Source organism: Gavia stellata, chromosome 3 (genome assembly GCF_030936135.1).
Source record: "Gavia stellata isolate bGavSte3 chromosome 3, bGavSte3.hap2, whole genome shotgun sequence".
NCBI lineage: Eukaryota > Metazoa > Chordata > Aves > Gaviiformes > Gaviidae > Gavia > Gavia stellata.
The window spans coordinates 101,123,181-101,267,359 of record NC_082596.1 but is presented as its reverse complement, the minus strand read 5'-3'; the positions used below and the strand labels follow the sequence as shown (position 1 = coordinate 101,267,359).

The following is a 144,179-nucleotide window of genomic DNA, read 5'->3' as shown; positions in this document are numbered from 1 at the left end:
CTGCAAAAAAGCTGCTTTCTCCTTGCAATTTTTCAATTATTTTCTCTAGCCAGAGGAGGATTTTTGTGTGTGTAAAGTCTGAGGTTAATCTGACAAGGAATCTTAGCGATAAGACACTGAAAATTGAGACTAGGGTTTCCTGTTGGTACAGGATTTTCAGTTTTTTTTTAAATTTTATTTTAAAGCATCTTATTTCAAAACTCAAGGTTTGGAAGCCTTTAATGTGATTATTTAGCTTTCTTCCCTGAAAAATTGCTCTCCTATAAATATTTTAACAAGGGCATTGTTTAATTTGAAGAATTCTGCAGTGTAATTGTTCTAACACATCCCTCTGCTTTTAATCTGCTGTGCGTCAACAACAACCTATGCTCTTATTTAAACAAAATCTCTACCTTCCTGCTAAGGTGCTGTGCCTTTACAAGCAAAGCAGGCTGGGAAACCCTATTCTTTCTATACTAGAATTTTATGAATGAAAAGAAAACCTTAGGCAAATTAGGGAAAGCTGGGCAAGCAGCTTAAAACCTCCTAGAAGATCCATATTTGTTTCTTTCTTTTACTACTTTCTGTAGTTTATTGCTAGTTAAACATGTTACTAGATGTACTTGTATCGCTGCTGTTGCTAGACGTGGCTGTACAGGTAGCCACTGATGGCAGAGAGCCTCAGTGGTTTGTGCCTGGTTAGGGGGTGCCCCCATGCCAAGACTGTGTCAGATGAGAGGCGCAGGGGAGATGCTGGTGTTTTTGGTGTTGCTGATGGTGGGACGATGGTGGGATCATGCCAGCCAGCAAGGGCTGCTGGGGCTGTTATCATCAGATTGTCATGAGGTCCTGTATCAGATGCAGTTACCCCCACCCCCCCACCCCTGAAGAGGTTACAGAGGAAATGTCATTGTCTCTTCTCTGTGGACGGCTAAGAAAACTCTTCCTCCTCTCAAACCTGTGAGGAACATGAGATGTGTCTTGGTGCTTCTGGGGCATGGCTGAGAAGGAGAGTTGACCTTCCCTGCTCCTTTGGATGGTCAAATTCATGTGCATGCTGGAGTTCCCAGTTCACAAATAAGATTTAATGATATAGTTTATATAATAAATTATATAGTTTATCTATTACTTATCTAAATAATTTAGTTATAAATTTTATTGATTGCCATACCTTGTTGCTAGAAGCCTTTGATGCAGGCACAGTGCTGGGCTGGAGACGGCTTGGCACTGTTAGCACCAGCATCACCTTATGGCACTGGACCAGCATCACTGTATGGCTTGTTTCATGCCTGTGCCTGCCCAGGTCACCACACTCCTAACAGCTGCGGTGTGACTCAGGTCTGGCATTGCAAGTATATTCGGGCTCAAGAGCTGTAAGTGGTAAGAGGTTTGCAGGTGCTATCCAAGCAGCGAAGTCTCAGGTGAAATGGAAATGTAGCTGGCCTTTCCTTCTCGGTGTTCAGCTATTGTCTAACTGTCAGCTTCTAAAGGCTACTAACAGATTATTTCAGACTGTTTTTCAGGGTTGAATTTTTTCTTCTTTTTTTTTTTTTTTTTTGATCTTGGAAAAAGAGAGTTTCTTTAGGTTTGTTACTTACGTGGTAACTCATCACCAACCTGATATACAGCAAACCATACCAGTATGACCAGAATGCTAAATTACTTTATTTCTCATTGCTTACTCTGGTAGGTAGGAAAGAGCTCTATTTCACATTGGTGGGACTAAAACACAGCAGAGTGAAGTGGAAGAGAAATCTGAAGTGCTATCAGATTTGCCAAATCCTAGCCCATGCTCTGCTCACTGGCAGCTCCTCCAGCTCTGCAGCTGGCCTTTTTAACCTTTTTAACCTGTTAACCTTTTTAACCCATTTAACCTTGTATTTCCTGCCCTTGCAGCTCCTGGCCTTTAAAAAACAGATCTCCCTGGATAGCACCCTGGTTCTTTCTGTTACCTGCTTCACCCTGGATTTCAGCCTGTTAGAAGAATGATTGATGGAGCCTGTTCTTTCTCTCATGTGATCCAACAGATATCCACTGTGGGAATACACCTTGTTTTTCCTTGAACAGTAAGAATCCACCAACAGGAAATAATGTTTTGGTTTTTCTGCTCTGTGTTGGTTTTTTTCCCCCTCCCACTCAGAAATTTACTTTAAAATAATGTTTTTTGCTTACTTATGCCCATTTCTTTCCTGTGCTTCTCTTCCAACACTTAAGATATTTTTTTCCTTTCCTTTTCCTATTTTCTTACTGCTTCTGTTCACAGACATGTACTTCACCAAAATGCACTTTATAAAGCATTGCCAGCCACACCATGTGGCTTTTCACTGGCCACAGTGTGCAGTCTGTATTTTGGGTGGTGGTCCAGGTTGTTTCAGCCATCTCTCTCCAAGATGGAGCTTAAACTCTGCTCTGCTAAACCCAGTGTGACTTTCAGGCCAAGAAACTCCAATCTCACATCAATCATAGCAATATTTTTTTAAACTAGTAGGGTTGAAAATTGTGACTGTATTTATGATTTATTCATTGGTTTTTAACATTTATAGGTTTTTAAGGAACCATCTTCAGCTTCACTCACTGTATTACACTTCCTTATGGCAGCAGCTGCTACCTATTCGAGGTCCCTCATGTCCTTTCACATGTGGGCTGACTGGACCAGAACAGGGCATCTGCTACCATTCTCAGGGATCCGTGCAGGATCTCTCTCAATCCTGGACTCCATTTGACTAAAAGCTCCCCTGATAGCTCTTCCAACAGGATCTCTTTTCCTGCCATAGATCTGGAAGCGTCACACAGAAAGGACAGTAGTGCGAGCAGTGGAACGTTCACTTCATTATAGGAAAGGTCAAACAATTAACGTAATGAGCTCTGCAAAGCGTATAAAGGTGAAGACACCGTAGATGCACAGACTTAGAAGACAGCACTGTAACAAACCCCAGAAACAGTTTCACAACCTTAAGAAAATTCTGAGGCTATGATGCCACTTGCCACAGCAGGGAAAAAAACCCCAACAAACCCAAAACAAACATCTCTCCTGTGTATCCTGTTCCAGTTCCTTGACTGTGGAGGACTGCTAGGCACAGAACTATTACTCTTATTAGCTTGAAATTGCATCCTGAGAAAGTGAATGAACTTGGAAAGCTGGAGAGAAGAATTCCACTGAGGAGCCACAGAGCTGATGGGGGACATAAAACTGTTCATTATTCTTCAGGTCTGGGGAAAATTAGGTAGAAGTAAAGAATTTATTTGGAAATACATTCTGGATATTTCAGACACTAAGTGAAATTCGCACCAGCTGCATTATTAACATACTGGTTTTTCTTAAAGGGAAGAAAATCGCGTAAAGTCATGGCACACAGGGGTACCTTTTTTTTAAAGTGAGATCTAAATTAGCATGATCTATATTAGTCAGATAAACTTAGGAGAAAACTAGTCTGGGCTTTTGTAACTGGGAGCTGTACCACTATACAATGCATCAGACAACACATATGCCACCTCTCAGGAGTTGTGATTAAAGACTTGGGTGTTGGCTCATTCCTGCCCCAGAGCTGAGCCCACCAGGAGCTCAGAGAGTTAGGAAGGAAATGCTCGTCCTTGATCCTGGGTTTCCAACAAGCTGATTTAATCCCTCGAGCTGAGAATTGCTCAAACTTTGTCTCTAATTTCTTCAGGATATCTGGATGGCCCTTGGGGATAGAAAAGTAATATTTGTGGGGAAGATTACAAAAGAAGAGCTAAATTTTGCCTTTTGATGCATATCTGTTGATGTTAAAGGGGTGTCTTGGGCTAAAGAAGGAATTTAGTTTACATCTCATGTAAAGGCTTGGGTTTACTTCTACAAGAGTAAACAGTCAACTGTGATTCAGGGTTTTTATAGCAAGTGATTGTTTGCTTGCCTTTGTAGAAACTGACACCATTAAAGAACTTTTCCGCTTCTTATTAAAGACACAAAAAGGGAGGGGCAAGTGGTTAAAGCACTTGAAATATAAGGCAGTAGATGTTATTGTATCAACATCTTTCTTCATGTTCCCTTACCAATTAGAGGGAAAATTTTAAATTTTATTGGGAATCCTTCCTGGTTTATGGAACTGGCTCATCATTCTGATTACTTTTTTAAAGAGACAACATGCAAACCACATACAAAGTGAGAAAAAACAGAGTAAATCCCATCACGGAGACAACCTGTCTGGAGAAACACAGATTCATAACAGCTGCTCCAGGATCCAGCAAGCTGCTATGTTTCACTGCTTTGGGTATTACTTTTAGGATGTTTTTTGGATCACACATGATAAAAGATGACTTCGTCTTAGCTGGTTATGAGTTAACAAGCACAAAAAGCAATATATATAAGAAGAGAAATAAGGCAGTGAATGAAAATGACGTAGGAGTGAGAGAGTGGCTACAGGAATCATTGAGCGATATTCTAGCTGCTGCTGCATGTGGTGCTGCCAACTTGATGTAGTCATGTCTTGATGACTGCTGGAAGATGCAGCCAGGGAGGTGATGTTTGCTTCTTGGAGAAGGCCACACTGTACCTTTCAGTGGCCTTGAAATGCTCCTCCAAGAAGTATTACAGCTTCATCCCAGCAATGTAATCAAATCAATCTATACATTCAGGGTTTCTAACTCATGTCAAGCCCTGAAGTTGGCAAGCCCAGGAGGGTGTTGTCTGATCTGTGGTGTTTTTAGAAGTCCACTTTACACTGGTGCATTTTGTCTTCACTGATTTTTTTAAAACATTGTCATGTATTAGACTCAATTCAACTTTCATTACTTTGAGAACTGGCTTCTTCATAAGCATGTACCCATGCACAGAGAGGTCTACTGAGGACAGTGTTAGACACAGGCACACATTAAGGCCCAGACTAAAACCATAAGATACAGCATTTTAAGATGAGTTATGCCTCCACAGCATCCCCTCTTCAATAATAAAGTTTTTCTTTTCTGCAGATAATCTTGATGTCTGCAGGTAATGTCAGTCCTCCATGACCTGAGGATTCATCCAATTTGTGTCCAACCAGTCAGTGTTGCTCTTTCCCAAAGTTGGGGTCTCAGCCGCCTCCCTTGAGGTTTATTGTGATAAGCAGGTTAGTGAGTTTGCCCTTGAACACAGCACTATCATGAGTAACCCAGACAAAGAACATAGTCAGCTCTGTGGCAAGCTTTCCAATAAAAAATTTGCCACAAAAAAGCTTGGGAAAACTTCCATGCAAAAGTAATTGCCACCTCCGTATGTGCCGGTGGCTTGAGTCTGTGTGGAAACTCATGCAGCTGGACCAACAGGACATCATCAGAGTCTGAATTTGCAGCTACAAGCTGGTTGCTTCACCTCTCATTGACAAGATCAATTGGTGGCTATTCCAGCCATGGGTCCAGCAGGTGTCATGGTGGTGCTTTGGAACTGCAGCTTGGCTAATACCTAATCCTCTGTTCCCTCAGGGGCTACAAAACAGCCTTCTCATCATACCATCTGTCAATCACTGCTTTATTAGGTGTGAACATGGGGCAGGAAGACCTAGGGGAGCTGCAAGTCCCCTCACACAGATCAGGGCATTTCTGAAGGAATGACAACACTTACAATTCCTTCATATAATCTTATAATAAATGAAAGTTTTGAAGGAAATATTCTCTTAAGCAGCTCTCTAAAGCCTGTTTCCATGAAGATTCCCATTTGGGAACTAGCCTCCTTGTTTATCTTACAGAAAATAATTTTCCAGTGTTTCAAATTTTCAAGGGGCCTTGAGAAGGTGAGGAGCAATTTTACTTGTACACAAGCTGTGGGAGAGCATTCGGCATCTCTCTTCACACCAGTGTGTCTCTGTCTCCAGTTGGGACCCATCAGAGTCCCTCTACTTGGCTGCTACCCTGCTGTCCTCCATGCACAAGCAGCTTCCATTTCACTCTTTTCACTCTTTTCTCCAGTTTAAATGATCTCGTAATCTGATAAAATAGGCCATTATGGGGACTGAAAAGCCATAAAAACTGGCAAGTCTTGTCCCCTCCTGACTTTCCTGACATTACCTTTCAGTCAAGCTTCCAGAAAGCAGCATCCGCTTGCCTTGTTGCCCTGGCGTTTCCTCCGCTTGATGAAGGAGAATCCTCTTCCTCATTACCAGCTACACTTTGCCTCCTGCTTTGCACCTGCAGCTTGTTTCCCCCAATTATTTTCTTCACTTTAGTTTACAAGTCTTAATTTAGAAAGAAGTGAGCAAATGTAATTCTTCCCAGACACAGTTATTCTCCTCCTTACCGATCCACTGAAATGCCATAATAACTGGCTCACTTACTCCTTTCCTTCCTCTTCTCTTTCTCTCTCCTCAGATTCACTCCTTTTCCCAGCTTTCGCTGTTTCACCTCTCCTCCCTCCTCTCCTTAAGGCTTCTCATGTTGCTTTGTGGTCAGTGGTGGGATGATCAGCCCTGTTGTGTGGTGCAAGCAGGGCTTGAACCAGTGGCTCTGCTCTGCACCAGGAGCTCAGGGTGCTGTAGGCAGCAGCTGGGGATGCCCGCCAGCCCCAGGCAGTGTTTGGCATTGCAGCCGGTGTCCCCTTTGGGACCAACTTTGTACCCCAGAAGAAGCCAGCTGGCAACAGCTCAGAGATTTGGTGGTGGTGGTGGTGGGGCAGAGCCCAGTGCAAATTACCTGCTCTACTTTTAATTCCTAAAACCTGGAGGAAAGGAGCATTGCAGAGATTGCCTTTGGATTGCCTGGAGAATTTGGATTGCCTTATTGCTCTCTACAATTACCTGAAAGGGGGTTGCAGAGAGGTGGGTGTTGGTCTCTTCTCCCAAGTGACTAGTGACAGGACAAGAGGAACTGGCCTCAAGTTGCACCAAGGGAGTTTTAGACTGGGTATTAGGAAAAAATTCTTTACTGAGAGAGTGGTGAGACACTGGAACAGTCTGCCCAGTGAGATGGTGGAGTCACCATCACTGGAGGTCTTCAAGGAATGTGTGGATGTGGCATTGCGGGACGTGGTTTAGTGGGCATGGTGGTGTTGGTTGATGGTTGGACTTGATGATCTTACAGGTATTTTCCAACCTTAATGATTCTGTGTGTGATTGTGTGTGTGAGAATGCTGTAAATTCTGGGTTAATCCCAAGCAATCTCAAATGTCTCCAATCCCTCACTCCTTGTAGCTCTTCATAACACCCCTGTGACACACAGCTGTTGTGTGAGAGTGGTCCATTCCCTGTGACAGCTTGTTCAGGCCCTAATAACTGAGATCAAATTGGCTCAGAGCCCAAGGCAAATGTTTTCTTCAACACACACCGGTGTAACTTAACACAGATAAGCTGCCAGTGAAACACATAGCCTTGAAGGAGTTTCCATTTCTAACTCAAAATTTCCCTTCAGTTGATGAGAATAGCTAGTGTCAAGTAGGGCTTGCTGCGATTAATGGTGGTGTTTGAGGAACAGGCACTAGGGTTCCACATGAGTGGAAGTGGTGGGGTTTGACCTGCAGCTTCTACTGAGTGCTCAGATTCATCTACGCTGTCTTTGGCCTCTAAGTAGACAATGGCATGATGCAGCTGTAATTTAGCCCTGGTGAGAGTTGAATGCAAATGTGCTTTCCTATCAATTAAGCAGGAAGAAGCATTCATTCGGCTGCAAATATCCTGACTGTTAAAGAAAGCAGTTTAATTACTGAATCTTGGTGAAATTCAGCTTCATTGAGAAATGAAGTTTAGTTCTTTTCCCATGGGGGTGACTGCACTTCTGTTCCCTCAAGGAGTGTGGTAATTTCTTTCTGTGGTCCTCATGGTTGTTTAAAAATAAATTTTTTTTATCCTAATTGTATCTACATAAAATCCTGCTGTGAGCTAACTGCAGCCACCCCTTTGAGCCCAAATGGCTACCCATGTTGAATCTCTTAGGTGAACTTTACCTCATAAACGTTGTCATTATTTAATGTGATCAAAAGCTATTATAATGAGTCTGTATAATTAAAGTAATTAATTTAACTAATTACCTTTTTTCATAAGGAAAACAGCTATACATAATAAAGTAGTGCTCTTGTCTTAATCTTCCATCTTATTTCTATACAAATTCAGCCTCCCACATGTGGACCTTTTTCTCATTCAGTAAAAATAGAATAAAGCAATTTAATAGAATCTAGAAATTCTCCAGGACAGGTAATTAAGGGCTTGGTCTATTTGTCTGCCTAGCTTTCATAATCTGCCAAATACACTTATATTACTGCTTCTGATCTAAAAGCTGGGGGATATGCTTTGCTAGAAGGTCTGTGCTAGATTGTGTTCCTTTCAGATTAGCACACACTGAAATGTCTCATATGCAAATATTTGAGATTTTGACGCTTAACATGAAAGAATAATAGAGGTGGAACTACTTATTAAGAAAAATATTCCCTTGGTTTTCATTATTCACCCCACCTGTTGCCCCAAATGGCCCAAATCCAAATGTTTTGACACCAAAATCCTGACATCAACCTGTGATTGTAAAATTAGTGTATTTTTTAGCTGTTAAGGAACAATATGTTGCCAGTTCCTCACATGCTGTAAATTGGCGCATCTTTATTGAAGCCGGTTGTGGGTTGTGCTCTGTTGACTTCATGCTAAATGAATAGCTCGTCCGTTGTATTCTGAGTCTTTATCCAATCCTCATTAAAATCAAACAATACTCTTGCCAGCTGCCTAGAGAGTTAGATCAGACTCTGGGAAACAATGGGCAAAACTGTAATTTGTGTGATTTTTTTAATAACATACACAACGAAGATATTTATGCAAATGCCCTTGGCTAAAATCCGATAAGCGGAGCTGGTGACTTCAAACGACCTTCATTCCCCCACCTTGAGGGTCCCAGAACCGATGCAAAGAACTTTATAAAATACTTAAACTTCAGGTCTGAGGCCACTAATACTAAACAGCACTCCTCAGCTCCAAATGCCAACCAGCTGACCAGAGGGAAAAATTTAACGTTCCTGATAGGATGAGAAAAATCTTTAAGTTTAAAATTTGTCCTTTCATCTTATCAACAAGCCACAATGGATGAAAGTAACGTGCTACATGATTCTAGTTCAGTGAGAAGAGGGAAAACTGTGACAATCAGTCATCTGGTACAAAGCACCAGAATTCAATAAATAAAGGAATTGTCTTTTTTTTTTTTTTTTTGCAGGCAAACTGCCTTTTATCTGATAAGGTCTGCACAACAGCTGTGTATTTCCAAGAGTGCCACTCTCTAGAGGCAAGAGAGCATAAGAATACCAGTAACTCGTGGGCAACCTACATCTGTGTATTAGCCTGCATGCTCTTTTTATCGGAGCTTCTATCTCAGTAAACCAGCGGAATCACAGGAAGCGCACATACTTATAAAGCTGTTCTCATCCGAGACTGACCCCCGGACTCTAACTCAAGTCCTTGGACTGCTCACTTACAAATTTACAGTGCCCTCAATCAGTCCTACAAATAAAAACAAGGAACAGGGACTGTTGTTAATAAGAGGCTCTGAAATAGAAACCTTGTGATTTGCTGCTGGCACAGGCAGCCCGGCACAACCTTGTCAGCCCTGTTAATAAACTTCAGTCACAGTGCTGACCTGCTGACAGGCTCCACAAGCTGATGATATCTTGCAGCTTTTGAGCAAAGATTGTTTCGCATGTCAATGTGGAAGGCTTATTCATTGTATTATTTTTAGATTAATGCTTTTATTAGGGAGCTAGTGTGAAAACAGAACCTGAGGAAGAGGGGAGGGCTGTGACATCAATATTTTCAAATCCTTCCCCCTCCCCTCTGCCCCTTAGTCAATGCTGAGCTACCATTCAGTGATGGAGCCTTCCAACTCCATTATTCTCCCAGCAAGAAGTCAAGGACCAAGACATGCCAGTGCTGGACATTGAACAAAACACACTTCATGAAGGGTATTCCATCCCCAGGAACCTGCTGTCTCAGTAGAGCATGAGAGAGATAATGCATGTTTGTTGGCAGGCAGGGAACAGTGAACTAAATGGCTACAGGGGTCAACGTAACCATCTTGGCACTGTTCTACCCAGGGCTGCCCATTGACACCACTTTGCCTGTGTCCTCGCCCCCATGAGCTGTCTGCCCCAAGTGCAGCCACCTTGCACATCACAGGATACACCTGCTGAGGAGGTCCCCGCCCCATGCTACACCGCCTCTGGAAAGCTCCCTATAGTCCCAGGCCTGGATGCTGCCCCTCAGCACACCCACTGCTACCACTGCGTTAACATGAGGCATCTGGATGGTGTCTGCTTGGCGTTAGGTGGCTGATACCCACCGTGCCTTGACAGCTTCGTGCATGCTTCATGCAGACTCCACCTGAGAGATGTGAGGGGGCACCAATGAAGCAGGTGGGAATCAGAGTCAAACCAAGCATGGTTTACATGAGTTCGTGAAAGATTGAGGTAACCATTTAGTAACTGTTGGAGGTTACTAAACATACACAGAAACCTCCAGCTCAGAAAGGCCATGAGCAAAAAATAGTTGAATTCTGGGGAGCTGTCAGTAGAAAATATTATATACATTTGCCCTGGCCATATGCATTCCTTAGGTATCTGAATCACTGCTGGAGATACGATGTGGGGGCATCTAGACCTTTGTTATCACCATCCCTCTGAAAGCTAAGTTGAGGGACCAGGGCTGGCAGGAAGGGACAAGGTTGGGAATTGCAGGGAGGGGTTTTACAGTTAGTGTAGGGGAGGGGGCTGTCCAGGAACAGTACCCTTTGGGCAGGTAAAGGGATTGGGTTACTTTTCAGCCTGATGCTAATATGTGCCAGGTGGGGCAGTTCTGGCCTGTTTCTGTGTTGTTGTGTAGTTTGTGTAGTCTGTCTTCTGTCTATTATACCCTACCTTCCTCAGGTCTTGATGCCTCCATAGCTCTCTGTGATCAGCATGCACCTTGGTAGCCCTCCCAAGGGTCTCAAATGCACCACCTCATCAGCATAGCGCCTGTTGAACCCTTCTTGTCTTGCAATTATAACTTAAACCATGGACCCGTCTGGTGTGTGTCACACTGTAGATGTTTATGAGTGGTCATGTCTTGCGGTGGCGAGCTAGGTGGCCCCCACAGCTCTGCTCTTTACAGTTCTGTTTGCACAGAGTCGTCTTCTGGGGTTTCATCCCCACAGCCTTAACGGTCTTAAGGCCGGCTTCTTGCACATCCATCATTCTTGTTTTGATGGTAGCTTTCTCTCATGGGCCGCAGCCATTGCCTCTCTTTCCCAGGGCCACTATAGAGCATCTGTGCTGTTGTGGCACTGTAGGGCTTCTTCGCCGGCAGCATCTTCCCTATGGGAGTCATTCTTCTTGCTCGTGGTCTTCTTGCATCTCATGGTCACATTGTTTGTGGTGCCAGTCTGAAACAAAACAAAATATTTTCACTTGAATGATCACAGAACACCAAACCAATGAAACTTGTTTGTTATCAAGGCCTGCATGGATGCCACGATGAGGGGAGAGGTGAGATATTTCTAAAGATCTCTGCACTTGTTGTGGGAGAAAGGTCCCTCTGGCAGTTGCAGGCCACAAAGGAAATGTTAGCTGCAGCTTTCTTGTCAACCCTCTCATTGTGCCAAGGTTAGGGGATCACACATCAGCTCACCTTTAGGAAGTTCTTACTGTTGACTGACTGGGACATCCAAAGATCTCTCTCCCCAGCCAGCACTTCCAAATTTCGGTTTGGTCCTAGGTTGTGCAGTGACTGGTGACTCGCTTATGGCTGACCAATGTGGCTGGACCGGGGCCTGACCGAGAGTAACAAGGGGGCTCTCCTGTCTGCTTAAAACAGTGAAACAGGGAATGGTGGCTTTGGGTGCTCAGCTGGCATTTGCCAGGCAAGGGTCTAGCCCTGCAGATTTTCACGGGTGTAGCAAGACAAGCTGTTGTGCCGGTAATAGAATGAGGAAGGCTGAAAAGAAATATTTACCTGGCAGCATCCCTTTAAACCCATGACTCATCATCACAAGCACATTTCTGATTCTCTTTCCATTCATGTATCAAGGACCAATATCTCAGTTCATGAAAATTTTAGGCAGCTGCTTTTCTGCCTGGTGTTACAAACTCTGTCTAATGGATGTGGGTAGTACAGATCACTTTGTTATGAATGAACAGTGCTCTGCTGAGGAAGTCCATACACTTTCTCCAACTCCTCGCCAGAACACGTGAGGCTGTGTGTGGGTCTGACAGGGGGCCAGAATTCAACATCTGAAATGGAGCAGTGATGGAAGAACTGATGCTTCACATGCTTATCAGCCACAGTCTCAGAAAGCAAAACAACCTGAATTTCAGGGCTCTACTTTAGAGAGAAAAATCCTTTGAATCAAGGTGCAGGTCTAGTTATAATACAAGGTCTCATCCCTCATTGTTGCATTGATCATTGTGATTACCCCCTTTCAGGACTTTTTCAAGTTACACTATATCCAATTATAGCTGTTTTAAATACCTTTGTACTGTACATCATGTGGTGCTGGAGAAAGGAGGTAGTAGATGTGTTTTATTTAGCTTCCTGTTCTTACAGCAAGGCTTTTTGTGGATAAGAGAGTTGGCATTATTAATATTCTTTATTTCACTGATAGCTATATCTGAAGCTATCTTTCTGAGCACCATGCCAAAAATGTACTTATCCGTGTTTCTGCAGAGCAGAGTGTCCAGTTTTAAAATGGTATGAGGAATAGGCCTTCCATACTCTTGGCCCATTCTTCTGTGGTAGGATTTATACACTGAATTTTCATGCATTTCATTTACAACAGAACAAATGAAATTGTGGCATCATTGAAGTCCAAAGCAGCAGTGAAGTTGACTTCAGTGGGAACAGGATTTCTCCTTGAGTATCTCCTTAGGTTGATCAGTACTGCTTAGAGGAGCTAAACCTTTTGGGCTCCCTATGCAAGGAAGCAGCTTTCCTAGGAGAGTGACTCCTCCTTCCTTCTTTTCCTCCTCCACAGCTTTATGATTTGGGGTTTTTTTGTTTAATTGTTTTGGGTTTTTTGCTTGCCTAAACTTGAAGACAAAGTGCACCTAGCCTTTAATTTGCCTGGCTATGCATCTCCCTTTCCTCTGTGCAGAGGGTAAGTGCAATACTGATGTGTGGCTTACTTCCACCACCTTTAATGAATTTAAACAATGTGTTGGCCTTCTTTTGATTCCTTTGTGGGAAATGATCTCAGTCTGGGAGAACCTCCACAGAAGCCATTCTCAGACAAAAGTCACACTGTTTCCAGTTCTTGAAAATGCTTTTCCACCCCAAAGGATTCCTTCCTTCCTTCCTTCCTTCCTTCCTTCCTTCCTTCCTTCCTTCCTTCCTTCCTTCCTTCCTTCCTTCCTTCCTTCCTTCCTTCCTTCCTTCCCTCCTTCCTTCCTTCCTTCCCTCCTTCCTTCTCCTTCCCTTTCCTTCCTTCCTTCCTTCCTTCCTTCCTTCCTTCCTTCCTTCCTTCCTTCCTTCCTCCCTTCCTTCCTTCCTTCCTTCTCCTTCCTTCTCCTTCCTTCTCCTTCCCTTTCCTTCCTTCCTTCCTTCCTTCCTTCCTTCCTTCCTTCCTTCCTTCCTTCCTTCCTTCCTTCCTTCCTTCCCTTTCCTTCCTTCCTTCCTTCCTTCCTTCCTTCCTTCCTTCCTTCCTTCCTTCCTTCCTTCCTTCCTTCCTTCCTTCCTTCCTTCCTTCTCCTTCCTTCCTTCTCCTTCCCTTTCCTTCCTTCCTTCTCCTTCTCTTTCCTTCCTTCCTTCTCCTTCCCTTTCCTTCCTTCCCTTTCTTTTCCCACCCAGCAGGCAAATAGCAGAGTCATTGTTTGTGATGTCAAGTTTTCCTCCTAGGAAGCCTTGTTTCTTCAGTATGGCATGATGAACATGCTTCACCTTGTTGGCATGCATGTGATTACTTCATATGTAGACATCATCAAGTGCTCTCATGCTTTGCCGAACCAGAACCAGATGTAGTTTTACAACTGAAGCATCAAGTGTCCCTATGAGGTGCAGTTTTTCCTCTGCTAGAGTACCAGCAAGCTGATTCCTGGTGCTGCAAATTACTCTCCCCTTCTCTGATCTGTCATCCCTCCTTCCTAGATTGAGACCCTCTGCCCCTTCTGCCCTGATCCTGACAGCCTCCGGCAGCTCTGCCAGCTTCTCTGGATCAGGCCTGTTGGTTGCGAATGCCTGCACCTTCCCAGCTGCTGAGCAGCTGACTTGCCAGACAGGGCTCCCACCATGGCACCGTTTGAGGTATTGATGGTTCCCGCTGGGGCGGAGAGAGAAGAGGAAAAGCAGGTCTGTACTGTTTGGCAGCCTGCTGGGTCAAGCCTGTTGGTTTAAAATGGAAAAGAAAGGGAAAAGATTATTATCCATTTTTTTTCCCCAGTTTTCCCTCTGTGCTTTCAAATAGTGAAGGTCAAAACCAAATTCCGGTGTTTCCTGTGCATGTTATCGAGTGTCACCAGGGAGAGGAACCCCAGGTGAGAGTCTGCGGATGTCCCATGCACACTGCCAGTCCCACTGCTCAACTCTCAGCGGTGCTGGCCCACCGGGGCTAGTTTATGTAATGAATTCCCCCAGCCACCTTAGGCTTCAAATTGCATTGGGGAGCATCAGCCTCACAGTCTGCGTTGTTATGAGTTAATGTCTTCTGGTCTCTGAGTCACTGCTGATGAGTACTCGGATGTTTGGAGCCTCATCCCCTTGCACGCATGAACATTTTCCAGCAATGTTAATGAGCTTCGCAACCAATCGTTGTTGACTAGAGCGTACCCAGAGCCAAGCAGAACAAACCAAGTGGGAGCAAAGTAGCACACTGCCATAAGCCAAACATCCTGATAGCCACATTCTGACCTGCTGACCATAACACTTCTAGAGTCAAATACTTCAAAATTGCCTGTACTTTTGCTTTGTTCTGTGTCAAAATACTCATTTCTAGTCAAAACCAGAAAAACAAAAAGCCCTACAAAGTCCAAAAACTATTTCTGTAATCAGTTTGAAAAATACTGACTTAAGACTTAATACATAGCATGAATATAAAGTTTCAGTAATTCAGGAGGGGATATATGATGCTAAAATGTTCTAAATCCCCTGAATATGTATTTTTTAAAAAAAGTGACCAGAATCGTGATAGATTTTTATGTCTATGCTCACGCAGACTTACTAGTCTCTATAGTTGCTCTTATAGTAGCAGGCGCTGAGATCCTGTATGTAAATCATGTTGCAGACTCATTAGTGTTACTGCTGCTTGGTTGCTAGCTGAGACACCAGTTCTGATTTAGGGTATTTTGACACTTAGCAACAAACTAAGCTTTGTGAGCAGGTGGCTGAGCCAAAATAGTAGCAGAGTTCGCAGTTAGCTGAAATAATAACAAGGAATTGCTGGTCAGAATATGCTTTCTTTCTTGATTTATTAAAACAGCCTAGGAAAAACTCGTTTGTGAAGGATCCACTCCCACGAGACACCTGCTTCAAAACCACCATGGTACAGGTGTGTCGCTTTGCACGTATGGGAACAGTTCCCACGCTCGGACTGTCCAACCAGTAAACCCATTTACCTGTGGTGGCCAAAGCAATCGACAATGTGTGTGCCTTGCCTACCCAGGAGATCTTTAACTGCTCAGTTCTAGGCTTCCCAGCAGCTTCTTGCACTTGCACCTTTAAATCCACCCTCCTTTCCACATCTATGTTGCTGTGCTCTTTGCATGAAGAAATAGAAGATGCCTCGGTTGGCCTGTAGGACAGTCCCAGCTCTGGTGTGGCATTTCCCTTTCTCTCACCCCACTCAGGCTGTACAGAGAGGCTAAGAACATCCATTTTTCTTTTGAGGGTCTCAGTGATACCTTGAACCGAGGAACCCCTCTCACTGGTTTCCAGCCTGGCTGTCAAAATTGACCATCACCTGCTCAGCTCCACACACAAAACAACTTTCCAGGCAATGGAGACAGCATGAAGCTGTCACTCTGCTGTGCGGTGCCCACAACCTTTCTCTTTCTGAGAGGGAAGGAGACCACTGCTCCTGATGGCAAGACCCTCTCAGTGTGTCAGAGAGCCAGACTAAAACAAAAGAAAAGCCTGAAAATCTGAGGAGAGCCCAGCTCTCCACTTCAGACACCGCATACTCAGTTGTACTCGCCCGTCACTCTTTATTCCTTTATGCTGCATGTTTTCAGTCTAATGCAGGGATATGAAACCCAGGGTAGAAGGTCAGACACAGCCTGAAAATTCATCTCTCATGGCCTGTGGCCACCCCATTTTTTAAGGTATGACCATTGGCTTGGCTGAAGCCCTGTGCTCCTGGGGTGGCCAGCTAGCAGTGGTTGAAAGAGCAGCAGGGGTCCTGGCAAGAAGGCAGGTCCCACCCTGGCCTCGAGGCTGGAGGAAGGTGCTTGGGAGGTCCGAGCATCCAGCTGCTCATTGCAGCTCCATGATTTTGTTGCGAGGCCGTGAGCGAGCCTCTTCCAGAGCTCTTGTGTTCTGCAAAGTGGGGCTAGAAATAGACATTTTTCTCATGCGCGAGACTTGCCATCTGTTTGGGAACCTTGCTGGCAGGTTCACCGGCTGAAAGTTAAGCGTTAAAGGCTTTGTATGGGATGATGAGAAGGTGTATGTGTGTGTGGGGGGCAGGTTGGGGTGATACCCTTGCCAGGACTCATGCAGCAGCAGAGGGGACTGGGGGCACAGCCTTGGTAGTCACTGCTGCGGGTATTTCCAGCGTGCTGAGTTGGACACGAGGCTCCATGCTCAGGCCTGTAGGACAGTGAGTGGTAGTTACTTGGTAGCAGGCATCCATTTTCTTGGTCACTTCATTATGGGCATCCAACCTGAACCACTTTAGAGGGGCAAAACTTATTTTCAGAAGGCAGAGGACCATTCTCTGGAAAAAACAAGCTTTCTTGCAACATCTCAGTTTGAACTTGCAAAAACCGCTAGTCACTTTCGAAAATCCTGACAGTTTACATTTACAGATCACTATGTATAAAGAACTAAGTTTTATTAACATTTCCAGAAGAAATCAATGAAAATATTGCAGAGAATTATGATCCCAATGAGGAAATAAGCTGCAGGAGAAGAGGAATGGTTAATAAGCAAGGAACTTTTCTCAGAAAAATACCATTGCCATTATTAGGAAAGCATGAGGAAAAGTGAGATATATATATATAACTCAGAACATGAGTGAATTGTCTGGCTTAGGGGACAAGGTAAAGGAGAATAGTTTTCTAAAAAGTTATTTTTAAGATGTAAGCAGGTCTTTAAAACACAGGCAAGCATTCTGCATATTACATTCACTAGCACAGGGAAACCAGCAAATGAGCACCAAACCCAAAGGGCTCCATCCCAGATGATAATTCTCATGCAAGGGGTATTTAAGTGTACCCCTGGGGCTGCACGGAGAGATTGGACAGGGACTTCTGCAACAACTGTGCTGCAGAGAAAGAGCAAGAATGATCAGCAAAGCCCATGGTATAGACTGGAGTTAACAGAATAAATTTAACTCTGTGCTAAGTGGTCAGATCCTGGTATTGCTTCTATGAGCACCTAGCCTGATTATTGCTATGTGTTAAATTAGATTATTTCTTAGCAGTAGCTCTTGAATAGCCCTTTACACATTCATGAAGAGACATAAAAAAATGTAAGCTGCTTTCTTAACCACTTGAGACATCCTAAAAGGCCAGGGCTCAACATTGTCGGACATCTGAGTGCTTCGGAGATGCCTGAAGATGAGTGTGCATGTATGTGTGTGGTGACCTTGAGGGCATTTTGGTAGATGGTGTCCAAACATTTAACCAGAATGACTTGAAAGACTGCCTAAGATAAAATGAATGCAGGGAAACAGTTTAACAGTTTTGGCAATGGACAGACAGCAAGCGAGAAGCACTGACCTTTAGGCTTCTGGTGCTCTTGCCTTCACATCTCAGTGCCTGATTTCTGAGTTGTTTGGGAACTCAATAACATACTCAAGGCTACTGAGTCAAACAAAACCAGGCTCAAAGGTATTACAAATCTTCCTGTCAAACCTCCAGGGGACCAGGCTAACATTGAAGCTACAGGATATATAATGTACTTTACCACAAAGTTGATTCATTTTCATGTCAACAGTCTGTATATGTGTTAATATTTCAAAAATCAGTAGGTCAGATTAAAGGGAAAACAATTGGTAATGCTTTAGAATCAATATCAACTGAAGTGACTGACTCAAAGACAGTAGAAAACCATCAAGGCTGTAGCAATAGGATGATACTTTTACAGAGATATAGCTGTGAATGAAAGTCATCAAAACATCACTGGATGTTCTTCTACGGTGCCAAAAAAACTGCATCACTGTGTTGCTCCATATCACTCTGAGCCACTCTGGACCAGCCTTCAGTGTAGCAAGATACTTAAGATGACTTACAAAGGTGCTGAGAGAGGAAACAAGTGAAAAGTGTTTCCAAGGCTGACACAGTAGTAAAAATTTTGGTCTCTGATGAAAAAAGAAAACCTGGCTGGAGTATGGAGATGTTGTTTCACTGTGCTTGTCACACAGCAATGCTCAATTGATGTACTTCTTACGAGAAATTTCTGAGTCAAAGATGACACAGCAGTGTTGAGTTCAGTGTTTGCACTAGTGTCAAATTAAATTTATCAAAGACTCAGGATACAAGCATCCAACCTGGGCTAATTAAAAGTAGATCTCTCTGTTGCAATCAAATACTACCTCTTAGTCAATAAAGAGCATAAAGCCAAACCAAGACCTCATGTAAGCTAGTCCAACTCTGACACAACAGCTGCTTTTGGTATTACTTTTACCTGTCTTTACAACACAACAAAACATAGTTAAATATTGATTCATTTAAAAGCTGGCACATTATCAATGCTTCTGTATGCATTCTGGTAAGACACATCTCTTCCTGAGAGGAGCCATATGCTTTCATTGAAGTCAGTTGGAACCAAGCACTTTTTACCCAATACCTTTCAAAAACAGCCTTGTACCTCTCTGAAAATCAGCCCTCACCAAGAGCAACCATCTGGGTCATTTGTTGCTGGAGATGTTACATACAGGATAACTTTAACTCCTCTATCTACCTCTATATTATGTATAGAATTTATAATAATCTAGTGCAATAATACCATGTTTCTAAAACTTCTTAAAATCCACAGCCCATGTAAGTCTTCGGGAAAAAGCCAAAACTTTCTGACCGTCACACAGTTTTTCATTTGAAGCCAAGTAAGAATTAGCCCATGCTTTGAAAGATTGTTTATTCTTGTTATTTCTCCCCACTTTTTTGTTTCCCTGCAAGTGTGAAGTTTTTGTAAAAAAAAAAAAAAAAAAAGAAGAAGAAAAACCAGCAGTAGTTGTTCTGAGCATCGTTTTCTGGAATCTGTGGCTCAGAACTGGTCCTTGGCTCCAGGCAATGCTTGCAAGCAGCGTCATCCCTTCCCAGCTGTAAAACCAGCCACAAAATAGAGAACTGACTTGCACAAGGATGTCCAAAAATCAGCTGCAGAGCTATTTTATCCAGAATCACCCTCCAGGTCTCTGTCTGGTTGACTTCATTGCCTCCCTCGGCAAATGATTTGTCAGCAGAAATGTTTCCCCCTTTCTGTGGCTTCAGTAGTGGGTTCCGTCCTTTCCTACAGTATGGAGCTATGGTCCCTGTTCAGATTCTTTGATTTTCTTCCCATTAATCTCCTTGATTTTCCTGTAAATTTTTGGAAATCACCTAAAGCTGGTAAATGTGACGACAAGAGAAGCAACAGCCAGACTTTTGAAGAAGATTTACCAGCTCTTCTTTGTGTTATTGTCTAGCTTTTCTGGTGTGCACTAGAAAGACTAGCGCTGCTCTTGGAGCTGACTTCATTGCCCCATATCCTTAACCAGGAGTTTAGTAGGGTGGATTGTAAGACTGAATGGATCTATTGTAACCCACCCAGACATCAACAACATGCCTCAGAATTCATGAAGCACAAGAAATAAAAAAGGAAGAGGAAAAACATGGTTGTCTTCGAATTATTTTGTGTTTTCACATGTTTCTTATTTTATTTTCAAGGGACAGAGAGGGAAGCAGAGAGTCAAATCTCTCTCTCTTCCCTCACCGATCACTGTGATTGGTCTTCATGGCCAAGCAAAGGGGAGAGGAATGGATTTCTGATCTCTGCTGCCACAGGCACTTGCCAAACTAATTTTGGTTACCTCCCATCCACATCAACCTTTAAATCCAGGCTTCAACTCCATCACCCTGGATTTGTTTTGCACCCCAGCCCCAAGCTGGCAGGCTCACTGTGGGGTTGAAGGACTGACAGTCTCTGGACTGTGTCACGCACACTCATCCAGACTGTGCAAGCCCAGCAGCCTTGGTGGTGGTGGTTTTTCCTAGGGAAGCTCACCAGGTTGGGATCTGCCTGAAGTCCCTGATCCTACTGGAAGATAAAAATGTTCAACCATCCAGACGCGTAACATCAATTAATATAATAAATCATTAAAATAAAAAAATTATGGGAACTGGACAATGAAGTCCTTGTAAAGTTAGTTATTGCAGTGGCCCCTTGTTTAAGCCACTATTGTCCCACCGAAAGCAGCCTACGGTACTCCCACTCTCAAGCTGCTAGTACAGACAGCCTACCCCAAGCATGTATCGACACAGATGTTCAGGTCTGAAAGGAGGGATCCCACCACTGGTACGATGGCCACAGATACCCTGCACCTTGGCCGGGAATTTTGCCTTCTGCCCTTCAGCTCTATGACACCCCCCTCCTTTCGGTTTTTGTAGGCACTGCAACATGTCTGAAGTTTCTGCCCTAAATCCAGAAAGGCCGAGGAAGGAGAGAGGGAGCCTCAGGAAGGGCTGGGGGGAGGGATCAAGGAGCACCACAAGCCCCAGCTTGCCCTGCTTTTCATCCCCACTGGCTATTCAAGCCCTGCTCAGAAAGCAGAGTTACTCTTTATTCACAGGCTTTCTGTTGTACACCATGACTGCATTTTCCCAGTAAGCCCCATAACACACAGAGTGGTGAGAAGCCAAAAGTTACCTGGAAAATCGGGATGCTCAGTTAACAGCTGATTTTTGAGAGGAGTTAGACTTCCTGCCACATTTTATGGATTCAGCATGTGACCCTCACTAACTTCTCCTGCAGCAATGAGTATGCTGCCTCTGCACGCAGGAGCCCTGTGCCTGCAATCAATCATCCAGAGCTGCAAACACCTAATCACTCATCCCAGGCAGACCCACCAGCTCACCAGCAGAGGAGTGCTGTGCCAGTGAGGGCATACACAGCCTAAACAGTCATGAACCTCATCTTGTTCTTCTGCTAATCTCTTCCCTTATCCACTACACTTGCCCCCAATCCTGCAGGAGATGAGACTGGGATCCAGCAGGCAGGAGTTGCATTCACTTCACAGTCCTCCTTCCTGCCCACTGCCCACCCATCCTGGCCAACGGAGGGACTATTCCTGCAGAAAAAAAGTGTATAATTGGTATATACAATGGTGATGACTGTCCTGCACAGGAGCTGATTTAGGATCAGTCGTGCACTCCTGTTTCTGAGCACTTGACTCTGTGACTTGTTAATGTCTCCTACATAGACCCAGCAAGAGTAGGGGAAGGCAGCTACCTAGGGTGGGCAAATTCCCCAGACTATCTTTACATGCTTGGACCTGTCAGGTCAGAGCTGCCAACTGTGCACAAAACAGACAGAATCAGGGGGAATGCAGCTGCTAAAATCTTGGCAAGATTGCAGCTTTAGCCTGCAGCTGAACGGGCAACATTCAGCCCACCAGCACTATTATTTTAGCCTATGGTTTGTTCGTAAAAGTGCCCCTTTTCTAGGGAAAAGTTTTGTGCAGGAGACCTATAGGCTGAACAAATTGTAGTGTCTGAAAGCCTCTTTAAATATCATCTTTTTCAAGCCCTTTCAGTTCTGTCACTAAGCTCATGTGAAGTACCTCTGAGGCAGTGGAGAGAACAGAAAGCTTTTGGGTGATATGGGAAGGGGAGGGGCCACCTGGTACCCAGCCCTCCTCTGGCACTGCAAGGAGATGTGTCACCTTCCCAGCTTGGCCACCACTGCTCTAAGGTGCTATAAACATGTTCAGGGAGAACACTTTTCCCAAGGCTTGCAGTCCTGCTTGGAAAAATACTGTTAACTGTGCTTCTGTTGCGTGTTCATAGCATCAGGCCCTTTGGGACAGCAGGAGATACACAGATGTGAGCAACGTTGCAGACAGCAGTGCCACCAAAGCAGATAAGTGAAATGCAATGCTTTTCCTCCCCACGTTAATTTTTTTCTATGAGGTCTTAGCTCATTCTTTCTTCAAATACCATTAAATGCCACTTTTCATAATTGTATGATTGTTCAAGATCCGATCAAGCAGCACCCTATTTGACAAATCAACCCACTGAGTAAATTGTACAGTGTCATCCTGATCAGCAGGTACAAGTTGGGCTCACATCAGTTTCCTTGGCACAGTGGCAAAACCCGATCAGAAGCAGAAAGCCCAGAAAAAAAATCAGAAGCAGAAATTATACAACCTGTTACAGGAGTTCCCAAACACAGGCCCACTTAGAATCATGAGAAGTATCTAAAGAAAAGCTGTGTAAAACTATTGTTGTGAAGGAAAGGCATTCACATAGACAAAAGAAGAAAAATAAACCCCACTTTCTTTTCAATCCAGATTGGCCCACTGAGATCTGATACCGTACTGCTGCGTGTGCTTCTCATTAATTATATAGTGCTGCACTTGCTCTAAAAGCTGGAGTGGCCTCTCTTGGTAGTTTTTGCTTAGAGCCTGGGTAATATCCATTCCGTGTTCAATAAAGAAGATGTGATAGAACAAATTCATACTGCTCTAACACGCTAAAATACTCAAGCTATTGGTAATGGTATCTGGCCAAGAGCTTGCAGCTGATCTGCTTGAAAGCAAAGCAAGCCCATTCCATGGGTTTTGCTACTCTGCTGTAATATTGTCACTGTTATGACATTGGTTCTGCACAAAGTACAAGAAACCTGAAGTAAAACAAAGCAGCGTTCACCTTAATACAATCCGTCACCATACAAGTCACTTACAGAAAATTGTTTCTTAAAAGACTTGCATTTAATTTAGCGTGGCCAGAAGTTGCATCTTCTGAAATGGGTGAAATAGGATGTCTACATCTGTCCCAAACATTGCATGGCTGGCAACTTGGATGCCTGAGTTGGGACTTCCCCAAGTCTCCCAAAGCTCACTTCTGGCTGCAATGAACCTAAACCAGCCCTTCCCAGGAGATGAAAGTATCCCCGTAGAGGAGTCTAGGAAGCTCCAATGACTGTAGACCCATTGGAGCTAATCCCCACACCGACCTCCAGAAATATGAATCCAATAAATTCCTAATATCAGAGCTTTTGTCCTGGCTGCTGCCTAGTACCTCTCCTTAGAGGGTAGCTCCAGCTCCGACCGAGGAGAAGAATGATAGTGCCAAGGTGGATAACTTCCTAGGCATTTCCAGAAGACTGGAGGGAAAGACAGTTTCTCATCATTTCCAGCCCAAACCCATAATGTCATCTGTATAAAGCACTTACTACAGCGTTTTGAAGAAAGGAGGGAATGAATGGGGTAGAAGGCAATAGAGATGTTCTTGCTACACAAGAAGGGGTGTGAGCCATAAAGTCCCTTTCCTGCTCCAGGGAGAGAGGTATTCGACCACTGTTTGTTTGAGCAGTGACACAAAGGAACCAAGACTCACTTGGTGACAGGAATTACAGACATCAGAAAGAAAACTGCATAACCAGTTTGCCTGCTGGCATTTCTGTGTTCTTCTTGGCACAGCCTCTTCTGCCCCTCTCCCTCATTATTGTGCCTAGTTGTCTTATTTTTTCACTGGCAATCAGTGTCTAATACTTAAAAATCACATGCAGGGATTTTCAGCATGCTGTGCCCTATAGGATGTAACAGCCAAACTGCTGAATATAAGAAACATACCTGTCAACAACTAGCTTACAACGCAAGCTATTTTCCTGGGACTTTAAAAATTGACCAGTCATGGAGGGATCTGGTTGGGCTTGTAGGTTAGTGTATGGTGTCAGTCAGAAATTTATTACCGACAAAAAGGCAATGAGAAGGATCTCCTCCTTCCATGAAGCATTGAGGTCATGCTTCTTTAGGAGCTGTAATATATTTCAACTGGTGTGAGGCAGTGGAGATAGGTGCGCTGGGACACCCGCAGCACACACAGCCCACCCTGCTCCAGGGCAAAGACGGCACAGGGTGCGTAGTACTGGAGTGGCCTCAGGGCCACACTGAAGAGGCAGACTAGGGATGGAGGGAGCTGCGGAAAACATGATGACAGAGTGAGAAGAAGCTGATGTCTTTACCTGCACTAGTAAGGAGTTGAACTGTTGCAAAGATGCAGTGTCTTTACCTGGTTTGTTAGCATAGTGAGGTTTTAGAAGTCCGGCTAACAAAAGGCTGAACAAACTAAATGTTGTTTCCCAGAAAATTTGATGTCTTACAAGAATATCCTGTTGTTACACAGCTTCACTAGAAAGACAGCGATAAGACTCTTAATATTTATTTTACTTTTTTATATTCCTGACCCCCCCACAGTCTGAAGTCTGCTTTTTTTTCCCCTTGTCCTCAAAATGATGGCTTTTCCCATCTGCCTAACCTTACACCTTCAGTTGTAACCACAGCTGGATCAAAGTCAATCTGCAGTTTGATAATGACACTTGCCCACTGCTAAGTGTCTCTGAAGGCAAAAGCATTTTTTTCTTCGGCACCAGTAACGCTGATGGGGCCAACAGAGGTTTGGGAATAGGTTTTATTAGTCAAAAGCTCTTCCAGAGCTAGCTGATTGAAGCACAAGGTACTGTTTTATAATGCAAAAACTGTGGCTACCTTGCTTAACCAGTTGAAAGGTAGAAAATAATTCACTAGTGTGTTGCAGTGGGGTTTATAATGGCCCTGTGCAAAGCTTGTCTTAGAACATAAAAATGTCTTCCTATAAACTAAACTGTTTAGGCAGCAGAGGCTTTGGAACATCATCTTTATAACAGTCCCTAAATTAGCTCCAGTTGTTTGCTTTATAAAGGACAACAAACTTTTAAGCAAACAGCGGGGTAAACTTTTACGGCTGCAAAGGGGGTTTGGAGCCAGTGTACATCACTGATGATGTACATAGCGTTTGGTTAAAAGGAGACAAGTTCCCAAAACACGCATCTTGGTACAACCACAAGCACAGATACAGCTAGATTAGTGTAAAGATACTTTCAACGATCAAACCAGATCAGTTTGCCGCTCTGTAGAGGGCACCAGGAATTTCTGCTGATAAGAAGCCAGACCTGTGGGAGACTAGAGACTTTTTCCTTTAAGACGGACTATTAAGATTTCCTGCCATTACTTCTGAAGGTGCATTTTGGCTGTTGCTTACAGTGTGCAGTCTATTTGTGCCTCCTATAGGAGTGAGCACTAGTGGTGTGAGTACTTTTGTACCAGTACAGCTACACAGGGAAATACCGAGTGCGTCGATGCTCTCAGATCATGCTGCCCAGGCAGATCTTTGCCATGCAGCTGTCACAGATGCTGAACTCTTGACCATCCCTCATATATTCTGATCAGGAACATGTTTTTGAAACAACATCTTACAGTGCTTTGGTTCATGTCAGAGCGGTCTTGGAGCACTCATTTTTTCAGCTCAGTTTTGTTTGAAAGAGGGGATTGAAGAGTGCACCAAATGCTCTCAAAGTGCCCATAGCCATTCAGACTAGAGGGGCAAGTCCAATATGAACCCTTCAAAACACAGTGTAGTTATTGGGTACTCAACACTAGCCATTTCACTCTACAGATCTGCTCCTATTAAACTTACTGATGCAAATATATCTTAAGAATATTAAAACTTGAGTTACAGATCACTGGATTTACCCCTCACTCCATGAGGTTTTGGCTGTTCAGTTGTCTGAAGTTCAGAGCAACATTTCACTATTATTCTGCAGGCTATTTCCAAACAGAGGAATTTTGTAATCAGATAAAACAATCTGAAGGGCACCACATAACCACTGTGATATTGAGACATATTTACTTTGAAAAAGAGCAGAATGTAGATAACATTTAAGAGCATCTCAGAACCCTATGAATCTACATAGTGATGAAAAAATCAGATGGTTTTCAAATGTTAATGCCCTAGTCCTTATCAATAAATTGTTGCAGAAAACTGACCCCACTTTTTGAGGACAGTCACACTGGTGATTGTACGAGACAGTGGGGGATTTCTTGAAACACTCCATGCAAAAGAATAAAATGCATTCAACTTTGACTGTACAGAGCTTGCAACCAGGGCAGGTTTTGAATCTATTTGTTTCAGCCACAGTTGGGTCCAGGCTTAACCTAATGAACCTGGATCCCAATAGACCCACATTCTTCCTGCACCAGTAGGCCATTCACTCATTAGCACTGTCCTTTCAAAATACAGATGCTTAAAACAGCTGTCTTGTTTTTAATTGGTACTTAAAGAGATAAAATATTGGTAGAAGTTTAGAGGAGAGAAACAAGAATGATCACAGGTGTGGAACAGTTTCCATGCCCAAAGTGACTAAGGTAGGACCCCTAAGTCTGAAAAAGATGTGATTTGGGGGAAATACAGTATAGAAGTCTATGAAATTATAGACTGCATGTTGGAGACATAAGAAGTTTTCCCTGACTCTTCCAGTACCAGAGATATATGGCATCAAAGGAGGTCAGTAGAAGAATGACGTTCAAAGTAAATATGAGATGGTTCTTCGTATCTGTTGGTAGCACACCTGGGGAACTTCTTTCCCAAAAATGCGGTAGATGCTAAAAGCTAACAAAGCTGCAAAAGCTCACAAAAGAAAGAGCCACCAAAGCTGCCAAACAGAGAGACCACATTGTATTTGTGCCCAGTAAGGAGGCTACTGTAGCATAAGTAAAATACTTTCATCTGCAATGCCGCTCATTACTACTACAGTTTTCACTAGACCAGACATTTCCTATTTCTCATGATCAGGGGTGTTATGATCCATTTGGATTGCTCAAATTTACAGGACAACATACTTTGTAAATTAAACTTTATTTTATGAACACCCTAGGAAAGGAAAAAAACCACTTCAAACAAGGGCTAAATCCCCTTTGTACAGACTAGTCTAACATGTGAATTCACTGATTCATCACTTAATTCATGATGTTTCTAACTCACAAGTTCTCTAATTCATAACTTGCAACTTATGCACCTATGAACAAAATAGTTACCTCATTGACAGTGAGAGTGGTCTTTCCTCCTCTTCCATCACTTTGGGGGTGTCTTCTGTATCACACCTGGAAGCACAAAAGCCTCAGCAGTCTGGCTGCTGTTGGATCTGCTTCAAAAGATTTTTGGATAAGCTGATGTATTTATACCTTCCAGCTTGGAAGTTTGATCTACACCATCTCCTTAAGCTAGTGGATGCTGAAGAAACTGTCATACAATCAACATGCAAGGATTATGGCTGCAGGAAACAGCAAGCTGCAGGTGGTAATAGCTGCATAATGACCTCTAGCCCTCCTTCTCCATAGTGTTCTGCCTAAATGTTGCTCTCACGTTGACCTAAAGGCACTGCTCCCAGCATACATCAGACCCTAGCATGAGCTGCGTATTAGCCAAAACCTGAGCAGGAGTTGAGTGAGCAGTCACAAGGGGTCCCTTTTATTCCCAGACTAATACTGCGGAGGCCAGATATACACAGCCTCATTTGGGCTGGGCTGCAGGTGACTTAAGGAAAATGCCGAGCCCAGCCTGGATCTCCTCAGAGCGCGCACTCAGCCACGCAGTTGGTTTGTGAGTGCTGACTGCCTCACAGTGCCCAGCTTCCAGCACCCAACCCACCTTCTGACTTTTCCCTCCCCATGATTTGCCAGCCTTAAAGACAAAGCTTGCTCCTGAGCCTAGCCACGGCTCTCAGCACAGGCTTACGGACCCACCTGCGGCGGGGGGGAAACCCTGTGCTGCCAGCCCACACCCAGCTCCAGTGACTGCCAGGAGATCTGCCTCCTGCCACCATTGCCAATATCTCCCGTCGATTCCCTGCATTAAGCAACACAGCCTTGGCGCCTTCCTCTCTTACAGCTTGCTCTTCCCCCCACCTCTCCCCACCAGAATCTTCTCTTTGCATCATTTTGGCCGTGTTTTCCCTCTTTAGCATGCAGTCCTTGTTTTCTTTCCTCAATATTCAACTCAATTTTTTCAACTTTGCCTTTAAGCACCAAGTAAATCCCTCTCACCTGCATGTCAAAACCTCCTGGCTTCTCTCAGGCACTGTCTTCCATTACAGGTGCTACTCTAATGTACCTATCATACCTCGGTACCAGCTATCATGCCAGCTCCAATATATGGGACAATCTGCCTCCTTTCATCAACACTCACAGTATACTTTGACCTTCGTCTTTCATAATGGGGCTCTTAATTTTGGTTTGAACAAGCTCAGACACTTTTCCCACCTCCTCTGACCTGGTCATCTTCCTCCATTGCACTATCACTCAGGTTAAGAAGCTAGCACCAGCAGCCTCCACCTCCCCTGGGGAAACAAGGACAAACATGAAAGCAATATGTTGAGGAAAGGAGGGTATGTAAGTCCCCAGCAGGAGAAAAGGGTGGGGGGCAGGAGGTGTCACCCATTTGTCAGAGCATTTATCGATTACTTTCAGTTCAAACCAATTATCACTGGCAGCACCAGTCATTAGAAAAGCCAATGCTCAGTCACATTCTCTGATTTTGTTCCACAAGTAAGATGCTGCTATTGTTTCTGAAAGGTCACAGCTTGGTGATACTCTAGCGACACAGGCATCAGGACTTGTGAAGCTTTTTCTGCGCTTTGTTTAGCCGTAAGAGCAATTATCTAATGATCTGATGATTACTACTGACTTTGTTTTAGCTTTTGCTTTGCTTTGTCCAGTTGCACAGTGAAATGTTTGTTGTTATATGTATATTTTGTAACTAATAGACCGTAATAGCAGGTAGTTATTCTGTGAAGAATGAACTATTTATGACCCCAAAATAAAATGCAGCATGAAGGATCAGTAGCATGGGATGACAACAGGAGCCCCGGCAGTACAGGTGTAGGATGATGTTGGAGGCCCCAGGCTACAGATAGCTCACCAGGGGTTAATTACTGGTCATCAAAGGGTGCAACCTTAGCAGGTGGGTAAGACAAATTTTTAGATGTAACAAAGGAGAACAAACGACGAGTACCCAACACATGTAAAATGCATCCCGTATGGCAAATTGGGATCTACTGTGGAGTTGTGAACTAATGAAGAAAGAACAAGATGTGGAGTCTGTTAGTAAGCATGTAAAAATGACTTCTGGTGGTCATACTGTGAGAAGGAAGACATTTTCAGTTGTGCTTATCCCAGCAAAGAGGAAGAGAAACTCACAGAATCACAGAATCACAGAATCAGTACGGTTGGAAAAGACCTGTAAGATCATCGAGTCCAACCTGGGGGAAACTCCCCCCACTAATGTCAGACTCTGCTTGGTGGAGGACCTGGGACACTGATGACTTGTTGTTACACATGCCACCACCCCAGACTGAAGACATCAAAGGGGCAGTGTAGTGGTGCGTATAAAAGCAGAGAAAGGGGACTATGCTAGAGAGTTCATGTGTATCAGTTTTACCTGATATAATTTGGACTGTAAGTGTTAGTATCATTGTAATAAAAACACAAGAATGTAATTCTATCACCTAATTATCTCAGTTAATAATAATTCTTCGATTAGACTATTTTTAACAAGACTAACAATATATTCTTCCTACCTCTGCATGTAAAGCATGTTTCCTTTTGCTCGTAACAAGATTTTCAATGTGACAAATTGATGGGAATTGAAGCAACCTGCTCCATAGCTTGGATGCAACAAGTTGATAACAAACGAGGTGTGCTTTCAGGAGTGCAGAGACTTTTTGTACTTGGCTTGTCGGAGCTGCTGGAGTGTGAGATCTGTGGAGGCAGGGGTTTGGTTTTGGACTTTTTTTCCTCCCCAATCCATCTCTGAGATGCGATGTTTGGGTTGAGGACACAAGTTCACCCCACTCAAAAGAGACCCTCAGCTGAAGAGTTTGACCTCCAACTCTTTTCGGGTTCAAAGATCCTCCAGATCCGGGGTTGCCAATCTGACCTTATTATTGATTGATTATTTCCTATGCGTAAATATAGTGCTATCACAGCGCTCACTGCTTCTTCAGTCAGATTTTACCCACGATTCATGCTACAGCCCATCCACAGGGTGATGAGTGGCTGAAATCCTAGAGGCCATCCTCGTTTTGTCCTTTGGTTTTTGTGAGCAATTCTGTACAGAGCAAGCGGGCTGGGGATGCCAAGGGCTGTTGACATCCCTGGCCTCTATTCCCAGTCATCGCTGAACTTCTCTGTACTTCAATATACCCCTCTATAAACTACCAATACAAATACTTCCTGTCTCCTGGTGAACATTGTTCAGCTTAACGACTTAGTAAAAATGCCGTGAAATATTTAGTCTAGAAAATCACACTTTAGAAGTGAGATGTAGGTAGGGTTTCATTAGGAGCATACCAGCCATTTAATGGCTCTGACATGTTAAAGCAATTTCCAGGGGAATCTGGGAATTCTCTTTGCTGCCACTGTGATGTGCTCTGGAAATTGCCACCTTCTCCAATGCATTAGGTAGTCAGTTGTTAAAACAGAAAGAAAAACAAAGGCAAATAGTTTAACTGAGCCTGTACATCGTAGCTGTTTGTTTTGGGTTTTTTTTTTAATAAAGATAGGGTTTTCCTCTTAGCATCAAAAAGGCACCATTATTAGCATGGCTCAGAAGCAAATTTTCAAATTTTTAAACTTTTACATTTAAGATGCAGCAAGTGGTGTCTATAATGCTACTACATAGAAGGAATGATTGATCAAAATACAGAACACAAGACACAAGCGCAATCAGACACTCTTTATTTCAAATTCTTATTACACTGTGGTTATAAAAAGTCTGGAATGGAAAGCAGGTTTATATGCAAGAGCAAAAAATGGATAATTTTGTTAGATGACGTAGACTCTGGTAGGATTGCTTAATTACTTAACAGAGATTGTCACCTTGCATTTACAACACAATGCTCAGTCCCTGGTACCCCAGAGGACTTATCTGGGCGACTTTGACATTGCAGAGTTTCTAATGTGGTCACATAAGCTGTACAAAATGAGTGTGTGCCCATGCCTGAAGTGAAAGCCCCCAAAAGTCTGGTGTTCCTGGATTGGGACTACTCATTGAGCATATGAGGTGGCATGAATCTTTGCTTTGTTCCACATCCTTCAGCAAAAGAGCAGCCTGCATTTCTCCCCTCCCAGGACTTGCTTATTTTTAACGGCTGGTCACAGGTTTTGCAGGAGGCAATGTGGGGCAAGAAGAGGAGCAGAAGGCGAGTCATCTCCCTTGCTTTCTCGCTAATGAGACCACAAAATGACACAGCCATACACAGCACAATAAAGCCCCAGTGTTTAACGAGCATGAGGCTCCTTTTAACTTCTTTGGAAGCTCAGTTAGCTCACCTGTGCTGCTAGTACGGGACACGCTCTTACACACTGTGGCCAGCGGAGAGGAGTTGCCACAGCTTGTGGCACATGCATCTTTGCCTCATGGAAAAAGATCCCAAGAAGGGTTTCAGGGGAGACGAGAAATGAACACACACACACACTGTGCGCTGCCCCAGCACAATGGGGTACATGGCTTAGGATGGAGCAGTACCCTGCATGGAAGGCTAATGGAAACCAGAGATTCAGAGCAGCCTCTGGGCCAGAAGGTCCTCAGGGGAGGAGCAATGCCTTGGGAGGCCCCATCGCACCTCACAGAGGAATATGCTGCGAGAAAGGCAGGAAGGAGACCCAGCTTGTGGAGTTTCTGATTCTCAGGATGTATCTTTTTTCCTTTTCCAGCTGAGCTTCTGTCCCTGTATATTCCTGGGATTTCTCATGTAACAGGACTTCATTCTGCAGTAGTTCCTGGGAACTTTAGGCATGGTTTAATCTAAACTCATCCCCAGGTGGCAGCTCCAGTGCAGGATATCTGCTAGGCTTGTGGGGCTGGCAGGAGAATACCCTCAGGCTACCCCCTCCTCTCCTCTCCTCTCCTCTCTCCTTCACCCCTTTTACCAGCTGGCAGACCCTGGACTGCTCTGGGGCAGCGAACCCCCCCAACACACACACACACAAGTGGGAAATGGGGCTACAGGTTCAGGAGAGAAGAAAAGGCAGAAAGCGATGAAGAGAGAACACACCATACACAAGGGATGTGACCAGGAAATGCAAGTTTTCTGTGATGAACTCTGAGCAGGAGCATGAAAAACTCTGGATTTTCGTCAGGCAAAGGAGAGGAACAGCACATCAACAGCGTACGAGGTGGGATGAGGGCATGAAATACAGGAGTGGGTGCCTGCACACATGAAAGAACGAGAGAAAAAGCATACAGAAGCAGCAAGAGGAAATAGGAGCAGGGAATATTCTGGAGATAACACATCCTGAGATATGCTTCCAGCAAAGTGAGCACTCCATGAACTGGAAAATTATAACATTGTAAGATAAAGCAGTCCCTTTAGCTAGAAATACCTGTTTTTATTGCAATCTGAATGATCTACCATAAGGTTGTGTAATTCAGTCCAAGAATTTATAACACTGGGTTCTTTTTTTTTCCTTTTCAGTGAAATATCAGGCCTTAATTAAAACTAAAGTTCAGACTACTTTGGTGAACAGAGCTTTTCAGATTCCCTTGCAGCACTAATGCAAAAGACCATAAATACAAATGAACTATAGGAATGATATGGCCTAGAATTGTTTTTAATTACATGTATCTAATTTTAAATCATTCACTATCCAGGTGCGTTTTCATGCTCTCCCCAGTCTTACCAATTAGATTTCTTTGTCAAATTTTGTTCAGCACAAGGATGACCAAAATAACAATAACCAGATTTCTACATCTTCCCCTTCTACCCCCGCAATGTGATATTTTGAAATATAGCTAAATGAGAGATGAAGGCAGCACCTTGGTTCATGGTTTCTGAATCTGGACATTCAGCTCACCATACACGTGCCTCAAAGCATCACAATTCAGGCTTGCAATCAGCTTTCGTAAGCCTGGTTGTCTTGGGATGCATTTTACTTCCCAGGTCAAGGTAGAGTTCATTGGGATTTGCCTGTAGGGAAAAAGGAAAGTAACAATATTGTGATCAGTCAGCCAATGCTCTCAACCTGACAACTGGAGAAATGGAAGGTGGACAGTATAACGCATCTCAAATTTTTGATGTTTCACTCATTCTCATAAGTGTCCTATAAATTATACCCTCCATTTTCTATTCCTCTCAGAACTGACTCTGTAAAAGCCTTCTCTAGCCTTTCCTCCAGGCTAATTTTAAATTTCCAAAATGAATCCATTTTCTTCTGCCTCCTGTAACTTCCTCTCACAATCACTTTCAGAATTATGTTCTTTATAGGTAACATATATTTTTTCTACTTTATAATTCCATTTTACCTGTTTATTATAGCCTATAGCCTGTTGGTGATTACTTAAATGGTTAAATAAGTCCTTGTTACTAAGTGTCTAGGGTATTCCCATGCAAACCTGACGCAGTGCTGATGAGATGCTGAGTCCCTCTGCCAGCTCCTGCCCTGAACCACCCTGCCATGGTTGTAACATCAGCAGATCTCCTCACTGGCCACTTCAGAAGACTTCTTCATGTCCATACAAACAAGTTAAATTGTTCTTGGGAGTCCTGTTGTTTACATTATGTATGACTCTTGATAATTCAAACTATAAAGCAACTGTATCCTGTGCTGCTCTTTATTTTCAATTTTTGCTACAATTAAGATGCATGGAGAGCTTTGAGTATTTGGTTTCTGTGTTTTCTCAGTGCTTTCACTATGTTCTGTGTGCAGATTTTGAAGGCTGATATTGATTGATTATGTTTGGGGTATGTCAGAATACAGCTGCTCCAAAGGAACCAATGGAGAAGGTAGTGTAGTGAGGAGCTCTTTATAAAAACGACTGTTCTTTTCCTCAGCATTAAGTAAGAGGTTTATGAATTTAGCCAGTGTTCTCATCTCACAGGGCTATGGTATTCTGCAAACAACTGAATAAAGTGAGAGTAAAGTAAGCCTAAACTTTAGTCACTGTTTCAAATTCTCATCTGGTAGGATTTGGCCCTCAGATGCCATGTCCTGTGTGAGGGTCAGGACAGAAATGACTGCTCAAGGTTAGCACAACTTGCCACAAGACAAGAAACCTTAATCACCTCTAAATGAGCTAGCCTGGGATCTTCTCACCTGAATATTTGTTTCAGTGCAAGCCTGCCCCTGCTACAATGAGAGGTATTCTAGCGCCTTAAAGGTTAGCTTAGGTATCTCCACATGGCACTGCATTGCATTTTGTTACATATACAGTCATAAGTACCCTGGGGCATATACCCAGTTTTACAAAAGAAAAAGCAGAGGAAGATCATATTTTTGGGGTGAGCAGACTGCTCCAGCAAATGTTTTCCCTCTTTTTATCTTTGTTCTTAATGAGAGATATTCTGTTCCCCTCAACTGGCCTGCCTGCTCCACTAAATGCCCACTAAAATGGTAGCATGATAAAGCTATGACTTCAGTTGCTGCGCAAGGTTAAATACCTTTTTAAATTTAGAGTTTATGGGAATGATCTGCAAGGGATTGTCTGTATGGAAAGTGAAGAAGATATTCTACAAGTCTGCTGTGCAGCAAGGTTTGGTCTACTTTCTTGAGCACTTGGGGGCCAGATTCTCTAAGGATGAAGGTTTCCAGACCACATCTTCACAGTGCCCCAGTGAGAGAGGGTAGCACTACCGCCTCTGATTTATAGTGCTATCATCTCTACAGTTACATATATATATTTATATATACGTGTGTGTGTGCAGGAAGACAACAGCTTTGCTGGGAAACCAAAGCCACCTTTTCCTGTTTCTTTACTGTCCTACTTCTAAAACAACTTGCTTCTCTCTACAAATGCTAACACTAGCTGAGCTTTGACATGTAGAAACACCAGAAGTGACTTACCTGCTAGTGTGAATGCATACTTGGCTAAAATCCTTTTAACACTATCCATCACTGCCTGGTTAATTCTCATTTGTCATGCAAAGACTATGCCCCATGCAGGAATTGATGCTGCCAAAGGCTTTTCCATAAGTCATGCTCCTCATCTGTCTGAGGCTAATAGCTAAATATCACTATATATATATATATATATTTATAGGTAGTCTTTATGAATGGTCAGGACTGAAGTCCCCAAACCACTTCATTCCCAGAATAATGTTGTATCAGCTGGATTATACCTGTTTTGTAGAGTCACCCAAGTGATACAGAAAAGCTACCTTAAAAATACAGAGAGGTCAAGAGTCTCATCCCCACAACGAACTGCAAAAGCCAGATCCCATATATGAGAGTCCCTGATGGACACGGATGCAATGGAAGAGTGGGGAAAGCCTAGAATAGGTTTAATTCTCTTTGAAAATGGAGTAAAGCCACCCTAATCTAATTTTCCTGGGAGAGAATTCAGTGATGAATGGTTCTGTGTAGTATGCTGAGCCATCACCACACCAGAGCCATTTATCACTCTGAATGCATGGAGGCAAATGTGATTATTATTTAAATAAACTACAACTGCCCCCTGCTCTATCCTCTGTATGTATAACCTTCAGCCTTCATTCATCTCAGAGAAGTTAAATCTTAAAATGACTAAGCTGATCCATTTCCATTCTAAATGATGCCAAGGGCACTACTGAAAAGGGGAAAACATGGTGACTTGAAGGAAAATGACGTCTGTTCTGTGAGTCATTTTTCTCCCTAATTCCTGTGCCTTTGATGCACCTGACAACTTCTGCATCCTTGAAGGTGAGAGCAGACCGTGGCAGCTTTTGGATCGAGAAGGATGCAGAACAACAGGGGAGGCTGGCACAGCTGGGCAACGACGAGGGCTATTGCTGCAACTTGTGTAACTCGCGTGGACCGTGCTGAGTCATGTTCAGCAGCGTCTGTGACATACTACAAGCACAAAGCAAGCGCACTGTGATGCCCTTTCACAGTCATTTTTCTATCCAGCTCCACTCTGGAGACCGGTTTTGATCTTTTTATCCCCGGCTCAGGTGCAGTCGGGCTCAGACCTCCCCTACCGCCTGCAGATAATGCTGACAATTTATGCAGCTGCTGAAGCACAGGCAATTTTTCAAACTCCTTTTGCACACACCTGGGGACCGTCACCTCAGGTTATGACAGATAACACTGCTTTGGCTGCCCAAGACAAAGCAATGGCTGCAAAATTTTCCAAAGATCCCAGTTACACATCCTGGAAATGGCTCATGCGGAGCTTCTAACACTGAACTCAATGGAAAGAGGCTTTAGGAAACAACTTGCTTAGCATATGAGTACAACCGTGTCAACGTGAGGTGCAACTCTGAATATGATGAAGGTGGCTTTCCTTTTCATCAGACTTGGGAGCACCCCGTGTTGGGAACACAGCTTTGTGCCAGGGCAGCCCTCCGCAGTGGTGCTACCAGGGGGAGCTGTGTTCTCGTACGCCCGCTGCAGCCATCCCAGCGGGCTCTGCTGCATCTGACACACATTTCGTGTCTTGACATAAGCTTGCAAAGACCATCTGAGGTACCTGAATGTCTTGTATAATCATCATTAACATGGGTGGAGAAAAGCCGTTTTTGAAAAACAGCACAGGACTTGATTTGCACATACTGAGCGAGTGGCAATAAACACTTCATGTGTAGGATAAATCTGTCTTTCTTTCTGTGATAGCAGCTCGAAGGTGCTATTGTCAAGCACTGAAAAAATGTCATACAGTGAAAAAGTAAACTGCATTAGCAACTACCCACAACCACTACCCCTTCCTCCAACACTGGTACTGAACAGATGAAATGCTGTCATGGTCTCTCTGCAGTCTCTCTGGACAGCCTGACTTCTGACTATTGAGACCTACAGCTCCCCTGTGTATTGAATTTTAAAGTAAGGAGAGAGTGTCTGAATTGAATTACTCAGCACAGCATTAGTTAAGTGTCTCTTGTGAGCTTCTTCCTGTGAGCAAGCAGGGGATGAACTCCCAGCTAGTGCTTTCTTCCCTACCTGAACTCCTTTTTCATCGTTCTCAGCACACCGGGTCCCTCGAGGCGGAGCGTGACATTCTCCAGGGTTTGTTTCAGAGGATTGGTGAATTCCACAGTCACAGACATTTCTTTACCAGCTACCGTCTCACCTTGGGTCTGCAACACAAGGAAAGGACAATGGTCCACAAGCTGATAATAATATAATGCCCCATGGTGAAATCCGTTAAATACACAGTACTTGCAAGGAAGGAGAGGAAGGGGAATGGAGCACACAGCAAAACAGCACGAGGCAGAGACAGCCTAATCAGAAGAAAATTGTTGGATGAACCCATAGGTACCACTGCAGATTTTTCCACCTATTGCAATTTTCCCTCAAGCCACATGGCAGGTCAAGAGGCAGGCCCTCATTTCCATAGAAAAAACAGAAATCTGCGTGCACAGTCCTGGAGCTGAGGGTCCAATGGAGAGGGGCTCTCTCCCAGATTCTGCCCCTCTCCCCAGGCTCCCTGCCAGCACTGAAGTGCTTGGCCTGCTCAGGACATAAGCTCCAGGAGAGAAGAGCAGGACTTACTACCTCAAATTAGAAACTCTGGGTCACGTTGCTTGCACCCCTCAAAAGTGTTCTGCCTGTCTTCCCCCTGCCTTGCAACCACCTCTCGTGCTCTGAAGGATTTCTAACCCTGTGCATGCGCCCTACGTAGACCTTAGAGTCAGTTGTCCTCCAAAACCCTTCCATAGCAAAAAAGCAATATATTTTGCACTGGAAAATATTAAACTGCGAGACTAATGAACAGTGATCACGTTGACTTCCACATGTATTACAGTACATAGCTGAAGGGATCTGTCTGTCCTGCTAAACACCTCCAGATAAACATGTTTTTAAACGAAGACTACATGCACGGGGATTTGGGTTTTTTCCCCCTAGAAACACAGCATTTCTCAAAGAATATAAAAGGCTCAGGCAAGTGGTTTCAACTTATGGCTGGCAGATCCCACTTGGTCCATGGACTACTTTAAAGGGCCTTGAGAAAGGTAACTCAGAAAAACAAGTATCTCGTCAAGAAATTTAAAGTGCTATGCTGGGGTCTGCAGCCCTACTGCAAATTTTTAAGGAGTGTGACAGTTGCAAAAAGCTGGAATGACTCTGGTCTAAGGGATCACTCTGCACCAAATACCAATATATTGACTGGAGTAAAGAATGAGATACTCACAGCTACGCTTTCAACTGTATTTGGCCACTTGAATTGCAAAAAGACATCAGTGACATTTTCAGAAGTTCTAGCCCAATTAGAGGTCTTATGTCCTCCTTATTTCAATTGCCCATTTAAGATCATTGTTACATGGAGGGGATTCAAAATCATCCTGAACTCCTACACGTGCAACTGAGACCATCATCTGTATTTGCCAAGCTTATTTTTGTAACCTGGTCTCAAGCTAAATTAGAATAAGGTGTCATTTCCTACACTGGTAACTCTGACAATCTCCTTAGACCAACAGAAAAAGATCAAAGGTGTATCTGAAGACATGAAGGGAAATACGTTTTTTCATTCTTCTCCCTTACTATCACATTAAGATCTCCAGTCTGCCAGTCAAATTCAGTGGAGAAATCTGACAAGAAATCTAGGGAGATAAGCTTCTTCAGGTTTCTTAAAAAAAAAATAAAGCAGTTTCCTATATAAATACATAGGTATATACACACGCACGCGCACACACACACACTTTTTAAAAAAATCCAGTTATTAAAATTTCAGCTTATTTTTACACATCGCAAAGAAGCAGAGAAGAGAAAATCAGTTTTACTAGAAGACATGGTTATTGGACAACAACCTATCTCATATACTAAACATCCTTTCTTCATAAGAGCAGGGAAGATAAACTATTTTGAAGCTGAAATTTGGGATCCTGTATAAAATGTTCTGTTTAAGTATTGAATTGAAAGAAATCTCTACTTTCAAAATTTAGTTATTGAAGACACGTATTTGAAGTAGATTTTATCTGTCTTGCTTACCTCCTCCCTAGAATGCTCAGTAAACAAAAAAACTTCTATTTGAAAATACCAATAATCTGATCAGATGTCTGATCAGACACTTCTGCAGACCATGGAATATTTTGCAATCTTCACTGTAGTTTTTTAATACATTTTTTAAAAAACATTTTCTGCAGAAGGCTGCTGTTTCAGATTACTACATATATTATTATATGGAAATATGAACATTGATTCAAATAAGTATACAGGGAGGAAAAGGTGTATAAACTTAGATTCTTTCAAGGTCCTGAATTTTAGGGAGCTGCATTCATGTTTATGTAAATCTTCCTGAACAGGTGTTCTGATTTTTTTTTAGTATTAGGAAAAAAGCAGATCCAAATGATATCATTCAAAGCAGATGAAGGCTCAGTGCTTTTGAAATGAGGCAGTTTATTTGGATGCCCAGTTATGAATTGAGAACTCTAAATCTCAGCCCTGCCTTTTCCATATGACATAGGGTCCTTGACCTATCACAAACATTACACTTTTACATTTTCACAGAATCACAGAATCATTAAGGTTGGAAAAGACCTGTAAGATCATCAAGTCCAACCATCATCCCAACATCACCACGCCCACTAAACCATGTCCCGCAATGCCATGTCCACGCCACCATCTCCAGAAATGCTTGAACTTTTAGGAAACTCCACCAACAGTACATTCACAGAGTGGCAGTAAAGCACTGAAATCCTGAAAGCATTGTCCCAAATGGATGCTGTCCGTCCAAGTTTGGAGGAACTTTCTACAACACCTGCAGGAGCTTTCCAAGCAAATTCACCTCAATAGCAGTGTCCATTCTTTAGCAAGAGGCCTCTGTGCTGTGTTACTTTAAATATAATAGACTTCTGAAGTAGTTAAAGACTTGAGTGACTTGAGTCTCTCTTATCCTTTGAGTTTCTCCAGCTTTCTCAGATCTTTTCGCCCCCTTCCTCCACTGAGATCAATTCAGTTCTCTACTACCAGTGATGCTGTCAGCCTCAGACTTCAATGTAGGGGCACTCAGTACAATATATAACATACCTATACACCCTCGTACACTCCAGCCAGCTGCTGCTTTATAAGGTCCATGTTAGAATGAAGGTCTAACGTGCACACACACACATACATCCCCCCATCCCAGAAGTCAATGAGACAGCCTTTTAGAGAACAGCCCGTGTCCACCATGGTGGTTGCTCCCCTCCAGCCCTGAGCTACCTTGATCCTCAGGGTGGGAATTTCCAGGATTGTCGCCTTCTGTGTGGCCAGAATCTTGCCCGTTTCGTTGATCCGTGCCGTCACAAAGAAATGAAAGGAGGCTTGGTCCAGCAGGTCACTCAGGTACTCGCTGGATTTGATAACAACATCGAAAGCACTAGCTGAGGGGAGAAACAGGAAAGAAAAAAGGTGTCTGGAGCAATCTAATGGCTAATTGTTCCTCCCAACATGGCCAGTGCCAGTTACATGAGTGTCTTGGAAAAAAGTGGCCCACCACCAAAGAATGACTTTGATTTTTTTGCCCAAACTATCTTCATTCCTTTACCTCGGCATTCCCCCTCTTACCTTGCACTCTTTCCCTTTAGGCTGTGAGCTCCCTGGGGCAAGGGCTGCGTTTGTGCCTCTGCCCAGCGCCCATCAGCACAGGCCTGGGTCAGTCTTGAAGGTTTTTAGGAACTACCACAAAATAAGTGAGAAGCAAAGCTGGCAATAAATAGCTACTGGGCACGAAGATGCAAACCAGCTTTTGAGTGTCAGCCCTGTATAGATTTGCCCTTTCGCTTTATTCCTGTGCTTTCTCTGCTTCTCTTCCTGGCAGAGGGTTGCCACCAGGGATGCCCCCAGAGTAGCCACTGGGGGTTGTGAGCCCATGCAGGCTACCTAGGAGATCACCTGCTCTCCAAGACATGTCTGGATATCTGCCATTGTCCTAGACTGAACTTGCCTGCAAAATTTAGCAAGAAGGTCCTCCTGTCACCAGCATGCCCTCCAGAGAGCTTTCACATGCTCCCTGACGATAATTATTGGAAGGAACAAGTCCCCCTAAGCTAGATGGTTGAGATGCAGGGAATCATTAATTTTAACCATATTGAACTGCAATTCCCAGACCAACAATGGTGTGAGAATGTGATGCAGAGAAGCAGACTTGCTAACTAAGTAACCGGTCAGAATATATAGATCTGGAGCTCTTGCGTCTGTAAACATTCATTATAACCCTAGTAAACATATCAAGATCTCCCATCTGTTAACCAAGATTATTACTGTTATCCATTATTTGTATTGTATTTGTGACATACACTGTACACACTGAGATAACTGAACTCAGTTGGGTAAATGACATTCACCCCTTTTCAATCTTTTGATCCGCCCACATCAAAACCAGTTCCTTGATTTGGTTTCAAAGCGACTCCCTTGGTGACTACCTGACCTGGATTTACCAGGCCAGCCTTACATTTACTTGATGTGCTCCCCCTCCCTCCCTCCCTCCCTCTCACTCTGTATCTCTTGTAAAAGAATTTCCCATAATGCCCCAAACTGTAAACTATAAATCAGGCAAGGTATTTTCATCTGTGTGTGTAAGTAAGTAAATAAATAAATATATCAGTTACAATTGAAGAGACATTTACTTTACAGTGGAAGGAAAGATGAACTTTTCTGTTTAAATTTAATCACCACAGGAAAAAAAAAGAATAATAGACTTCCATTTCCTTAGCACTGGCTGTGCTGGTAAGTTGCCAGTACCACTTACTGCACCTGGGAAAGCCAAGGGAGACACAACACTGAGCTGCCTTACAGTCTCTCTCAAAAAAAATAGAAAACTAAATATAACCAAGTAGATGCGAGAGCACCTTTGAAGGCACTGGAAGGTTTAAGCTATTCAAATCCTCAAAGATGCTTTCAACCCACACGATCCCTTTAATCATTATTCTGAAAAATCATGCATTCGCTTCCTATTTGAAAACTTAAGTTTGCTTCATTCTTTCAAGCAGCATGAGCTGGAAGAATGCCTTTGACACGTCTTTATTATATTGTAATTCTTTGTTACCTCCATATATATATACACACTTCTTGCCATGAATGAAGCCTACAAATTCCTCCTGAGTGCCTCAGAAGGTATCCTACCATCACACCCCTGACAGTATTCTCACACAGTTGCACATGATCACGCTGCCTCCCATCACACTGCCCATCTGCTCAGACACCATTCCTGACTGCACGCGTACTCCTTTCCAAGGCAAAGCTGAAAGAATTCATGTTCAAGCTTTACGTACCACCTTCAGAGATGGCATAACTGGTGAGGACTTTTTTTGTCCTGTTGTGGGACAAAGTGCTCTACAAGTCGATGACTGTAGCTCAGCTAATTAGCTCATTTCCACCTTGAAAGGTGGTAATACCTCAAAACATGTCTCCTTGGCCAGAGGCAGTGATGGGGACATACGTTTGGTACACACGCAAGAAAATTCATGTTCTGTTCTCTCTGGTCCCTCTCTCTAGTCTGTGTTCACTCGCCATCGGTCAGTTCAGAGTTTCCAGCACAGTTTCAAGAAGCTTTTTACAAACCATTTACTTAACTTAGAAAAAAAGCATTATGAGGCTCAGTGATGCTTAAACATTATCTATCCATTTCGTTTCTTGCACAGAGGAGATAGATGAGCCTCAAAGCACTGCAGAAGCTGTGTTTTAGGTAATAATGCCTTACACAACCTTTGATGCAAAAGCAGATGTAAGACTGAATTTTCCCCTGTCAAAGAAGTGGCACAGAATTTAGACCAAGCAGTTGAAATAATTGATTTTTTTACTGTACCTATCCAAGTCTCAAAAAAGTTCTGCAGTATTTCTGATCAAATATTTAGTAACTGATGCAAGCCAATATAAAACCCCACACTGTGTTTTGATAGGCTGTATTGGAACAACCCAATGCAACCCAGAGTCAGCCCATTTCCAGACCCCTTGCAAATGAGTCAGGGAGTTAGAAAGAACCAGCAAGCAGCTGTCAGGGCTTTGTTATAGACTGGAAATGGAATTTTTATTAACCTTCACCTGTAGATACTTGTAAGTTGACTCCTACTTTATGGAGATCGATCAGCTCCAAATCAAAATGTGCAGTTTTAGATGATGCTCAAAGTGGAGGATTTTTTTTTTTTTTTTTGAAGGCACAGCGGGAACCATGATTCCACAGAGGCTTCTCACTGAGATAAAACCTGTCCTCTTTGAGGAGAGAGGGCTCACAGAGTGTCCTGAGCTGGGATGAGATAGACAAGGCAGATGAGAAAGCTCAGAGGTCATCCAGGGTTGCTGTGATCCAGCACCAGACCCAGATCAGGAAGCCTATCCTTTGGCCTCCTAAAGTCCTGCCACTCCTGCTGCGCTCAGCAGAGATTGCTTTTGCCCAGTAGCAGCATCAAGAAGGCAAAATTATTGCTCCTGACTTTCTCACTAGGGAACTCAAGTAGAGGATCCTCTGACTTAGTCTCCATAAGAGCATGATCTTATCACTTTTGCTGAGCTGGAGGCACTGACCCAAGAGCACAGGCCTGTCAGAAGAGCAAGTGATTAGCAGTCACTTCTTGCTGGAGAAGCCAGGGATCTACAACCAGCCTGCTCCACAGTGCTCTGGAGTAGAGCAGGTCCTCCACACTTGCTGACTGTTTTCCGAATGGGGCTGCCATGGCTGACAGGAAATAAATTCGTTATGTCCAAAATAAAAAAGGAGAACATGCCTTTTCCCTACTTTGAGTAGTGCAAAATCCTGCCCTCAGATGTGTGAGCTAGGCTGTCAGGAACTGCTTTTCTCATGAGAAGAGGGAGGCAGGATCTCCCCACCGCAGTCCAGAGTGCACTAGGAAAAGCGAACACTGCATCTGTAAAGATAACTCACCACTGGGGCACCTGCCCAGCTGACAAATGCCCCTGCTCTATAGTGTCACATTCTAGATACAGATCAACATTTTAGATCGCTGTAAATATAAAATCCTGAGGCACCCAGCCCTCCAAAGCCAGATGTGCACTTGGACCCACTCAGAGCTTGTCAGCTTCTTTCAGGTAAGACAAGATATTCGCCTTTTTGTCCCTGTAAATGACAGCCTGGGGATCCAGAACTTTCCTTCACTTGCTGAGATACTGCTAGGAGACTAAAGGTATGAAAAACAATACCTTGCAGCTTAATACCAGCACTCCTTTGCTTTTGTACTAAATAAGAAAAAAATAACAGTTCCCAGACATGCAGCTTGGTGTAAGAGAGCATTGTGCAGGGAGCAACAGCCTGAAGAAAACAGTCTTAGCTCTAAACGACACCTGTGGCAGGGCCAGAGTTGGGAGTGGAGCCTCCTGATACCCAATAGAGTATCCTACCCCTCGCTAGTAGAATTGGCTCTACCCATGGGTAGAGACATTGGTGACAGTTAATGACACAAAGAAAAAAAGCTAGCAGGTTTGAAAACAACTATGCAAGTCTTACATGAAGAGGGTTCCAGTTTTGCACTGAAAGAGTGTTTCTTGAATTCATTTTTTACGACTCCTGTATAAAACACTATGTTGCCTGAAAGGTATGTAGTAGCAGTGTAGTAGTTGTGACTTCTGTTCCTGAAAGTTATAGTGACTTTAAAGTCACTGCCAAGGACCGCTTTTTGCACTTGGAAGTCCATGTCAACATCCGTCTGTGGCTGATACACTGTCGCTTGGGTAGTCTGCTTTTTAACACCGTACATCACAGCAGTCTCAAGAGCTAGTCTCTCCTCCTTTGAGCCTAGAAGTGAATGAAAATAAAATTTAGAAGGGAAACAGGGGTACTGCATTAGCCCACTCACCAATCACAGGGGTGCATCTTCCATAGTGTGTGGTAGCTGAAAAGAATGGATGAAGACAGTGAACCTTCCCGTGGTGAATTTAGTATCAGGAGAACCTCACAACTTCAAAGTGAGGGGTCTCAAAGATTCAAGCCATGTCAGGTAAATTGACCTAGCTCAATTGATATTAATGGAGCTACACTGATATATGCTGTGCAAACATCTGGCCTGTGTAAGAGATGTCTAAACATCTGCACAGAAAGCCTTGAATTATTTTGAATGCTTTGAGTTACTCCATGACTACCTTTTGTTTTCACTACAGCTTACTCAGTCCAAAGCATTTCTAAGTAGCAAAGTCTGCTGTTATCAAGGCATCTGCAGTGTTTCCACGGTGGAGTTACAAATAAAGAGTTCCAGAGGGCACCTTGGCAGTTTTTCATGCAGCTCCTTCAGTACCAGAGATCTATAAATCCACCGTCCAAGATCTGACTGAGGTAAATCTACATCAGTATGGTCCCACCCCATTTCAGGTTACCTTCTTGGAACTTGTACTCCTCGGTAATGTCCATCATTCCATCACCCCCAACTTCCTTGGTCACAATCAACTGCCCAATATGGGTTGTGTCAATTTTTTCTATCACTTGGGTTCCATCTTTCTCCCTTCTTGAGTAAACAATATCACCATTCACCTATAAAATTAAATGAAAAAGGATTGAGATACATGGAAGTAGAGAGAGGAAGGGAAGCCAGCCTATCTCCCCTCAGAATAACGACACATTGACCTGAAGTCCCACTGGCATTGAAGTCCATGTTTAAAATTAGTCATATGCTGCAATAATGACTGGATTAATTTTACTATTTGCAGCTCCAGAACAACAGACAGTGTAAACTTGAGTAGGCTACAGAGACACTGTTTGGACTTGGGGAGCATGATTACACATTCCTTGCACCAAAAAGCTTTAGACCATAGAGAGAGGAATGCTTCATACATAAAATATCTTTATTTTCTTCTGTCCTAAGCTATATACAATTCAATTAGAGAGACTTGCTCTACAGCTGCTGCAATTCTGGGCACACCAGCTCTGGTGGTGCAAAAGGTTAAAACTCCAGACCAGGCCCTCTTGCTCCTCATGGAGATATTTCCGTTTCAGATCTGCCAGTCAAACCACGCACGTGAGCTCTCCTTGACCCACTGCAGCCAAAACGAACGTGGTGAGCAAAGACGCCTTTAAAATCACTGCATCCGCTTTGACTGAAACAAGCAAGAGAGCCTTAACATAAGCAGCTTTGCTGGCAAGCCTGAGAAGGAGGTAACAGTTAACAAGGGATGAAGATGAGCAGCTAGAGCTAGTGACTCATTTGCCAGCATAGCTGGAATCTGGGAAGGATAACTGACCACAGCCTGAAGTTTCATCGGAGCCAGAGTAACTTTTTCTGCTTATTACACTGGTGAGCAGAGATTAGAGAAATCTCTGTCATTCATTAGAGCCATATCACACCTACTGGCCTGCATGTCAAAATGTAATTATGAGAGTTTTCTTTGACGTGGAGTATACATGAAATAACTTCACAATCCATAAATTGTAGTGGAGCCCTATCTTCTGTCTCACCTATGGTCCCACTGATACCACTCAATGCACTAAAAATTTTCAGGTCTGTACCTCAGCATAGACAAAAGGAGCATCAAATTGGAAGCAAACGTGACCATGTTTAATGGCTTGAACTGAGGCTGGGCCACACCTGTACATACCTATGGGGAGAAGAGAGATCAAGCGAGAGATTAAATTAATTAAAAAACATGTCAAAATGTTATATTTTCTCAAAGAAAAAGAATTCTTTGGGTTTGGTGAACTCTTTTAATAGTTTACAGGAACTCCTGACCAAGAAGTGAAAAGCTTAACTTCTGTTACCAGCCCTCTAAACAACACAGGCTCAAGTCTGAAACAATCTAGTGGTTTGGTACCTTAATGGCACCATAAAGTCCACTGTAAGTCTCAAGTGCTTGAAACGCAGTTACACCTGGTTTTGGTTAAAGCAGATAATTTTGGGAGGGCTCAGTTATACCACAGACTGAGAAAGATCTCACTGCAAATTTGCTAAGAATACCTTTTAAGAACTGCAAAATTAAGGACTGGGAAGAAAGAACAGTGGCTTTTCACTTTTTCTCTCCTGCCTACCGCCTGCTCAGGAAGTTTAGTAAGGGCTGCAGACATAAAATGAAGGAGAATTAATTTGATTAGGCTCCTGTATAGGTTGTCTAAAATTTTAGAAGCCATCTTTTGGCAACAGGACTATGTCTCTTCTGTACCAAGCAGGGCCCTTCTCATGCAGGATTTTGTGCACATGCATCATAAGCAGTGTTATAATAAGGACAGACTTATTTTAGAGCTCAAAACAAATCAGGAGAAGTCCCTGAGCACAGGTGAGTGTGGTTATCTGGTGCAAGAAGTTGTTACCAGCCATACGGTGCCACTGGCTCAGCTATCGTCAGCTCATTGTTTGCCACAAAGAACCCAAGTGTTGGGAAGAGAGCTAAGGAGGACTTCAGGCAATATTACCATCACTGGTTTCTTGGGGTGTCCCATCAACAACCTGCCATCCTCCAAAACCAACAGGAAGATCAGGTCTGGTCATCCAAGCTTCATTCCAGCAATGATAGTTCCTTAGACAAGAGATGAGACCAGAATATTAAATTATTGGAAAGGAGCATACAGACTAAAACAAACCTGTGTTTTTATGTCCTGCCATTGCTTCAATAACAACATTTGCCAATTTGGGGGTGAAAAAGTCAGCTTTTTTAGAAAACAGATTTTTAGGTCTAAAAGTTTGGTACCTATCTGTTAAAACCTGAAGGCCACAATCCTTCATTGTAGTTTCTTGACTGCAAGTTGAAGAAGCTTTTTGATTCTTCTAATGTGTTCTGAATGCAAATGTCTCAGAAAACTTTTCAGTGCTTGGAGATTGTTGGGGTATATGAAGAGCTACACAAACTACAATCCCTTTCCAGCCAGACACCTCCACTTCAGTGTGCCTGCTAAAGCAAGCTTTGAATCTTCTTCAAGCCATTGAAGCATGGTCTGCTTTATAACTATTAAGACTGAAGCTTTGGTGCCTCTTCTGAAGAGAGTTAAGGATCAACTCCATAACGTCCAGTTTGTAGCTTTGTTTTCATGGCTCAAACCAAACATGCTTAGCTGGTTTCCATGTTGGTTGAGAAAAAGACCCTGCATAGGCTTTATAAGACTATCCTCATTGTGGATTCCTTCTAAGGCCTTCCCAGTGTGTCATGCCAGTGAGGGAGGTCAGATCCCCTAGCACATACAGCTTTCTACAAAACCCACCTACAGCCACTGTGGGCCAAATCTTGCCTTTAGGGCCCAGGACAGTATGGTGAGAGGTGAGTTTCTGAGAGGGGTTCATCTAGGTGCTCAGGGTTGAAATGCCCTCACTTGGCTGGATGCTCAGGAAAAGAAAAAACCATTACAGCACCATCACAGTCTCCCCAGAATGTTTCAAAGATGAGCAGAAAAGAAAGCCAGAACTCGTAAATTCCTGCAATACTACCGGCACTCAAGGAAGAGCACAAGCAAGAAAAAAAAGACAATCTAGGAAGAGGGTCCTGCAGTAAAGCTAGCAAAGTGTTTGAATTTAATTACTGCAAAAAATAAAAGAAGGAAGGAGTAGAGAAAGGGGCAATTTTGGTTGCAAATTATACATATCCTACAGCAGATATGAATAAAATTACATCTGTGTAGCTGCTGATACAGCCCCTAGTACACGCAATAATATTAGCAACCAAAATGGGGATTGTTAAACTCTGACCATTTCATTAATAATAGGTGAAAACCAGCCATGGAGCAGAGTCGGAAGGATCTGAGGCTTGTCTAACAAGACTTTTCAAAGTGGAAATGAAAGCTTGGATCAGGGTGAAACTTGTCAGTTAGGAGAGTTAATGAAGCAGCACTACAGAAAAAGGAATTATTCAAGGAAAATGACACACACTTGAATATTTGATGCTGCTGAGAGTAGTCAATGCTGAATCATGCTCACAGAGCTTTGCTGAGGGCTACTAGAGAATGGGGACGCACGTTGTGGTAGGTGGATTTTTGAAAACTGTTATTCCAACATGTGAGAGAGACAATCCCTTCCCTGAAACCTTCACTGGTTCACTTTGAATCAAACTCAGATGTGTCACTGGCTTTGTGTTCTGTGAAAGAAGAACCTGAAGAGCAGGCAGGAGGGAAGGATGATAAAACCAAGCTGGGGATAACAGTGCAGAAAATGGCAGCTCTGCTTCAATTCTGTAATTAGGTAATGCAGTTTTTTCTATATTTTTTCCTATACTCATCCTAGGGGACAGAACCTTTCTTACTAGTATCTATTGGTGTAGTGTCGGGCACAACAGGAAGGCAATTTTTTTACGTCTGCTGCCATGCAAATAACAAATACACTTAAGGATATTGCATGTGAATGGACAGAAAGACATTGCTTGTAAAGCACATGAGCATTAAGGAAAGGGGGATGAGGGGAACGTTTCCCTCTCCAAAATGTAGCAGAAACTTTTCTCTGGTAGAAGTGAGCACAGCTGAGGAGCTGGCTTCCCAGCCATAATTTGTTAAGCTGATTCTGTAGTTCTTGTATTCTACAGCAAGCCTGAGACATTAAAGAAAGCAAGAATGGCTATACAGATCAATGTAGTGACCATTAAATATTTACAGAGATAATTACGAATAGACTAAACAAAGCGATGGGGAAATTAATAAAAGATGACCAGGTGGGTTTTATGCCTGGAAGACAATCTAAGGGTACTTCGTATTGCTTATGAGACAGGCACATGCTGGAAACAGCTGCTGCCCTTTCATTAGCTAATAAGCTCAGGCATTGGGGTTGAGAGAGACACTGATAACATTAGTGAGAAATTAGAGAAAATTGAGCTGGAAGTGAATGGGAGAGCAGAGGTCTCAGAAGGGCTTTCTCCATGGGCCTGGTCATGGAAGAACCCCCATGGGGCTGGGTGACTTTGAGCAAGTTTCTGCTGATGTAACTGAGGTTGGTCTGCTTGGACCTCACACTAGGAGTGAGTCTTGATTCCCATCCAAGAGAACATCATTAAGAAAGACAAAGAGAACAAAGTAAGGGGACAGAAGCAGTGCTGGTGGGCCCAAATCCAGTCAGCTTTATAAAAATAACTTTTTGCAAAGTCTGTGTAATTTTGTATATGTTTTGTTGTTGTTTCCTATCCTGAGGGAGAAGATGATCTTTAATAAAAATAAAGAAATGTCAGATAACATTCAGAGGGAGCCCCACACTTGGAGATTGATTAGACTAAAAATCCTGGCTCCAAGTATCCCTGAAGTCCGAGAGTATTTAAAACTTGAAGACAGATCAGCTCCAGCAGTACAAGGCAACAGAAATTATATATTAATAAAGAAAAAGAGCTTTGCTTCCAGTTTTCAGGAGATTATAAATAAAAGTGAGAAATAAATATTAAAAAATCATTATAAATATCTTGAGCTCGTCCTTTAAAAAAAAAAAAGAAAAGAAATAAAAGAGACATTAAAAATAAAATCAAGGTTAAGACACAAGCCTTTTAAAGTCAGCATGTGGGCTACCATGGAGCAGTACAGAGTAATGAAGAGAAAGGACACAGAGGAGAAATGAAAAGAGGTGTGTATTATATTAAATCATGCCCAAAGGGTTATGTGCACCATGTACTAATAAATGGACCAGGAGAATGAAAGGATGAACAAGGCAGTTTGAAAAGTAATCAAGCCAAAGAAAAGCAAACATAAGATGGGAGGATGAGATGCTGGTGTGAAGTTGCATACGGATTTCAGTGGAGCTGATAGTCTGGCCCTGCCCCAAAAGAATGGAAAAAAACATGGATCAGGTTAGGAGAAGGGGAGAAGAAGAAAAAATGAGACAGTGACACATCTGAAGCATGGCAATAGTCCACTACTGGGTATATATGGACTGAGCAGTGAGGTGGCCAGTCACTGGGCCTTGTTTCACATCATTTATAGGTAGAGGAAATTTCAGAAGAGTGACTGTTCCTTCACAGCTCTGTGAGCCGTAGAAGGACCAGCCCCATGAGACGTACTGAGGTCCTGCTGTCACATAGACCAGATGCAGCTTAGCAAACTGGGAACACCCAAGGATCCTAACAGGAGGGAACAAGGCAAATAGCAGGACCACAACCCTGGACTTCAGGAGAGTAGGCTTTGGCCTGATTGAGGTCCTGCTTGGAAGAATCCCATGGGATGCAGTTCTTGACAGAAGATGGGTCTAGGAGAGCTGGTTGTTTTTCAAGGGTCACCTCCTTCAACCTGAAGAATGGTCCATCCTTACGTGCAGGAAATCAACCAAAAGTGGAACAAGGCCCACATGGTGAACAAGGTGGTCCCAACTAAACTCAAACATAAAAAAAAAGTGCACAAGAGGTGGAAACAGGGACAGGTGACCAGGGGAAATATAGAGACACTGTCTGAGCATGCAGGGACAGGTTTAGGAGAGCCAAAACCCAGATCAAATGGAGTATGACGTGAACAGCAGTAAGAAAGGCAAGTACATCAGTATCAAAAGGAAGACTAAGGAAAATGTGGGTCTGCTGCTGAATGAGGCAGGGGACCTGGTGGCAAAGGACTAAGAAAAGGCCAAAGTATTCAATGTTTTCTTTGCCTTGTTTTTTACTGCTAAGGTTTGCCCTCAGGAATCACAGCCCCTGAGACCGATGTGGAAGTGTGGAGTAACGAAAATCTACCATCTGTAGAGGAGGAACAAGTTAGAGAATATTTAAACCAACTGGAGACATAGAAGTCCAAGGGATCTGATGGAATAGACCCAAAAGTGCTGAGAGATCTGGCCGATATCATTGTAAGACCATTCATATCTATCTTCAAAAGGTAATAGTGACTGGGGGACGTTCCTGAGGACTGGAAGAAAGCAAGTATCACTCCTTTCTTCAAAAAAGAGAAGGAGTACCCAGGGAACTACAGGCTTGTCAGCCTCACCTTGATCCCTGGGAAGGTTTTAGAGCAAATTCTTCTCAAAAACATTTTCAAACATATTAAGGACAAGGTAACTGGCAGTAGTCAGCATGGATTTACAAAAGGCCAGCCGTGTCTTACCAACCTGATAGCTTTCTCTGATGAAATGAATGACTGAGTGGGCAAGGGGAGACCAGTGCATGGGGGTTGGTTTCCTTTTTGACTTTAGCACCATCTCCCAGGACATCCTCATAGACAAACCATTGAAGTATAGACCAGATAAGTGGACAGTAAGGTGTATTGAAAACTGGCTGAACTGCTGGGATCAGAGGCTTGTGATCAGTGGTGTGAACTCCAGCTGGAGCCTAGTCACTAGTTGTGTACCCCAGGGGTTGATGTTGGGTCCAATACTGTTTAACATCTTAATTAATGACCTGGATGATGAGACCCACTACACCCTTAGCAAGTTTGCTGATATAGAAAACTGGAAGGGATGGCTGATACGTGAGGAGAGGCTGTATGTGAGGAGAGGCTGAGAGAGTTGGGACCGTTCAGGCTGGAGATGGGAAGGCTCAATACAATTTATCCATGTGTATAAATGCCTGGTTAGGGAGTAAGGCAGAAGAAGACAGAGCCAGACTCTTCTCAGTGGCCCCACTTGACAGGACAAGAAGCAATGGGCACAAATTGAAACACAGGAAATCCTGTCTGAACATCAGCAATCACTTTTTTACTGTGAGAGTGGTTGAGCACTAGCACAAGTTTCCCAGAGAGGTTGTGGACTGTCCATCCTTGGAGATATTCAAAACCCAACTGGACACAGACCTGAGCAACCTGCTCTAGCTGACTCTGTTTTGAGCAGGGGGGTTGAATGGCTTCCAGGGGTCCCTTCCAGTCTCGACTATTCTGTGATACAAGCTTCAGATGTAAATGAACCTAATTGTTTTCCTTAGATTCCCTCTTGGTAGCAGATTATGGAAATCACATAAAAGAGGTTACAGCAACAGGTTCAGTTACTTCCTCCACCACAGAATGGGTTTATTATAGTTTTAATATAAAGACTTAAAGAGATTAAGTTGTTAATGAAACATGCTGATGAGCAGCTATGCTGATGAGTTGAAGATATCATTGACACAAATCAGGTACATTAACACTGAATAGGACAAGTATCTCCTGAATATAGGAACATAGAGGTCACATTAACTGCTTCACTCTGAGAAGGAGAGGCTTGAGGCCCGATAACCCACACATAATTTCTATGGAACAGAGCATATAATCAATATATGGTGCACTTCTCCTGTCAGACAGGAGACAGGAAGAGTTCTAGGAGCAAAACAGAGGACTGTCTTCTCCAAAAGAATACGTAGACTCCCATTTCTTGTTCCTAGGGAGATTTCTTTTTATAAGTCTGGTGATAGCATTTCAGTAATTTGTATGACACCTTGGCTTGTTTCTTTTTCAACTGAACTGGGTTTATTTTGGAAAGTACCTATTTGCAACAATGACTGCATGTACACAATGTAAAACCAGCCTACAAATATGGGAACTGGGCAGAAGCAGAGCAAGAAGGGTGTTTTTCCATAGATACTGAGGTATCCCTTTGAGCCTGACTCCAGACTGATGGAAGTGCCCATCCTACCCCTTTACATTTTGAGAAACGGCCTGGCCCTAAGGAGCACAAACTCATTCCAGCTCTCCTCCAGTGTGCTTAAAAGTGCACTGTATGGTAACATTAGAGTGGGATCCCCTAGGCTTTGTCTCTTTACATGACAAGCACTTCATATTAGTCAGCCTACTAACAATCCATTCATTCTGTTTTACACAAGCTAGCAGTGTTCTTTAATGCACAGAGAAGTAAATAAACCACAGGCATTGCTGTTATGTTTTTTGCTACTTACATAGTTGACACATTAAAGGCATTTGTCAGGAGAACTCACCAGACAGAGTCTTTTGTAATTTTGGTGTCTATTTTCCCTTCGTCATCCAGAAAGAAGTCCAACTGTAAATTGGCATTGTTATCATGAGCAGAAGAATAGTTGGTAACGAGTCTTGCAGGTATCCCCAAGCATCTCAGAACTGTGGCAAAGAGAGAAGTGCGATGAGAAGGACAAATATGAAGACTGTGGTCATGGATGACAGGATGAGTAGAGAGAAACTATTAATAACTAGAATAAAATCAGAAAACTCAGTCAAATCAACCCAAATAATTCCTCCTATCTGTTTTTATATGGAATATATTAAATATTTTATTTGGTCCCAAAATGATGAGCCTTCAAGATATGTAATAGCACAACATTTATAACCTAAGCAGCTGGTTACCAATAGTTTTAGAACAGTCTTGCATAGTGACCACACTGTAGCTTTCCAGGGCAAATCTAAGTGCAATGGGTCAACTGCATGACCAAATGTGGTATAAAGAAAAATAAGTTTAAGCTTGCAAGAAATGCAAAATGTGTTAGGTCTCCTGGTATCCGTAACCCCGTAGAATCACGAGACTGTGCTAAAAAGAAAATTAATAGAAACTATCCCCTTTTGGCTGATTTGGAGTTTTCCTGTTTGATATCTGCCATCAGAAGGGATCTGGAGAACAGAAAGAATAAAACAGAAAATTATTGCTAACAAGGGGGAAAAGCTGCATTATTTGCATGTGAAACGTCATAGCTAGCGAGTCTGAACAAAATGCATTACATGATTTGTATTGATTGCTAAGTAATAGTATTTTGGAGTCAACAGTCCCTTCCCATAAAGGATCTTAAAAGGAGGATACAAAAAAAACCAATCCCCTACCCCTAAATCTCAGACCATCGCAATGAAGCACTGATGGCTCTTCTTCCCATTTGACAAGTGGTAAATTCGGCAAATGTGGAAACAGTACGGCTACAACTGAAGTTCAGTAGTGCATCATTAAGCTTCTGTGTTTATGGTGCACCCTGGCTGGTAAATAGGTGTGGAGCACGGCCCCGAGGGGAGAGGGGGTCTGCAGCATAACACAACATCTAGCTTCTCAAGATGAAATAATTTGTCTCTCAGCCAAAAACGTTCCTGTTTTCCAGTTTAGGAGCCAACATGTTTCTACAGAGAACAGAGTGGGTTTTTTTGGATAGGGAGAACATTTTTATTGAAAATCCTATTTAAAAAGAGTTCCGATGCTGCAATGTTGAATGGCCCTTGCTGCTACTGCTGGGTTTTGTATATTCATTAGTGTCACTACTGTGACTCCCAATAAAGTGTAACACTGCACATTCATTTAAAGTTCCTGGATGACAAATTACCTGGATACATCCAATACCATATGTACCTATTGATTAAACTTAATTCAAGTGCCCTCCCAGGCTTCCAACACATGAGCCATCAGGGCTCATTGAAAATAATTTGTCTGACAATTTCAAGATTAATGACCATTTTTCAGAATGTTTTAGCATTTTTAACGGATGACTATCCAGAGTGTACAGTACAGTAACCTTGGAAAGCTGGACTGGTCACAATGATAAAACATTGTCAGCTGAGAAAGAGTCAAAAGCAGCTCAAAACAACCCTTTTAGTTGCACATGACTGTTCGGACCTTTGCTGTTCTCTCTGTGCAGTGGTCAGCAGCTGGATGTGTCAGTGGCTACATATCAGATCAGCCACTGGACAACATTTTTATTTCATAATGCTCAACAAACCTTATACTTCAGCAATAGTTGCAGTACAAAGTGGCAGGTCTCTGCCTTGACTAACTTAGGCAGCAAACCAAGTCTAGTTTTGCCCCAGATAAATACGCCTCTCCATTTAACACAGCAGGCTCTGGGCCTCTGCTGTGTCACCCTAGTTTCACAGTGGCCTGCAGGCAAAATAATGCATAGTGGTGATTAGTGGCCACTGCTGGGGGGAAGGTGGGAGAACTGGTGTGTGTGTGTCAGCATGTGATCTAGAGAAATCCAGATGAGACAATGGGCAGAGAAGACAAAGTGGGCTGTGGAAGCCACTGCAAGGAATTGCATCCATACGAAACGTTTGCAAGAGCCTTTTCGAACCCATTGCGTAGTGCAGAGGCTGAGGAGCATCAAGTACAGACCACGCGACCTCAGGCAGTGAAGGAAATAGACATCTCTCACGTTCTTTGTATGTGGGTGGTTGCCCATTATCCCACTGCAACCAGGAATAAAATGAACCATTTCATGTGTAGAAGGACAGAGCATCTGCCAGCACCTCCCCAAATCCATACAGGAACCTCTCCAGATATATGAAAGAGAAGCAGAGAAACCTGAAACTGTATCCCCCACCGCAGCTGTGAGAAGCGTATGCCAGCAGAAGGCTAGGTGGTCAGAAGACAGCTTTATTTCTGAGGTCCTTACTGTTTTGAATAGCTTTTGAACTACCTCAGGTAACCAAAATCAGTTATGAAACTCAATTATCCAAATTGGAGGAAAACTGTGTACAAAATGAAACAAACACATACAGAACAGGCAAAAATAAAGTGAAAATGCAGAGAAGTCCAGGGCTGCCTGAGGGTGAAGAACCAGTCTTGTAACTTGTGATTAATTATTTAATTTCCATGTTTGCTGCAGAAGATGGGTGATTAATATCATTCATTTTTGATAGAAGTATAATGTAAAGAGAAATACAATGCGATTCCTTGGACAACAACATGTGACTGTATTGAGACAGATGAAAAAGGGGAAAGGTTTCTTGGAGAGTTTTTCTGTAATTTTCTTTTCACATCTTAAATACAAGGACCAAAGCTTAGACCTTCAGCTGTGGATGAAAAGTACTTGATGAAAAGTAGTCTCCAAGCCTGCAGAAATACCCATTGTGTCCCCCTGGTCATAAGCTGATCTGGTACCCCCCAGTTTGATACTTAAATGTGTAAGTTGTAAGTGCTTCTAAGGAAGATCATATGGGCTTAAGAAAGACACTTACTTTTAGTTTCTGTTCAGCTGCTTCTATTGGCCAGTGCCATAAGCATAGGAACTGCTTGACTGGCTCTACATTGGCACTTAAGTATTGCTTCTAATGTCTGGTCCCCATTATCTGTATAATGCACACTCCCAGAGTCTTTCTTGACTGCCAATATGCTGCAGTGTGTTCCAGTGTATTAACAGATGATGCTGTTAGAAAGTGCTAGACAGTAAAAAAATTGGACCAATCCAACACTGCTTTCCCTACTGGGTTTTACAACCTGCAACACCCTGTTTGCTGAACATTGGAACTCTAGTTTGATCAAGTGTGTTTAGACTTAACCTTGTAGTGTATACAATTAATAAACCAGGCCAGCATTTTTCTCATTGTTCTGGTTCACAAACTTCATAGAAAACATTAACAGTGCTCAGTATACAGGTGCTGGGGCAGTGCACGCCAATTTTGCTAGGAAAAATCCTCGCTAGGTAAGATTTGGCCTTTCTGGAGCAGAAACACCATCACATATCCCATATTGGGTAATAGTGTCATGTTGCTGGTCTAGGTGACAAGCCCCCTCTTCATCTCAGATTTCCTAACAGAAATGTGGACTGTGCCAAAAGACTAACTTTCTCTCTCCCAAACTTACCCTCATGAGTCACTGAATACATTTTACTGAACGAATAAATATTTAACAGATTTGTGTGGAAGAGCAGCTGAACTGAAGGAGATGCTGAAGGTTTATTTAAAGACCATCTATTTTAGCCATGTATTTTTAAGTATCTCTACTATTTACTCCTGAACACCACAGAGCCAGGAAGTATTTTAGTTAGTTTAACCTAAAAGCTGTCTCTGTTATGCAAGAATTGCATAGCAGCGTGGAGCTTTTCTCACTGATACCTACATGTATTGAAGACGCCGGCAAAGACCCAGCACTGGCCATATCGCACGGGTTGCTTAGAACTGTAATATTCCAAGAGAATGTCCACGCTTCCTGTCCAGGCTGAAGGTGCGACACCGTAAGTGTACGTATTGTCCCAGGATCCAGCAATCACACCATTATCATCCCTGGAGTTGATCTAAAGACAAAGGAAATGAGCATTAGGGATGTCAGAGACTGAATAATAAAGAGCTCTTTAACCCAGCAGACAAAGATAGGATGGGAGAGACTGAATATAGCCAAGTTTAGGCTAGAAGTAAGACAGAAATGTTTAATTATGAAGGTAGGAGATTAATAGAACAATCTTGCTAAGGGCCATGGATTCTCCATCACTGAACAATTTTGAATGAAGGTCAGACACTTAAAAATAATGGTGAAATTAAATCACCACACTGAGTATCCATGTTGCCAGTTTAGTGAGTTTTATTAACATTAAACATGCTTACTGCTCTGTATTTTTAATAAACATGATCAGTTATACACTGATAAGCAAGCCTCAGAAATATTAAGCTGGATTCTTTCCTAACATTGACTGTCTGTATCAGCCCAGAGATTTTAATAAAATCACTCCTGATTTACAGTGGTTTGAGAGGAGAACCAGTCCACTGTTATTTTTAGAGTAGAAGCTAATTTCTTCGGTCCAGCACACATGAAAACAAGAAGGAATTTGCTGTGTAAGTTTTCCCCTGGTAAGATTATACAAAGCAAGGAGTTTTGCTGACTAATGGCTATACTGATAGGCATTAACGAGCAATACATCTCCTAGCTGCAATTTGAACCAAACCAGTTGAGGCTGTGCAAAAAGCTCATTCGCTCTGTACATTTTAATTATGCTAATGTGGAACAGATACACACCAGCCAAATAAATCACAATTCTCATTTAAAAGCTTTTGGCTGGACTAACTACTGTTTTATAATTAGCAAATCGACTTCCTGTGAACCCTAGGACTGAATAAAGATGAGTATTCAGAGTCATAACCAAAGGGTTAAGGGGTTGTGCCCATCTCACTGTTGTGGGAAACGTGCCAAGAAAAGAGGCACTTCAAAGACAGGGCAGCATGTTGATCTTCAGGCTCTCCTCTGGCTGTAAAGAGAGGAAGAATGGGGCGACTCTACCTGCTCTGCAACGTCAGGAAGCCTCAGTAGGATCCCAGCATGGGGGCACCTCCTCAGACGAGCTCAGCTCTACCACACTTCAACTTGAGTAAGAATGAGGGTAAGGAACACAGGTTGGACTTCAACAACTCCTGGCCACTTCTTACTGAGGTCCAGATTTCAGACAGCCAAAACTCCCACCCAGCTATGGCCTAATCCTGCAGATTAGACCTAAAGTCCATTGACTCCTGGATTTCCAATGGTGAACTTGTCCACCTCCCTAAAATGATTGAGTGGCTCAAAACCTAAGTAATATCCAAGCCCTCTTTGGGTTCATAAACTTTGTGCTATTCTGTCTTTAGGGTTTCCACAGTCCCAGCATGAGGGACCCTTTACATCTACTAGTCCAGTGATAAGGGATCCACATTCAATTCTTACTTCTATCTGAAGGTCTGAAGCCATATTTCTAATGTCTGGGGTGAAAGAACTAACTAAAAGGTTGAAAGAGAAAGAGAAGTGGAAGTGTTCTCAATACTTCTTGCTGAACATATTCTATTTAACATGATGCTATGCAAGATTCAGCATGTGGCACTGAGAGGCTGGAGATCCCATTTCAATGTCATATTAGACAAAGAGCTCATTCTCTTAAAGCCTGGGCAAATGCTGTAATAAGTGAGTTAAAGGATCATCCGTCTTCAGCAGCCATGTGCTGTGGACAGTCTATTTTAGTAGCTGACTTGGGAGAACATCTAATGACTCCATGACTAGAGTATTATTCTGGGAAGCAGAAGGCATCAGTTCAGACCTCTATAAGGCAGAGGAGAGGACTCGGCCTCTGCCTTCCACATTCTGGATGAGTCTTCCATCTTGACTATTAGGGATGGGGCTGCTCTTGCACCCACAGCATGACTCCTGATGCCTAGCAGCCGGAAAGTATGGAGATGTGGAAAGTCTTCTCCTTACTCCTCGCTTCTGGTTATTTTAGGTACTTCCACTCTGAGTGCAGTAAGTTTTGTGGACCCCATGTTCAAGAGGACAGCTCTCACAGGGTTTTCTTCTGGGGCCAAAGTAGTGCACATAAATGTTCTCAACCTGACGAGGCCATTCAGGGCTTAAAAATCAGACACAGTAACAACCACCATTGCAGTGTCTTAAGACCCCATTGAGGTTAGTGCTGGAGTCCACATAAAGTCTCTCAGTTCCCCATCCCAAATTCCATCCATCATGCCGCCTTATTGTCCATGGCAGAAGTAGCCTTCTCAATTATCTCAGCTACCAGAAAGTGAGCACAGTGTCACAAGTAATGCAATCATGCCTAGAGTGCAATGTCTAAAAGGGGCTTTCCTACCAGTGAGGTACCATTCTCAGGAAAAGGGGAATGAGCCAATGTAAGTATTTCACCTTTAGTGGAGTGAAATAAAATGCTAGACCCCAGAGGTCAGAATGGACAATTGATCTGGCACATGTTGGAGTGAGCACATTGGGGCATGAGGGCCAGATAAATCAACTTGGCTTTGATTTACAAGTCTCTTCTGACACATATCAGGCATCCATTACATACCACTGCAGAGGCAACACGGCAGATTTTGATTGGGTTTCCACGCCCAGAGAGCTCCAGTTCTGCCTTGTCCATCAGGAACAGGCAAGCATCCAGAATGTTTTCTTGAAACTAGACAAAAGAAAATAAAAAGGGAAACAGAGGGAAAATTGAGGCACTTTTTATTCTGGAAAGCAAAGGCAAAGGTATTTTTCATTGTTGTTATAATAGCTGATCAGATTCAAGATCAGCTGGTCAAGTCAGGTTCTCTGTTTAAAAATACAACTTTTCTTGTAGAATAATCATCCATGTATGGCAAAAAAATGTGAGAGGCTGTGAGGGAAAAGGGAGTGTCATTTTCAATTCAATCTCAGTCTGGTTTCCAGAAGGTTGAAATGACAACACAGCCTTTCTGACAGGACATAAAATTTTAAGTGCTAACAAGTATATAATAGGAAGATATTATAATAATAACTACAAGAAGCTAGTCTGCTCGTGGAGGACTTCATGTCCTTCACAGATTCCAGACCTATTAACTTCAGGACTTCTCTGACGCAGCCAATGCAATGCTGGGAAGTTGAACAATAAGTGGTTTGCCAAAGTTAATTTGAAGACACTTACATTTTAAAATTAATTTTTAAATCTGTTTAAAATTGACAAGCCAAAAGCTGATTATATAGATTAATTCTGGTCTATGAAACTTAGACATCAAAAATACCAAGTGACCTAAAGTAGTCTTCTTCAAAAATAGAGTGAAAAAGTACAGTTTCTTCGATCCAGCATGAACAAGCACAAGAATGAATTGAGGGCAGAGGTGCCTAAATAGACCAGAAACCATTTGTCACAGAGCTTGCCCTGCAATGTATTTCATTTTCCTTAGAAGAAACTGCATAGCAAAGGAAAATACCTCTGTCCCCTGGAAAACAGTAGGAGACAGGGAAACGTACATTAATAAAAAAATATCTTCTAGATACACAATCTTATATTAACATTCAAGCCTGTGACAGAAACTCCATGGAGCTCGTCCCCTTGCTGTGTTAGGTTTTATGTTCTATGCTTGCATCCTTAAAGATATGATTCATGCTAACAGCATTTTTGCTTTCATGCTGCTACTAGAGCTGGATTGATTTTGCAACAGTCTCCAGCCTGGCTTAGGGCTCCTTGGCAGATAAGGGCAATCTGAGTTTTGCCTCCTGAAGAAAGTGAGCAAGAGCTCAGACCAAGCTGCTGCTTTGCCAGCCCAGGGAGAGGCAGAGGAGAAGGGAGAGTGAGGCCAGAGAGCTGAAAAGGAAGACCCAAAGAGTCAAGACTGCTGCTGATGCTGCAGGGAAGACAGGGGTGTTTGGAGTGACATCCCAGGCAGCAACCAAGCTCTGGCATAGGCCGAGAAAGTGGAGGCACCACCAAGTTTCACCACCCTTGACCATTTCCTGGCCAAGGAAAGTCCTTTTCTTTGCCTCTGCCTCAAGCCTGCATGGCTTTCTTTGCTCAAGGTACCACCGCCATATGGATCTTTTTCAGAAAACATCCTCCAAGGCAGCACACCTCTCATTATCACCCACACTTCCATTGAATTACTTTCTCTGGAGCAGACGTTCACTAGTGAGTAACACCTTATAGTCTGAGCAAAACTGAATTCATGGTGTTTGAGGAAAGAGGGATCAGTGTTTCCCAGGGACCGACTCCTAATATTGTATCATCCCTGGGAAGCTGAATAATTGCATGGTAGACACTCCAGTGCACTCCACTGGTATGTGAGGTAAATAATCTTGGGTGAATGACTGTGCTACGCTGACCCTCCTTCCCAAGGAGAATCCTCACAACAGATAATGTAAACTCTGGGCCCTTATAGCTGTCCTTCCTGCTTCAAGTTCACTTTTCTTCTGGTCTCGCCCAATGATTTATCATTTTCACGAGGATCAAAATCTGCTTTCTGCACTTCAAGTCATCAGCAGTGCCTAAAACCTGTGTTAAATCAATAAGAAGTTTACCCTGCAAATTAAATCTTTCTCATCTACAGCTTATGAGACGCTGTCAATCTTGCCAGCATATACAGAAAGAATAAAGAGGAAAGAAATTGCTACCAGGGTTGTTGCTTTCCACCTTAGCATTTACAAAATGACATGAATGCTTGTGAAATGACTGGATTAACAAGAGAAGAGATAGGACAAGCTGTAAAGTCTAGCTGCCTTACACTGTTGCAGTAGCGTAGGATGCAGAGTAGCCTTAACTCTAAAGCCAGTTTTGCCCTTCTCTATCCAGGGATTTAAAAACATTAAATCAAACTAAATCAGTTTCCTGCTCTCACTCTTGGCATCAAAATGCTATCTAGAGGGAAGTGGAATAGAAACACAGCACCTGTAAGGCTGAACACCCCTGAAGTGTCAGAGGAACCAGAGCAGCAGTAGGCAGCCAGGACAGGTGAGTGAACTTGGGGCAGGCGCAGGCACTGCCTGCTCAACACAAGCTGAAATGGACATCAACTAAATTCAGGACCAAGAAACTTTGGCAGAGCCACCTGGGAAAGACTGCAGATGGAAAACAAGGCATGAGAAAACACACAGGCAAAGGGGTTCTGTCTGTACACAGACGTGCACTGTGTTACAGAGCAATGCATTTAGCCGGGCTGGCCTTCAGTGGGCATCCTCTTTCATACTCACGTGTTTCTAATAGATGACCTTTCATTTAAATCAAAGTAAGAGGGGCTGTATCACCTTTTGCACTGTTTGAATTAGGGCTGTATTTCTCAGTCAGTTGCAGGCAGATGTGATCTCACGTTGCCTATGGTCTGATCTGACCAAATGCACATGCCGCAAAATTACATGTGCACAGTGGGCTGCAAAGCTAATGCAGCTCAATGTGTTGACATGAGACAATTCGCAATGGCAACAAGAACTCTATGCCCACCTGTTTTATTTTATTTTTCTCACAAGAAAACAACGTTAAATGATCAATATAGTATCCAACTTCTGACATTTCTCAGTTAGAGTATTCCTACGTGCCTAGATTTCTTCCAAAGCCAAATTTCCCCTGAATCCCCTGTGGGCTTTTCTGAGTGACTGGCTATTTACGCTTTCTTAGAGGAAAGGCATCACAGTCATGTTACAAGGAACACCTCCAACCTCATTCATTACAGCCATGTTTCAACTGGTCTGTTGTTTGTTCTTCCTTGGTCCATTTTTCTTGCCTTGCCTCCTCTCATGTTGATGCTGCTTATTAAAGACAGCAGCTGTGAGAATCATCTCCCACTAGTAACCCAGTTTTGAACTGTATGTTCCTTTTTAATTTACAACCTGAGTTAAAGCTTCCAGCTGTCATTGTTCAAAGCAAATTTTTATCCTAAGAATTTTACCATGCACAAGCCTATCTGTATTTTTGTATATGACCATATACCTTTCACCTCTATGACTTTATGTGACCTTATGCTTTTTACTTACACTGTGGTACAGGGCTATATATCATAAATACAAAATGCATACTTGTATGATATATTCATAATATAGGCCTTGCTGCTAGTACTCTTACTCTACTCACAGCAATGTTCTTATTCTTAACATCCAGGATTGCTGAAAATGAGGGACACGCACGTTTTTAATGGTTGGAAATTGTCAGGGTAAGACCAGAACCATCACATCCTCCATCTCACTGAAAGTGAGGGAACCAGAAGAATAATTCTCCATTGCTTTGCAGTTTGAGATATCTATTACACCCATACAAAATGATTGTTTCCTTTAAAAATTTTGGCTCGGGCCCCCTTAAGTGCATATGCCACACTCAGTTTTCACATGGGCAAGTGACAGCAAAAGGTGCACCACAGCACAGTGTGGAAATCGGGTCCTCCAATTTCAGACAACACAGGAATGAAAGTACATGATAAAGGGCTACGGAACAGCCCTAACCTCACAGACAGAGCTACCTCCTAGCAAAACCAAATAAATAACGCAGTTTCTCAAGGGAGGCTGGTGTTTGTGTCAGGAAGGTGCCAGATTTGCAGAATACAAGCACCTCAGGCCAAGCCACCATATGCCATAAATTTAGCATCTCAGGACATAAATCCAGCAGCTGGTTTAAGCAGCACCTTCCACTTTCAGCCACTCATTCCCCTCTCTCCCTCCCCCTTACATCTGTCACGGAGTGAATCCCAAATCTAGGAACAGAGCAAGCCCGAACAATAACCCAGGGGAAAAAAAGAAAATCAAGGAGATGCTTATTCAGCTAGATCAGCTCTCCAGTCTGATTCACTGCGCGGCTGCACAAACACTTGCAGGGGGAAGGAAGGGCCAGGAGGGGGCATTTTTGGTCAACTTAAATGCACACCCAGCTTTGGCCTCAGGATCTGGTTCCACATCTTTTATATCAGAGGCACCGTCAGCTTATGGAATTGCCCCCCCCCCCCCTTATTTAAGGGTTATTTTTATCTCAGTCAGGATGACAGTCAGACCCCGCGAATAACGGCACTGACACAACCAAAGGAATGGTGCAGAGGCAGGAACTCCCTAAGGCAGTGCTGCCGCAGGAAAAAAGATGAAATTGTACCCTTAGATAAGGAAACGAGAGATGTGAGTTCAAAGAGCTCTCCAGGGCAAGCATGCTGGCAATCCATCCAGCTCAAGCTTTGAGATTGTCTTTAGCTGAGGGAAAGAAAGCAACGCAAGAAGGCCCCTTCTGCAAGGCTGCGCCGGGGAGGTGCCATGAAAACTGAAAGCATCCGTCACTATAGCATTAAGGAAATACTTCAATACTTTCTTAATTGTGCTGTTGTGAAAATCCAGGAGGTGAGATGAGCAGAGTTCACCATGTCCAATAACTGTCCATTGGAGCCCCTCTGAGTGACAGCTAGGGTTAGTTTTGCTCGTTTTGATTCTGCTCCTTAATGCCTTTTTCCTGTTCTCACACAACAACTTAACTCTTTCATCCCATAGGGATTTTCAGGCTGGTTAGTGCTTACAAATAGATTGAGATAAAACAGGAAAGCAATAAGTCTGATGTTATTGAAGGCACATCAATACCACACACCAGCTTGGTGGGGGGTGCTTCCCCCAGGCTGCAGGAGGCCACTGGAGACTGATGTTGTCAAGTCCAGGCAGCAAAAGGAGAGGTTCCCCACCTTGTCACTGTGGTGAGGGTATTAAATCCCAGTTTGTCATAGGAACCCTGTGACAAGCTGACCTCCGAGAAGATCAGAAGTATTCCCACCAAGCTGCTAAAACTAAAAGAAAGAGTCAAAAAGCAATACAACCTATTGCTGAAAAATGAAGGGGGAAAAAAAAATCTCTACTCTTTCACCAAATCAGTTTGATCCTGAAGCTGCAACAACATAGCAACAGAAATACTACTGCACTGTGGAAACCTCAGCTAATAATTATAACGTTCAACAGGCAGCCTCTTAGTATCTGAAATATACCCCTAAAACAAGATCTTTAAATATCAGCTATTAAAACATTGCTTTTCTGGATTAGACATATACCCACTTCATACAATTTTAAAATTATGCCCCTTGTCTTTCTGAAGCGGAGAGACCAATAATGCACTCCAGAGCCCACAGTCTCAACCACAGTCTGGTGTCAATTAAACTCAGTTGCTTTCCTACTGGGAGCAGAAGAGAAGGTCTAAATAGCTCACCTGACCGTAACTCCAGCTTCTTAATTTTATGTCGTTGATGTTTCCATGGAAAACAATACCAACTTCATTCAGGACGTATTCTTCCCTTTCCCTCTCATCATCCAGATACACAGCATCCTCTGTGTCAGTTTACCGAAAATAAATGTTAACACAGTCACTTAGTTTTCATATACAACAGATAAAAAAAATCTTAGCATATAATACAGTCATCTTTGATGAAAAGTACCCCTCTTCCATCAAACAAAGCATTACTTGCTTCATCAGAGTACAAGACCAAGGAAGTAGTGACCCCAGTTAGAAGTATGATACACAACTTAAAAGCATGCAAGATGTAAAAATGCTGACAACTCCTGCCTGTTTTCTCAGGATCTGTAAAGTATGATTAAAATGTCACATCTTATCAAGAATTTTATTATTACTGTGTACCACTAATTTAAAAGTTGAAGCACCATGACGCGATTCTGCATCCGTACAAACAGATCAAAGAACAATTTCAAACCTATTAATGTTAATGGAAACCAGCTCAAGTTGAGAGATCTAAAGAAAAATCTGTAGTGGATTAAAAAAAAAAAGGAATACAGTTTTTATAGTGTCTTAACAGGAGGGTTTGATTGCTTTTTCTGTACGTAAGTTATTGGCTGGAGTATGCCTCCCCCATGTATCTTGACTGACCAGCTAATATGAGGAGAAATTCAAGTGTCCAAGTGAAAACTGGAAGTAGTTGGAAGAGATCTTTATCAAACCATATACAAAGGATATATCCTAGAGTGGTCTTACATCAAGAGTCAAGATCGTATGCATGGACCCTCACCCTACAAACATGAGTCACATATGTAAATACCCCATTGTTAACATTCATAAATAACCCTGAATGACATGAAACTATTCAGATGTTCTCAGGTAAGTATGAAGCAGATTGTGATTCTGTAAAGCTAGAATAGTTGAAGATTTCTTTCCTGTGCCAATGCTTGTATTTAGAGACTAAGAGATACAGCTTAACAATTAATAGTATGGGAACTAAATTAATTTGAGGAAATCAGTAATGTAGTACCAGATAGCAAATTAAAGGGAAGCAATAACCTCTGATAGTTTGATACGGGCTAGTACAAAACTACCACTCACTGCTGCCACAGCAGATTTCTTCAACATCCCACTACAAAATACTAGAGGACCATTTCACTTTTAAAAGCCTATTGATTTTCTGTATTTTGTTGAAATGCAAATCAGCTTTGTACTTCCTCGTAAACCTCATCCTCAAAAGCTTCTTCATTTGCCCATAAAACTACAATTTGGCTGAAAATAAGCTAAAACCTGGGCCATCTGAAAAAAATCAATGGCAAAACTCACACTGGCTTCAGCTAGGTGAAGGGTTTTGCCAGTCTACGCACCTGACCCTGCTGGAAGTTTTGTTTTCTCTGAAGATATATTTATACCTCTATGTCTATACATACAGAAGGAATTATGCATAGATATGTAACATAATGACCTCCACATTGGTGTGCAAGGAATGATAGGGAAGCAGGTGTTAGATGTACGAAGGCTTTATTGCATTTGAGGACATCAGTGCTTGCCATTATGCTTTTGACAGGGTTGCTGTACGGGCTCTGCAGACTATGTCCAAATCCGAGCAAATGGAGAAGGGGCAGGTTTTATCAGGTTGTCCCTAAAGCGGGCAGGTCTGAGACCCACTCTTGCGTTTGGCAGGGTGGTGGTATTCACCCAGCTTCTAAGGGCTGGGCCATCAAGAAGTTTCTTTATAGGCTTATCACTACCCATGACCTAGTCAACCTGTACCCAGACACAAAGCAGAAGATCACAGGTTTATTATATTCAGAGGCTACCAGGTGAAAGAGAGCATTAAAACTTGACAGTGAATCAAAAAGCTGTGGTCATTTATGCCAGCAGGAACTCTCATACTTATGAAACTGTATATTACATGACTTTCTTGAGGTCGAGCTCCCTCCCTAAACAAGTTCTGCATAACATCCCACTAAAAATGTTGCCGATGTTACAGATCATCTATGCCCTGTTTCATTAGGCTGGATCTGCCTGAGTTGCTGATTGAACAATTATATGCATTCTCTCACTGAGCTTTGGATTTTGTTAAAGCACATCCATACAAATGGTACAGAGAATGCGTTTAAAGAAGGCGAACTCACACCTTCTTCTGTACAGTTACGCATTCAGTGGAGTGTGTGTATATGCCTTCTTGACAGCTGTTGTTTTCTTTCAGGGATTAAAAATATCAATATTGATCTGGTTGGTATCAATTGAGATGCTTATGTTATTTTGAGACGGCGTGATCTTTGCTAAATCAGATGAAAATTGATTAACTTCTGTCAATTATTTTAAAATATTTGTGTTTTTTGATAAAGTAGAAAGGGCTTCTGTGTTTCACAGAGAAGCCAGCTGCTTTGATTTTTGACAGCTTTCACTACCCTTGAGACTGTTTAGAAGAAAATACAAGGCATTTGTGACTACTTTGATGCTAAGCATGCTCTACATAGTACAACTCCTAATTATTTTGTGCAAGTGGAGGCTGACATCTAACAAACAGAAGAATTCCATGGAAATGTGCTGGGTTTGTTTGTTCTTTTTCTCTAGCAGTTTACGGGTGTTTTTACTCACTTCTTTTATGCTGGGAAATTACTGAGATACTAGCAATGCTACAAAGAAGCAAATTAGCTTCCATGCTTCTCTGTTTGAAGATGGATACTGTGAAAATACACTTCACATGAAGACATACTGCAGGCGAGGGATCCTCCTGAACACAAGCTCCTTGTAAAAGAGATGAGGAGCGCAAAGCAGCCCTTTCAATTTGGGAAGGTGAACGAGCATGAGAGGACCCTACCCAGTATGGGGGCACCCCATCCCCAGCACAGCAACCACCTGGAGTTGGAAACGCTATTTCTTCGTGCAGACAGTGACCGCTGAGCGCAGCGGCACCAGCAGATGGGTGCAAGTGGAGGCAGCCGGCTTGCCCTGAGTACCCAGCCTCCCTTCAACACGCTCCCATGGGAATCCAGGCAAGCGAGGCTGGGCCTCACTGGAACCACAAAACTCCCAGGGCTCTTGCTGGGAAGAGGACAGCACTGTGGCAAACACAGAGCTGCAAGAGCTAAATGCCATTATCTACAAAACTCACTTCACCCAGGACCAAGATCAGCATGCTGCCTGCAGGTGCTTGCCTACGTTAACGTAGCAGAAGGATGAAGCTCTGTGTGAATTTTACCCACGTGGAATCTATGATAGAAGAGATCAAATTTAAGATTTAGCTATAAACGCAAGAAAATGTTATTGGGCCAAATTTGGATGACTGGTAACACATGAAAGGAGTCCAAGTCAAGCACATCTTACTAATCCTTAAACTGTATTAGGACATTTAAGCAGAAGGAATGTGCAACTGACTCAATAAAGTTGCACTATATTTAATTGCTTAAATATAATGCACTTTGCAGGAGGTTTGTGTGAATGAGACGCACACCTCAGCCCAGAGAGTCTGCAACTTAATTGCATAGACTATGCATCTCCACCTGTGAGAGCGCCACACGAGTCAATGCAAGGTCTTTTTCTGATAAGCACGGAATGTTCCCCGGCAGAAAGTTGCTGGGACTCAGCACCTCCTTGGAAAGAGTTCACAGCATCCAGATCAAAGGAGCCCTTCTCTGCTTTCATGTAGTCTGATACTGCTAAGAGTTAAGTTAAACTCCAAGAAGTTATCCTTAACTACTTGCCATTTCTATCTTCTGTTTCAGAACTGAAGAGGGCTCTGCATGCCCAAAAGCACATCTGTTTTTCCCCAACTATGTCAGCAAGGATGCTGCCTCTCCTTACAGGCTTTACTTTGCTTATTAAGTAATGCAAATTTCACCTGAGTATCTGAGATGTCAATCCACTAGCATGCTGAATTCCCAAATGTTTGGGTCTGCTGTATATTATTTTGCAGGATCAGGCCCTGCATCTGCATCTTTATTCTTGGTGCTCAGCCTTAAATGTAGCTAAGGGGATTAAAATATATAAAAGCATCTGACGATTTTGGAAGCAGAGTACTCTAGCTTGACTGGTAAAGTATTCCAACTTGTTCTGAAACAGCAGAAAAAAACCTATGTCCCTGGCTGGGAAGATATGTCAAAACTGAACTGCAGTGAGAAAAGGAGTAATAAGAAAGGGCACAAATGCCTCTGTCTTAAAGAAAAGCTCATACCGACACACTGATGTTTCTCCAAAATGATGAGTCGGAAAGCTGCACTAGACACTGACAGAGCCCATACTCTGCTCCCTGCTATAACAATCCCCATTCATTCCTGGCATCAGCCTTCTCTCTTTTTAATGAGGCTTTTCACTCAGATTTTCTGCTTAGCTATTAACCCAGCAAACCAGTCTGGGAGATTTTCAAACTATTGTTTTCTCTGCACTTTAACTGCCTGAGTTTTTATACCCTTTTGTCATTCCACTGAACAATCTTTTCCAGCCAGGGGATAAAGCATGGAGAAACAGTCCCTAGTTTTCTAACACAAGGAAAGGGGGGAAAAAAGCAGATATAGGAGCTAATTAGCCCAAACTACCCAGGAGTAAAAGTAGGGACAAGAAATGAGAATAAATCCAAATGAAACACGCAGAAAACAAAAACTACAGTAGTCAGCAAGGGACAGGACCTGAAGTCATTGAAACACACCTGAACACATAAGCTGAAGACAAAAATGTGATCTTCCAGGGCTGACCCCAAGTTGCCTTCCTTGCAGCCCAGAGACTCTCTTTTGCTTTCCTGAAGCAGAGCTTTTCCATCAACCATGCCGATGGCTGCTGCTGGATACAACTGCTCCCTAGGGGTTTGCTCCCATGCTGTACTTTTAATCTTGTTGGCTTTTGGCCCCATTCAGCTCAGGTGTGAGGGAGGGAGGGCATAGGAGAGCAAAGCACCCTTGTGCCATGAACGCAGGTGGATCAGCCATCACAGAGGGCTGGTGGGGAAGGAAGTGTGAAGAAGGGATTGATTTTCTCCTTCCCACCCCCTGACTAGCACCTTGAATCAGCCTGTCTGGTCCCAGTCACACCACAGTGGGGTAGCCAAGCCCCCCACATCACATTTTTTCTCCACATTAGGGCTGCATGCAGCCCTAGGTGATTGTATGTTAGTCATGAGGCAACCTGAGGCAATTTAAGAAGCTTTTGCTTCGGGGTTTATCCCTTTCCAAAGAGATACTGAGCCACTGCAGAGTCACCGTGCTAGCTAACAAACTGGCTGTTATGATACCCAGGACTAAAGCCAAGGGATGCTCTACCTTGGCATGCAGAATCGCACCTCCCTAGCTGGAGCTGTGACAGGCTGATGATGCCTTCAGAAACCTTCAGCAGTTTTGTCCGCTCACCAGTGGGTCATATCTTTGGCAATGATTCCTCTCTTTCTGTTACACACTCTCCCTCCTCTCCCAGACTAAACCCTTGCCGTGCTGCTCTATGGTACCTACCTCTATGATGCTTTCAGAAGTATCTCACTGTGTTGCAGGGCCTTGGGCCCTGCCCTTCTCTCCTGTTCCCGCTTAACTAACCCCGCTTTACTCAGCATTAACATATATTTTCCTAAATAATTCATAAGCTAATCATTGCTTATATTCCCTTGGACCAGGGGCAAGTAATGAATTCAGCACAAATCATTCGATGTACTGACAGTAGTGCAGCTGAATAATGGACTCTATTAATAATGTTAAACCTACTCGTCACACGGTAGGATGGCCCTTGTTTTGTACGGGATTATTTGATGCAAATACTCTGGTTAAAAATTGAAAGATGAAGGAAGGGTGGCAGGAGAATGTTAAAGTTAGCTGGTGACCTAAATATATGGCAATATGTATGACTTGGAGCCTTAAAAGTGTTGGAAGCTGAGACACAGTGCTACAGCCTGTCAGAAGGCTGAGGCAGACCTCTCTGGTCCTTCTTGCCCTCTCCTTAAAGCCACACATGGAGTTCATTGGGTAAAATACAATTCTGTCAGCGCAAGAGCCGATTTTACCCAGGATCCAGGGAGATTTTAAAAAAAATAAATTGTTCTTCAACCCACCGGATTATAAAAAAAGGTTCACTTGCAAAATGTTCTGTTCTTTACAGGGTTGCTGGTAATTAGTTGCCACTAAAAGGGAAGTTATAAGGGCAAATGTTGCGTAGCGGCGGGAAGGCACCACCAGTCATGCCACAGCAGGTTGACTTCAGCCAGCCTGTGCAGGAGCAGCAGCTCCCATTGAATTCCTGCAGGATTCTGGCTGCAGATGTTCAATCCTAAATGTAGCAATCAGCAATATAACTCAACAGAGTATGGGATGCTGCCACATCCTGCCCCACACCAAATCCTGGAAAAAACCATGCTTGTATTGACATGTCAGTTTAAGGCACACACAAGCAGGCAGGAGGCTCATGCTGATGCCTCTTAAAGTCAGAGCAAAGCCTTAGGGTATATTTACTATGAGAAATGGAGCATCATCACACTGCCCGAGCTGGTAAACACAGGCTTGGCCTCATAAAACTGCAGAGTGCAGCTACAGCACAGGCACAGGTCTGCAGCATGGAGTCCCGCTCACACAGGGCTATTCCCCAGCCTGAAAGACTTGCCTCTTGGCAGAGTTACTACATAATTTCCAGATGCAAACTGGCATGTCTCCAACCTCCTTGGTACCAAGCTTCCCTTCCTGGACCACCCCCTCCCAAAACCCAATGAGCCCAGCAGCAGAAAATATGAACCTTTGACTCTGATAAGGTACTTACGCTGGCACCAGGGATTGAACAGGATGTAAGTGTCGGTTGCCGAGTTTCTATGTGTCCGGAGGATGCCAAAGGGAGTCCAGACAGCAACGTACAGGCGAAACTTCCCAGCAATGCAGGTGGCAGAGGACATGATGGACAGGCGAATGGAGTTGTTCTCCTTGTGGGTAATCTTGGCTCCCCACTTGCCAGGTCTCAGCACATCACCTACTAGGATTGGGATGTAGGTGCCTTTGTTTTGCTGTGGGTAGCGACCTGGAGAAAGAGGTGAAGAGGTTCACCTTGATTTGACAGTTTGTTAATTTCCTGGCAGTCCTCTGTTTTAGTGGGCAAGTTTTAGTGGGCAGATAGCACCTACCTCCCTCAGACCTTCACACAGTGCCCAGTCACTTGGCAGTACGGCCACACGAATACATGCAACACCACCCAGCACTAGCCTGTGCAGACACCCCCACTCATCTTGCTCCAGCAAGCTTCAGTCTCAGTGGCTCGGGCACTGCCAGGAGTGTAGCCCTGGCAGCATGAGCAGGGGCTGTCCCAGGACTTCTTTGTTTACCACTGCTTATCCTAGTGCAGCAAGCTGCACTCCAGCTTGCTCCTTGCCTTGGGGTCAGCTACACTGTTGGTAAGTGTGGGTAAGAGACCCTTCCCCAGTTCAGATGTAGCCACCACCCTCATCACTTGCACACAAGTGCCCACTGGGGCCCAGACATTGGCTTTGGGGCTCTTTAACAGAGCAGAACCTCATTCTTCTCACTGCACTACTGCAACAACAAGCAGAGACCAAGCGCTCTTTCACACAAGTCCACACAGATGGAAGAAATACAAGTCAGTCCACCAGCAGATACCCAATGCTTGGTTCCTCCCAGGTGTCCGCTCCTCATGGATGGAGTGGGAACCAACTCTGGACACCCAGAGTACAGATGTGCACATCTGGGCTGGATAGCCAAATGGGTCCCAAAGTATGACACACCTCCAAAGTACCACACATGATAGTTTACCTCACAGTAAGACAAATCACACCCCAGACAAGCCTGTTTTACTCTGCCAACTATAAAAAGCATCTAGACAGATAGGCTACATGTAAACACGTACATTGCCAGGATTCAAAGTTGTGTGAGGATCCACCCTTTGAGCCTGAGGTAGAGCCAAACTATATCTGGAAGCCAACCAGCAGCTTAGACAGAAATGACACTTGTGAGAAGGCTGAGTTCCTTATCTCATTCTCAAATCTATTCTTCATTTCATATTTTAGGCTGAAAGTCAGACTCTCTCATTCAAAAATAGGGTAATGAAAAGCAACCATGGCAGACCGAGAGACAGACTTCCATATTTTCCATTCCTACTATTTAAGAACTTCAAAATTAAACTTACAAGGGCATTCATTTTCCTGCTTACTTATTTTTATACAGCTGATGTAGAGATAATCCCAGATCTGAACACTGCTACATTCTGGGAAAGGACAACTCTATCCTTGAATCTGAAGCTTTTGAGCTGCCACAACATCCATGTTTCTAAGAAATCTGGAGATACTGTGCTTCATCCAAGAGATTATTCGGTGCACATGAATTTCCATTTGGCAGATGTTCAGTGCACATAAATAGCCCACTTTGCCCTGACGGCCAGGGATGCTGTAACCCATGAAACCCATTCAGATCAGTGAGGGATGCAACAGAAGGGGAAGACCTACAGAAGAAAAAAGGACTAGAATAAGAGAGCAAAATGCATAGAAAACACTAGAAGATAAAGCACTGGACTCTTCAAACATAAGCCGTCAAAGGAAAGCCAGTCTAGAGAGAAGAGCCTATAGAGGTAACAGAGATGAGTGTCTTGCGCCTGCTAACAATTGCAATCTGAGAGCTGAACATATTCTTGTTCTTTGTAGTGCAACTGGGTATGACCCAGCTTGCCTCTACAGTTGATATTTTGCTTCTAGTTTTGATATAATTGTTTTTTTTAAAAAGCAGTCCACACAAACAAAGCAGCAGAGCAAGCCAAATAATTGAACTGACATCCTTGAAAACTGTTAACAAGGGCTACTTTTTAAAATACCTCCTTTACCTCCTTCAGAAAGGTGGGAGGGGGCAGAGATTACTATTTTAACATAGTTAGGAACTGACACTACCATCTTCACTGGAAGTTGCACGTCAGTGTAGGACCCTGTTAGGGACAGAAGGAGCTGTGCTGTGGCGGGGGCTTTGCCCCACCATGACCGTGTACGCCACGTGCACATGGGGAAGTTGCAGAATCACTCTCCAGTACATCTGCGTATAGGAACCAGATAAGATCCCAAAGAGGCAATGGGGCTTTTGCAAGACATCCTTATTGAAACCCCATCACCAGCACCTCATAGCAGGTTCGGCAAAGTACCAAGCCTCTGGTATTCTCCCTTTTCTGAAGCCCCAACGTGCAAAAACCTGCTCGCCCTTCCAAACAAAAGTCTCTCTTGCTTGCAAAGCCACAAGACACCCTAATCTACCTGCTGCTTGATGAGTGAGTACCTGTACCTGCTGCTGAGGAGCACGTAAGGTCCTTTCAGCCCAGAGCCCGTGCAAGGCACACACAGAGGCTCCCCCACAGCAAGAGGGGCAGGCTGCTGCACTATCTTTCTTACTCATGAGAACAAGGCATTCTGGGGTACTGCCTGCATCCCTGTAGACACAGCAGGGATACCAGGGAAGGGTTATCCTAGAAGTCAGGATAATTTGCAGATGTTACAAACAGTAAATACAGGAGAACATTGTTTGCTTCTGACAGACAAGCCGGGTTTGGTGCTTGCTAACAGTTGCATAAATCCTGAACCCATGAGGAAGCCTGGGAAGATGGGCAGAGCCCTCAAGAGCACAGTGAGCAATTTCCAATGTTTTCTTGGAAGAGAGGACAGGTTCCCTAATATTCTGAAACAAAAACCAAAATGCAAATGGGAGAGCAAAGGAATTGTTACTTCTGACAGGAGCTAGTGGAGCTTAATTGTAATCACGCATCTAAACACCTGACAGCACCAGCCACACTAGTCTCATATACATACATCTGTCACCTTGACACTAGAGCGCTATAAAGCTGAATAACTTTGGCATTACATGGCTAAGGTTGCTGGCAAAAGAATCCTTACGTAGGTTCAGTACTATGTTTATCAATATTCTAGGGAAGTCCTCTTAGGATGGCTTGGCCATTTGACTTTTATCTACATCTTGAGCACACATTTCTGGCTGCAATGAAAAAGTAGGGCCAACTTTGGCTCATAGTTGGGATATCTGTAATGTCAGCCTTTTCTCAGAAGGGATAATGTTCAATGCTGATTTCATTCTCTGGGTTAGAGTCTCTAAGGAAGAAGATTCAATGTTATCCAAAGGCTCATTACCAAAAGCCCACAAATGCCTGGCAGAGCACTCTTTGCAGGATCTCTGGTGCTAACCCAACCCACGGAGAGGCAGGAGGGTGTTTGGGTGCACGTCAGGACCAGGAGCCATGTAGAGAAGATAACCTCTTTTTATGCTGTCAGGAGGGTGCTTCTGCCAGCAGCATCAGCTGGCTCAGGGTTCCTTTTGCTCTGATTTGCTCCAGGAGTTGGCAGCCTGAACCACGCTCTGCAGCCAGTTCTTTGTGGTTGCCTCACTCCCCAATGCTCACGTGTGCTTTGGGTGTAGGAGGCCCTGGCCCTCACTCTAGGACATTTCACAGCCAATTGCTCTGTGAAAGACAAAGTGGTTGCGTGACATCATGCTGTTGGCATGTCTGTGTCCCCTCTCTCTAACAGCACATGGACATGGGAAAATCCAGCCTGAGAATTCAGAAAGCCTGGAGGTTGCTGCACTGTTAGCATCAGGCACAGGGTGAATTTTTTATAGTCGTCTTTTGCAGCTCAGAAAATATCAGGCACTGAACAGGGGCTGCTGACTGTCTTGCCTTCGAGGCAGGAGAGGACAGGAGAGAATTCACAGTGGCCCTCTTTCATGGGCCTCCAACTCTCCGCATTTCAGTGCTAGGTACTGAGCCACAATACTGCCGGAAGACATTATTTTTAAAGAAAGCTCCCTTTTACAGAAGGTTTAATGGCCCAAACATACCTATTTCCCCTGCTTCACAGTGCACAGGCCTGCAACCCTTTGGTACTTCTTTCTTATACCACCTTTGTTTCTGTAGCTATCCAAGCTGGGCTCCTAAAGCTCCTGCTCATTTCAGTTGCAGCTCAGCTCTGCTCTATACCTTCTGGGCTTTATAGGCAGCCAGGAGAAGAGGAGCAAAATAGCTGCTGTTGCTATTAAAGGAGCTCAGGTCTCCTTCAGTGCTGCATCACAAGGCTTTGAAAGTAAGTAAACATGAGTGAAGTTCTACATAGCGAAATGCATCATCACTGAAGCATGTGTGGATGGGCATGTATGGGATGTCCCCTGCCACACACACACATGCTTTACAGGGGCAAAAAGCAGAGTGCAGTGTTTGTTAAAACTTGCTAAATTCTTATTTACGCAGTAGCAAAAGAATGAGCCGTCTAAAACACAGAACTGTGGCCACACACGCGCACATTCAAAGTGAGTTATTTTTAACATATGCTTCAGCTCCTTAGCATGTCAGCTCCGGGCCTGTCAGGCACGGAGGCAAGCTGTGTTTAATTCTGGGTAAAACTGCCACACCAGAGAGGGATTACAGCAACAGAGGGAGAGCGAGAGATAGGTACAGCAAGTTCATTCGGCAAAACATGAGTGCTCCTCCTCCGGCTATCCGAGTCTGCTGCTGTTCCTTTCAAGCGACTAACAGGGACCAGGGCTTGCTCAAACCACACTCCTCCTCCTCCCCTGCCCAGTCCCTGGGAAGCCCCCATCTCCACCTAGTTTAGTTTTTCCCTTGATCCCCAGTGGACATACACATCGCTGTATGTGTGGGTGCATTAAGCAGCTCCTAAATGCCACTGCTGGGTTAGCACTGTGCTGTTAGTACAGCCAGCGCAGGGACGGACGGGTGCTCTTGGATAGGCCCTACACAAATGAGCAGATGTTTTACTTTTGGCAGGGAGGAGGGAAAATTTGGTAGGCACAGAGATTAGAGATATCGTGAGCTTCAGAGGATATTTCCTCCCTGATGGAAGTAGGACACCTCAGAAGAGACGGAGGTGTACAAAGCTATTTCTTAATAGTCTTTTTAGGAATCCTCCTTAGAAGATTGTTTTTTAAAGGAGTCAAGGAATCTCTCCCTTTGGGACATACATTACACACAGTAAGGTTAACAATTTTCCTGTTAGGTTCATTTGTTTTACCCAGCTACACTCTTCTGTACAAAGGGTAAAGAATCTATTTCAATGCCAGCCCTGGAAGTATAATAATTGTGACAAGTTGATAAGTAAATTTGAGCTGGAAGCCACAAGTACAGTAGCTGTGTAGCAGAGGTAAGCCTTATTGTAGTAGCAAGCAGCCTGGGGATGGGTGTTAGCATACTGGGACCATGCATTATTAATCACTATGAATAACTACAACAAATGTCAGAAAAGGAGAAAGGAAAAAAGAAAAAAGAAGAAAGGAAAAAGGAAAAAGGAAAAAAAGGAAAAAGGAAAAAGGAAAAAGGAAAAAGGAAAAAGGAAAAAGGAAAAAGGAAAAAGGAAAAAGGAAAAAGGAAAAAGGAAAAAGGAGAACAAAGAGGAGAAAGAAGAAGAGAAAGAAGGAGGAGAAGAGAAGGAGGAGAAGGAAGGGAGAAAGGAAGAGAGAAGAGAAAAAACAGAAAAAAAAAAGAAAAAGTAAAACAAAGGAAAAAGAAAGAAGAGAGATGCTTTAATAAAATCCCAAACAATCAAAACAAGCAAGAAGGAGAAACAAATATTTGTAAAAAATGGCAGTGTCTTTAAGCCTCCGCTTTAACAACACATCTGGGTTCCTCCCACCCTCAAATCCCATTGCCGTCAGAAGTGCTGCATAGAACCTGGAAATGTAGGAAACCCAAATATCTTGAAAAAATTTTTGCTTATTGCTCCAGATAGGAATCCTTAAGATCTGACCACTCTGTCCCAGGAGTGAATGTTTCTAGTACTTTACAGTTGTAAAACACACATTGGAGTCACGCACCTTAGCTATTAAAACCATTAAAAAATACAGCCAGATTTTATGTGCCACTTGATGCTGCTGCAGCAGTGCAAAAGAAGAGCATAATAAAGATTCCTTTGCATGAAATACTGCATTCATGGAGCACCTCAAGGTACTCCCTCCTCTCTGCTCCTCTGGAGTCTGGCTGGCAATTCCAGAGGGGAGGAAAAAAATACCCAATGCCTTTGTTCAGAAAGTGAATTTTGTTGTTCTTTGCTAGAAGCTGGCAAACAGGTCTTTTCTCTGTCTGGAGTCCATTTCTAGGAAATGTGTTCCACTGCTAATACATTATTCTTTCTTCTCCAAAACGGGACTCCGTGTTCAGACCATCAGGTGTTTCTGTATCTTTGTTCAATTTTTGTAGTTCTTTGTTAAACAGGGATATAGTGATTTAATAAACTCTCAGCACTGGGTTATGTCCCAGCACCAACAGAGTTTGCCCCCAGTACTAGAGTTAGTTGTTCTTGTATAATGCCAAGATGACTCCTAAAAAAATTAAGATCCAACTTTTTCCAATGAGCAACTTTTGCCAAGGGGCAGAACTCACCTTGACATCCCATCCGAGGTGCCGGGGGACACCTCATGTCCTGGCCACTCCACTAGCTACCACTTGCCCTGCCCCAGAGCTGCTGAGGAGGACAGATGACAGCAGGGGTAGCAATACTTCCCACTAAGACAGATTTACTGCCTGACAAAAGGAACAAAACCTCAACCCTCCTGGAATAACCCATGTCCCAACACTGCTGTGGAATTAGGGAAAGGCTGTGGACACTGTAGGACAGGATGAAAAGCTCCACTGATTCTTGGGGCGGGGTCCTGCATCAGATCCCTGGTTATTTAGTTGTACTCAGATATCCCTCTGACTGTAGCTGGGAATTTGGTGTCACCTAAATAAGCCCTATGGGATCAGCTCTAACATGTTTTTGTTCTTAGGTGTTTTCATGTGTTTATAACTATTCCTCTACAGCAAGCCTGGGAAGACTGTAGAAGAAGGAGCAGCAAGTCTCTGCTCTCATCTCAGGCCAAAATCCAATGATTTATAGAAGCCTGAGGAGTGCATATGGGTGGGTGCGTGGGTGTCCATGCATGCACGCGTGTGGAAAGGTGATAGTAGCCTGGAGGACTGGGATTTATGATCATTCCAGCAGTATGCCAATGAATAAAACGTTCATAATAATATTTAGGGCTAGACCAACATATATGGATTTATGAAGCCATTTAAGGAAAATACAAATATACAACAATTTATGAGGGTATGGGGAAATATATCATTAGAGTAAGGATGCACCATATAAACTCATCAACCACTCTAGGATTTACAGCCATGTACAGGAAACTACTACTAACAGCAAGATTGAAGGCTGTATAAGTAATCATACATCTGCTTTTCAGAGAAATCACTGCCAGTGCAGCAGTGACTGTGGAAACTTTGCAGCGCTCATGCCAAACTGGCTGCCCCAGGTGCAGGAGCTGTGCTCGGACAGGCTGAGCCCCACACTGTGGAAAGCCAAGAGCAGCACAAAGTATCCCCATCACCACGAAGGCAGTAGTCAGGAGAGATCAAGATGGGTGAAGGAGTCATTGGCTCCTCTGGGCTCCCTGGGGCTCCAAGCAAACTGAAACTATTCCTGCTGTGGGGAACTGGATGTAAGCACAGCATCTACACTTCTCTTGTGGCTCTTTCATCTCAATCCCAGACCAACCAAATGAGTATTTCCCAAGGGGTGATGCTCACCTTTCCTCTCATTAATGCCAGGAAGTGGGCTGTGAGGAAGGAAATATGTGGTGATGGAGCAGCTCCCAAACCACAGGTACTAAGGCAGGGCTGCAGTCCAGCATGAGAACTGGAATAACATCCCATACTCTTTATAAGTGGATATTTTTCCATGTGGATTTTTTGGCACATTCATTGTTTTCCATACTTTAGCAGACAAGTATGGTCCTAATTTCATGAAGCGTTATGTGCAAAACTGGATTATAATAATTCACATGTTAGCACTTCAGCCGGTTTCACCGATGATGACTCTATGGAAAACAGTCTGTTAAAGCAGAAAGGACTTTAGTTGTAAGGAACCATCTCAGAAGAATATCAGTAAAAGTGACTTTCAAGAGATTGAGGTGAACTATTTATATATTTACGTATATATATGTATTTATACAATTTAGCCCGTTAATTCTAGATTCTTGTGAATGGTCTTTAAATGGACTGTGGATTAAAAAATTTGTTACTAAAGATTGTTCTGTGAGTGTTTCAGACCTAGTTTCACATGATGCAAGAAGCATTTGTCCCAGGTACCCTTGATTCATTATCAATTAGAAGGATTAAGCAGTCTCTACTTGCTTTACTTGCATCATTAATCATCTTTTTAATGACGCAAAAGAAGCAAATATAGAGGCAAAAAAAGAGAAGTAAAACTAAATTTTAGGGAATAAAGGAAATAGAATAGTTCTGCACACACACAGGATCTAGTCATTACCACTGTCACATTTTTCAGGAGCAAAATTAGTCTTTAATGGATAAAAATTCTGTGATGGATTAACATCAATGCTGGGAACTTTCCAGTGCTGGGAACTAATAATTTCTGAATACCTTTATACGGTGCTGTTGTATAAACAGCCCTCTCTGTAGGCACAGCCCTGCAAAAAGAGGTGTTGAGTTTTCCCAGCTCCAGCTGAATTCCCTGGGAGCCAAGGCCAGCTGTCCCTACCACAAGTACCTTTGTAGCTTATGAGAATAGCCCCTTGAAACACCCAAAAGATTCTACAGCTCGTGGACAGCCTGATCCACACTGCTTGGGGTAACCTTCCCATCCTTAGAGATACTCAAAATCTGTCCCCAGGGCAAGGTCCTGAGCAACCTGAGCAAGCTGGACCTGCTTTGAGCAAGGGCTTGGATGCGAGACCTCCGGGGGTCACTCCAACCTAGGTTACTCTACAGTTCTGCTGCACCATTTGAAATCCACTGCTCCTGCATGCAGAGAGCTCCTTGGTAATGTCATTTTACAACAACCGGCTGATATTTCCTGGTGTCTATCACTTTAATCTCTCAAATTCAGCACTTCCCTGTGAGGTATATCCCTTGTTTCAGTGCAAAAAGCTTCTCTGAGCTCAAGCTGCCTTGGCTGTTGCCTGAGCCAGTCCCTAGGTGTAGCTCCCGCCTGGCAGGACCAAAGGGTAGGAGTTGTCTCCCCTCACTTATCTTGAAGTCAGAGTCAACGGAAGAAGACAAAAAATCCAGAAGAGAGTTCATCCCATTTCAAGACAGCAGGGCTAAACTGCCACCTGGAGGTGCCTGCCTCCCTCCTCTGCTCGCAGAGGCAGCCCAGGCAACAGCTTTGGACCGGGCTCTGGTGTCCAGGCATCTGGCATTACGAGAGGTGAATGCCCGTTCTTCAGGCAGACAAACAGAAAAAACGTGGTTGTAAATGGCTATGTCTCCCTGTGACAAAAGGTTTGAGAGCACAGCACTGAAACCTCGAGCACTCAGCGCCCTTTCCTAAGTAAGAGAAATCTCCTCTTTCTCCCCTTCAAGGCATTAAACGTTGGAATTGCCACTAAAAGGAGAAGTAGCAAGAGTCAAGCAGATCACCTCTGGATAATTTCCTTCTCCTTTGTAGACTGTTTTTGTTTTGCTTTCTGTTGCTAGCCTCTGAGAATAAATGTACCGTGTTTTCACCACATGTGTGTAAAGAGAAACATTTGTGGAGCACTGAGTATTAACCAGTTCCTAGAAGAGGAGCTTGAACATCTCTTCTCCCAGTTGAATGCCTGTGAACTAAATTCCTTGTAGCAAGAGGGCAGCGATGCTCACAGAAGCAGACACTTAAAAAGCAGGGAAGGGCAACAGCATTGTATACTATTCTGTATATGCAGCATTTTCCTTCAGCTGATTGCCAGCCACCACACATGGGACATCAGCATTACCCTTCCCATTTCACAGAAAGGAACATAACAGTGAAGAACGGGGAGGGGAAGTCAACCACAGACTCGGGGCTGACTCCAAAGTGATCATTCAGAGCTGAGTTTGTTGCAAAGTCTCCCCTGGCTTGGGCTGCATTTAACCCCAGTCCTACCATGGCTGAGGATGAAGGGATTTTTATCCATGCTTAGAGATTCAAGGTACAAGCCATGGACAGATGTGTCAGGAAAGAGCAACAGGAAAATAAGTGAGTGTGTTCTCTTAAGTGGACTGCGCAACATCAAAAGAAGTGTTAAATTTCTTCTTCCAATATAGAATATCTGAATAAAACAAATGCAAACTGCACACAATGCAATAAAAAACAAATGTTCTGTTTTCCACTTCTTCTTGCTACAGCTGTTTGTTTTAAACATATAAAGATTAAGGGAGCAGTCTTGAATTTAATTAAATCCCAAAAGAACTAATGATATTTATGCATATTAAATTTTTAAAGGCACTTATGGCTGTTCAGCCAATCATTCATTGGACTGTCATAACATGCCTCCCAACCCTAATTTAAATTAGAAAGAAGAGACCCATGAAAAAAAATGTGCAGACAGTAACCTTTTCACTGCACATATGTTTAAGAGATAAACGCCCATCTAGCTTTAAAAGGCAACAAATCTAATAAATGGCCACATCATCATAATTCAACAGTGCAAAAAAAATCAATGTTACAAATTTCAGAACTGCATCTCTCAGGAAAGTAAATTAAAACATCAATTCAAACCTACTTTAAAGAGTTTATAAGGGGAACATTGACGTCTTAACACAGAAACTCCCAGATCACTCTAGATGAAGCTGGGGCTTTCCCAGAGCTCTGATGCAGGGAGCAGCATTCAGTGGGGCCATCTTTGGAGCACAGCAGGAAGCCCCACTCTGTCGTTTGCTTTTCCCCTTCTCTAGCAAGGTCATGCCCTTCTCTAGTCATGTACCTTCAATAAGGCACCAGGTACGTGAGGACCTGGGTCTCTGATGAAGATCTCTCAGTGAGAGGGAAAATGCTTTCTTGCTCTTTTTGCAGTAAATCAAGAAAGTGTCTGATATGGCCCTGAGTAAGTCTCTGGTCCAAAGCTACAATCTCTGAACCTTCCCCCTTGTTACTAGGTTGGCTGTAAATGCAGGCTGTGAAGTTGCAAGGCCTCCTATTCTTTCACTCTGTGTAATTTTCCCCCCTTGTGTAGTCAACATTTTGTTATCCCAGTTCATACATAGTCATCTCTCCCACCTTAAACAACAAACTCCTCCTCCCTGCATCTCCTAAACACTAATAAAAGTTGTTTCCCATTCCACCTACCGTTTGGTATTGCCATAGAGCCTTAACCAGAGATAACTTTTAAAGCTCAATAAAGTACAGCTTCTTGCTAAACAGAAAGCCCCAAATACTGCTCCTTCTCTCACAAGAAATTCTGCTGACTTTTTTGAATAAGGATTCAGACCCTGTTTAAAAAAAGCATTTCGTTGCCTATGGTTAAGCCTGTTTTTATGGTTTATCAATCGTAACAGGAAAAGACCCAGCCATTAAGTACTGCTGTGTTCCTGTTTATGAGAGACTCTTTAACCTTACTTTGTTGTTGTGACACAGCCTTTGCCAGGCACTTACCTATCAAATACTCCAGCCAGAATCGGTCCGTCTCTGGCTTGTAGGGTCGGTTGAAGTCAATCTGGATTTGGAAAGGCTGTCCTCGACGCACTATCAGCTTGGGGCTGTAGTACTTGTCGGTGTGGTGCTCCTGCTTGTTAATCTCATGGGGCTCCTTGAACATATGAATGTCCACAACACGGAGGTAATCTGCAGAGACACGTAAACGAACAGAGAGGGAAGGAGTCAGTATGTTGGAATGTCACTGTTGATATCAACATCATTAGAGGCTCCATCCTCCCCTTCCCCAGCATTGCCTCATCAAGGAACACGATGCAACGGAGCGTGCTGGATCTGTCTGGGGCTTACATCCTCCTGGCTGAGCAGGGACTTACGGACTGACACTTCTCTGTCCACCTGCCATTTTCACAGAGGCTGCAAGGCTTCTAGTGAATAGCGAATGCAATTGCAGTAAGGGCAGGTTGCTATGGGTGGAAAGCTGAATATCCCCAAGGAGAGTTGGGCTCCCTCTTTCCTTTGGCATCGTCTTTCTGCAAGTCTGGGCCTCGTTGTCACAAGTTTAGCAGTGCAATCAGTGGGCCTTTGGCAGCTGTGGCTTCATGTCTCCCTTCATGCAGGCCTCCATTTGTAAAATGCAAATTCACAGGGGTTTTGTGATGCTTAAATACATTGATGTTTGCAAAACGCTACTACTATGAGTGCTGAAGAGCCTGAGAGGCAGTTAATGGTCTTGCATTCAGCTGAGAGCTTGGACTGTCTGTATTAAATAAGGTTTTGGTATATTCTATGTGCCTAGACTCAGCTTCTCAGTATACCTCCACTGCTATTAGTGTCTTCTTATGAAGACTAAATATAACATTACAGTATATAATTACAGATTAGAGTTATAGGCAAACACTAGTAGGTATCTGTAACATGCACAAGCAAAGCTTCGCTCCCTTCAAATTAGGGCTGTCTAAGGGGTTATAGCCTACCACTGCTAGAAGTTAGTCTGCTCAGCTAATGACCAGTGTGGGATGGCATTGGGATAGCCAAAGGCACTTGCAGTCACCATGAGCTACATGACTGTACCATACTGGGAATCTTCACAATGGGAGTCTTCTCACACAACGAGCAACCACATGAAAACGAACTGGACATCATTCTTTTGCCTACTTGCTGGGGCAGATAATCACGAAACCTCTGCCAGGAGGACCATTACTGCTCACCACCAGGAGAGTAAAGCTTGATTTGCAGCTCTCAGCTTGTCTTTCCAGGTGCTGACAGTTAGAAACTAGCTAATTTCTGCATTTTATACTGATGATGACAGAGCCAAACTCATGCCTGGCAAAAAGTGGTGCACATTTACAGCAGCTGGTGGAGCTGTGTGTACTCATGATGGTGGCTAATTTGGCCTGCTACTGAGTGGAATGATGCGCTCAGCGAATAAGTCAGATGTTCAAGTCACTGAGGGCTGAACGCAGCCCATTTCACAGAAGCTCAGACAACAGCTTTGCACACTGCTTTTCCTTGAAGGCAGGGAGACACACACTGCTTTTCCTTGAAGGCAGGGAGACACTGCATAGTGGCCAGCAGCAGAGCAGCTCCCTCTCGGGTGTGTAGCCTCCAGGCTACAGCAGCATGTGCATTAGCCCTGCCCTTCTGCAAGGATGTGTTCAAGACATCAGCAGAGCCCTGCAGGCAGCAAGTCCCCTAGACTCCAGCATCGTCCTTCTCCTGCCTTAGCCAAGCCACTCAGACTGGGCTCTGGGCAACAGCTAACGGGAGAGGGGGAAATAAGGGCAGCAGGAGCAGGTTCCGCTCGTGCATTGTCACCGTCAGCTGCCTAGCCCTGCCCTGTGGGGAAACAGAAGGAAGGGAAACTGCCTGAGGATACAGCAAGATAAGGATCCTTTCATGGAAAAGCCCTGGACAACTGAACCCAAACCCATCTGCCTCCTGCTAACCCTCATCTGCGGAAAGGCTGGAATACCCTGTTCAATACTGAGGCAGGCTTAAAGTCCCATGGCAATGTTACTCTCTGCTCAATTCACCAGGCTTCTGGACTAACTTCTGTAGATCCCCACTGGCTTTAGCATGGGCTGAAGTTACAGAGATGTTCTTTGTGGGAAACGTTAAACACATTTTGCTCAGAAATCACTCTCATTGCCCCTCTGAGAAGTGGTACATGTCTTTGCCTCCCTCCCTGCAAAACTTACGAATGCACATTCGCAATAATGCTGATAAAGCTCACAATTAAATTACTTGAGGCAAGAATTTCCTGGAGCGGGGTAAAGTGGGAGCAAGGGAGAGTCTCTCCTGTTATCTCTCCCAACCCCTCCCAGGCTGAAAGCACCGCATGTAAAAGCTGCATATCCTGGGGCTCTGTGAGGGGTGAAGCTATCAGTAAGTTTGGCTCAGGTTCTACCTCCTTCCAAGGAGGCATGAAAATGGAGTTGAGGGTTTGCTGTGTTTTCATCTCATGTTCTGAAATAAAACGCAACAGTGACGCTGCCCTTCCCTTGCATGTTAGACCTTTCAAGGAACTGCAAAGCTAAGCCACCCTGGGCCATCAGTTCAGCGTTTTCTTCATTTCATCTCAGGACTTTACACGGCTCCTGTCAAAACACAGCCATACACATATGCAGAAAACACATTTCACTTTCACTGTCAGTGTTAAAATGTACGTTGAGCTTGCCAGATGAAGATAACCTATGACCGCGCCTGTGTTAATTGCAGTAATGGTAATCATGGAGGACAAAACATGAGCAGGGTGTGCTAACACCATCACCAGAGTACGATAAAAAGGAAGGGTCCAGGCGCTGTGCACGTCACTGCTCATCTCTTTGTGAGGGGGAGGTGGCCATCGAGGGCTCCTCTGAAGTCAGGTCCATTTGATGGTTTGCCCGTAGCCTGGTCTGCTGTTTAGTGCAAGCAGGTTTGCTGCATGAAAGGCAGCAGTCTGATCTTTTCTTAAAGCTTTTGCAACATTAAGCTTGCATGGAAATAAATGAGCACAAACTTGAGCTGTTTTTCGAATAACAAGAATAGCTTTCAAACATCAGGCTTTCTTGCAGGACCAGAAAGGGCTCTGGATTACAAACAGAATAGTGCGTTTCTAAAGGAGGCGCCCATCACTCTGCTAACAGGGGAAGCACGATTCCCTGGCCAGTCGCCAAACTTTGCAAAGGAGGGTGCGTGGGGAGCTTGCAGACCGTGGGTGTCCTCCCTCCGAGTGGCTGTGAGCGCCAGGCCCACTCGTAACACACTGCGGAGAGATGAGCTGGCTAGGAAGGGCTAGGGGGAGGACACCGCACAGGCGCGTTCACGGAGACACAGGCTTCTTGCTGAAGAAGCACTCGGGGGCTGCGCGTCCTCCTCACTGAGCATCTCCTCCTGCCAGCGAGCCGGGCTCCCGCAGCAGGCAGCCCACTGACTGGGGTGGGCAGACAGCTGTCCCCAGCAGCCTCCACCACTTGCTCCGGCTGTGATTCAGCGGAGTAGAAGTGGGTGTCAGCAGAGAGCTAGTCAAGCACAGGGTTTTACCTCATCCTAGAGTAGTAGCTAAAATAGGTCAAATGAATCACACCCTAAAAATGCCTGTTTCTCTCTGTTGGCTGTCAAGGGAAACGAGGGTGACTAGCTCAGCTGTAGACACCTACACTGCACAGATCAAGGGCAAGATTCAGTTAAATTTAGACATCTAAACGATGTGAGCCTGGTATGTAACCTCTTCTTATGGCCAGTTGGTGGCTGGTTGCTGCAGCCAGTGGAGCTGAGAAAAGGGTCCAGATCACCCTGGAAGTGACGTCCACCGCCTCTCTGGACAGCCCATGCCTCACCTCCACTCACTGGATGGCTCTGTGTTGACTATGATCTGACACAGGTGAAGACACCGACATTTAGATGTTTATAGCAGGTGTCCAATCCTATCCCAAGGACTAGAAAACACCTCAGTTGTAACAGCAGGGACAAAAGCATTTGCATGCTTTTTTCAATGTGTTTTGGCAATGAAATGTGGGAACCACTACAAAAAATTTGAACAACCCAGAAGTGTAGAGGTGTGCAGGAGAAGGGGAAGGAAGTATCACAAGCGGTCCTCTGCAAGGATGTGCTCGTGGCGCTTGAGCCCTGCCATGCCCTTCTGCTCCTCCTGCTCTGCCTGCTGACGCTCACTTCATCCGCCGAGCACAACCAACACTGCAAGTGCTCTGGGCAGGCTCAGGTCCTGAACGTAAGTCCCAGTCTGAGCTGCATTGGGCTATAAATCTTTAACGTGGTCTGACAGGTAACTTAAGCATCCTACCCCAAAACAGTGTGTCCAGGGACCACACTTACATCAGCCAGTATCACAGGCTTAGATCACAGCTGATGTGCACTGAAACAGGAACGCTGCTGCAGTCCCTTCCCTTCAAGTCACCCCTTGCATGTTGTTGCTACAAGCATGGCAGAGCTAAACTTCACAGCAGAGCTGATCCAGCTATACAAAAAGAGTTTTGCTGTTATGCACAAATTTATTTTTCAGCCACACCAGTCCCATAGCCAGGGTTATCTTATGGCCACAAAAACTCTTGCTTTGGACAAGGGCTGCTTTTCTCACCAGCAGCATCACCTTAAGTACATGTTGGGTTACTGCCTCAACTCACTTGACCTGACATTCCTAAGTTTCCATTGCATTTCTGAAAGGCAAGAGGCTCCCACCCACCAGCACCACTCTTCATTCGGAGCCTGATATGAAGCACATCAAAAAGCAATAGGAAACTTCCTCCTGGTGCCAGTGGGCTTTAGCTACAGGCTGCATTCCTTCTAAGGTATCCCACACCCTTACACATTTCCAGCTTCTGGGAGCATACTGGTTTTGAAACGATATCTAGTCAGGACCTGTATTGCATTACATTTGACAATTTAAACACACAAACTTGCCCCAGAGCTACAGGGTTGTTTGAAAAGATTCAGCAAAGTTTCTGCAGTCTTAACATGCCAGTTGGTTTGCTCAGGCATTTTCAAAAATAAGTATTTTTTAAAGAAATGTCTGTGTATTAAAATGGGGGGAACGTGTGGTTAAGGCACATGATTAGGATTACAGAAATAATGCTTTGTGATAAAAATTTGAACTTGTCGCTTAAAATCTCTTTGCCTGTTTCCCAATGTGTAAAATACAGTAATTAATGCTTGTCCACATTTATTAAGCACTCTTTCAACCCTGGATGGAAAGTCCCATGTGAGCATTAAGTATTATTACATCTGGCTACCCTGAGTTGCCATGTTCAACAAGCTCTGCTGTTCATTTCAAATAGGCCAAAAAATTAATGTCATCTGGTTGGTGACTCATTCAGGACCCAATTCTGATTTCTTTTAAACCAGATCTTACCTATTTTTTTTCAGGCTCACTCCAAAGAGTTGGCACTGAGAATGTAGTTTTGTTTGCCCATCCCCTACGTGACACTGTTTTGTCTCCCCAGCCAAACGACTGAAACAGTTTTCACAGGGGAATAATTAAAAATATGGGGATTCCTTTTAGTTTTGTGGTCATTTTTATGAGTGAGCTGAACATCTAGCAAAACTTTTCCCTGCCAGCCGGCATTTTGCAGTAGTTTCACAGTTACTGTAAGGCCGTATAAACCAGCAGGGCCACTAAGAGGGGATGCTCCTACCCCCTTCACCCCAGTGCTGCCACAGCCATGCCTGAAGCCAGCAGTTTCTAAAGTGAGTCTGCAATTGTGATCAAACTGGGAAAACCCATTCTTGCCTTTTTTTTTAACCAGTCCCACAGCTCAAGCTGAAAACTGGTCATCCAGCTTCTCTACTCCTCATTTTCCCTACCCATAACCTGTGGTCACACTTCCATGCACATGGGTGTTTTCAGTAAGTTTTTCATGAGCAGCACTAAAAATCTGTCTGAGATCAAAACGTGTAAGGAGTTCTAGAAGTACGTAGGACACAATTTACAATACTAAGCAAGAAGTTGTTCGGTTTTAACTCACAGACCTGTGCAGAGGTGAGTATGGAAGATGTAAAAATAGACTTATGGCTTAATTGTACACTGTACCTTTTGGATTAAATCCTCTAGGTATCAATCCAAAAGCCTCCATCTCAGGGACCTCATTTTCTTCATCATTGGAGTTGTTTGATGGGAGGGCTCTTCTTCCATTCAGAGGAGGTTTCTTCTCCTTGTTGGTGCTCGTTGTTTCAGACATCCTGTATTAAAAAATGTTGTAATACCATGAAAGAAAGAAAGAGTGCAAGAAAAAAGCAAACATGAGCCAGCGTGGCACATGTAAGATGGGAGAAACCAAAAACAGTGTGGGGTGCCAGTGAGATACACATTTTTAGATTCACATAAATAAAAACTGAGAGGCAGAAAACATCAGTCTAATGATGGTGTACAGCTCTCTAAGGATTGGAAGGCATTTTGTGTTTGTCAAAACATATGAATAAGAGAAGAAGGGGGGCGGGAGAAGGAGAGGGAAGCCTAACACAGAAGTATTTGCCTAGGAGAAGCAGGGCATTAAAAACATTAGGGAGTTTCAGGTAAAAGAACTGGAAAATCATTCACTCTCCCACCCTCCAAAACAGCATTATTGAATCCAAAACAGCAAGTTATATTTCCAGAAAGTGCATCACACACTACCTCCCCCTAATAAAAATGACATTCTAAGTTATACTGCAATCATCCCAAATACTGCAGCCTACAACAGTCTGTGGATGATTAGTGGAGAATTATATTTTTGTCCCTATGCACACAAACACCCAATATCTAAAGGGCTAACTCCTGCACACAGAAAATCCACTTTTGAGAAAGAGAGGGAGAAAGAAAGAGAGAAGGGGGGAAGGAAAAAAAAAAAGAAAATAAAAAAGCACTTATCCACTTATTTTTCTCCCACTAATTGCCTTAAGGGAAATCTCAGATGCAGGATGATCAGAGACTTCTCTTTGAGCTAGTCAAAACTGCTTTCACATCTATTTCAGGGTAAGCACGTAGCAATGAAAGAGCCATGCCATCATTCCAAGAAAATATTCATGGCTGAGAACACAACTTCTTCCCAAAGCTCCTCAAAACAGCAATTCAAAATGTAGCAATTATTTAATAGCAGTAAGCTCTTAAAGGAAGTTTTTTAGCTAGCAAGGGTACCTTCTTTTCAGATAGTCTTTTTTTTTTTTCTTCTCCCTTGCAGAATTTCTGAGGCACAATAGAAGCCTGGAAAAAGTTGGGGGCTTTTAAGTAACCTCTGTATATCCTCCTCCCTCCTGTTGCAATAGGACAGTGCTGAAAGGGTTGCCAAGCCCTCCCCACACCACCTCCGAGGATCTGCCACTGCTGCTGGCACTTCTTTGCTTACTCCCTCCCTCTCCCTGCCTGTCTTACCCCAACCCTGCTCACCAGGAGCATTTCAGGGAGCTTGGGCTAAGGGAACAGCTTGGGCACTGAAGTTTCAGTTCTTAGTAAGATGGAGCAGAGCTGCTCATGGCACAAGTGCATATGAAGTGGGAGACTGGAGGGGATTTTCTGAGGGACACAGCCCAAGAAGCCGTGCTCACCATGTTGCCAGTCTTTGACGGTGTCTCTCTACTTCAGGGTGCCTGCAATGCAACTTGAGGTGCTGGTTTTCAGAGTGGTCCCAGGGAGACACAGTTCCCCTGCCTGGTGCCTCACAGCAGTCCTTTCAGAGGACTGTGGGGGCACATGGACATGGAGAGCTCGTTGGCGGCCCAGCAGAGAAGACCTTTTTCTTGAGACCCTGTGCAGTTCAGGAGAGTGAAGGTATTTTGCACCAAACAGCTATGTTTGGGGCAAATGACCTTCAGCTCTTGCCCATCATAAAATGTGCATCACCTAACAACCAGGGTCTGGAGCAGTACCTGCTGGAAGAATTTTAGCTCCACGCCAATTTTGTTCAGTTCCACCAAGCTCAAAGATAACTGGGGACTGTGAGACACCTCCTCTGTCAGACATAACTCCACAGACCAGTGGATTTACATGGAGAAAAAGCAGTGTACAGGGGAGAATTCAGGCGCATTGTCGTGCCAGCAGCTGCTGTTTGGCAGCTGCGGTACGAGTCACAGAATCACAGAATCACAGAATCACTAAGGTTGGAAAAGACCTGTAAGATCATCAAGTCCAACCTTAAAAAAAAAAAAAAACAAAAAAAACCAAAAAACAACCACACCCACAAAAACCAAACCACAACACACCAAAAACCAACCCACCCAACACCACACGGCACCATGCCCATCAAGTCACCTACTAAGAGGATGCATGGGCAGTGGAGAGCCCCTCTTACACACAGGGGACCAGCCGTGGGCACTTATCTGCCTCAGTGGCAGGGTGGATGAAGGAGCGAGGAGACACAGTGTGAAGAGGACTCCATTCTCTTTCAGCCAGCTATGGCTTCCAGGCCCACAGTATCAGTGAAGCATCAAACCTCCACTGGCTTAACACCATTGAAATCAAGCCAGGAGGCAGAAGAGAATCGGGTCACATTCCTGTAACAGGAAGCAGCAGCTAAATCATCTGGAAGACAGACCCCCCCATCCCTGTTCCGTGGGGATTTCCCAGTAGAGTCCCCAGAAAGGTAGCTCCACACAAGCCAGGACACCTGCAGAGCGTGGGGCAGGGATGCCAGCTGGGCACCTGGGAGCAGAATGGCTGCACCAGCACGGCACTGTGGTGGGGCCAACGACCCTGCCAGGGCTGATCGCCGAGGCACGGCACCAGGCTGCAGCGGTTTTGGGGGCAGCCTCGCTACCTGCACACGAGCGTTGCACTACGCTGTCGCACAGCCAAAGGGCTCGAGCTCTCTCCTGCCTCCCCCAGTGGGCTGTCAGGCATGTAGCATGGAAAGCCACCTCGCTGGGGGACTCCCCTTCCCCTGCCCTGCTCCCCCAGGAGTGCAGGCATCCCCAGGGGAGAGATCCGGTCCTGGCGCTGGCATCCAGAGCTGCGATTTCCATTGACTCACTTTTACGCAGATGGGCCTTGCGGTAACCATATGGAGGGCAAGCGGCACCCCTGGCACCCGGGAACACAACGAGCTTTCTGGGGGAAAAGGCTGGTTGCCAATTTTCTTTCTTTCTTTTTTTTTTTCCCCCCTCCACCCTGATTTCTACGTGGCACGGTGTGCTTTGTGCCTCTCTCTCCAGTTCCAGCCAGCACTTCAGTTCCCAAAATTGCAGCTGCTGCGACGATGTTACAAAAACTGATATAAATATTGCCTCAGTGCCATGCCTGCTGGAGGCCTGCAACACAAATAAGAAATGCCGTCTCCCGAGGAAGTCATGTGCTTCCCCAAGTGGCTGTGGTGCTGTCAGAGCTGGGAGGAAAACTTTCCATCAGAGGGAGGAGGGGAGCGAGCGGATGCAGCCGAACAGATCCCACTCCAGCCGTTGCGCTCTAACAGCCAGCGGTTGCAGATGTCTCCCCGCATCCATGCGCATCTCTCCGGGGCTTTCGGCAAAAGCCGACGATCACGCAGAAAGTGGGGAGGCCGAAATTTTTGGCGGTAGCGGCAGGAGCAAGGCTTTGCATCCAGGGAGAGTAATGTTCCGCAGGCTGTAATTTATTTATTTTGTGGGGAGTGATGTAAATTTGCGCTTATGACAGCTCCAGATGGCAGGTATTTTCTCATTACCTTGACTTCTTAGCATTTGCTCTCCCTTGCCTATTAGACTGCGCTGGCCTTAATTTAACTTCCGTGGTTCGACACTACTGACGTCAGGGCTGATGCAGGAGGGGGCACGGAGAACATGAAGCCCTGATTTTCCTGTAGGGCCTTATATTTAATGAATGATGCACTGGGATGACCAGTGAAAGAGCACTCTCTCTTCCTGAAGCCGCTTCTGCACTGCACCCTGTGGGGAACCACGAGCCCATGCCCATTTCTCAGAGGCAGCCTTCAGATGCTTGTGGCCTTTGCCAAAGTCCTTTGCTGTCACAGGCACTGTTCCCACTGACTGCAATGGACTTTAGATGATGGACAGCCTTTCCTTCCGACCTCCACAGAAAAGCCCTTAAATGGCTGGAAAGCTTGCACCATAAAGGGTTATCCAAAATGCAGTTTCCTGTTGCCTCCAGAGCCAGAGTTGCTCTGTTCCAAGTCCTCCCATGCCAGACAAGAGTTTGTGGGGAAAAAAATCCCGCAAAACACAAGAGTCAGTAAAGCTTTACAGCCAGAGGAGAGGGTGTGCCAAGATCCGTCACAAGCAAACTGATCAACCAGGTGCTCACATAAATGGGTTGCTGTGCTGCCTGCCAACGGCTGGATGGGAGGGATATTTTGCCTACCACTACTGTAACTACACCAAGCACTCCTCGGCAGCAGCTGAGCATTGTAAAGCTCTGCAACAGGGTGACTTCCGCTCTTCCTTTTTTCAAATATTACCCTTGTGCCATTTGCAGTCTAGATGGGTGTTCAGATGAACTGGGACATTATACTAGACGATGTGCACAAATTTACCTGTGAGGACATCATCCTCACTCCCCATAAACCAGATTCTTTCAGCTCTGGTCTTCTATACATAATAATACAACTTTACCTCTCTTGTCTTCTCAGAGCTTCACTGGGGAACTTGCACCCTTTCTTAGATGATCAAGTCTGTCTTCCCCCTCCCTCTGCATCAGTACTTGTCTCCCAGAAACTGATGCTCCTCTTCCTACGATGCCCTGCCACACCAAGGCTGCAGGCAGAGTAGAGCAGATTCTAGCAGAAAATATGAATAAAAAATGATATTTTTAAACAGAAGCAAATTTCAGAAATGTTAATTTGGTGGGTTTGTTTGCATATTTTGCTTTGGGTTTTTTAAAGAACAAAACCAGCTAATATATCTCTCTGTGTGTAACAGCTCTGGCTACCACACACAGAGGAGTATATTTTGAGTTAATGCTGAAAATTCAGAAAGCCCAGCTCTTAAACATGGCACATGTACACACGTCTGTATGTGTGAAAGAGGGGCAGAGGCAGAGAGAGAAAATGGCAGCTCTTCAGATGGTGGAACATTTGGAGAAGGGATGTAGGGCCAGTTTTCAAAAGATATTGTTGCGAATGTTTTTGTTGTGGGAAGAAAAAAACCATATATATGTATATTCGTACACATATTCTGCTAGGAAAGTGTGGCTTAGGAAATTTAACTCTTCTCTGAAAAAATGTTGTTCCAAACTGCAAGTCTAAATTCAAACTGTAGATTCGTATAAGCATCTACATCTGAGCTGGCCATCTTAAGCTCCCTTTATCCTCCACACAGATCTAGTCTAGGCAGTGATTCATCTCCTCCTACAGCAGACACGTAAATAGGTCAGATGAATCATGGCCTAAAAGTGCCTGTTCCCTGTATTGACTGCAAAGGGAGCTTGGGGTGATGGGTCCTACCATATGTGTCTACACTGTTGATGTCTACGGTGAGGTGAGATGAATCCTAGCCTAGGCACAGAAAAAGAAAAGGATTTTATTTTGGTTTGAGGCCTGGCTTTCAAGTGCTAAATTATCCTTTACTTTTATGGAAGATACTGCTGCAAATCATTATCAGTGATATACAGTATACAGTTCAATACACTTTTTTCTCTCAGAATATGTGGCGGCCACTGCCAATTGCGTAAAATATATTTCTTACAATAAGTGTCAGATAACAGTAAAGCACATACAAGCTCATGAGTTCAGGCTTGGGAAAACACATGCATCTTTTTGTACTCGTCTGTGAAGGCGTTTTCCTTCCTCAGACAGAAATATAACTGTACATGTAGTAACTGCAGCAAAATAAGAAAACGATCGTATTGTATGTTATGAACATACAATCCAGGTTCCCACTCCTATGCTTACTGACATCTGAATCCAAAGTATTCAATTGGTTTGGTACTAGGGGCTGCCCTAGTTTCTCACAGAAAGAGTAAGACAGTAGCCAAGCTAGGGCAAAGGGGTCTTTCAAAAGAGACGATATTCACAGGCTCCAGCTAAGTTTACTGGTTTATGTTTTACTGGAGTTGAGGTCCTAAAAGATGAAAGAACATCTCTCATAAATGTCTGTAGACAACTTCTTTGCTGTGGCCAGCTGACCCAGAAGCTGATAGAGACACAAAGGCTGTGGACCTTAGATTTTTATTTCAACCCCAAAAGAAAAGGACAGGACATCAAAGCAAAGCCATGACTATCCAGAGACTTAAGCAAGGAAAGCCATTTTAGATAAACCATTTGTTTGAATAAATTTCACCACACGCACTGTATGTTTGGGCCAAAGAAAGAGACTTTTCTGAAGCAACTGCTTCAGCGCCACTTTGTCTGCTCAGCCCCACATACCCAAAGAGAAGCTCTTGGCCTAGGGATCAACCCTACTTGGTCCATAAGGCAATGAGACTGAGAAAAGGGACTGTAACAGGGGAAAAAAATGATTTGTATGATCCCCTTTCAGAGACTACCGACAGATACCTACTTCCTTTTGAACAGCCATTGTACCTAGAGACAGGGAGAGCAAACTACATATTCGGTCTGGTAAGACTTTGTTTATCATTCTTGCTATATACTCACAGAGCTGCTTGAATTTTTTCCAATGCATTGGTCTCCTCGTAGTGAGTGCTGATTCCACAACACTGAAACATTATGCAAGAAAATGACAATTGATTATGGGAAAACAGTTAGTAAGAAGTTACCAAAACGTGCTTAGCTTTAATTTGATCATTTTAACTTTTCAGTTTGCAGCCAGGCTGCAGTCCCCAGGTGCTGGATGTTGGGATGTCTATGGCAGGACAGGCTTGGGGAGCTCAGAGAAAGGAACCTTAAATTTTCTGCAAAGACCCAGCTTGAGTTTAAGTAGCTGCAGCTCAGTCCTGCACCCAGACTGGCTGCTGCAGAGCTGCAGCCCGCAGCTCCAGAGGGGCTCAGTTGTCACATACAGCATCAGATGCAAATGAGGGTCATCCATATGTGCTGTGCCCAAACTACCACGGCTCCTGGACAGTGTGGAGTCATCTTGGATACATCCAGGCCAGAACTGATAAGCCAAGGAAGACCCAAACCACCTACAAGAACAAGCATAGGGTCTGTGCCCTGTGTTCCTGAAGCACTTGTGTCAAAGACCTGGTACAAGACACTTGAGATGGTCCTGCATAAAGCCATTTGAGTTGAGCAGGGTTTAGTAGGTCCAGCTCTACATCATGCCCACATGAATATCCTTGTGTTAGTGCTAGGTTGAACAACAGTGTTCATGCAGCATAGCACCTCAGCCAAGAAGCTAGATCAATCCAGAGCTCTTCTTGCATCCAGAGGGTGGGTAATACACAACTTAGGCAATCCCAGCATGCTTAGTTGACAGTTGGTTCTAACTAATTTAGTAACATATGCGGACATGCAATGTTTCAATCTTAATGTCACAAAGCGTTTCAACATTACTGACACACAATGTTTCAAGTACACTCAATTACAAGATCTCTGGAATTAAAGATTTCCTAAATTTCATTTCAGGGTAAAGCTTCCTGTTCCAGTTCAGAACAAAAATACATTTTAAAATGCTCAAATGTCTTGTAGAACAGCTTTTCCTCTTAATACAAACACAGATGTAGTGTGTAGGCCCATACACAACACAATACTTAAGCACATCTTAACTTCAGTTGTGTAAGTAATTCCATCTTTAGGCATATGCCTAAATCCTGTCATGGGCTCAGCTCAACCAAATCAAGGCTGTACAGTATCTGTTCGTACAGAAACACTTAAGTTGCCTGTTGGTGTTGCATTTCTTGCAGTTTAACAAGTCTCTAGTGCGACTGCTTTTTGATTTGTTTCAAAGATGGTTGCCAAAGTGGGTTGTTGATCCATTTTTCAGTCCCAAGACCAACCTTATCTTTGTGCAAATGAGCTGAATAATTGCTTATTTAAGGAAGTGTGCAATGTTTTGAGAAGTAGGTTCAAACATGGATTGTAAAACATCACAACTGGTTGGTTTGTTAATGGCGGATGTTCTGGAGGGAGAAAGGAAATTGAAAGGATGAATCATTATCCAGATGAAGTTCAAAAGCAATTTAAAAGTAATTTCATAATCACAGATGTGTGCCAAATATACCCGTCCAGCACAAGCTGTAGGCTTTGGTTTTTGCGAAGTCTGCAAGTTCTTTCCTTTGCTATTCCCACTGTAACCTTTTGCAGTGTGGTTTGAAAAAGGGGAACGTAAGGAGAAATTAATGCCTTCTAAACGCTCCACATAGCTGTCTCTTTCTATAGTGCTGTGCTGCATCCACAAAATTACTGTCAATGTGCACCGTGGAATACAAATACTTTTCCTTTTGTGTTTGTAGTGAGCTCATGTTTGGAGTAAAGATAAAAGTCAGATCAGCTGAGAGACACCGCATCAGGAGGGCAACTCCAGCATGCACCCACAGCAAGGTACCCGGCAGCTGATGTTAAAACCCTATGTTATGAAGAATAGGTGTGCGCAGTATTTCTCTCACGTGTCCAGAAGCTGTGTAAATCCTGTCAAAGCTGTACAAAGTCCAAGGTAATAAGCACAGTCAACAGGTGCCCTCTCCATTTGAGGCTTATCCATCCTCTCCCGCAATTGCACTTCTGGTTGTGTGTCCCTAACAGATCAACCTCTACAAAGTTTTAGGCTGTGAGCCTGGAAGAAGGCATGCTAGGACAAAGTTCTGCAGGCAGATGTCTTCTCCTTGGCTCCTTGATCTCTCTCTGGCCCATCTCTCTCTCAGCAAACTTTTGCAGGTATCATAGGAATGGTATGATTTTTCACTCTTTTCCTTTCAAGCCATTTTCTTCAACAGCCTTACATTGCCTTTGGTTTCCTTTCAAAACATCAATAGTTGGTTGCTAGGAGAGCATTTACTACTTCACTAATAGATTGGAAACTCATCCAGAAACAAAACGGGAATTGATCTATCTTTTATATTAAATGATCATTTTCTCAGAAAGGCCCCTGGAATTCTTAATCTTCAGACTTGTAAAAAATTATAGCTTGTTTAACTCTTACAAAAAGAAGGGGCTTACCAGCTGCGGCTCAGATGTCTTTACCCAAGTGCCTTGTTTGCCTGGGATTCCTCCTGAAACTCTGTAGTCCCTGTGACTTACTTGGATAATTCCTTGGAGATGTGCATGAAAATGGGGTACAAGCAGCATGTTAGGAAATGATAAGAAAAGTGGTGGTAATATTAGGTTGAGGAAGTAGCCAATGTATTTTCAAGTAAGACCATAAACATGCTTCAAAGGCATCCACTGGAATACACAGATGGAAATGGGTTCATTCAAAGTCCTGTTCCTTAAAATGGTCCATGTCACCAACTTGCAGTCTAATTTCCCACCTCTTGCTTGCAAGTCAGACAGCTAATCAATGAACAGAAACACCCTAAAGAGCAGCTACTAGTTAAGGATAATGAGAAGCGAGTAACCTGAATAAATGGCTTTTGAGCAACCAATAAGCTAAATTTGTTTGCATTATACCACAATAAATTTTAATCAACAACATGCATTCATAAAAAGCAAAGTTGATTCGTGGACCTCTGAAGGAAAAAGTTGGGGCAAATAGACAAATTGTAATGACCTACTTGTTTAACTTTTCCCATTGGTGGGGCCATTGGCTGACTAATACTTCTGCTTCGTACCTGCTGAGAGTTGGTGTTCAAATGTTGAATCTATAGCTCTCTGACACCACTGTTGCCAACATTTTCTATTGCATTTGATGGTAAATATAATTTTTTGTGTCTGTTACTTGAAATACCAATGGCACCTCTTTAAGAAATGTGGCTCAAAATAAAATACGTGATTTGTGGGCATAAAAATCAGCAAACCCTTGGAATGTCTAGAGAGGCCATTGTTGCAAGTCTTATCTAATGAATACTACTTTAAGGTTGTGTTTATTCTCACAAAACCCACAGCCTTTCGTGAAGGCCACTGAAATATACACGCAGAGCTTCAAGAATAATGCAAATTATGATCTAAACTCACTGTAGCCATGATATCTTTTAGCATGAACTCCCGTCAGAACTCTTCAACTTCTTCACAGCTCTGAAGGCTAAAAACATTACACCTTTTCAAGACTTAACCATGCCAAAAAAAGAAGTGCTATCTCACTGTAATAATGTTGTCTTAATTATGTACAATACTTAGCACTAGTTTTACACCAGATGAGTCATAGTAGAAGCTTGTACTTTGCTGTTTGACTAAATCCCACAGCACTCAGAACTCACTGCAGTGAATGCTTACCAGCTTGCGCTCAGCTCTCCTCTCAGACCATGTCTGCTGGATCCTATGGGGGAGGCTGGTTTCAAGGGTGCTGCAATAGGATGAGCAGACACTGTGGTTGGAAATAAGGGCTCAGAGTCAGTAAGAACATGCCAGAGAAATGTCTTGAAAGCTGCTCAGGTATTTATGCTTTCCAGTCATGCCCATTTTAATTAACTGGGATCCTAGAAATCATAGAGCTAGGTTTCATTCCTTTCTTTTTAAAGGCAGTTTATCTTCTGAGTAGAAAGGTGGTAATTTTTCGTCATGTTGTGCTGTTTATTGTAACAATTAAGACAATGCCAAACAGGCAACTGAAACACTTGTAGTCATTTATGGGATACCTGTTTACTTGCCTTATCCCATCTAATCTTTTACTAATAAAAATAATCCTATAGAAGCAGATACCTATCATTTTATGGAGAATTTTTACCACTGGGTTCTCCAATGAGATAGCATGGTCTGCTGGGCGCCTCTTCGTTTGTACAGATTTCTTCTTCTTCCTATGTTCCAGGGCTTGTTGAGCTCAGTGAAATCCCTGGTAAGCACTGGATCTTCCCCCAGGTCCCTCCACGTGCTCATCTCTCAGAGAAAACTGGCCATTCTCAAACCAGCTGTTACCTTGACAATTCAGCTCTCTTCATCTGAAACACGTGAACAATACCACTTTCAAGCCTTCATAAATGGTGTTGCAAACTTCAAAGGAAAAACACGATTAGATAGATCTTTTAAAGGTATTTATAAAATTCAAGACTAGATGGACTTGCAGCAAAGTGTACTGCAGTCTTCATTCACAGTCAGCAGGAGAGGTAGGCTCCAGCCTCAGGTTCTTGGAATCTCTGTCTGGAAGACCACATAAGAAATTTAAAGTTAGACATTGTGAAAAATTGTTCCCATCTGCCTCCCCTTCTTCACCCAATGGATATGCAGAGTGCCTAAGTAGCTGGCTATCACAGATCACTGGGAGGCAGTTGCTGAAGCCTCTGTCTATGCAAATAACAAATACTCTGTTCGTTAAACATCCCCATAATGAATGTCCTGCTATGGCACCTTCTGAGAGACTCTTGATTAATTGAAAGAAGTAAAATACTTCATGTTGAAATAACAGCTGGTTATGATACTTCCCAGTATCAGCTGGTAGTCTAGAGACGTACACTTCACCAGGAAGCTTTCACTCCTACACATTATTTAAATAGAAACAGCTTTTTTGCAAACTTAGTACCTCTAAACTGAAGTTTATTACATTTGGTTAGTAGGGTCCTTCTAGTTAACAGTTAGTGTTTTTCAAAGTGCCATACCTGTCTTATCAAAAGCTTTACCCAGAAGAAAACAGGAGGAGTGGTGTGCATGCCACGTTATGGTGTGGTGCAAAGAGAATGCATCCAAGTGAAAGGACAAACAAATCATTCTGCTCACAAAATCATTTCATTTCCATTTTAGCCAGGAAAGCACTAAATAATGCATCATTCCTCAGCTACTCAAAAGGTCACCTTTTGGTCTACGAGCAGTTGCAGCAGCTGTGCTCCCCCAAGACCCTGCTGCGAGCACAGAACAGAGCATGAGAGCTGATGACAAGATCAGGGGATGCAGGTATGGGAAAGGCTTTTGGAGGCATCCCAGCAGCTCCAGGTGAGAACCACTGCCAAATTTCCTTTCTCTCATTTTTTATTCTAACCCCAAATAGCCTCCTTCTTTCCCCTCCCCTTCCTAAGTAAATTAGTCATATGTAAATTATGAGAAAATAAACAGCCAACTCAGATTTTGACACCATGCAGGGACAAGTATCCATGGAGATTAGGGACTTCCTATTCTTCACTGATTTCCCATCACATTTGACAGGAAGGTACAACAAAGAGAATAAAACAGCCCCCCAGGAAGGCACTCTGTGAGGCCAAGTTCAGCTTAGAGGCTGCTGAGTCTCTTATTCCCAAACTATAATGCAAGTGAGCTGATTCTGTGACAAAAATACATACACAGTATAAGCATCTGACCCACCGCTGGTCTAGATATATCTCTGATATTTGAGAGTTTCATCCACTAGATCTGGATGAAAGAAATTGGTGGCTTCTTAGGTATTATCTCATTATCAGGAACCCATACAGGAGTTTTGCAGCTAGGAATCCATTCAGCTTTCTAGACCAGGGTGTTGGTTATAACATATGGACCTTAGTTTGGAGGGAGGGAGTGTGAAGGGGAAAGAAAATCACCCTGGATTATTGCCTAGTTCAGAATCTGTCCCCCTAACAGGGTCGTACAGAGGATATGTCCTGTTCTGACCAGACCTGGCTTTGATGGGATGGCGGGTGAAGCAATGTGCTGTTCTTGTAGGATTTCCTCGGTGATCTTTTCCACAGACCTAATCCTGTTCCATTTCCTGAACACCTAAATCAAAATTGCCTGCAACCAGAATAGCTTTTGTTTCAAATTAAATCAAACAAGCAGGGAGAGAAGTAACAACTACATGAGAGAAAAACAAGCGTGTAACTCACTGTAAGGGCCAACTTGCATTGATGCATAACAATCCCTCCTAGACAACAGCCTGGGGAACACTTTATTTTTAAAGGTCCAGCACACAATAACAGAATCATAGTAGACATTCATCTAACCATATGCACCACTCATATCTTTCTTTACCCAGAAAAACACGTGAACCTTAAAAAGAGATGGGAAAAAAAGCCCCTAATGTGCAAGCACTGAATTAAATATAATGCAAAAAAATTCGAGTGCGTATGTATTCCTTAGCCCATCCAGACGTGCTTTCATCTCCTCCAGTCACTCACACATCAAGATTGCAGCAGACCTCCATGAAAACCCCCTGAGCTCTGGGATTCCTGTCTCTGTTCCAGGGTGATGTAGGATTCATTAACTCCAGCTGCTGCCGTTAGCTTTTCCCCACTGCAATGGTTCAGTGCTACTGCCAGCCAACACAAAATCCTGCCCAAAAGCACATGCCATGTGGCAAGGCTCTGCAGTTCAGTGGGCTGCCAGCCTTTGAGTCACAGTGGGCACAGCAAGGTGGCAGATAGCAAAGGACGGAAAAGAGAGCAAGGGGTGGAGGGGCCCATAGGCTTCTTGAAATGAATTGGCAAGCAAATTTTAAAATTTGCACTTCAAAAAAAGAAAAACAGAATATTGCAGAGTTTTGCCATAAACAGCTTTTTACAACAAGGTGGAGGCAATGGCAGTGAAAGCCGGAGAGGCTCTGCAGCTGTGATCAAACTTAAACATCTTGCTTGCTCATGTACCCCTCTGCCACTGGCACCTGAGGGCCCTGATCAACACATACTGCAAGTCAGGAGAAAGCTCCATACACTTCTGACAGCAGCCGTCTTAAACATTTTCCAGCCACGTTACCATCAGGTATGGGTGATTACTGGACTTCAGTCTACATCAACATTACAGTATATACTGGACCGATCCTTTGGTAGATACAGCCAGGATACAGCTGGCGTTACTCAGCTCATCTAGCCAAGCCCAAGTCTGCACTGGCCTGCATGAAAGAAAATAAAGAAAAGCAAGTCTGTTATCCGTAGGCTTAAATTTGTTCAGCAGGAGCATGCACCTCCTTTGCAGAACACCTATGAGCCTGAAAAGTATAAAAGGCTAAAGACACTGACCAAGCACACACCATTTATTTAGAATGTGTGAACCCAGAAAAACTGAGGGATGTTGCTAGCTAGAAACCCAAGCCAGAAAATGATGGTAGCCCGCTGGCCAGCTGACAATCCGGGGTTTATTATGGGACCAACAAACAGCTAAACAAGTCCTCTTCCTAATGGCAGGAGAAACAGGGACGGAAACACACAGCCTTTGCACTCCAGACCTAACCTTGTCTTCCTGTACTTGAAAGCCACATGCTTTTGGGCTTCCCTAACATGATTTTGGGGTCTTTGATGCATCCTGAATTTGTCAAAGACCTTGACATCACTACCACTATTTGAAGTCATGTCCTTTCCTTGGGCTGCCTCTAAAAAAGCCAGCCTCTCTCCACTGACCATATGGGCAGCCTGGTAAGAGGAGTTTTCCAGTGCAGACTCCTGCACAAGGTGCTTAAAGTTTCAATATTGCTCCTGCCCCCCACCCTTCCATCCTTGTTCTTCCCTCCCCAGCTAACGAGTTGATTTTCTTCGGCAAAGCAAACCCCACCCAACACATAAAAACAACTGCCAGGCTGGAGTAAGAGTGCATCTGCACTCCCAAATTGGTGTGGGAAAACTAGCCATTTCCCAGCGTCACACTGAAGCAAGACCAAGAGAGTACCGCTGTCCTCCATCCCATCTCCAGGCCACCACAGTCAGGACAGCCCAGTCCAGCAGCTGGACTGGAGCCGCACAGCGCTGCAGTGAGCACCACGCTGCGCGTGGTATCTGCTGGCCTATTAAGGTACAACCATAGTAATTTTTTTCTCCTGAGCGTATTTTCGGAGCTGTCCCCTTTGACATATGTATTTAACAGGCTGCAATCCAGGTAACACGCACACACTCGCGGAGACACACACAGAGCTGATTACATACAGCTTTCCTTACAGTTCTGATAATCTGAATAATTTATTCAGGTTGGCAAAGTTTGAGTGCTTTTCCATTTCCTCTGCAGAAGGGGAGCAATGTGATCGTTGCTGTGGTGTTCCTTTCCTTAATATTTTTAGCTGTGATCTGGCTTAAAGTCATGACTGGCTCTGGAAAGTGTCATTTTATTAAGGCATAATATTAAAACATTGGTGAATAGCCGTTATTTTTCACACTGACTAATATACATATCTACTCCTTGAAATTCACATTTACAGATTAAAAACTTGAAGATATTCCTTTATCATACATAGGGCTGGGTTTGGCCTTTATTTTGCAACCCCTGTTCTCCTTCAACCCCTTGGGATGCACAGTCCGAACCCCTGCTTACCTAGGTTACGTTTTCAGGAGGGTACATACTTTCAATGCTGACATTAAAAGTAGTTGCATCTGTAATCCCCCAGGCATGGTGTTTAAAAAAGCTGCCTCCTTCCCTGTTAGTGAGGTTAATGACTGCTCTGCAGAAGGGGAACAAGGTGATTTCATTTTTTTCCTTCATTCCTGAGGCTGCAGAGCCAGCATTCTTCTCTTTGCAGAGAGGACAGCAAATGTCAGCTCCCTACCTTCATTTATACCTTGATCAAGGAAGCTGTTGGCAGAGAAAACTGTTATGCATGGTAAGAAAAGAAGTACAAAACTTCTCCTACTGATGGAAATGGCCGATGGCAAGTTATTCCCATTTGTGGCCTGGGCTGTATACATATCCTTGCATGGCTCTACCAAAGTAAGGGTGCTAGCGCTCCCCAACCACTCCCCCCCAAACCTATAGCTCTGCCATTGCATGGCAGTAGTGCACAGCACACAAGGAGGTGCTGATGGGGGTGGAGGTCCAGCCCTCAAGCATCCTGCGCTTGTCTCCTTTCCCTTCACTCTGAATAGCAAACCCGAGCATCCTGGGAACGGCTGTGTTTTTAAAGTTGCAAAACTACTTTCATTAGACTGCTTTCCCATAATCTGCTTCACATTGAGTTCTCCCATGGGATTAATCACGGAAAAGGATACCATGAAGTATAGATGAAAATAAACTAAACTAGGCCAATGGAAAGCTCTCCTCTCATTTAGTCGTGATTTTCTGAAAATTATTGTTTGAGATGAAATTTTGTTTGTCTAGTTTCAAATCCAGGTTTAATCGTTCGGGAAAGCTGACAATTCTGTTTCTCCATTTGGTATCTCCTACGGGTGTTTTCCAGCATTTAAAACAATTTCCAGATTACTATTGTTTGAGGTGAGAATGAACAAGGGGCTTGTTTATTTTCCATTCAGGCAAATAAAATGTGACATTCCAAAAGGTTTTATAATTTCCATCATTGCAACCAAATGTGTTTGGTATATCTGAATAGACCGGATTCAGATACTTGTTCTTGAGAGGCAATAACAGAAGCTACCACAAAACTTTTCTTTTACAATGGGATTGCAAATAAAGGTGATATGAAACTATATATTTTCTTCATTTTAGAAGAAAAACTCCTGGAATCATAAGCAGAGAGAGAAACTGCTTAACAAAGAGACGTGCATATGTTTATCTACACACAGACACACACACACATTTACTATGAACTACGTTAAACATGATGACAGAATACCACAGCATGAATATGCCTGTGTCTTGTTTCTCACTGCTTCTCTAGAAATTTCAAGATTTTGAAGATTTCATCTGCAAGTTTTCAGTAAGTGCTAGAAACTCAAACCTTCCAAAAAAGCAATATGATCCTCCATGGTCTTAACACTCTCTGGATAGATGCTGGTAGATTCAGCAGCTTGTTGATGCAGCAAACTACGTCAGAGGTGCAAAAAAACCAACCTATGCCGCACTGATGTAATTAGGACACGGCTTCCTACCATTCCCTCCAATCCTTTCCCACTGTCAACAGCCCAGTGAGGGCACTTGGACTCTGCCTTCTCACTGGTCCCTAAAGGTAATGCATTGGACCAGGATGACACATGTGTGTGGCTAGACTGCACCCTGCATGGTATTTTGGGGACACCCTGGATCCTACGCAGCAAATGAACAGGGACGCTGCTCTTGTGCTCATCCGTATGAGGCCAGCGGGCCTCCCGCAGCTGCAGCCAGCATGCCACCGCTCCATGGTAATTCCCTCACCAGGCAGGGCGCGATCCAGCCTGTGATCCTAATCATGCGCTGGCGTGGGGAGGGCAGGATTTGATAGCTGGTTTGCTTTCACCTTAGCCCTTTCCATGTCCTGTCCCATGCTGTGATGCCACCACTACCAGAGTAATCTGCAGGCATACAGTTATTTATGCATCTTGTTTACGTGTGTATTCTTGCCCACACCATGCCTTAGAAATGACAGAATTCTGCAAAGAAAGGAAGTGACGACTCTGGGAGCTGGGAAAAAGCACGGAGGGTCAGCTGAACCCCTTTTCTGGGTCATTTTAAAAGAGTCAGATTTCACTCCACAGACCCACTGTAATTTAAACCCAGTCCCATTGTATGAGAAACAAAACCAAAGCAAACCAGACTCTGTTGGATAGAGCCCAGCTGCCTAGAGCTACTTTGACACCTCTCATTAGCCGTAAATGCCAGGTCTCACGTCCCATGCTCAGCCGGAGGTGCTGGATTTTGGCTCACCTCCCTTTAGCATGCACCAAGCCTGACCTTACTGCAGCTTCATGGGACTAGACTGTACCTTTGAAGTCCCACTCTGCCAGGCTCAGCTCCATTTCCATGCAAACTCTCCGCATTAAGGCAACCTTCCAACACATACTCCAAGCAATTATATCTCCTACCCGCTGTAAGGGAGCCTTATTGTGAGTGTATATCATAACATAGCTTTTTACATGTTATTCCACACCCGGATTGCTGCCTTTGTTGCAGGGGCCTGAGCTACAGCCCCTGCGGGAGCTGTGAACGGTGCATTTGCAAGAAGAATATAGGTTTCTGTGCTATTTCTGAAGCTCTGCAATTCACTTTCTGCCTTGCACGCGGACCAAGGTTTTGCTTAGATGCAAAGCTCAGACTGAGCTGTCAGTCACAATATACTTCTCTTTTTCCCGTTTTAGAAAAGGGTTTTATATCTGTAAAGGATGCGCTCAGCTCAAAACCCTGTAGCCTTAACTACATTGGCCCTGGAGCAAAATATCAGAAAGAGATGAAGTTATGGAACAGAATTAAGTCTGTGCTATAAAGCAAGCCTAACTTATGTCCAAATCCCAACCTTGCTGAAACACAAACAGTAGTCTCCTTCGGCTGTACTGGACTTGGAATCAAATCCCCACAGAGCTTGATAAGAAACTGTCCAGGTAAAAACAGACTGAATTTTTTAACAGCATATTTCCTATCAATTTCAATGATTCCTGCTGACAGTTTAGTTTTAACGACCAAATTCTCAGACAATAACTCATGATCCAATTCTGAAGTCAAGACTACAGTTCACAAAGAATTTTCCCCATATATCCCTCAGCAATTTTGGAGAGAAAGGATGCTAAAAGAAGGCCATAATAAGCACAAAAGAGACAAAAACAGTTGGCCAGATTTTTAAACAAGATAATCTCAAGTTAGTAATAAATAGAGATTTTCAGCAGCAGTTTTTGCAAACCCATAGAAGGGAGCTCAGCAGCTCCTAAGTCAAGGCAGGTAAGAAGTTGGAGATCCGTAACTAGTTACTGCATTAGCGCACATCACCTGTTCACTGCCACCCCATGTGAAATGAAGGCAGAAGGTAACTCATGGATAAAACACCACTGAATGCTTTCAATTCTGACTGCATTCCTCCCTCCTTCCCCACTACCAAAAGGTATTAAGATGTTTACGCATCTTTAGTCAAATCAGTATCATAAAAGACAGAGAGCGAGCTCAATTTGGGGGGAGGCAGGAAGGAAGCAAGACAAAGATATCTACTGTCTCACCTTTCTCTGGAGCTTAATTTTGAATTAGATTTGTGGCTTGGCTAATTAGCCTACACACTGATATTTTAAAATTATTATTAATTTTTCCAGCTCCTTAGAATACAGGCTTAATTCTAGTAATCACAGCTGCTCATTCGTATAGCTTGTTAATGCTTATTTAATCTTTGAGGCCCCAGCTTAAAGACTGCATCTCTGAATATGTTTTAGGAGAAGTTAGAGACACATCTGTCAGGGATGATGTTGGTATAGTTGCATTTGCCTTCAGAAGGAAAGATGGTTTAATGATCTCTTAAGGTCCTCTTCAAGGCTAATTTTCCATGACAAAGTCCAATCATAACACAACCTAACTGCACTATTTCAAGAGAAAGTTACCCCATCCCAGTGGCTCCCCCACCCTCCTGCTTCTCTTCTGTTCGTGTTTTAATAAATCCTTTCTCTTTAGTGTAGTTTGCCCATAAGAAAAGCAGGAAGCATATCTTTGAGAAACTACCCCTAGGCCAGATAGACAACTTTCAGGTGACAGATAGGGAACCATCAGCTCTTTCTATTCTACCGTCTCATGTATGTGACATAAAACTAGGATATTTGATAATGGGAGAAGAGGGGTAGAACAGAGTCTCTCACCAGGGTTTCACAGACACAGGCTCTGGGTCTCTCCACCAGCAGAGCACTCAGCAGTACAAGTTTCATCTGGACTGGATCTGGACAGAATACTGCATTTCTATCAAGTTAGTCGTAGTACTTGACATACATGTAATATCTGCTCCAGCACAAAATTTGTCATTGCCGTTTCGAACCTCAGACAGTCTTCGGACATTTGAACCATATCTGGAGACACCTGTATGATACCTGTGGCACCAGTGCTCTGCATTGTGTGGCCACTATGTCTATAAAACACTCCTGGGGACCTTTCTGTTGGGTTTGCTCTACTGTCAGAGTCTGGTCTAAAAAGAAATGAGTGCCTTGGCCCCCTGGCATTTCTGACAGACTTTTTGAGGCAGGTCCTGTAACAATCATGAAGCAGTTCACAACCCACATGTGCATATTTTTGCAGTGTAAAATGTTCCAGAAATTCCTGGTGTATTCTCCACAATTTCTACCTTCTGTGCTGCTTTTCTTCTTTTTTTCTTATTTCCATTCTCTCACAACTTCAGTAAAGATCAAAAGTCATTATATTGGTCTGTTTGATGGATCAAATCCCTCTAGACTAATCTCTGCAATAGCACAAAGATCTGCAAACATATTTTTCTGCAAAAAAGTTAAAAACCATTTGAATATTGTTCAGTATATTACAATATTTTGTCTGTTCATTTTTAATCGCCTCTAGAGTGAAGCTTTATGTTTTTCATTTGAACACAAAAATTTCTGTTATGTCTGAGATGTAAACTGGGAGCAGGCAAAGCATTGCAAAAAGAGAAAAGGAGAGGGGCTTAACATTTCACCTCCCATCAGCAAATAATGAACCCATAATGAGCTATGGAGGACACATGCTCCCAGCTGAAGCCCTCTCTATCTTCCCATCACTCACTCCTGTGACTTGGTGCAAACCCAAGCCTACCCACCCCCCGTAAGAGTCACATTTGAGTGCTCTGGTCCCAAAGAGGCTTTGGAGACCAGTACAGAAGCATTAAACCTCCCACACTCAAAACGAGCCTTCCCCTTTGCTTCTTTGCGAAAAACACTGACAGAACTTCAGTGGCACTCTTCTACAGATGCTGTTTCCTGAACTGGGGCTGTACAACGTGGAAAGCCATAGTAACAGGCAACTGAAACCCTTTAAGCACCTGTGTCTGTCCCCAGAGAGGAGTATGGGGATGAGGGGGCAAGGAGAGAGGAGATGACTTCTGGCAGCACTTGGCCTGAGTGGACTTAACCAGAGTTTTTGGCAAACAGAGTAAACTGGAAGGGGACACTTGGTTTGTAGCCTGCTGGCCAGCAGTAGGAGACGGAGCAGGAGACTAGGGAAGCAGTTCCCTGGCCATAGAGGAGAAAGAGAGTGCTGGATTATCAAAAGCACATGGATGCCAGGAAACCACCTGGACCTCCTTCTGTGGTTTGCAGCTGACCTCCAAATATTTAGTGGAATGCTGTTCCCCATGGGTGCAAATGTTTGCTCATCCTTACAGGAGAAACAGTAACACACAATTAGAAGTATGTTTTGTAATCCTGTATTGTTTACAAACATGCTGGCTGGGAAAGGATGAAAGTTGGTTCTTTTTTTAAGTTATTTTGGTTTATATTTTAGTTCTCTAAAATTAACCATGGTAAACCTGACTGCATCTGACAGCCAGATATAATAAATTCAAAACCTTAATGTCTGTCTCTAAAATCAAACAAAGCAAAAGTAATCCTCTGTTTTCAGTTCTCTCCTTTAAAATCCCCTGACTGCAATTGCCTCTGACTCCTTAGATAAAAAGAAGGGTCTGATCCTCCACCATTGGCTGTATACATCCAAGAGACAGTACTGAAGACTACGGCATCTCTCCAAGTGCCTATAACCAGCAGCAAAATCTGGCTGGGTGACTTTAGGAAGAGTTTTCCTAGTGGTATGTCTGTGCGGTAACCTGCTACGGGGAAAGGTAAATCTCTCTACACCCTTTTGGTACAGCACACCCATTACACAACCCCATACATGTGATAATACTGTGCTAAAACTATGCACAACAGACAAGGTGTCAAAGGTAGTAAAGAGGTAGCAGAGAATAACAATTTCCGTTTTCTGATCCTATGGCAGATGCCACTGTCAGCACTGAGCTTTCCTTACCCAAGAAGGGGACCCACAATGAATACGTTGCTGCCTTCCCAGAAAAGTGTCCTTTGGAGCAGAGCACGGTGGGAGCCAGCCCGTCGCCAACTCTCCTGCCACCCTCCTGCCAGCATAGTGTCTTAAATGGTAAGGTCTTACTCTTAATGTGCGTTGTGCCCAGTCTCCCCTGCAAAGGCTTGATGCTGTCTACAAACATCATTACATTAAGCATTTTTCCATCTATGCTGAGAAAACACATGGCACAGTCCCTCAAGGAGTCCAGTTTGGATCTGATGAGATATATCAATGATGCTGCACTAATACACAGTCCTCACAGTCTTTTGTAAGACCCTTGTTGTTGTCAGAACATTGCCTGGTTTACGCTAAACCAACAATCTCTTAATCTTTTTCTTAGGTACCACGTCCTCCTTCTATTTTAAAATATTCTGTGATTTGTCTGGGTAGAGTTTTTATGCAAGTACGCGTGCTTGTCTATAGGCTTTTATTTCAGCCTGAGGTGTTACATTTTTCCTAGCACAGCATTGGTTACACTACAAATAGACCTCACGTATCCCACCTTAAAGGCTGCAGTATTTCAATGCTGTTTGAAGTCATGTGTCTGTAACCCCATCCCTCCGAGGATCTGATGAAGGGTGCTAGCATATACATAATTTTTTAAACTGTACACCAGTTAGGAAAAAAAGGCACTACATAGGAAATATTGTTGTTGTGAACTGGATTTATAACATTTGAAGAACCAACAAGTGGACTGGTAAGGTGACGTACCTACAGATTCAGATGCTACCTTCTCATGAGATGGAGTACTTTCACTGAGTGCTGGAAACTGAACCTGGTTACAGAAGAGCTTCTAATTTTATTCTAGCCTGGCCAAATATAAACTTTTGTCAAACAAGGACTTACTGGATTTGTCAAAGATGTAAACGAAACCTAGAAGGTGCAGCAGATAACCTAATGGTGAATTTCAGCCTAACCCCTAATGAAGAATCTGGCCTGTACTATATTACAGAATCACAGAATCACTACAGTTGGAAAAGACCTGTAAGATCATCAAGTCCAATCACCAACTAACACCACCATGCCCATTAAACGATGTCCCACAATGCCTTGTCCACACGTTCCTTGAACACCTCCAGTGATGGTGACTCCACCACTTCCCTGGGCAGCTTATTCCAGTGTTTCACCACTCTCAGTGGTGAAAGACAAGAGTAGTCTGGACAGACTATGGATGCTATGCTTTGGGCCCATAGCAGAGACTGCCATTTAACAATGCAGTTCTGGGAAACGCAGAGCCACATTCCCCTTGGGATGCCCAAGTAGGTTGTGCCTTGAGTCCCTCTAAGCATTCAAAAAATTGGGGGTCTCAATTACAACCCTCTAAAATGGGGAAAGAAAAAAGTAAATCAAGTACATTTGGACTGAGATGCAATTTGATTCGATAGGGAACAGAGTACAGTATGGTTTAGCTGCAAATAAAACCTAACTGCTCTTAACAGCATCCTGCAAAGTTGCTAAGAACCTATATACAGACAGCAGGATCAATATAAGCTAAACTTGCATTTCATAGCTGGAATCAGAGCCACTTCATACTGACAAAATAATAAAACAGCAAAAGAACAATGAGACACCCTGGCACATGTGTACATTTTCTAAAACCACACATAATGAAGGCTTTAGCAATGCAGAACTCAACCTCCCAGTTCAAAGTTTTATTGGCCATTATCTCACTTGATTTGGAGCAACGGCTCTGAATGCAGTAAAAGACATTCATTTTTCACAATGTTTCCCCACATCACTGACAAATTTATTATTGTTATAAAAAAGGACACAATTCTGAAATCCTCAGAGTGCCTGACTTGTAATGATGCCAAATATGTTTCTCTTTTCATTAGCATTGAGGGATCACTATGCCCAAACCACCCTCATCTACTTTTTCCAGTCACATAGACGCAGCTGTTGTTGGATCACCAGCCATCTCAGTTCTTGTCCAAGATAATAGCTTTGGACTAGAGCAATCAGATATACTGAGAGACTGTTTCCAAATTAGAATGAAAACTGCTAGATATCCCCAACATAGCCTCCCACTGGCCTATTTCAACATGGTGTGAACTCTGTAAAAATCTTCTGGCTACCCCATCTCCCTGCTTGAAAATTACAGACACTTCTCTCCATTTGTAGGATGGTTACGAAAGTAGATATATTCAGAAATTCAAAAAATTATCAAAGAACTCACAAGTGCTACCTAAACCGCTGGAATGCATGTATTCTTCAACAGGCTGTGTACATCTTCCACCTGCAAGGAAAGAAAGTGAATGAAATAGCAGCACAACATGTTTCAAGTAGTAACTGTCTGAAGAGGTCACAGGCAAAAGAAAAGGACAGAAATTAACAGGGCATCAAGGTACTTGGTTAGCCAAATTTTGCTTCTCCCAGGGAGAAGTACTGTCCTCCCTTCATATTGCAACCCTTGTGAAGAGAGCAGGAACTTGAAGCCGGAGACCTCCTGCTTTCTCCTGGGGCTGCTCAGCTCTTTGGACCTCAGCCCAATGACCCAGATCTCATATAATTCTGAAAATATCTTTGATATCTTGTCTCTCTCTTTCATGAATTCACTTTGGGTGCCTGATACAAAACACTGTTCCCCTCAGCTGGACATGCCTAAGCTTCCCTGCAGGAAGAAGGCTTCTTCAGGAAGGCTGCACCCTTTTACTTCCCTGACCTCAGTGGACACTTCCTCACTCTGCCATCTCTCACCCTGTCTGCCTTCCTGGTCAGCACAGACCTCTGTCTCCTCTTTGCCCACAACTCTCCTTTCACTTAGAGACCCAACCTGGAGCCCACCACAGCCAGCGACACCAGGGAATGAGATTTGGTGGCCATTCATATCATCCTCTGCTAGCCCCTTGAACAACTCCTGCACCAGTTGTATCCCTGTCCTCTGGGATAGCCAGGTTTCAGCTGGCAAAGGTATCACAGTGAGTGCCATTAACCCAGTCATATCCACACATCCCATTTTACCTTACAGAGCCTGCAGTAAGGATCTGCCGTCTTTATTTCCACTTAGCTTTTTCTCACCTGCTTTCACTGTAGCGCTCAGTCCTTTTTTTCTTTCTTTGTCATACTCAGACCTAGCCCAGGTGAGCGAGGGTTGGATACTTCTCCTCTTACCACAGTCAGCTAGGAGTTTGGCATAGCCTAAATCAGTAGTCTGTGCTTTCTCTGCAGTACATGGAGACAGCTCCAGAGGGCTGTTCATCCCACTGTATTCAGGTATGCCAGAGAGGGGGGAATGCATTACCGTATAGAGAGAAGGAGGTCAGGCAGCAAGCTTTAAGATGAGAAGCTGAACATTCAGATGGCTACAGTTCAGCAGTGCCACCCTTACAGCACGAATAATAAAGATCTGAAAGACACTGTCTGACTGATTGAGAGCTTCGCTGCTCTGGAAGACCAGATGTCCTCTCCTTTCCATTATCACTTTCAAGTTTGGGGGTGGGGGGGATGGTGCTTTCTGGTGTCCCCAGGAGGTTGTGAAGTCCATAAGGGCATATTCAGCACTGGCCTGTGGGGCTGACATCAGTTCTGTGCAACATCATGCTCAGTGTTAGGTTATCATTTGGGTCAACAGTCACAAATGTTTCTTTCAAACTTCTTTTCAGACTCTGCGTCAAGGTTAAGCCTAGTTCTCCAGGATCCACATCAGCCTCCATTTAAGGCAAGGAAAACAAAGGAAACGGTTCCTTTGAAACTGCTAACGATTGAAGCCTTTTAATTCTTTTCCTGTTTGCCATTAATTTCTGCCCCTGTGAGTCTCAGAGCTTGCTGCTTTATCTTCTAAGCTTTAGAAGCCTTGATTTCCTCAAGGACACCTTGGATTTACAAACATTTCTTTCTTTGTTCACCATGCCCTTCCAATTTTTTTTCAGAATCAGGAAGTCATTACAGCACTAGTTGATTCTCTCTCCTTGCCAAGTGAACCTTGAATTTGGAAAGTAAGTGTTTTCTGTATGCAGGGAACCCTTTCTTGATCATTTTCCAAGTACTACAGAATGCCTATTATAAGAAAGAAATCTCTATGTATTCTTAAAAACCCATAACATTAATAAAAAGAGATAAATCTCAATTGATCCTCAATTTCCCCACCCCAATCTTCAAAACAACCAAAAAAAAAAATTATATTATCTTCATTCAGTGAAAAGATTGTCTCCTTTGTAAATCAGCAAATTCACGTTTTCTCAAGCCTACTTCTCCTTAATAGTCTCATGTATACTTTCCTCCTCACCTCAATTTTTTTCTCGCTGCTCATTATCATTAGGAGTCCTATTTTTACCAGGCATGTAAATGGGAATCTTGAAGACTTTACTGGTACCCACATCTATAGTCTAATTTTTCCTTTATGTCCTTCCTTCTGAGCCCAACCTAAGCAATGCACAGTCAAGTCAGAGACTGCATATCTTTATTGACAGCAAGTCCTACTCATAAACACAAAAGAATTCAATCTCCTCTCCTGATTTCACAAGTCAATCTAAAAGGATATTCCTTCAGTTTAGGATATATCCTGATAACAAAGTTAAAAGTTATTTCAGGTCTCCCCTTGCCAATTTGTACAGCTTTTCAGGCAGACATTGTCCAAAATACTGTTCAAAATATTTTTCCTCGGTTGTTGTGACAAACCCCAAACAAATCAATAAATGCCTAGCCCGTTGAGTAAACATGAAAAAGAGTCTGTATGACAGACCACCAAAATATGTTGTCAGACTATCCATACTGGCAGGGAAAAAGTAAGTACTGAAATAACAAAAAAACGCCAGGCTGAATTACCATGCGTGGTTGTTAGTAAAATCATGCTATCACTCATAAAGTGAGCAAAAGAAAGGCCATCCTTATGCACCTCGCTGATGTGCTGTGGAAGGCAACAGTAAAGCAAAGAGCAGAGCCTGGCTAGCGTGCATGAGGACGATGGGATCCCACTTGACCTAGAAGAGCGAGGTATTTCCCACTGGTGTGCTGCATGTGATCCACTGGGAAGCACAGACAGGGAGGGGATTTCTAGTGAGTGATTCCTGTGTTTACTAGAAAATTTGAAGAAGGAGCTGCCTTCAGCGTGCTCCTAATGTTGCAGTGGTGGGAAGGAGAGTCTATTTGTGATGAGTCTGTCAGGAGGTGGGGAAAAGAAGAAAAAGAAGAGAAACTAAGAAATTGATAAATTTGCAGTTTATCCCTGGCTTAAAAGGACACCTTGCGTATTGCTCCAGATCACAAACCCAAACCTGCTTCCAGGGAAGTCAGTGACAGCCAAGGATCAGGGTCCATTCCAGTCAAGTATTTTATATCCTTACAAGGGATATTTGCAATATGCAAGCGAACATAAAAGTTTCCGTTTCATTTCAGCACACAAATATCTGTGTTCTTTTAGAGTACAGATGTTTTAAAACTGTTGATTCTTGCATCTTGCCCTTACCTTTATGGTCTTCAGAAGCTAAAATATAACAATCGTTACCTGCACTCACTTCATTTATTTAAAATCTCATCAGCTTGTCCACACAACACAGGTTCTCACATGGATGAACCCACAGACATTCTTTGGGCATTCTTGGGCTGCTCCTCAGAGCTCTGAGGAGAGCAAGGCACAAGATGAGCAGCAGCCTAGGTCTGAGAGCCTGTCCTGGTCTTCCTGCCACACCGAGGTGCAGCAAGGCAGTGCAATCTGTGTGAAAAAGCCTCATAATGACAAAACCAGAAAAGGGAGATAAAAATCAGGAAAAGAAGCGGGCTCCATTTCAGAAGCACAGACAGAAGCCCAGCATGAGATTTAGCTAGGAAGGTCAAAGGCAAACATTTGCCAGTTCGTGACATCTGCTTGCATGCAGGTCATCCTCTGAAAACTACAAAGCTGCTGTTCATGATGAAAAAAATACAAAAACTGTCAAGACCTACATTCGTGAGAGCTTTCCAATCCCTTCAGCCACATTGCTTGGGGTTTTAGAAAGCATCAGTCCTCATTTTTTTTCACAGTGGGATTCTCTTCAGTGGTACCTTCCCGGCAAAAGGGAACCCCACTGCATCCCTTCTTGTAGCACAATGCAGAGGGCCACAGGGTCATCATTGCATAAGACTGGTAGTGGTCCCTGAGACCAAGAACCTCAGAAAAATTTATTGGCAGTTTATGATATCTGATCCTGTTCCTCACCAGGAGTGCAACCCATTAGGAAGGGCACCCCAAACAATTGCCAGCAAAGTTTTTAAGCTGCCCCCCCAATTTATATGCACATTCCAGATATATAACTGGAAGAACTAAGCTAAGCAAGTTTTTTAGAGCATCACCTCTGTTTTACTGGGATGATTTCTGCAACATGCTCCTTGTCTTACCAACTCTACAGATCTTCAAAGAAGCAAGGGGGAGATAATAAAAGAAACCACCAAAAAACGAGCTAAACCAGGTTTTCATTTCAGAATCTTCCAGTGTGAAACAAAAGCTGTACACCATGTTGTAATGCTGGCAATCTCTGCTTTTCAGCAGTATTACACTTCCATTTCTAGCTCTTGCTCAGGATAGTCAGAGATTCTTGAGAGACCTGGCAGGTTTCAGACTGAGTAGGAATTAGGCATTTAATGGTGCAGGATAAATGCACATAATTACACAGCTCTGCATTTTAGTATATCAGTATTCTTAACACCTATAGAATACAAATATTTCTGTGTCACCATGTAGAATGACTCATTTAATCTGGAATTAAAATGCACTCAACTCAAGGCCAAAACAACACTGTTGTTTGACTACCCGAAATCGTAGGTCAAGAAGTGAAGAAGAATATCACATTCAATTGATGCTTCTTACCACCTGAAAGCTGCAGAGTGGAATTTAGTCACTTAGCTAGAGGGAACACTATTATTCTTATGGAAAAGAGATGGGAATTTTCCTCATTACAAATATAGCTAATTAAAAGAAGAATTTTCCATCATGAAATAAATTCCAAGATACCAACATCTAGATTTTATTCAAGACAAAAAACCCCCAACAAAACAACCCTTTAAAAACAACTTTTCAAAGTCAAAACTTCCAAATATTTCATGAAGAAAAATCCTCTATAAATATTTCATTAAAATGCTTTTCGGAAAGCCTGGAAGAACTGTTTGGATAAAATCATTATCTTTTTGACTTTTACATAAATGAATGGAATATAATATGTCTGAAATGAAAATGTCAATAAAGCCAATACATATTTCTGTTAAGCATTTCAATTTGCCAGCTCAACACTGCAACAGAAAGTTTTCCAACAGGTAGATGTACAAACAGGCAGAAGAAAAAGGGATTTTCTGTAACACAATTCGGACCATTATTTCATGGAAAAAAGTATTATGAACTCAGAAATAGCAGTCAGACAAACACTTTTCACCAAAAGGCAGTGAAAGCTAGGTCACATGTTTGTGCCCTTCAAAAATTCCTTACTCTCTTTCCCTATTTGTGTCTCCTCCTGAGTATTCTTTTAGGGGGTGAGGATGTGCAGGAAGGTTAAAGCTTTCCTGACAAGCTGGGGTCAAGTCGGAGTCAACATAGTTTACAAGAGCTGAGACTCACAGGCCAAAAAAGGCTGCACAGCAAATAAAGGCTGGACACCTCGTTTTGCCCTCTCCCGGAGGTCTCGTTCCAAGTCACAACATCAATCTTAAGTCAAAAGTTATGAGAGACAAATTCACATCAGTTTCAAAGACCCGTGGACAGAAAGGTTGTGGAAGAAATTGCCAACCCTGGAAAACAAGCAGCTTATATGAAATTAAATTTAAAAAAGAGAGCACAACGTATTGATTTGAGCTTTGCCAGAATAAAATATTAACCATAGGACCCTTCCCTCACACCAACCACAAGCATTATACTGATAAAAAAACCACAAAGATAACAAAATAATCTGACAAAACAAGAAAGAAAATAACCCAGGGAGATTTAGAACAGCATTTGCCCCAAACATGTTTTCTTAAAATATTTTGCCACAGATAAAAGGGCTTCACTTAAAGAACTTTACTTCCTTTTCTTGGGCAAATGTTTGTAAATCAGAGAGGAAAATGGCCAGTAACAGACCCTTGCAGATTTACAGGAACATTTTAGTTGTATATTACATGACCCTTGCTACTATGTGAAGGTGATGTCCATTGGGTTAGCTGAGACCACCACACAATAAATCATAGAGATTTTTAATAAGTGAATCTCTCCTGCAGCTTCCCCATCCTCTGTCTAATCATCCATCCCTCTGCGATTTATAGCATAACACATCCCAATCCTACAGGTAACTCCAAACAGCAGCAGTTTATAAATCAACCTACCTGGTAAAGATTCTCTCCTTCTTGCTCTAAACGAGCTGCCCACCCTCCAGTCTGAGACTCAAGAATTTTTCATACTTTCCTCTTCTCCCATCCTGCCAACTCCAAAATAAGAGCTCTGTGACAAGGGATATGGGGAATTTTCAGTTTTTCCAGGGAGCAGAAAGGACTTAGTTGAAGCCCTGGAAAGTCCTGTGGCTTCCATTTAGTGTCATGAGGTTATTTAACTTTTTCTGGGGTTTTATGGTCACATTTTAACTCTAAAAATTAGAACTTCTAACTAAAGCATTTATCTTTATGAACAGGTAAAACCAGTTCCAACATATTTTCCCAATCTGTTTAAAATAGTTCTTGATTACTTCTACTGAGTTATGTTCTAGGAAAATCCACATGGTTTATAAGCCATACAACCGGCAAAGCCACAGCCCGACTAATACATATAATCCTACACCAACCACAGCACCATGCAATCCCTGAGTGACTGAGTATGTTTGCATGTGCATACACCCACAGGACAGAAGTACTCCAACATCAAAATTCTTTCCATACAGACCATGTATGAATGCATGGCTGGCGACTAACCCACAGTGGCCACGTCTTGGCTTCTCTTTCAGAGCCCTCCTGAGAAATGCCCATGTGATGGTGCTCAGGGTGTCTCAGGGCTCAAGGCACCCTGAACAGAGCACCCAAAGAGAGCCAGACACCTTCCTATCCTGATGGATGCCACTTATTCCACAAGTCCTTGCTGCACACATAAAAAAAGAAGCTGTTGTGTACCCTAAGTGGGGCCACCAAGTTAAAGATACAGAGGACTTGAGGACATCCAGTCATGGAAAGACAGTTTTCAGTGGCTTCTCCCACAGCCCTTCAATAGGACTGTAATACCCAGAAGAGACCTACAAATACAGAACCCAAGAAGAGGGTGGAAGCGTTGCCCACCGCAGGGCGTTTAGTGAGAGACAAGGTCAGTAACGTCAGCAGCAGTGCAGTAGTAAAGGGTCTTGAACATGAAAAGTTTCAGCTTGATACTCAGCCTACGAAGGAATTCAAGGAAGAATGGCAGAGTGTAAAGAGTGGACGTGCAAAAAAGAAAGCTCATCACTAGCTATTTGGGGAAAATGGTGATAGCACAGGGATGGGACTACTGAGAGATGCAGCTTTCTATAGCTCTTTAACCAGATGCAAATCTTTTGGCTTCCATTTTTACTGAGCCCTCACTTACACAAGTTCGCAAAGACACTTCTGTGGGAGTTTTTTCCCAAATGAAAGCTGAGTAAGAATTTGGCCTAGCTGAATTTGTAATTAAAAGAGCCATGAAACCACAGTAGGAGAAACTGCTTTTGGACGGATTCACAGGGAGCATCAATACCATTGCCAAGGTAAAGAAGATAATTCAAATATACTTGATGAAAATCAAGTGTAATTCCAGCTGTTGCCATTTCAGTGTGATGTGGTCCAGTACTCCCAGAGGAGAAAAGTTCACATGAATTCAATCCAGATGTGATTAACATGTCCCAAGAGTGGGACTTGGGACAAATATGTCTCATAAGCAACACACCTTGCCTGCCTATCTCCGCACAGGAAATATAAATTGCATTATATTTAAAAGAAGTTTAATAAAATAAATATGAACCTGCCTCTAACTCTTAAACTAGAAGCAACTATTTGTCAGACAGATGGAGCTTGTTCTAGAGTGCTAAGGAAAACCTTATGAGGACAGTTTCCTTACAGCCAAATTACTTAGGAGTTCTCTCTACCTTCTCCCTGGGTCCTTTGAGACACCATGACAACCCTAGCATATCAGGGGGCAGGCAGAGCTCAGATTTTTTGTCTGGAAGGAGTTGAGTCATTTTGTTCAGAGCAAATGCTTGTTTCACCAACATGGGACTAGTAACAATAGTATTGAAAGAGTAACTTCATTTGGATCATCGGTTATTAAGGGATGAATTTTGGCCTCTGAGCTACATGACTGCTTCTGGAGGAAAATTTTGGCTGGTGCTGTCTCTTACTGACATGAAGAAATCCATGACTACCTTATCACACTAAGTGCTGGGTGCCGTCAAATATGATGAAAGGAATCAGGGAGTAGGCTGTTTGTAAGATCAGGCTCTTCATCGCTGTGCATGTCTCTCTGACTCAAATGAAATTTTCTAGGTGGAAATTCCATTAGAATCCTTCTGCTTTTTGCTTGTTTCTACTGTAAGGCTTATTGCTCAAGGGATCAACAAATCCTGTTGGCAGACCCACTCCAAACCTGGTTAGCCACAGCAGTAACCATTATGAATCAGCTGAAATTTTCAGTGGAAATGTTTATCACATTTCCAAAATCTGTGGAAGAAGCTACGGTCATGTATTTACGATGTTCGGATTTGCATTCAGATGATCCGGTTTCACCATTGTGAGCTTTCTGCTTATGTCTTCAGATCTGGACTGGAGTTCACACAGATCACCTTCACTGAAGCCAGGTAGCCAGCCTGGCAGAACCAGAAATGAGAACAGGCTTCAATGATGACACAACACAACTGAATCTTGACCTCAGTGCAACAAATTTTTCTGGTACAGCTAGAGGTTTGTGAAATGAGCAATTATGCAAGAGTTCTCAGAAGTCAGGGGAGGTTAAAGGAAAAATAGAGGTATCTTCCAGAAACACAACAACCCTGTACCCTTGCTGGGATGTCAGACAAGAACTTTGACATCAGCTAATATCCTCTTGTGCAGCTGGGCTAAGACTTCTTAATTTCTTCATCACCTATTGAGGACTTTGCCCTTTAGGATTTAGGGGTGTGAGTGTGGGTGTGTGATGAAAGAGGGAAAAAGGCAGGGGGGATTATTTCCAAGAAAGTGAGATTTTTTTTTTTTTTTTTTTTTAAAAACTCACATGATATTTCCTCTTTCAATAATTACAGTTCCCTCTGCTTGTTTTTGTCATATCAGTGCAGCACTGAAATACCACCACTTTGGCATTGAAATCTCTTCAGAATGGAGACGTGATGATGAATGTGTTGCCCATGATTTCAGTTCACCCCTTTGAATGCTTGTTATTCCAAGCTCCATTGTCCATTTAGTTTTGAGTATTTCTGCTTCCTGCATCCCTTCCTAACATGATTTTATAAGTGTCTGCAAAGTACACTTATCCTCAGTTGTGTCTTAGACATGTCAAGAAAGCTGTGCATAAAGCACAGGAGGTTTGCTCAGGTTCCGGGGTGTCTAAATGTCCACTAAGAATAACAACAAAATTTGAAGTCACCTTCAAGACATCAAGCAGCTCAGACTCATGATTTTATCAGTCTCTGTCATGGCACTCCATCACTGACAGGATGAAGAGTCCGATTCAATTCAGCTGCTGCTTGTACAGAAGTTGTTTCATACCTTTGAAGAGCTTGGTCTCCCTTTCCATACTTTTCCTATACCTCCCCAAAGACCCCTCCCTGTGAGCTCTATAAGCTGCTACTCAACTATTTCTCTCGCCTGTTCCACAGTTTTTCTGGGGTAACTTCCCGAGTCCTACATCAGTGGTGTCTAGCAAGCCCTAACAGCTACTGTTCAGGCAAGGATCTGTTTGAAGACTGTATCCCTTCAATTACACTATTTCAGGGCAGGCAGAGACAGTGTCATATCATAGATCCCCCACATGCAACATCATGGATTAACTGACCTGAGGTACAGGTTTTCTTGGCTTCTAAGTCAAACTCTGGCTCTGCTCATTTCAACAATCTTTTGAGGTGCAACTACCTCAAAGGACATCTTGCTGGCAGCAAAGTCCTCTCCAGTTTACACCTGAAGTCTGGTTCTCCATTTCCCATCACAGCTTAAGAAGGGCCTTTGAATCGCTCTGTCTCCTCTGGAGGGTTGCAGGCATGCCTGTGATTTTCCAACTGCAGGATGTTCTGAACAGAGAAATTTCAAAAGACACCTAGAAATAAGAAAGTGCTGATTTACCGGTACTCTACAGCAGGAAAAGCTGGAGTATTTCTTTAGCACACTACTGAAATGTCTCTCTTTTACTTTAGGATGAACACATCATTTTAAATACCGTATGAGTCCATGTGTATGTCATAAATTCCTTTCTGATCTCCAGGGCTGTGGCTATCTGCTCGCCACTCTGCTACAAGCCACAGATTTTTCCCAGATGTCATTATTCTGTGGAAGACTCTTTTTCTGTTCCTGATGCCTGTGAGATCAAGTCCCAAACCAGCCCACACTGTTTCTATAGACCCTCATCCTGAAAAAAATGCACTGGGGAAGTGGGTACACAGTTTTGATTTTTAAAGAGCCTAATTTAGGCTATTCCATTATCATACATCTAATATTATTGCTATCTCACTATAATTTAAAAGTAAATGCATACAGACTGAATAAAAACAGTGTAAAAAACTGATCCATTTGGCACAGTCATATCTAAATACTTTCATACCCTTTACTTGAAAAACCAAGTAATTTTTTGTTTTTCCAAGAAATACACAATATTTGGGTTTTCTTTTGCAGTTCAAACAAACGCATTAGAAATAATGGAATTTCCTGTGGAATTGAAATTTCAGTTCCTAAAAACCCCAGGGTTTATGTTTTGGATCTCTGTTTCCCTTTGTTTTTTAATAAGATCAGGTACTATTTAGATAAGATACTAGATAATAACTAACATCTGCCAAAATAAGTAGTTAATATAACAGCAGCCAAACAATTGATAATGATTTTGAGGCCTTTTGAAGGTAACTGAGTTTTATATACTAATCCCTAAGCAAAGAAACAGTAAAAACCCAAAGATAACATAACTCAATTTTTATCCCTTCAACTGTTCCATTTTGAAGAAATACTGCCAAATTAGTGCTACTCAGCTCTCTAGAATTTGTAAAAACAAGCTTTTGCAAAAATCTCTAGACTATAAAAATACTTTCTTTCATTTTCTTACAAGCAGAACTTGAATTAATAAAGTGAAATACTCCTTTTTACCAGTTCGTATCTTAATAGAGTTCCTTTCAAATGGGTGTCTTTCCTTCAAATTGAAAAAAAAAGGTTCAGGCTTATTTTTCCATTTCTCATTTTCACATATATATCTATGTATGTATAAACAGGAATGAGCAGAAAAAAAGCAAGAGAAAATGGGATTTTAAATAGTTTTTCAAATTCAAAAGTAATTGTTTTTTAAGAGACACAGGTAATTTTTTGGACTGATTCTCAACACAAATATCTGAAGATACAGAAAGCAAAACTTTCTAAAATAACCATTTCTCTTTAGGAAAAAAAAAAAGCTAAAGTCCAGCATGTTGCATAAAAGAACATGAAGCATTTTCACATCACCCTGTCAAATGCTTTTTCAAGTTCTTCATAAGATTCCCTATGTAGGCCATCACTGGAAATGGCTCCTTAATGTAAAGTGGGCTGTGCCAAATAAAAGTTCTGCCTTGTGAGAACAAGATTATTGAAGCCTATGGCACACACACTGCTCAGCTTCAACTGGAACAAACACAGAGATGTAAGAGGGCTTAGACACGTGGTGCATTAGAGGTGAGAGTTTGAATTGACATGAAGGAAAGTAGTGGCATGTTACATTAAGAAGGGCATTTTAGGAAAAAGGCCTGGAATCTGCCAAAAAGAAGAGTATGAGTTAAGGAAACAAATAGAGTCACCAAGAAAGCTATTTGGTCAGAAGCCAGGTAGCACCTGGTGTGAGAGGTTAAGAGGAGGGATGGGAGAAGGTATGGAGACGTTTTGCCTACACCAGCACCAGCACCACCTCGTCCCACATGTAACTTGGCTGAGCTAAACCTTTTAGATAAGGGTTGCATCTGCTCCTGGAAGTACAGTGGCTTCTGAAAAAAGAACAACGCCTTTTGAATCACATGGTGTTAGTAAGAGTTGTGGGAAGCCTGTTGTGGCTGCAGCTGCAGTTAGCGTTGCAGTCACCGCTCGAAACAGACCTGTGAAGTGTGCGAAGGTGCCTTTGCTCTGGAGAGGTGTAACAGCACCAGTAATACAATTATTGAATCAGTAATGGGGTGCTGCCCAAAGAGACTTGACAAATGGTGCTTAAAAATCAATGTTTAAGACACAAGTGTTTCCACAAAATTCCAGAAAAACCTAAGCCACCTCATTTCACCACCTGCTTGCTTTCTTTCAGTTTTTAGAGCCAAATAACTTTTCTGCCTGTCTGAGATTTTATAAAAATTACTATTGTTCAGAAGAGGTGGTAGAGGTCTGGGGTTTTGCTTCTTTCAGAAAACCATCACAGTCATTTCTCTCCAGCTGTGGAACACTGTAACATTAAGCAATGCAGTCTTGCACGTTGTGATGGTTGCATTTTTTGCCTAACCTTTGAAGCCTGTTATTTTCTTCACTAAAAGGCCAGGAGATGCAATTTCTTTAAAGACAACTGTTTACATTAACATGATATCATTTGGTCAATCAGAGACCTAGCCCTAAAAGGCTGGCCTTAAAAAGCATCGTTTGTATGAATAATCTGGAGGCTCTTACTAACAGATCATCATAATAAATTTGCCCAGTGACTACTGCTCTCGTGTATTTACAAGAGATGTGAGAAACAGAACTCAAATTTGACTATTACATAGACATATTTTCCTCACGTGGACCTCCAAGCATGATTGTTATTGTCATTACAGCCAGCATTGTTCAAAAGAGATGTTTGAAGAAGCACTTCAGTGGTCAGCATTGGGACTTCAGGCCATTATGTTATTATCAGACTAAGAATTAACCTAGCCATGCTTTCTAGCCTAGCCACAGCATTCTGGAAAAATGAGAAATGCTCTTGATTATACTTCATACAAGAAAAGGAAATTGAACGGGATATGCTCAGACATTTCAGATACATTTATGCTGCTAATCAATTTTACGTTTCTAAATTTGTCTCTTCAGAGAAAATTTCTCTACTTTAAATCTCCTCCTCTAAAAGTGATTTATAACCTTCATCTTCAGTGATGCCAAGATCTTTAAAAGATCTGAGACTTGAATTAGAAACCAGCCACCATTGAATCACAGCTATTCCACGGAGCAAAGCTGTATGATATTGTTTGAAGACACACTCAGACCCTCGATTACTTAAAGATATGCTGCCATGGTGGAGCAAGAGTTTGAGGACAACAATTGTTATTTTTCTTCAGAGGTGAGCAAATGCTGGGATAGCAAAGGTCTGCTTTGGAATGAGTACAGGACATTTGCCTCTAACTTATTCGAAAAGCACTGTGATCCATCCTTGCATCTCTCATCCCCTGGAACTATAACTTGCCTTCCTGTTATGGCTGGGACTCTTTACACAAGCTATTCATATGAGAGATTACCAAAATGTTCTCCAGAACAAGCTCTGTTATTTGAATATAACAAATTGGTCATCAAAAACTATTTCAGCGGAAAACGCCAATTCTGACAAAATCTTCATCAAGGTTTCTCATGGGAGATTTCTTGACTTCTAGAGCAGCAGTTATTTGCTGATTTTCAGAGAATTCACCCAAGACATGAGAGGACAGCAGAACAGCAACTTTACCATGGTCTCCCTCGTGAGTACTTTAGTCCAACAAGCCACTCTTTATCTGAGGAAGAGGATAAGGGATGCTGGTTTCTCCTTTGCCACCATGAGAAGTACCGCCATTGCAAGTGAACTGAAAAGTAAGACTGAAATGAAAAATGCTTTTTTTTGTCCAGCAATAAGATATTTAAATATTCAATCAGTGTAAGTACAGATATGACTGAAAGACTGCCATTACAATGAGTTTCTTGTGAACAGTTAAAGCAAAGACCTTGGAATACCTAGCACAGGCCTCACGTTTCAAGAAAGTTTCAGACCGAGGGAATTTACATCACTGATTCCTAGTAATTAGACACCTTGAGAATGAGACCTGGATGTGTGACCCGTGTGACCTGAAGTAGGTCTGGATACAAAAGAAGGAGATCCTGATATCCTGAATGACAGAAATCCCTCTTTTCATGACCTTTGTCATTTAGGCCTCATTTTAGTAGGCTCATCTTAAGTCTTTAAGTCGTTGGCTGAACTTCATTCTGACTCGTGAAGGACCAAGGGAGACAAACCGATGTGGTCAGACTCTAGTGGACCCTGAGTATGGCATAAAACCCCTTAATTAACCACCTTTTTCCATTCTGCTCATTTCCATCTTCTGTAACTCTTTCTTCTCCATTATTTACTTTCTTTAAAGACTTGATGCACTTTCAAAGTTCCCTAGCAGCTACATTTTCCTTTTCTCAGTTCCATAATGTATTTATCTCAGCTAATAGTGCCAAAACAGACACCGAGAGAGAGGTGGCACTATGGAGGAGCGAGCCATGAAACTGAGTCAAAACAGCAAGTACTAAGATCGTCCTCCTCCAGCAAAGAGGATTGGCAAGAAATTCTCCCAAATGAAGGCATTTCCTGATCCTTCATCCACTTTTTGAAGGTATTATCAAAGGATGATATAATTCAGCCCTGAAGGTATTGACTCTGCTAACTAGGAATCATCGTATTATTATAGTACATTATGACAGCTATAAAACAATTTACCGCTACTGTATTTCAGCATTATGCCATTTTTGGTAAGGAGGTTGCATAACTGAAATGGGAATTTGAACAGGACTTGAAGCTTGCCATAGTAGGGGGAATTAGAAGACAGTCTGTGTTTTGTAAAGGGAAATCTGTCTCTTCATACCTCTATCATATCAACATATGCTTTAGCAAAGGCTGCAGATTCACATTAAGACCCAAAACCCCATGTTTGTTCAGAAAGACAGAGAGTACATCCTTTTTAAAAATTCACCCTTTCTCTTACAGAAATAGTGTAAAGTGCTTCTGAGAGACTGCAATAGCCTCACTGCCGAAAACCCAGCACAGCAGATGAAAAGGAAAGCTGTGCAGAGGCAGCAATGTGTTGTACCACCCAGGGAGATCTTGGGTATGCATCAAATGAGCCTGACCTTCAGTGTGTGGGTGTGCTGAGATTTTAACGAGGTTCCAGTCAAGGAGAAAGAGTCGTCTCCGTTTTAAGCTACATGCCACATTCCACATGCGTTAAGCAAGGTAAATTCCCAGGTTTTAGGGAGCCTGATCAGGAAGCAGTTAAAGTATTTAGACAGATAAAAACCTCTCTCCATGCTGCATTTAAAACACAATTAATTGAGAGACTGACCTGCACTCTGCTCATGGTCCTTGATACCAGCAGCACGCAGCACAGCAGAGAGACTACAAGGTGGAAAAATAAAGTAATGCAGGAAACGAGCCGCTGCCCGTCACAGCGTAGCTGGAAGTAATTTATTTATCGGCCTCATTGCCTCATTCATTTATTAGCCACAGATCTAAATCCTGGTGCTCTGAGAAGCTCGACTTTTTGGCACACACGCAGAGCCTTGCCTGGGCTCCTGCTCGCCTTCCTCCACGGCCTCCCAGAGAGTCCCCGTGTCCACCCGCAGTGCAGCACTTGGCTGCGGTTCCTCTGTGTGCATACATGAACGCACAGACTGAGAAGCAAGGTGTGCATGAAAATCCTTAGACCTGGCTTGCTGCTCTGTGGCAACATGTTGCTCCACCAGCTGAGACACCACACTGCAGCAAGGCTGGGAAAAATCGCCCTGCGTGCATCCTCCCAGACCACGGGGAAACCCAGCCCTGCACTGCCCTGCCCTGCCAGGGAGACGAGGGACAAAGCACAGGTCTCAGGCTCCTCTTTTTTACATTCAAAGCTGGGATGGCTTTATAGCATTATGCCGCAGTAAATAAAAATAGGAACACTATTGACCTCAGATCTGAGCACCATGAAGATGCGTGATAGAAATCTTTTTTCTCTTGTCTCAGGATCTTGTAAAAGATAAGAAGGGTAAGTGCTTACAAGCCCTCACTGGCATACAAGTAGGGATGTAATAAGTGTATCCGTCTACCCAAACTACCAAATTTTTCTTTGTAAAACCTAACCAACTACCTTCTGAGGGCAAAATAAAAGCTATCTAAATTCAGTAAGATTAGCCAAAGGAAACTGTTGTTTCAGGGTGGCACAGAGCTGTACTTGCGTGACTTCAAAATAAAGCTGTTGATCTAAGGTGGCAGAGACTCTGGCTCTTTCCCTCTAAGTAAACATATGATCTTCTACATGACGTTTTCTGGTTCTCATTCATGATTAACCAACATACCTGATCCTAAATATTTGTGGCCAAAACTATCTGTCAGCTGAACATTCCACTTGAGAGGCATCAAGGTCTGTTCAAAGTCAGACTTTCTGCAGTAACTTTTCTTTGAACTTATTTTATCACACAGACTGTGATTACCCATCAGCCCTTCTCTTACCCGTGCAAGTACACACACAACTTCTGGGTTTCTCTTTACCTCAAAGTCAAAGGCTTCAGGTAGCAGCTGATTTCTTGTCAGGAAGATGTAGTTTTTCCACAGGCAACGTTCAAGGTGGGAATCAAGCTTGTAACAATGCTGAGCGACTTCATCGTTCAGACCTCCTCCCTGACCTCATGGGGATGGCATGCTGCTGCGGTCTTGGAAATATAGAAATAACAGCGGAAAAGGTCCCATCCTTGAGGCAGCTCCTCAAGAAAATACGGAGTGCTCCACCAACTCTTCCATTTCTCTGAGGGTTTTTTCCCCCAAACCCAGCACTCTGGTGCCTCTATTTCCACATGCGTTGAGGTCCCTCTCCCCACCCAACTCAGAGATGAATGCCATGCTAGCAAAAGGCTGGGTGCTGTTTTCTGGGACCACACGCCGAGCATGGGGCAGCACCCGAGAACTTCGCCTCCTCCACCCCCTGCTTTAGGCCATGCCTGCGGTAACCAGGTGACTGACATCAGGCAGCACTACTGCATTGCAGCTTTTGCAAGAATGTGCAGAAAAACTGCCCATAGAGGAAAACCCTCAACTTAAAAAAGCACCAAAATCCTCTAAATTGAGGCACCTTGATGAACAGTAAATTGTTCTATTTTAACAGCTGTAAAAAAGAAGAGCTACTAAAATCCTTGGTCTAAATAGTTAAAAGATGTAAAATATGGCAAAAAAACCCCAAACCCAACAATTAAAAATTACACTTTTTGCCTTGCATCTTCATTTAATGCTTATTTGGAAACTTCAAAAAGTTTAGACTGTAATATGAATTTAAGCACCACTTAATGACTTGGGTCCAGCTGAATATATCCTCATTATGCAAACGTGTCTTAGTTTGTCCTGGTTAAGTAACAGTCATTGCTATTCACCACTGTTAGGTGAAACAACTCCTAGAAGGGTCCCCAGTAAAACAGACATCCCAGCTGAACTTACCATTCTCCCCTTACATTCAACCCAGGACGTTCAGACAAGGTCCTTCTTTAATGTCCACAAAGTGTTTAATCTGATACTATGATTATTTAGAAAAGATCCCATACTGCCAATGATAACATCTCACGCCGAAAACAATGGCCCCAGATAAAGCGAAAAAAACTTCTCAAAACCTTTGACATCGCCGTGAGCAAAGGCAATAGAGTAGATCTTTTCAAGGCTGAGAAGGGGTTAATCCTCATAAATCTTGTTAAAAACTGTAGGTAAAACCCTAGGAAGACTGAAGACTTCAGCCCAGATCTTGTGTCTCATTGCTTTCACGCAGGATAAGCCACAGACCATGAGGGACAGCTCACCTGCACAGAGAGGCACTCCTGCCAGCCTTCTATCCAGGAGGAGATGTGCTACAGCTTCCACAGCACTGTTATTGGAAACAATGCTATTACTCAAAATGCAAGTTAAATATGGGTAATACACTATGGGATGAAGGCCCTGTATTAAACCATCCAAGGAAGGAAACACCTCCTGCTGTGTTTCCAGAGTACCACATAATTTACAGTCACTGTGGTGAGTTCTCTAGGAGAATATTAATGTCTCCACTTCCCAGCCAGAAATATTTGAGTCGTCATTACCATCTGAAACTGTAGACTACAGGCTGAAAAGAAAGAGGATTCTCTGCAAAGACATTCTTTCCTGGCTAGAAGCTGAGTGTAATACACTTTTTCTTATGCTTTTACTGAAATGGGCTTCCACACCGTATTCAACCTCAGCCAACTACCCTATTCACATCTCTTCATCAAAAACACCTGATTTCCCTTATTCATATTTGGAAGGGAACAAAGTTGATTTAAGAAAGAGTAGTTCGTATATTTTTTTGGAAAATTTATTTGTATGAAAAAATCTGAATTTCAAAGGATACAGATTTTTACTGGAAAACAAAGTTTTGTTTGGAAAATTCAGATCTTTATCCAGAATCTGCTTTTCTAGCACACGGTAAAGTAGAAACAGAAATAGCTGCTTATGTAAAGCATAGCTGAGCATGAGTTGAGTCTTAGGGTTTTTCTTCTTTTTAGTAAGGTAACACTTTCAGATTCCCATTTCCTTCTGGGAACATTGGGCACCTTCATCAGCTAATGCAAAGGATTTTGTGTTTCTGGTCAGTTTGACATTTCTCTCAGTATGCAGGATACTACCTATACAATTCAGACCATCTTTGCATGATTAGCTAGTGTGATAACGGCAACAAATGTGGGAACATTATCAGCAATAACGTTCTGTGTCTCTATGGAGTCACTGGCCTGAAAGGTGACAACGAGCAGATGTGCCTTCTGTGTGCCATGCAGCAACTCCATGCAGCTGATTAACCCTGCCACAAGCTCTCACTAAGTGAAGGAGAAAATTCTTCCTTTAGCTTTTTAATTTCAGCTATGACCACGCGGTCATAAAACGGGAGAGCTAATCAGCCAAGCACAGCAGCAGACCTCTTCTCAGGAGAAACTTTCCTATCTTGGTAACTCGGCCACCAACTATACCATCAGAATTTAACAATCCCAATGACATCCCCATTTTGTAAAGAAAAGTGTGTAAATTATGTCTTTGTATCTTATTATGGATGCTGATATACTCACAGGGTAAGCTGGGAACCCAGTAGGAAAAGGGAATTTTTAAGGTGATCCAAACCAAAACATAAGAAATAAAAGTAGCGAGTAAGAACTATAACAAGTAAGGCTCGTGAAATTTTTCAACGGGTATTTCTACAAAAATACAAATCAACCATACCAACTTGAAGTGTGGGGACCATCCCAGTCCCGGCACAGAGCTGTTTCACCTTAGTGTGCTGATTTTTCTCTTCTTCCAGCAATGGACCGAACCGAACCAAAAAATGCTGGTCTCCTACATGACAAAATACTAACAACAAATCAGAGAACACAGATCACAGACTAATCGAACACGAAAATGGGTAACAGAAGCAAGCCTGGAGTCTTGCTTGACCAAAGCGATAACCTGAGGAGGAGCTCTGAGAAAGAAACTGGTGGAAGTAGATGTCTGAGCAAAGTTCAGTGAACAGCCAAGGGCTTACACGACCAAATACTGTACAGTATGATTCAACATCTTACGCAAACCTTAATGGTCAATACAATCTTGCATGAAGGTACTGGAATTTTCCAGAATTGCAAGAAGCAACTGTTAACAACAAAAGACATACATTCTGGGCATCTAAAATCTTTACTGGAAGAATGGGCCACTTTGGGTGGCTGACAGCAGCTTTGCAAGAGAGCAACCCAGGCCATGATTGTGAACTGGGAAATGTAGAAGGGTACATGTACAAAGACTGCTGCAGACTCAAACTTTTCACTGCCCATGCTCTACGTTGGCTGAACACGGAGCAGTGTGGAATTTACATAGCTCTCAGTGTGAGCAGAGAAGGTGAGGCTGTCAGTCCTGATTTATGTAGATGTGCCCTCAGACACCCTGCTTCATTCACCATTTTACTCCATGAATGCAAAAAAACACGCATTAGAGAAACAGCGAATGCTGTGGTCATCTCTCCTTTAACTAAATGTATGTTCATAAATCATTCAGCACTCTAAGATACTTGACTCCTGATTCTTATGCACGTCAAAATGTATTGTGGCATTCTTGCAATGGCAAAGGGCCTTATTTGTTGACGATGACACATCAAGTGGATAGAAAAGGGACTGTGTACAAATAGGAGTTGAGTCTAGAGGTCTTTATGGTCAGTCTTGGTTCCTGACCAGCAGTGAATTATTGATTTTTACTATAGCAGTTGTAATATGAGAAAACAAATTTATAATAGGTGATAGTGGATGTTCACGGCCATGTACTCAGAAGCTTGGGCAGAGCGTAAAGCTTCCCCAGGCAGAAGTATATGTATGTACACAACATGGGGCATGCATTGTGAGTCCAACGCTTCCAGGATGCACAGAGATGCACCCAGGCAGAACTGTGAGCAACAGCGCTGGTGCTATACAATGGGTCTGAACATCTGCAGGGGACATGCACCTGGTTTCTACATGGTCCGCAGTCCTGGTGGAACTATTATGGGTCTTTTTGCTGCTGCAATTGCTTTTGCTCCAACAAGGCTACAAAACCACTTGGAATCCTTGAAGAAGTCTGAAGTCCTGAAATTCTGGGTAAAAAAAAAGACACAACTGAAGAATCTGAACATAGAGTTACATTAGCAAGGGGTACATCCAAGCATTAGTCAAAAAGCTCACAGCCCAGGCTGAGGGGGGCGTTGGGAGGTTTTTATTTTTTTCTCTCTGAACTAAGTGACAGCAGAAACCCCCAGTGACCTGCAGAAAGCCCATCTACTTGAATGGTTAAATCAAGATGCCCACCACTTGTAGTGGCTGAGGGCAGAAGTAACACATACTGAGCAAGAAATGAGAAAGTGTTGGAGATTTTTTACCTCAGGTTGCATAAGGTACTGATCATCAAATATGCTTAAAAGGACTAAAATTCAGAAGAGCTCTACAACTAAGGTTTATCACCCTTAATGTTCCTCTTTAAAGTGTCTCTGCAGTGCAGAAGGCCACTCCGTAAACACAGAATTTTTGTGAGACATGCATTTCCCCCTGCACTTTTATGTCAACTTTACTGCATTTTACAGGGCTACAATTTTAGGTAACCCCCAGCATGGTCATACCAGCGTGGCTTACAAAATCTAACCTAGAAATATATATTTTTTTCTTCTCAGAATTATTCTTACCCTCTTTAAAGACCATTTCTGATAGCAGAAGAGAATTCCTAATTCACTATCTAACAATTCAATTTATTTATGTACAGAAGAGCAAGGATGGGCCGGAAACAGTCAGCCAAGCAGAGCAGAGGGCTAAAGAAACATATCTGGAATAAATGTGTCAGGAAAAAGAAGCGTCCCCTGGTAATCACATTAGCCTGAACAGCCAAAGGGCCATTTTGCCTAAGCCTCAGGCTGTGGAATTTCATTTAGTTTTTACTCACCACTTTCATCACCTGTTTTCAAGGTTATGTGTTTGAAATCAGTTACCTAACTCCACATTTGGGCTCACAAATAACTGGAATGAGTGACAGAAGCACTTAACCCTGCCACATTTCCAAAAGAGCCCACAGGGTTAGGTACAAGAAAAGCTGTAAGAGTACAGTCTCAGCTGAAATATTCAAAAGTGAATTGAGGTACTTAATGACCGTCTTAATTTTCTATAAGTGCAGAGCACTTGCCTTAAGTAAAGCAAGCTCTTCTGAGAGCATAAGTTGAGCAATTGATATCACAGATGGTTTTTAACATGTTGGTCCATAGCCTGAAAAATGCAGTTTATATTTTTAAAACATGGACGTATCTAGTGAACTTATTTAAATATTAGGCATCACAGCAAACATGAGGTGGAAGTCACAGAAGAGAACGTGATAGGATACAGAGAGAAGCCCACGGTGGGAATGTACTGCAAGCCAATCCATATGTTTTGGGCCAAAATTTAGTACTGCCTAAAAACAGAGTTTTCATTTAACCCATTATAAAGATCCACAAAACTACAAACTTCATAGCTAGCTCTAAACCTGTGAGCAGGGCTGAATTTCCATGAAATTTTGGGGGGGGCGGGGGTGTGTGGCTGCGGAGGGCAGAATTTAGTTTTCAGTCCAGGTCTCTCACAAACAGATATATGCACAGTAAATATATGTGCACCATTACATATTCACGTTTCACAACTTTAGCTGTACCTTAAAGTAGGAGGATGCTTTAAAAATGCATTAAGCTTGACAGCTGAAAAAAAAAAAAAAAATGAGGCTGATCTAACATTTCAGAGTACAGAAGATTTTACCTCAACTTTAGAGAGATATCGAACTTCTACCATGGGAGATCAGGACTGTCATTGCTAAGAGATGGAAAAAGCTGGTAGACAAAAGCAGAGTGTTTTTGAAATATTGCTAGATTATTAAAACATTAACTATAGTCGACCCACATGCAAGGCTTGAAACTAGAAATACAAGCTGTGCTGCAAGAATGGTGTCTTTTGTTTAAACAGGGCTCGGCATTACCTCCCTGTAGGCTGGTAAGTTAGCTGTGCTATTCCAGTATGAAACTACTTTCAACAAAAAAAATAGAGTTCCTGCAAAACTGAGGGTTTTGTCTTGTTGTCCCTCCTGAAATCAGAAGCTTGCTCTCTCACCCACCGTGAACTATGCCAGCCACATCACTCCTCATACTTCCAGGGAGTTTTACCCTCGAGGTCACAGTGTTTTGTCCCTCTACTGTGGGGCAATGCGGCGAGGTTTTGCCGCAGTACAGTGAAGGCATGTCCCCAGAATGCAGAAATGTGCTGTAGCAGCACGTCACAAAAGAATTACTCATTCCCCGAGGCAAGTACCAAAAGGTCCTAACCCCAGGAGTTAGGTCTACTAGGACCAAACGCTGGCAAGCATGTTATTGCTTTATTCCCCCACACAGAAGAGAATGTGATTAGTAGATGTGTCCCATCGCTCAGCTGCTTGTCAAAGGCTAAGCACAAGCTAGTACAGTTCAAAACTTCCGACGTTTAGACTGGAGGTAAGAGGATCAGAAGTATGGCAGGCCAAATTCAGGTAGACTGACAGAGCCTGAAAATGCACACACACAGCCTTTTACCTTAGGTGCACTCATTTCCAAAGCAAAATCATCAGTCCCACAGACACCAAACTCAAAACATGCTTTGAAAAAAATCTAAATAGCAACATTACATCACTGCAGCTATTCCTGGGCTGTTAGATGTAAAAAAATAAGAGTCAGAAATATCACTATCAAACCTATTCATTAAAATGTACTTTTCTTACCTCACCACTCTATCCCACTTGGGATTAGCAAAAACAGCAAGGTTGACAGGATTAGGACACTCCCTTGAAGCATGACTATCCTGTTAGAGCAAACACCATGCGGTGTTCATTCCCTTTACCTCACGCATAGTTTCTTGGCGCGTGTCTTTAGTACAAGTCTGCTGCTCTTCACACCAGTTCAGAAGATGAGTAAACTCATTGAAATGCAGGCATCCCATTTTCAGATCTCTAACTGGTGTAAGACTCCCAAGACACAGGCTGCTTTATATCACTACTGTGGCCTGCTAATATCATATGCTACCACATCTGTAAGTAGCCCACAGATGCTCTGAAGGCACGAGATCACATAAAAGGAGGCATAACTGGCTGTTTACCTTCAGACTGTTCCAGTACCAAAGCATATCATGGGAATATACTAAAGATATCTGACTTCACTCCTCAGCAGGGTATCCAAAACAGCATAAGTGACCAAGACTCCTAATGGGGTTTCAGGATTTTGCATCAGACTTGGGGCAGGTGGCACAGCTGGTTACTGCAGCTCCACAGGGGACAGCAACTTCCCCATCTGTGAAAATTCAATTCTTTTCAGCCATGTAATCACACCCTAACGAGGCCAGAAGAAGCAGTGCTGACCCCTGGGAACAGCCAAAGCCCAGAGAGACTTTGCTCATGTTCCCACTGGTGATGGCTCTGGCTGCCATTTGGGAGCAGCATATGGGGATGGAGTCGGTATTCCCTAAGCTACTGATCCACCCCTCACTGCCAGACCAGATGGGTTTGAATGGGTGAGGAAGCCATACCATCCACCAGAGAACTGGGCCCAACTGGAAAATTAGGTCTTATCTGTTTATGACTAGTAAGGCAGACATTTTCACTAGAAACCACCTTGGTGGTGGGCAGACACATTACTGCAGTCATCTGCATGAGCTGAATTAAAACAGTAGATGGGTCCCTTCCAGTGTCACTATGATTTCAGATCCCAGAGTTTGCTATTTAACAGGTCTTCATGACATAACTTCTCCACACGTCTGTAACACATACATTACAGTTCCACATTTCTGTTTTCTTTTAGTTGCCATCAAACAGTCCTTTCTCTACACCTCCAAAAAATAAAAATAACAAAGCCAACCCCGCTTCTTTTAAATGGCAACTTCATGCAAGGTTTCAACCCGAGGTTATTTTTTTCTACCAGTTGTTTCTCTGAGAACAGATGGCATTTGCAATGGTTCAGGATATATCCTATTTTTAAGTGTCATGTGTTTTTACTCTTCTGCAGTGGACTTAGCATTCAGAGAAAAATGCCACCAGAGCTGGGCTTTTTACATGATGAACAAACCACACTATCTCATGCCACTCGGGAAATTATCTCCCGTTGCAAGCACCCAGCAGCCACCCTGCTCCGTGTCCACCCTTCTGGTGCAATGTTTCCTGCCAGCACTGGATAAGGAACAACCTGCATCCGGCGGTGCCGACTCAGCAGAGCACTCAAACATTGACACAACAAAACTGGCACGAAGAAACTTCAAATTAAAGTTATATAGCACAGCGTGATCTCTAGTACATGGCATCGCAGGGAACAGTCCCATCTTCCACCACAAAATTCAATACGATGAGAACGTCCCATATGTTGCTTGATTTTCTTTTTGGTATTTTCTCCCATACATATCGTATTTTGACAAGGTAGCAGCTCTCCCAGAACAGGAGAAGCAATGAAAAATGGAGTCAGGAACTGACATGCTATTTAGGTTTGCTTTTTCTTATGCTGCAAATTCATAGGATAAAGTCAGCCTTACTTTGCAAGTAACAGCAAGCTCAGTCTGCCTCTATTTTGATCCATCTGCACAAGAACCCACTCTTATAATGGAAAGCCAGCTAGCAAAATCTGAGCTTGAGCTTTTAAACCCTGCCAGAGAGATCAGGCCAGGTTTTGGACCATGCTAACACGGCTAAACAGCTGCTGGGTCAAAGCTGGCTTCTATCCAGCAAAGCAGAGAGAGTTCATACAGATTTGCAAAAGCCCACAGGGATGTATCTGAAGTTAGTATTTGGAAGTAGTCATATGAACAGGGAAAGAATGTTGTTGTGAATGCTTAAAAAGGGAAGATGCACCACCACAGTGACTCAGTGGGCATGGTGGTGTTGGGTTAGTGGTTGGACTTGATGATCTTATAGATCTTTTCCAACCTCAATGATTCCGTGATTCCCCAAGGAAACACAAAAGCTGACACCTATAATCCTCTGCCAAAAGCCTCTGAGTTGCCTCTTCCACCTGTACCAGGAGCACCTCCGCTTGGTTCATGCTCCTGATTCATTTCCATTTTGTTTCTCTGTCAGGCTGAGAGCTGAAGCAGTAACAGTTCAAAGGCAGCGTTGTCTAATGCAGCTCTGGCTGACTTTCTCACTGCCACCCCCTCGGGGCTCAGCAAGCCCTGCGAGCAGCCGCACTGCAACGCCTTGTGTCAGTGGCTTGAGGAAGTGACAGTCAATTACATTGGGATGGACCCCTCTTGAAAAGTCTTTGAAATTCAGGAGAAAGAAAAATGGAATCAATCTGGGATCAGACTTAATGTTTGAATCAAAGCCAGAGCAATCTGAAAATGAGGAAGGGGAACTTTTCACACATGTGCTTCACACCAAGTCAGTGGAGAGGGGGAAAGTCTCTGACTTTTTTCCACTAGTTCCAATGATGAAGCTATTCATCTGAGACACTGAAGACCAGGGTTCTCCTTTGTAATGAAACAGGAGCAGGATTTAATCTTAAGAGAATTTCTTACCTGCTAGACTACTCTCTAGTTCTGGCTTTTGAATCTCACCTGGTTCCTCTTCACCTAGCATATTTAAACCGTGTGTCTCTGTTCCCCACTAAGAGCCCTGGCTGGTACGATATCAAGTTATTCTCATCCTCTTTGGCCCCATGAATATATATTTCAAAACCCCAAACTGATCTTCAGCTCTATTTTTCACCCCATCCCTCAGAACGTTGTGACATTTTTAGATGCCTGCAACATTTGGAAAAATAGAATGGAAACATTTCCGACAAATTTACCGTTTACTTATTTATGCATAGTTTCTTTAAATCAACACTTCTTATAACAGAGAAGTCTCAGAAGGAAACAAAATAAGACATATTCCTAGAAAACTCAAGCTGCTTCACCATAAATATCACAGGCAAAAATAATAAAACTTCTTGGGTACCCCTTCCAAACAACTTACACAGTCCATTCCCTTAACGCCAAAGTTTAATGTTTCTGCCATTAGGCTGAGTCCCCAGGGTATGTCACAGTAAGCTTGAGTGAGCACATATAAGAATTGCTAGTAGGATAAATGACCTTCTGGTCTCACATATGCTTATTTTCTTGCTGGTTTTCTACAGCACTTAAAATGGCCAGTCTTGCCAGATACTGATCTCCATACTAGTGCTGTTTTGTAGCACATGGCTTTGAACTTGTGAGGCTACTTGTCAAGGAAGGTGCTCAAGTTCAGGAACAAAGTCAGTCTTAAGAAATCACATAACCACAGAGACCAAAAAACTGAACCAAAGACCCATATTCAGGCAGACTGCAGAAGCTAGTTCCCTCCCTTTCAGAAAGACCAGGCATATAGTCCATACTCCTCAGTTCAAAGTAATAAAGTGTTGCAAATTCTAGCCCTCAAAAGTCAGGAGATGCTTGTGCAAGCCCTAATTCATTCCCTTGGATTGTATTCTCCAGGATCCAATGTTTTTGTAGTATTTTCCCACAGTTTCCAGCCTCATTCAGTGTATAGGATGAATTCTGGTTTGGACACAAAGGGGGCATATTAAAGTGGACTCTGGTCTGATAGGACTCACCATCGCAGGAGTTGGGAGATGCGTGGTGCTTCCCTTTCGTGATAAACCTGGAGATAAGGTGGCTTTACAAATAAAAGGTATGAGGAATTGCCTTCCTGCATACCCACACAGGAGCTGGAGCCTTCATAGCGTGGAGCAAGAGCCCCTCTTTCTTGCCCTAAATCCCCTCCCACAAGGTCATTAGGAGAGCGTGGCAAAGAAGGAAGGAAAAACCACCTATGTGCCAAGTCCTGTAGATGGGAACCTCTGTGGCTGACTGTAAAAGGGTGAAAGGAGTCCACAGGGAAGATATGGAAGTGCTTTAGGTTTTGCAGAGGAGCTCCTCTTGTTCAGGCCCAGAGGTCCTCACCCTCAAACTGAGCAGTGGAGAGAGGGACTGACAGTAAAAGGGTGCCCACATGGTCGACATCGGAGAGAAGCCAAAACAACAGCCAAAACACCTAACACGTGGGCAACCTGTATTTCCAACAGCAGGTTTGACAGAGAGATTGAGCTGTCTCCCAAATTGCCTTGAAAGGGTGGGTTTATAGTACTGGCAATTCTGTGCCACCCTAGAAAACAAGATTTTCACTCTTCTCTGGGCACAGCTTTCCTACATCCCAGAGTTCCCCAAGACCCTTCATAAGCCACCATCCTAAATGTACCCATGTTTCATTTTCCAGGTATTCAGCTGGGGACATTTGGTACATTGCTAACACATAAGAATTCCCACCTTTCCCACCTCCCACTGAAGGTCAATAGGAGCTGTGTTTTAAATGCAAATACAAGAAGAGAACAAAATGCTAAGTGCTCTGGTCCCCCATATCCCAGATACAGAATCCAAAATGAGTGGGCACATCAGGCAGTAACAGCTTTAACATCTGCATCTTAGAGGCTCACATACAAGATGGGGCTAACACTACTTCACCTCGTGGAGTGCTAGCTGCAGGCAGAAATCCACCTGTGTTCATGAACAGCTTAGAAACTATGTTCAGAGTATTTGCAGTCCCTGAGGAAAATCTGTATTCAGTGCGGGGTTCAGAGGATGTGTATGAAGTAATGTAAAGGAGAATAAAAGGAAATGAAAAAGCACCATCCGTCTTGACTGAGGTGAGAAGTTCAAAGTGAGAAAATACAGTGTGACCACCTACTTGAAGACTGTCTTAATGCAAACATGCACACAGCAGAGGAAAGTGATAGAGGGACAAATCAGGGGTTTGGACAGCTGAATTTAAATCAGGTACATCTAAACATTTAGCTTTTGGTGCACAGACATACAAACACACACTATGTTGAAAATTGATCCAGACTCCTCCTACTGCCACCAGATAACAATATATATTTTCATTCTACCAAAGTTGCAACCCAGGTTACTCTAACCTTAGGCTTCTCGCCCCTGTGGACATAACTCATATATGGTATACTGAAATAGCCCTAGGCAGTGAATTAAAAATACTGTTTTATTTACAATTCCGTAGCAAATGATTCACTGTAGATATACGTCAACCTTTTAATTAAATATTCATCATTCTGTGGTTTGCTTCTGCTGCCATAAGGCAATGCAGTGGCAGTACCAGTGCTTAGACAACAGTGCCTTAGAACTACTGAGAGTACCTTTCTCTGCAATAAGGCAATAAGTTGCAACTTATTTGCTAGAAATATATATTTTGAAAATCCCTTGATTTTCATTTTAAGCAGCACTTTGACCTAAAGATCACCTCCAGGTACTGAAGCCTCTTTGATGCTACAGTCATCTAGTTAGCTCCTAGGATTGGTCAAGTTTCAATCTGCAGATCTCCAAGGACATGCACTACGTATGTCCATCAGAGGTGTACAAATTTTTTCAGAGGAGGCATCCCCTTTCTTGAGGAGCCACCTTGAGCCAGATACTCCCTTCCTATCATAAAACAGTTGCACATTTAAAAGTAAGTGTGACTTAACCTTGTATACCATAATCCCCAATTTTGCAAAGTAACAGATCAAATATGCTCCTTTTTACATAAAAAAAATGTATGTAGTTAAAAACATATACTGTCTCACTCACTACTGAAGTACCAGTAAATGCATACATATTTCATACAGTTGCAATGGAAGATAAGCTTTCGTGTTGGACTTGGAGCTAACCATGCAGCTGGAGAGCCTGGAAACATTTCTGCCAAGTTTTAGTTATTCTACAGAGACATTTTTTCCAAAGCTTCTCCTTTTTTTTCCTGTGAGGCTTGCTCAGTCATACACAAAAGCAGGGAGTTGAATTCTGTGGAGCAGAACTGAACAAGGTCTGACTTCAGGTGCTTAAATACAAGCAAATTGAAGCAGGTACATCTGAAATCTCACCACAGTCAATAACAGAGCTCCAGTGACCTGGATTTTTCTCTTCATATCTGAAGTGCCACATGAGGATTATTACACAGAATACAGTCAGGGAGCAGTTTACGTTAATGTGTTTTCCTTAGTGGTTGGGATAGGTTACAAGAAGACATGCATTCAGCAGCCACAGCGCAGCTGACTGTTGAGAGCTCACTTGGTCAGCCACAAAAACTAGTAATTTGCAACTGTACAGAAGTAACTCTAAAACCAGATGCATAAGATTGTTAAAGACAACACTGTCTTTAATGCTGTCTTTTAGAACAGCAAAGGAGGAATCTTTACGTTTTCTAGCTACTAGAAGAAATTCACTTATAACCTTGTATTTGCCAGTCTCTGATACTCTGACACCACTTTCTGCCAGTGAAACCACTACGGTAATGTCAGACGACTGTTGTGACAATAATTAAAGGAATCTGCGTTAAAAATGGTCATCATATTCCCCCATACATATACTTCTATAATCATGGGGAAAAAAGGGACACGCTCAGAAAAATCACCACCTGAGCAAGCCTTGCCTTGGATGTTTGCTCCAAGCCAGTCACACTTCTTGTGACACCCATCCTACAGCCAAGTGCAAAATGATTTCTGGCTTTCAAACTCTCGAAGAAATACTTTCCATACTGTTCCTGAAAGCAATCAATATTGCAGTATCCACAACTGTTTCTAATACAACTGCCTGAAGAGTACGTATAGGCACTGGGTGAAGATTACCAGAAAATGACACCTTTCCAGCTGGAACATAGTATTTTCTGCCCAGTTCTGTTTAGTGCTCTGCTTCAGCCTCTGAGTACACTGCTGGGACTGTACTTCTATTTCACTAAGAGTCCTTACTGAAGAGAAAAGTCATTAAATGAGATGGTGAAAGTTGGGCACATCCTTTAGAAAGCCACTCTGAACTGATGCTTATGGTATGCAAAGGGTTCTGTCTCCAGAAACCATGAGGACATTTCCCTTAACTCTAGTTTGCTGCACAGTCCCAATGTTATGAAAGATCATGGAAGACCATTTTATAAAGGGGAGTCAAATAGTTGACTTAGTTAATTA

At 43.2% G+C, this 144,179-nt stretch overlaps 1 protein-coding gene across 1 annotated transcript; it reads right to left on the bottom strand.

Annotated features, from left to right (window-relative positions):
• Positions 1-31,987: 31,987 nt before the first annotated feature.
• On the bottom strand, positions 31,988-91,345 carry F13A1 (coagulation factor XIII A chain). Its single transcript, XM_059836235.1, has 15 exons — positions 91,320-91,345; positions 90,237-90,385; positions 84,209-84,397; positions 72,580-72,831; positions 65,824-65,942; positions 60,226-60,333; positions 57,534-57,708; positions 53,689-53,827; positions 47,324-47,427; positions 46,427-46,515; positions 45,301-45,454; positions 44,438-44,725; positions 40,201-40,361; positions 37,000-37,136; positions 31,988-33,056 (listed from the first exon to the last, which is right to left on the bottom strand). Exons 2-15 carry the CDS (start codon positions 90,382-90,384, stop codon positions 32,912-32,914), a joined length of 2,208 nt encoding a protein of 735 aa, XP_059692218.1. The 5' UTR covers position 90,385; positions 91,320-91,345; the 3' UTR covers positions 31,988-32,911.
• Positions 91,346-144,179: the final 52,834 nt, after the last annotated feature.

Bases quoted from the DNA above. Each gene is read 5' to 3' on its own strand.
- F13A1 (XM_059836235.1), bottom strand. From the start codon at position 90,384: ATGTCTGAAACAACGAGCACCAACAAGGAGAAGAAACCTCCTCTGAAT. The intron at 84,398-90,236 runs GTACAGTGTACA...GTGTCTCTGCAG, and splicing joins TAGAGGATTTAATCCAAAAG to ATTACCTCCGTGTTGTGGAC. The intron at 33,057-36,999 runs GTAGGGAAGAAA...TTTTCCCTACAG, and splicing joins ACGATGAAAAAGGAGTTCAG to GCAAATCCCAATGAACTCTA.